Here is a 111736-nt window from a genome sequence, read left to right on the forward strand (position 1 = left end):
AATCTCAGTTCATGAAGAATCTCAGTTTGTGATTTTCAAGCAGGACCTTTTGGTGCTTACCTTAAGCATTCAACTTGCATGGAAACCCTAAAGCACCCAAAGAATCCACCTTTCCTGCAGAATTTAAGCAGACAGGGTCTCCCTCTACATGCCTCAAGTGACACTTCCTTCTGTCCCTTGATGAGAAATGGATCCTAGAGGAGTGTCCTGATGTGGTTAAAATGAAGCCACAGGTTAGGTGGCCTGGGTACCAAATGAAGTTTCTCATGCTGATGTTTAAAGATGCACATACCTCATGTCTAAAAGTTCAAAGTTGAAAGGCAAAGCATGGTGCATTTTTTGATACACTGAATCATGACTTTTAAGTTATCCTCATTTCAAGGAAATTTCTTTTGTAGCCTCAATGTTGGTGATAGGGATTGCAGTGCTGCCATGTGGCTGAGCAAAGGTCCTGCTTATTATGAACATGTGTAAACCCAAATACATGCATGTGGTGCTTTGCAAAAAAACTTGAGCATGGATTTTGTCTACTTTTTTAGAAGTCAGTGAACTCACAGGTGCATCTCAAACTCTCCTGCGTGTGCCTCTGCCACTCAGTGCCTTTTCAGTAGCAACAGCAGCTTAGTGTTAAACCTGACATCCCCAAGTACCTCTTCTGTCTTTGTGAGTACAAGTGCAGCAGTACACCTCACCTTGTTGGGTCCTCCCCTACCTGTGTCAAAAAGTTATCACCAATCTCTGCAAGAGCCTCCTGAACTGTCTCCCATACTATAACAGCCTAGAATCTCCACATTTTATGGTGGTAAAAATGAACTGTCCCAAGGGCATCTGGTATTACCAAACAGGGAAACTGGAGGCACGCAGCTTTGAAGTAGCCTAGAATTTTATTTGCTGAAAAGCCATGGTGATGGCCACAATGAAAACAGAAGTCTGTGGCTAGGAGGAAGGCACACAGTCTGTTGCAGCTTCAATACAAAATATTTTGTGTCCAATTCTTTTCTTTTTATAGTTATGAAGGCTTTTCACCAATAGTCTTGAACATTACAGAGAATGGCAGTGCTTAGAAAAAAAAAAAAATCAGTGTGCTAGGAGCCTTGAAAGGAATTTGGAACATATTGTTTACTGGATGTTAGCAGCTACTCGAAACTGAACTTTTCCTGTGTGTATACATTACCATCCTCCAATCCCACAGGAATTATACACAAATATCCAGCTCTACTGATGGAAAACATGACAGGGTGCATTTGGCAAGGATTTTTCATGCAGAACTGACTTCCCTGCCAGGAGGTTTCGAGGCTCATGCAGCACTTTTTATATGGCACCCACCCTTCTGTAAAACCACCAGGGTGGCTGAAAAAGCTTCCTGATTACATCACTTCTTTTCCTTTTCTTACCATTTAGGAAAAGTTTCCTCTGATGGGAAAAAAAGTAGGATTGTTTCTCTCAGCTACATTAATTATTCTCATACAGCCTTCTGTCCCAGTTTGAACAGATTTATTGGCAAAATTCATAATAGATTTAATGTGAGCAAGAATAGCCCAAAATGGTGATTTGGGGCTTTTTCTATTTCTGGATATTCAGTGTTTCTGCAGGGGAGGTGGGACATGTGTATAGCAAATATAAGCTGAGCAAAGCCTTGATTTCATTAGCTGTCTGTCATAAATTCCTCATAGAAAAATGTTGTCCTAAATCTTTAAATCACAGAGTTTAGCTTGGGCAACATTTGTCTCATTGAAGCCAGCAGGGTAGTCCTGTGCAGGATTACTGCCCATAATCTGGGCCATAATGCCTCTGCAGGTAGTTATTCATGAAATCTATCACACAATAAAAGAAAAGATATTTTCTCTTTAAAATGAGACATTTGTACATGTCACTCATGGTCTGTGGGTGTTTATGTATACTATATGTGTACGTGGTGTACTCATTTTTAACAGTGGAGAATTCAATGGCAAAAGAATACCGTTTCAGGTTTCAGGCCTATTCAGGAACCTAATTCCAGAGGAATTAGAAGCACACCAGAGATTTTCTCTTCACAGTGGAGGTAAACAAGCTTCACAACACATGATGCAGAGCAAGATGCTCACATATGTATTGTAAATACCCTACAGTCCCCTGAGGGACAGGGGCCCACAATGCAGCAGGGACACCCATAAGGGACTGCAGACCACAGGGGACCCACGCCAAAAGAGGGACACCTCTGGGTGACTACGGCCCACAGGCAACCCCTATCACAGGAAAGGCACTAAGACACACGATAGCAAGAAAAACCAAAGAAGGAAAGAGCCACAGAGAAAATGGATGAGAAGCAAATAGCAGTAGAGGAAAAGCAGTAAAAAGCAAAGTGCACTAGAATTAAATAAATAAACAAAGAGAGCAGGAGGAAAAACAGTTTTGCATATAACCCCAGACCTCCTGTGTCACACGTCACCCAACCAGAGTAACTGTTACAGAGCTTAACCCCCACCAAACAAAGGGGAAGTTGACCCTGGGGAAGAGGGAGGGAAAAGCATTTTGCCTAAGTGATTTTTTTGATTGCTGATATTCTCTTTTTTTTCTCTATACCCAAATCAGTGAACAGAAATTGATGCTCACTGGACTTAAATTAGGTAAAAATACTCTGAGCAGAGATGTTTTGGCCATGACGGATTCACAGATGCTCTTGACAATAAGGTGTGTGTTTCCACAGGGCAGCTCAGCCCAGCAAAACTCCCATTCCTCCTCCTTGTGGGAGCACATATCTCTCTCCAGTGAAAAATGACCAGGACCCACAGTACCTGGCTCCCATCAGGTGTCCCAACCAACAGTTCTCTTTAACTACTGCAACATAAAATGTCATAAAGAGCTTGTTAATCAGCCAAGCCTAAAGCTACAGGAGTATTTCAACATATTCGTTATTAAATTTGGAGGGAAGGGGCAATGAGGAGTTATATTTGGCAGTAAAGAACTGCAGCCCAATATTAAAAAATAATAAATAAATGAGTATGGATATTATTAAACACAGAGTTCAGTGATTGTCATGTGACAGGTGAGGCTTTAACATTCAATTTTTCTTTTACTACAGTCAGTAGTAAAACATTCTGTTACTTCAATAGGAGCTGAATGGAGCCATTAAGTGACGTTGAATTGCTAGGCCATGTGTTCTCTCTCCTTGTACTTTTCTTCATGTTGCAGGTATTTGTTTCTGTTTTCTGTTTGTATTTACATTTTCTTGGCCCTTTTAGTGCCCTGAGGAGCCACTTATAAATGGTCATAACACAGTGACCCACAAAATTACAGCCCTATAAAATATTCCCTCAGGCATTAAAAGAGCCTGGGAAAATACAAACACAGACTCAAAAATTTTAGTTAACAAAATTTATACCATAAGGGGGGGGGGGGGGGGGGGGGCGGGGGAAGTCATAATTTCAAAAACTGGAAAACACCTCATCTTATAGACAGACATCATTTGATGGGTAATGCACAACAAATATAAGAACTAACTAGGCCTTCCATAGTATCTTACTAGGTCTAGACTGATGTTTTTATAAACAGGGAAAATCAGTGTTATGTAAAAACAGTGAATATTGTTAAATGACAGTGTACTTACTTATCCCTTAATTTACAAAGTGAAAAACTTAAAAGCCAAGAAAATAATAAAGGATATCTGAAATCTTAAACTTGCCACATAGAAAAGAACATACACCGATGGCCTCTACTACAATAGTACCCTAGAATGTTTTTGGCCAGATGGTCCCTTGCTCATACTGAGAATCAAGAAGCTGCATGAAAAACTGAGCACAAGACCAGGAAAGCAATGACAAAAATTGGCCTGAGGGTTGCCAGTAGGTTCAACTACAACCTCTCCTCAGAAGTTTCCCAACATGCTCTACCCTACTTAGCCTGTCAGATTTGGCAAGATCCCAAAAGAAAGCAGTATGGCCATACATAGTCTCTGTTTTAAAGTCTAGTCAAGTGATACTAGTTTCTTCACAAGAAGATTTGGACTAGAGATGTAATCACAGAACACTTTGAACTAATGTTTGCAAGAAGACAAATGTCTCCATGTTAATCCCAGAAACAATAACAACAAGAACATGCCTTTGTCAGTTATTTCCAAATGTTTTTTTGACCTCTTAGCCCTGGAGATTATGAATTTCAGATGCATGTACTGGATGCCAAATATATTAACTCAAATAATCAGTGCCCTGGGGACCCACCTCTCTGGGAGACTGAATTCATCAGTAGACTATGCTGCAGGACCTGATTTTCACACACATTAATATGAAATCAAGCCCAGAGGAAAGAATCTTAGAATTCACCTTAAATATTTTATGAGCTAAATTCATGGTTATGCACCATTTTTCTGAATACAGTACTGCTATTATAGGATCTGAGGAATGTTTTCTTCCCCTTTCTTCTGAAAGGGATGAAAAGTGGGTGAGAAACCATGTCTTCCACTACGACAAGCTACTGTAAAGACAGTACATCTGCCGGAGAGATGAATGGAGCTGTCTGTCCACCTGCATTTATGGGGAGAATCTGCAGCATAATATGCAGGGTACGTTAAGTCTCCACAGTCTTCAAAGAAACAGCTCCAGCTCATGTCAGTCACGAAATAAGGCCCAGAAGGAAAGGATAAGATACATTGCAGTTTGTCAGAGAGAAAGTGTTGGGCAGAGCAGGGAGAAGACATGCTAAGGAGCAAATCTCTGCTGAACACACTTCTCTGCTATGTGCACACTGCTCACATTTTTTTACAGGACATAACAAAACCTCCCATTCGGTGTTTTTCCAGAAGGTACTGATAAATTGTTCTTGCCCATAGAAGATTTCACTGACAAGGGAAAGTCATCAGTTCAGCCTTGCTAGATGCTTTGGTTATATTCACAGCAGACCTGGGACTGTGTGCTGGCCCTAAGGCCAACTGGCCAGGCATAGCACACACCACATGTGGTGTGGTCCCCATCCAACCATGAAACCAGGGTAGCAGCATCCAAACCAGCTCTTGAGAATGGCTCCTGGATGATCTCACAGCCAGGTCTCCTCTGTGAAAGTACCAGCTCGCTTGGACCACAGCCAGGAGCTACACAAGCAGTTTTACTAAAGCAGCCATATATCTTACTAATATAGCCACTTAGAGCAAACATGGACTAGATGAAGGTAAATCGGATCTACTTCAGACCCTGATGCTTACGGACACAGTACTCTCCTCCTTAGAGTGAGATAAAAATATCCCCCTAATCATCCTATAAAAACTTTTTCTGAGTCTGAAGCAAAATTCCTTCTAGATTCATTTTGTTTCAACAGTAAACAATTTTAAAACTCAAGTTCTTACATTCACAGAAATGGAACGGACATCATAAATTTTAAGACATTAAAACTTATAAACCTATTTTCATAATGAGTGCAGATTGTGCCCAAGTGCCCAGTATACATTCTACTGAATATTTTTATAAAATCAGTTATTTTAGAAGATATGAATTATCAACACTTGACAGCTGTGAGTTAATTTTTATTTGTAAGGGTATGTTCAGTAAAATTCACAGAAATAAGATGTGATTTACTAGAGTCTGCAGATTGACAGCTTTTAACAACTGCTTTCATTGCAGAGGTTCCATAAAGAAACTAATCAACAATTTTCTGAAACTTGGAAACCACACTTTATTAGTTTTAAACTTCATATAGAAAAGTTAAATGTTATATAAAGTAATATATTTAAATTGAAACCCTGACTTCAGAACTTCTCAGAACAGGCCTCTATTTCTCTTTTTTTTTTAAGATGTTATCCAAATATTTAAATTATAATTTGTTATAATTTGTCAAGTGTCAACAACTTATTTTGCAAAATTAAACTTGAAGACAATCCACTCCCCAAGGGGAATTCAGTTAAAATGTTGGATATTCTCATGCTACATATATTCTTACAGGGAACCAGGTCATGTAGCAGGCACAGTAAATACCAGTGCTTTACTGGAAGAATATGCACACAAAAAGTTGATTTCTCTCCAGAGAATGGACTTCATTTAGGGGTTACTACAGAGAGGTAATTGTATGAAATCGTATCTTCCTAACTTCAGTTTTCTGATTTCTAGCAGGGTTTTTATTGGCAGCACAGGCGTGCGTTTCAGTTCTACATCCGTCCTAAACCTGAATGCTTGCATCAGCCTAGGACAGCTAAGGTGATCTATAGGTAAGTTAACAAAGGGGAGCATGTATTTACCTACTGTTGCTTCCAGCAGTTTGTTTGACCACTTGCATGATGATACCTTTCACTCTTGCCTTTTGTAGAAGCTGTCTTTAACCCTCCAACCTCTGAAACTCTACCTGGAAAATAAACCAAGTGGTGTTCAAAAGAGTTTCAATTAAAAATTCTGAATATTAGTGTGGACTGTTCACTAGCCTGCTGGAAGAATACGTCAGTTGACTAGTGGAAGGAGGTGAGTGTCCAGAATGCAAGTACTAGTTGTCTCAATTAGTGCCATGGCTTTAGAGAAAAATATTCTTGAAGATAAAGACTATGCTTGAGCAAAGTTTCCAAGCCATGCTACTCTGGCAGGCATGCTTTGGAGCAGAGGATTGTGCTGATGAACTGTGGGCAGCTTTCTGTGAACCAGCAAAACCAAGAAGTGAGGGTAGAAAGAGAGAGGGTGCCCCAGGTCCCCCTGCAGAGCAGGAAACATTGAGACCTTGATGAGCAGCAGCTCTGACTCAGCATCAGCAGGGTGAGGAGTGAAGATGGCCAAACGCCCACACGTACAAAAGTAATCCCCAGGGGGTACAGGCGACCAGGAGTGTGACACAGCAGTTCAAGCAGGGAGGGTGCCATCCCTCTAACAACTCAAAGAGGTGAGGTCCAGTCTTGGTCATCATCCCCTGAGAAGAAACTTAGCCATCATATCCATTCAGCCAAAAACCAGCACCAGAAGGCATGTGGTGACCCAGACAGAGCTCCCACATAACCATGCAGCTGCCCAGGTCACGGGTGGTAGGGAGTGCCTGAGCCTGTCATTGCTACCGGAGGGCAGCAGAGACAACTGTGTGTGCTGCGACCAGGTGGACGATCTGCTCAGCCTGGTGGCAGAGCTAAAAGGGGAAGTAGAAAGGTTAAGGAGTATCAGGGAGTGTGAGAGGGAGACAGACTGGTGGAGCCACTCTCTACCATCACTGAGACAAATGCACCGCATGGACACGTCACGAGAAGTGGAGGCTCCCCTACCTACGTGCCTCCAGGCAGATGGAGGGGTCCCCAGTGACAAGGAGGAATGGAAACAGGTCCCTGCTGGGGACAGCAGGCCAGTCTCCCCCCAGCCTACTTCACCTTCCCAGGCACCCCGATACTATAGGTATGCAGCTCTGGGACCTGAAGGCCAGGAAAATGATGACGTGGATGTCAGTCCATCCAGGTTGGAAGAGTTGCCTAGGGAGTCGGTCAACCCCATGCATCACAGCCAGCTCTGACAGGAAGAGGAGGAAGGGTGGCTGCCATCAGCAGCTTCACTCTGAGAGGAACAGAGAGGCTGACACACCAGCCAGACCCAACCCACGGGGAAGCCTGCTGCCTCCCTTGGGGCCAGGTAAGGGATGTTACTAGAATATTCCCTTGTCTGGTACGGCCCTCTGGTTGCTGCCCATTACTGGGCTTCCAAGTGGGCAATGATGAAGTCCAAACAAGGAGTCTGAGGGCAATCAAGAGAAACTTCAGAAACTGTGGTGTGACTGGTTGAGGGATCAGGAACACAGGTGGTGTTTTCTTCTATCCTGCCCGCTGCAGGGATTGGTGGGGCATGTAATCGGAAGATCCCACAATCAATACTTGACTGAGGGACTGGTGTCAATGGCTAAATTTCAGTTGTTTTCATCATGGGTCAGTTTACACGGCACCAGGCCTGCTGGCAACAGGTGGGGATCACCTGTCTCAAAGGGGCAAAAGGATGCTAGGTCAGGAGTTAGCAGGGCTCACAGAGAGAGCTTTAAACTAGATTCAAAGGGGAAGGGAATAAAATAAAGCTCGTTAGAGATGAGCCTTGGGGCCGCATGCCAGGGTTGGAGGTGAGATCGATAGCACAGCTGAAGTGCATCTATACCAATGCCCAAAGCACGGGCAACAAACAGGAGGAGCTGGAAGCCATCATGCAGCAGAGACTGACATAATCACCATAACAGAAACATGGTGGGATAACTCACACAACTGGAGTGCTGCAATGGATGGCTTTTTGGACAGGCAAGGAAGGAGAGCTGGTGGAGTAGTCCTGTATGTCAGGGAGTGTTTTGACTGCCTAGGGCTTGATGATGCTGATGATGAGGTTGAGTGTTTATGGGTAAGAATGAGGGAGAAGGCCAACAAGGTGGATATCCTGGTGGGAGTCTGTTATACACCACCCAAGCAGGATGAAGAGACAGCGGAAACAGGCACAACTTCCAGGCACAACTGTTGAGGAGCCAATGAGGGAAGATGCCCCAGTGGACCTGTCATTTGCAAACAGGAATGGACTTGTGGGTGATGCGGTGGTTGGAGGATGTCTTGGGCATAGCAGTCATGAAATGATACAACTTTCAATTCTCAGAGAAGTAAGGAGGGGGATAAGCAGAACTGCTACCTTGGACTTCCAAAGGGCAGACTTTGACCTGTTTAATAGCCTGGTCGACAGGCTCCCTTGTGAGGCAGGAAGGGCCAAAGGGACCAGGAAAGCTGGACATTCTTCAAGAAGTCTTAAAGGTGCATGAGTAGACCATTTCCATCTGTCAAAAGATGAGCTGGCAGAGGAGAAGACCTGCATGGCTGAACAGAGAGCTTTATCTGGAACTCAAGGGGAAAGAGAGTCTAGCAGCTTTTCAAGAATCTGGATGGATGGCCTAGTTCAGAGATTGGTAGTAAATGGAGTTACATCCAGCTGGCTACTGGTCACAAGTGGTGTTCCCCAGGGCTCAGTACTGGGGCCAGATCTGTTCGACATCTTTATCAACAATCTGGATGTGGGGATTGAGTGCACCCTCAGTAGGTTTGCAGACAACATCAAGTTGAGGGGGAGTGTTGATCCGCTTGAGAGTAGGAAGGCTCTGCAGAGGGATCTGGGCAGGCTGGAGTGATGGGCTGAGGCCAGTTGTATGAGGAAGAGCCAGTTGTATGTATCAGGCTCAGTGCCGGGTCCTGCACTTGGGTCACAACAGCCCCATGCAGCGCTGCAGGCTGGGGGCAGAGTGGCTAGAAACTGCCTAGTGGGAAAAAACCTGGGGGGCTGGTTGACAGCCAGCTGAACATAAGCCAGAAGTGTGCCCAAGAAGGCCAAGAGCATACTGGTTTGTATGGAAAACAGTGTGGCCAGCAGGACTAGGGCAGTGGTTGTCCCCTGCACTGGGCACTGGTGAGGCCACACCTTGAATACTGTGCACAGCTTTGGTTCCCTCACTGCAAGGGGGATGTTGAGGTGCTGGAGCGTGTCCAGAGAAGGGCAACAAGTCTGGTGAAGGGTCTGGAGCACAACTCTTATGAGGAGTAGCTGAGGGAAACGGGATTGTTTGGCCTGGAGAAGAGAAGACTCGGGGGGATCTTATCACTCTCTACAACTGCCTGAAAGGAGGTTGTGGGCACCTGAGGCTTGGTCTCTTCTCCCAGATAACAAGCAACAGGACAGGAAGAAATGGCCTCAAGTTACGCCAGGGGAGGTTTATATTGGATAGTAGCAAAAAAATTCTTCACTGAAAGGGTTGTCAAGCATTGGAATAGGCTGCCCAGGGAGGTGGTGGAATCACCATCCCTGGAGGTGTTTAAAAAAATGCATTGATGCAGTGCATAGGGACATGGTTTAGCGGTGGACTTGGCAGTCCTGGGTTAATGGCTGGACTTTATGATCTCAAAGGGCTTTTCTAACCTAAATGACTCTATGATTCTATGATTCTAAGACTGTCCCTAGAAAATGGTTTCTTTCCAGTAGAAAGTAATCACAGTTCAAGGCACATGACCCAATTTATGTAAACAAATAGTTCCTATGTCTAGGTGTAACTCCTATGTCTATTTCCTATATATCTGGACAGATACATATAACATCTATTCATGGCAATAGTTCTACTGAGGAAGACAAGAATTTTGAAAAGAAATCTAATACCAAGCCCTTGCCTCACTTTAGAAAATACACAATTTACTTGCTATTGTGAACTGCTCAGTCCCCAAATGCTATGGGTAATACAAGAAAATTCGTCATCTTTTCAGAGCCCACAGGCATTTGCATTCTTACATACTGCATGTTTATGTATTTACATTTTTTGTCTTTTTTTCCTTTCGCTGTCCTCTACCATCATCTTCCTATCCGCTGTTCCCATACCTTCTCTGTTCTCCTCAACTGAGTAAATGCTGAGCTTTTTTTTTGTGCTGTTCTCCTTCTAGTAACAGTATGAACAGTTTTACTTTAACTGAATGAGGTTAACCACATTTGAAACATCCAACATCTAAACCATGAGTGAGTTCACTGCCAGTAATCTTAATTTACTATCTGTGAGCCAAAGACTTCAGTTTCTACCTCTTGGTATTGTACCACATTCAACTCCAAGACAGGTTTAATCTTTTGCTTTAGTTGCAAGACAGCTCTTGCCAATTGCTGCATTTCAGTATGAAATAAACCCATTTTGTTGCATTCTTTTGAACTGCCCTTGAAGGGAGAAATATCGCAAAGGCCATTCTGTCCTGTGGTGCATTCTAGTAGTACTTTCCTTGCAAAAGTTACATCTAAATTTCCTACATCAATACTTCAGATTTCAACAGTCACCATCCGTGATGATAATAAAATGCACAGGGTTCTTAGCAGACTGGAAAATGTTCTGTAAGAGAAGATACAGCTCCACAGCCCCCTTACTCCAGCCAGTTCTGGTTTATATCTACCTGACATTCTTTATTTGCATGCACTCTTTTATACATTGTTTAAATATACAGTAAGGTTGCCGCTTTTGTAGCAGTATAAATATACCTTAAGTAGGTAATCACAGTTTCAGTTCATTATTCAGTTGCATACACCAGATTAGCATAGGATTTCAGTTCAGCAGCTGAGTCATCAAGCAGCACTTTACAAAGAATTTTTTATCCTGCTTTTATGATGATTTATAAATGAAAGAAGAAAATTAATGTCTTTATTCAGAATTCATTTTAAGTAGCGTTTTGGGACTTTGATTGAATACATGGTTCATTAAAAATGGTAAAATTTTACTCAAAGGGTCCTTTTCTTTCTAATGCTCCAGTTAGGTTTTAAGAGGGTTTTGGCTTTCTTCCATTTTCAGGAAGTATTGTTTTCAAAAATCATCATCTATTAGAACAGTAAGTCTTTAAAAAGTACAAAGGTAGGCAAAGAGCTGAACAGCGTATTCTTTTTAAAACTCTTCTAAGGAATAAAGGAAAGGCAGTTCAGCCTCTACCGTCATGCATTCTTTCCTTACAAACAGCTTTATTGATCTCTGTGTCATTCCTCCCAAAAGAGCCACTTGGGTGCCTCGGAAGCCCTCTCATTATGTAACATGCCATAACATTGAGAACATGTAGGGGAATAGCTGCATCATTATGCAATGTACAGTACAGCCCATGAATCAGGGCTCCCTTACAACAGCCAGTGCTTCACAACAGTTTGTTTTAGTGTTTCCTGTAGTATCTCTCCGCTGGTAACTAAATATTTCAGAACAGTTTATATTGACTCCAGGGACAGCTGTTGAGGGGAAAATGCCTTGCTTCAAGCCAAATATGGAGTTCACGGCTTAGCTCAAGAATTGGACAGTACCCAAGAATTTGTTAGGTTTTCTTCCCCTTTGCTCTGAATTGTCCAACATTCCCTCTGCCTCCCTCTCCCCCCAAAAAAACCTCTACAATAATAAAATTTAAAGCATAACCAGAGTGCTTACTATATGCTGACATTTTCTTAAAGGTATGGTGTCAGGATAACTTAGGCCTAAATTCTGGATTTAATAAAAACTTAAAACAAAATGTAAAGTTAATGCAAAATTTAAGATTATTTTAAACTGTCTCAGCAAAAAAAGCAGTTCATATTTTAAGAGGCCCCTAATGTTGTTGCATTTCTAAGAAATGTCTCACTCTATAAAAGCTAGTAAGTGAAACCAAACAGATTTTTTTTAAAGTCCACACTGGCCTGCTCTCACCATCTAAGCAGAGAAAAATGCAAGGGCCGGGGGGGTGGAATTTGGAATTTTGATTTTTAAAGCTTTCACTTATATTAATCTCACACCATGCAGATATATTAGGTTTTATTACAGCACTTACAACCTGGCAACCAGTAGCCTTTTAAAAGAAAATATATGCCTTTGTCCTAACCCTTAAGTTATAATTGGTAATGAAAACAACAATATATCTTCCGTTTCCACTAGCCAAAGGTCTAGCTACTTTTCCTATGACTAATCATAACAAATATGTCAAGAATATTAAAATACAGGAAATGGTGACCAAACTCTTCTCCAGAAAAAAGGGAAATATGTTTATAAAATGACACATATTTGTTACATCTTCATTCAAATTTACTGCATAAAATTGGTGTTGCACATTTAATTTCTGTCTATTTTTAGCTTGCTTTTGAAACACAAGACAATGTAAGAAAGTTACAAATTCCACAAGTGTTTAGAAAATACAGCTTATCAATTTAATATTACTCTCCACAGCTAACACCTGTAAAGGGTTTCTGTGAATGACATCTTACATTTCATGTGAATAATGTCACAAGCCTTTGGTCAATGACATGATACATCAGTTCCAATAGAAGAGGAACTTGCTAGCAAGAAAAAAACCCAGTTTTTCAATAAAGTAAGACACTATCAAGAGTAAAAGCAAACATGTAACTGCTAACCTCCAAGGCATGGGTGACTCAAAGCAAATAATGCTTAATCCTAGTGATATGCGAAGTATTTTAAAGATTTGCAGTTGGGAATATCTGAGCAGTTATGAGTTTAAAAACAATGCTTCTACAGTTTTATTAAGAATTCTTGGTGGAGGCAATGCACCTGAGGGATGTTAGTCCAGCAAGAACAGCTTTATTGTGACCGCTCATCATGGCCAGAGAGGTCTGCCCCTGAAAGAATGGGTAGCAGAGGCAACTTAAGGTGCTATCCTTGGTCATGTGCTGCAGCCTCAGAAACTGCCTTCAGCACCCACTACAACCATCCAAATTGGCAGGAGGGCTGTGTTCCTCTGGGAGGAAATGAACACTGGCCTTTTAGGCAACCAGCAGCGATAAACAAACCTCCTGCCCAGAGCTCTGTACAGCAAGGCATTAAAGTAGAATGGTTGCAGAGCTATAGGGTCCTAGTGCAAAGTGACCATGGAGGACATAGCGTAAGGAAGCCTTCTGAGCTGCTGCACCACACACTGAGTTACCCTGGGCAAACAGCTACAGCTTAGATTTTCAGGGAAGATTTTTATGGTATTAAATCCATCCTACCTCTGGATGGGCTTATGTATGGGCACCTGTATGGCTAGAAAGTACTTAAAAATTTAAAGTCCAGCTTCCAGACTGGTGTTTCTTTAGCCTTGTCCCCTGAGAGGCTTCACCCTTTCTCAGGGCATGCCTTTTAGGTGTTTATTTGTGCAGAATCAGGTTGGGGTATCTCCAGACATGGCCAGCAGAACCAGTAAATGTGATTACAGCACTATGATCACCAAAGGAGGAGAGGACCCAATTCCCTCTTCGCAACTCAAACTTGTTCACCCCTTTTCTAAAAGCCTGTGCGTGGTAGTGTTAAAGAGTCAAGATTAATTAAAAAAAAACAAACAAAAAAAAAAAAACCAGAAAAAAAGCGCAAGACTTTTTTAAGTCCGTGGTTTAGAGAGTTTCTTGGAGACTTGTCTTAGTCCAATCAGGAGGACAACGTCTCCTCATAGATTACATCATCTAATTCCAGAGCCTATGTTCTGAGCAGCAGATTAATTTTTACAGGCTATTTGCTGACATTTTGTGTGCCAATCATGTTTTAAAATAAATCATCTTTACAACTGTATTTCCAGAGCAATACAGTTTCACTGGGCACCTGGAATTAAGTGTCCTGGGAGAATTCCCAGAGGACTGGCATCCCAGGGGAACCAGCCATCACTCAGCGCAGCCTGAAGACCCTCATAAGTAGACAGGTGTTGATTTCACATTGATAAAAAAAAAAAAAAAAGGTATGGTTAGATTTTTATATTTAAAAAAAATGCAGTCTTTTATGAGATTAAGCACTTCTAGTATTAGGTAGCAGCTAAATGGGGTTACTTAGGATTTCACTTGGACTGCTTTTGAATTTGGTTCCCTGTTGTTAGTTCTGCATCTCTAAATGAGGGACAACAGAGCAAAAAGTCCCGACCAAGTGCTTTGAGATCATTAACAACAGCTTCAGCTGTTAGGGCAGAGGATGCTTCATAACTGAATACATCACTACTTCCACATCTTCCTGGTAACATTTGGATACGCCACTAGGCTAAAGGAATCTATACAATTTCTGTTCAGAGTCTCTGTTCAGAAGGAGCTGTTGCCTTTTTTTTTTTTTTTTTTAAGCTGGGGAGAATGGACTTTAAAGGAGATTTTATTTAAAGAGTTCATTGGTAGGCAACAATGGAATTCTTAGAACAACAGATGTTAGGAGACTTGCTTTAAGCATAACAGGCCTCTCAATGTTGGTAGATGGGGACCCAAAAGAAGGGGAGCAATCAAGGCTGGAGGTGTTTCACGGATCAGTTACTCCCACATTTACATCAAGCCGGTTCTTGTCTGCCCTTCTAACATGGATGTGGTAAAACTTTATTTTCTGTGACAAAACTTGCAGTGCTCCTGTTTAGCAGAGTACTTTTCATAACACCTACAGGTTATCACCTACTAGTGCTTTGGCTTGTATAAGCATGGGGCCATGATAAAAAGGTCACAGCTTACACATGAGGGAAAAGAAAAACATGTAAGTGTTACTGCAGTTTTTCTAAAGTGGAGTCCTGGAAAAATTAATGTAAACTGTGCATAGCTGTAATGTGAAAGGGGACATTTGTTTCTTGAGAAGGAATTACTATGGTGCAAGAATTGTCTTGGCAGATAAACAGAACATATTTGCCCAGTGTGTAAATAACTTTTCCTTCTGTAAAACTTCAAGTGAATAAGTGATTTTTTGAAAGGCAGAAAGACTCCATCTCTTTACCTTCTCTACAGAGACATATACCTGTTCTTTTAAAAAATTTATTATTTTTTTTTATTCTGCCTTTTGACCTCAGTGGTTTCAGTTACATTCTAGAGTTTGAAGTGTGGGACAACTGATAGGTTTTTTCCCCCATTTTCCTAAGAGGTTTGTCATATAAATATTTTCTAATCACAGAAAACACTACACGTTACTTTGCCTATTGCAACGTATTTGTTTGAGTGTCTATTACACAGTTTCACTAGAAGGAATGTCTGATTTTGCAAATTGCGTGCAAACTGGTCTTTCCCCGTTGGTTGACCTGGGGAGGATGAAACCTCTCCAAACCATAGCAGCTATCTGGATTTAAATTCCTTTTGAACTCAAGCCACGAGAGGTCTGTGCTTCTGGAGATGCAGTAGGCAAATCTAGCATTACATGCTGTTCAGCCATGGACTATCTGCATGCACTAGCACCCTGGCCATGAACACATCGTATGTTAATGCCAGGCTGAAGCTCTCAGCTGGACCTGCTCTGCTGAGCCTGGAGTCACTAAGGTTTTCTGCTGGAAATGGGTCATTCATACAAATGTCCCAGAGCTGATGCCAAAATCTCCTCACTGAAGCAAGAAGGGTGGGAAGAAGAGAACTCTGCTCGTTTCAGGCATGAAGTTACCATTTTATGCTAAGCTATGGTCATCTTACCAACCTGGACCATTTTAAGACTCAGATAACAGATGCTCAGGCTCCAGATAAAGACTTTTTTCCCAGTTTAATGGTGAGTCTACCAGGGCTCTCCTGGATGTTAGCACAGAGCTTAAATGTATTGTACCCATTGTTAGATATTACACCAGATCATTTTGCTGCTTGCCAGAACTCATTGAAAAAGTCAGGTCTTCTTCCCTATTTTCTTTGGACAAAATGATTTATACCTACACTATTTCACCTGGATTTTTTTCTCTCTACTTATTTTGTGAGTTGTCAGTGGCAGGACTCTTTCATTATTTGCCATACAAGACTGGAAAAAAAGGTTTTCTTTTATAGCCTAGCAGGAACTTAAAGTATACAGTCACACAAGTTTTCAAAAGAATGAACAAAGCAGAGCCTAAATGAGGTTTTCTACCACTTTCAGATAGATTTTGACACTCAGCAGGTTGGAACTACTTAGTCTTTTCTCATGATTCACAAGTAGGTCCACCATATGCTTTAAAAAAATTAATGAATATATCATGCTGCAGAACACTAATGCACGCATTTTTCATTCTGCCTCAGCTTGTTTGAAATGTTTGCATGAAGAGGAAGTCTAGTGGGTACTGTTTCATTTCATCACTTACAGTGCCTGCAACCTGACTGCAGTAAAATTTACAGCACTGGGCTCTGGTATGATAAATATACTACTGCCCTAAGTATACTTTTGGTACCATTATACACATGGGTTTCTGTTGGATACCACTCTTTGTGACTTCACATATCATGGATGTAAAGCTATCAAATGTTACTTTAAAGTATGTTTTCAATCTTATACATCGGACATAGGAGACATTCTATGAAATTTGTAGAACAGCTCCTTTGGAAGAAGCTAATAAAATTCAACCTAGAGCAAGTAACCAAAGATTAATCTGTTTGTTTCTACTCATCTGTAATTTATAACTAGATAAAACAAAAAGACCCATAGGACTCCAAGACAATAAATAAATGAAAACACCCAGGTCTCCCTCACTTCGTTACCAGGCAAAGAAAGGGAGAGGTGGAAACTCCAAGACACACTAACCGTGATGCCTCCTCTTTGCTCTTCTTAGAATTCTTCACCATGTGAAGCAGGAAGTGGCACAAAAGACCCAAAACAAAACTACTTGGAATGGCTCGCTTGTGGTAGAATCCACACTGCTCAAAGGACAGAAGGCAAATGGGGTAACAGGATGTGAAGCCATAATGCATGCCACTGTCTACCTGCAGCAGCCCTCCTCCTCAAACGTGAAATAAAACACCAGCCAAATACTAGTGGAGTCATAACAGAAAGCAATGAACTGTGAATACGCCTTCTTCTGAAAACTGAGATGGAGACCTAGCACATGAAAGCTTACCTCCATGAACTGCGATAGTGGAAACTGTTGTCTCCTCCCTTGACTGAATTCTATTGGGAGCATTTGAAATTTCATGGTATAGCTGTTACAAGAAAAAAAATTTCTTGAAGTGCACAACAATAAGTTAAAGGTGAGGGTTTTATCTATTTTCATTTTTTTATTCCTTACATGTGTGTGGCAACAAAAGCTCCGCTCATATTTTTAATTAAGATAGCACCAGAAAGGAGCTGGCAAACTACTTCAGCTCTTGTAGTCTGTAGCACAGTCCTTTAGGGCATCATTTACCAAATTTGACCAATATGTTTAACTGTTAAAACAAAATTAGCAAAAGTTTGTATTACACACTGCTTGAATTGTATGTAATTCAGAGTAAACAAGCTCTGTTGTCTCCATTGGTATCTAATGTGGTTTTATAATAACCAGACAGAGGCAGCCTTTCCTGTTGGGAAACTAATACTATATAGAGTAATGAAAAACTGTGACTAAAAACTTCATTGTAGGCTTTCAAGATACAACAGAACTAAGAGAACTTTTTTACAAAAGTTGTGATCAAAAACCAGACATGAAAATACTTACATCAACTAAAAGACCCTTGAAAGAGACAGTTCTTTAGCAAAAAGGACTGTAGAGTTGGAAACAAGCAGCCACCTAAGACTCTACCATGCAGTGACCCTTACTTCAGTTTTAATATAACAAAAACATAACTAGAAGGGAAAAAAAGATTATTTCAGTTTCAAACACACTCACAAGTAACAACTCATAAAAACTGTAAAAAAAAAAAAAAACCTGTAAAAACTAAAAAGTTTTCCGGAATGCTAAATAAACCTCTAAGATAAACCTTTCCAACAGCAATTTACCATAAACAGATGAAACGTAATAGAAATTTACAAATATAAACATATTTAAAATGTATTAATGTACCCTGCAAAGACACTATCACTGAAGCGTTTATGTCATAAGTTTCAGGGGAATGACAAATGGGAGCAAGTTGTTAGTAATAATTGCTGGGTTTTGGATTGGATCCACACTTGAACTTCTGTTCTTCAAAGTCAAGTGCACGGAATTTTGTAAGATATAAAAGCATGTGTTTTCATTTTGAACAAAAAGTTCTGGTTAGAAATAAAAATTAGAACTGATTTTTCACTGGATGATATTTTAAATGTTGTTTCACAGATAACAGAGAACAGTTTTGTTTGGCTCCCCCTGCAAGAATGCCATAGCACCTCAGAATACCATAGGAAACCCACGCATAGGACACGCATAGGAAAAACCTGTTCAACCTGAGGTCTTTGGAAGAAGTTAGATGCCACTTCACCAAGGACAAGATGTCATTCTACATCTGAAATACCAGCAGAATTTTAAGAGGTGACACCTAGGCAGGAAGAATTTAAGTAGAAAAGAACATTCTGACACTACAGAAAGTCTGTATTATTAATATCATAAAGATGGCAATGATATTAACGCATTAATTATGTATATTTTATATATATTGCTGATATTATGGATTTTATATATTTTATATTTAATTGACATGGTTTATATTTGGTTAATATATGTAGAACAGTATTTATATTTTATTATTTTACATATATTTATTATATTTTATTATATAATATATCATGTTGTATTTTATTATTAAAATTAAATTATTCTATAAAATTTAGCCAGGAACAGAAAAGAAATAATGGAACAGTGTGCTCTGGCTGAGGATTACCTGTATATACATTGACTCATAAGTAAAAAAGACCACAGTTCTCCATGGCTTAGTCAAGAGAAGACCCTTCTTCCTTTTATTCCAGCCTTTTCATAACGCTGTCAGATGGTGCTGTCAGGAATAACGTAACAGACAGGCTGTAAATACAGGCACAATTCTGTTTGCACAACACGTGACCAGATCGAGTCTAACTACATGTGTCAATAGATACATAGAAGGACAGTCAGAATATGGTTGGTGTTGAAGTTGCCCACAAATTTTTTTTTCAAGTTGTGAATCTCCTTAGCTAGATATTCCAGTGAATAGTCACTACCTCAAGAAGAGAATACTTTCCTCCTGGGTTTTGTTCCTTTCTTTCCTTTACCTGCCTTTGATACCTCTTTCACCATGCTCATGTTTTCGTCTTTAACAGAAGCCTACAAAGGCACAGAAGATCAGAAGCACTGTTGTGAAAACCAGATTTCTGTTGATGCAAATTCATGGTGCAAGTCAATGCTAAAGCTGCAGAGGGGGTGGAGGCCATCATGGCAGTGGCAGGAATGGGAACCTTCCTGGTGGCTGTCTCCCGGTTACACCTTATAGGAAAAGTCAACATGTAAACCCCACTTAAGAAGCATTACAAAGTAACATAGGCAAAAGTCAGCTACAAGCATCTTACATTCCGAGGTAACAAGATGTCACTTTAAATTAACCTCTCTTGATTTTCAGACAAAAAAACTCAAGGCAGAGAAAGAAAAATCCTGCTGCCCATGCTCACCTGGGCACCACTGTGACGTTCATAACAGACACGGGGATGCCAGACTATGGACTTCTTGCACATATTTATGTGGAACAAGTGACATCCAGTGGCTAGTGTGGTCAATTACTATTCAACTCCCAAGCCAGGTGCTCCCTCAATCCGTATCTTTCTCCCTCCCTCCTGACCCCAGCTTACACCAAGTGCCCGTAGCAAGTCAACCAGTTCTTCTGTCTGAGGAGACCTTTCACAGGATGCTTAGAGGTAGGCAGGAAGCCCAGATCACATTTACATTTGATGTTCAGGTTTGCAGTGGCATTTGATTGCAAAGCCTTTTATGACGCAGCTTGTTTAATCCTCAAAAAAACAAAATGAGAACAGATTCCCTAAAGGTACTCCAATGAAATGTGCTAGCTATCTGTGATACACATAAAATCTCAAAGTGCTGTATAGAATACCCTCAAAAAAGTTATACATTAACAGCTGAACTGAATATTTACAAATTGTTTCTTTAAAATCCAAGCAAGACTTCGCTAGGACTGGGAGAGGGAACACAGAAGCAGCATTAGATATCTTGCCTGGGTAATATTGTTAGAAATATCTGATATCCAAAGGTGCTTTCATACTTACAAGTTACATTCAACTTCATTTTTATGAGCTCAAAAATCAAACATTTCCATACTAACTGGCTTGGCATAGATAATGTAACATAAAGAACTAGGAAATTATCACCTTAATCTGTTTTTTACTGAACACTTCTCATAATATCACATGGGCAGAATTTATACACCAGGGAAGATGGGACTGGGCAGATCTCCAGCCTGGGCACTCTGGAATGATGCCTAGAAAATAGAATATCTCTCAAGCATAAGGCCCAGTCACAGCAATTGTGCAATTTTTTTGTGCACATGTTTTGTGCAAAAAAAAGCCCTTGCGTAAGCAAGGGACTTACCAGACCTTGCTACTGTTCTTACTACTGATTCCAGAACTCACTGGAAGAGGACACAGCATAGAAAAGCAGCTCAGGTCCCATCAAAAGGCAGACACTGACCATTCGTGTCATGAAAACTGCTATAATGAATACACCAAACAGCTTTGGGACAGCAGACATTTACCTTACATTATTTTATTATTAATGAGCAAGATACAGACTGGAACCCAGTTAAATAATAAGAGAATGTTATAAACTGTGTAATTATGTAACAAAGTGAAGTATTTTAGCTAATTTTAAATTAATCTGAAAGACCCCAAATGGTAGAAAATACAATATAGTATTTAAAGAGCTTTGTCCTTATTTTCTACTTTGAAATATCCTCTATACCTATTCACCATGCATGCACCACTTTTTATTTGCTGTAGCTTGCTTACCGTATGATGCTTTTTTTCTGTGTTAAAATGAACATGTCTATTCTCTTTTAAATTCTTATCTAGCAATTGTCAAATTTTAGGATTTAAAATGAAAAGGTTAACAAACAATGCTGCTAGAAAAAGAGAAAAATGGGCAAAGTAATTTAAGAATAAATGCCAGAAAAACACACCAGATAGATTTAACACCACATTAATATTTAATAATTTTAGATCCCACAGCAATAAGGAATGTTAGAAGGTACAGGTTTGCCTGACATACCACAGAAAACAAGTTTCATAAGAGGAAATAATACAAGACCAAACAACATAGCTGGGAAAAGTACCAAATAATCTTTCAGGCTAATGCACTCTTCAAAGCTGAGCACAAGGCCATTTCTGACTATGAGAAGAAAATGAGGTCAGAAAAATGCAGTTATTCTTATCCCAGCTACAGCAGTTGTCTAAAAAAAGATGTCAACTACCTCTTTCATTTTTAGTCTGTTATGACAACAGGCCACCAAACAATAGCAACAACCAACTCCCCAAGAAAGGTCTTTTCCAGAAGACGATGTCATAGCTGCTCCATTACACATTCTGCATGAGGACCATTTCTCAGCAGTAATGGGATATAGTGGGTTTGCATGGCAAGGTTTTGGTAGCCAGGGGGATATGGGGGAATTTGGTGAGAAGATGTCGGAAGCTTCCCTCCACCACCAATGGAGCCAATGCCAGCCAGTTCCAAGATGGACCCACCGCTGGCCAAGGCTGAGCCCATCAGCGACAGTGGTAGCATCTTTGTGATAGCATATTAAGAAGGGAGGAAAAGAAAATAATCTGCACCATGGAAGACGTGTGAGACTACGTGAGAGCAATACCTCTGCAGACACACAGGTCAGTGCAGAAGGAGTAGGAGGAGACGAACCCGGCGTCAGAGCTGGGATTCCCCTGCAGCCTGTGGTGAAGACCATGGTAAAGCCCATGGGGAAACATGCTGTCCCCCTCAGCCATGGAGTTTAGTGGGGGAGCAGATATCCACCTGCAGCCCGTGGAGGACCCCACACCAGAGCAAGTGGATGCCCAAAGGAGGCTGTAACCTGTGAGAAGCCCATGCTGAGGAAGGTTTGCTGGCAGTGTTACCTAAACTCCCAAATTTCCAAAGTCTCATTTAGTGTTTAACTGTATGTTAAACAAATCTGTGCACAGAGTTTAGGCCAAGCTGACTCTCTAAAGTGTTTAAAATGATAAATGTAGGGACTCCTATCAAGGGAGTCAGCCTTGGGAAGGATGGGAAAGAAAGAATGGATGGGGAAAAGAACACCATTATCTGAAGTTACACAGAAAGAAGCCTCCAAGGTAGGAAGTTCTGGCTGCAAGAGGAGGCAAGCTGATAAAGTGTTGTAATCCACAGAAAATTGGTTGAAAGTACGACAAAGATAATTGTGGCAGTGGGAGACCACAACCTACAATTCAAATAGCCCCCTGGAAAGAGGACAAACCCCACTTGAGGAGCATGTATTGTTAGTAAAAAACTTCAGTAGTGCTACCTGAGGATGCATACTAGTTTGCATTAGAAGTAAGAAACTTGCAACCAATCCTGTATGTAAATGAAAATGAATATGCAAGACACTATGAATGTGTAAGTACTGTATATGTGTACTCTCAAGTAACTTGGTGTGCACGTTGGGCAGATCTATACCCCGTGCATTCAGAACTGTGAATAAAGAGAATTCCTGCTTCTTAATGCTACATTGGTGTTAAGAGGTTTACTCCAAATCTCAGTGACAGCAGGACTTGTGGACCTGTGGAGAGAAGAGGCCACTCTGAGGCAGCTTTTTCTGGCAGGATTTGTGACCCCATGGGGGACACATGCTGGAGCACTGAGTTCCTGAAGGGCTGCACCCTGTGGAAGGGACCACACTGGAGCAGTTCATGAGGAATTGCAGCCCACAGTAAGGACTCACATTGGAGAAGTTCATGGAGAACTGTGTCCCATGGGAAGGACCACACGCTGGAGAAGAAGTGTATGAGGAGGAAGAAGCGGCAGAAACAATGTGTGATGGACTGAGCATTAATCTCCATTCCCTTTCAAGTTAAGGGCAGGAAGAAGGGATGGGTGGGGGGAAGGTGTTTTTTCTGATTCAAATGGTAATAAACTCCCCAAGCTGAGCCTGTTTTACCTGCAACAGTAATTACTGAGTGATCTTGCCCTCATTTCAGCTCACAAGCCTTTCATTATATTTTCTCCCCTATCCGGTTGAGGAAGGGAGTGACCAAGCATTTTTGGTGGCCACCTGGCATTCAGCCAGGATCAAACCACCACAAGCTAAGCCAAAGACAGCTAACTTCGACATTTCTGGAACAAACTTTCAAAAAAATCTCTAAACATGCAACCAGGCAGCAGCATACGTAAAAGTCTTACATGTTCAAGCAAACTGTGATAAATATCAGCTGAAACCTACATTTTGACAATTTATATCTACATACATCAACACACGTAACAAAACAGAGCTTTACCCCCACTGTTGGGGCCTCCACAGTATGTATTCCTACAGAATTTAATAAATGATGGTAGAACACTAGCCTTAAAAGATGTGCTTCTTTCCTGGTAACTCATCCTCAGCATAGTGCTTGGGGTGACAAAGATCCTAACTCCTTTTGTAAAGTAAATGTGTTGCCATCACAGGGTCGTCAAAGGGGGAAACTGGAACTCCCCTTCTCAGAGTATCAAACCTTCCCTGGGACACAAAGGTCTGAAACATACTGTTCTTTAAGGGGCTTTCTTTTCAGCCATCCCTTATTTTGGGCATCAGTATTTCTTCACAAGTACACAATCTAGTAAGGGGATAACGGTTTGGGTTTTTTGTCTATACTTTAATCAGAAAACATTAATTTAATATTTTAAAGAAAAATCTCAACATTTACATTTCTTAAATGCTTCTATTTTGACAGCTTGACAATACTGACATAAATCACAAATTATTCATGTTAGGAGCACTGAAATTTGTGGATACAGCATCAGATGCAGGCTGGGTAAAGTATGTTTTTGTGTCTTTATTTTGATGAAACTTTCACATACAAAACCTAAAATTTTGGGTGAAAAAAACAAACTGCTGAAGATGCCCAAGTCCCATTTGTCTCTGTTCCCTTTCTATTATCTTTCTTTTCAACCCAATTTAATGCTTGCAAAACATGACAAGTCTTTTCCATGTTTTCACTGCTATTAACCATGGCCACCTCCTCCAACACAAAATGCAGACAATTAAGAAAATAACAGAAACTAATTTTCACCCACAACATGAACCCAATAAAAGTTATACTGCAAGTTCATCAGAGTATTTGCCAAATGAAAAAGTAAAATCCAGGAGGGAAGCAATTTTTGGAGCTAAATAGACAAAGAGGAGTTGATATAACTTCTGCTTGGGAAATGGGAAAGTATTAGTGAATTTAAACTCTGGCAGAATGCTTCAGTATTTCCTGCAAAGAACATAAGTCTTCAGTCTTTAGGTATGGTAAACTTAATGTCAAACTGATCAAAACTTGAGCTACTTACCTAGTAATATATTAGGTTAGAACAGGGAAGTCTGGCTAAGAGTCAAATCAGTGTATTTTGAAGATAAAATGAAAAAGATAATGGCTGAAAACTAAGGTTTGAATTTTGCACCTCGCCAACATGCTTTTTTTTTGGGGGGGGTGGGGGGGGGAGAAGCATTGCCTGTGGGAAAAATTCTAACAAAATGTTTTCTGAAAGACATTTTCCAAATACTAGAATTAATTTCTGAATTAAAGGGACAAGTTGGCTAAAATGCTTTTCTAGCTATTTGCAGTGAGAAGTTATCTCATTCATGGAAGGCTTTGCAACAGGTTTATTGAAAACTAATGGTAGAGCACCACCTAACAAACACAAAACCAACAAGGGAGAAGTCTGGAGACTGTATGTGTTCCAGGTTCTGGTTGGTAAAAGACCCAGCTTTCTTCTTTTTAATAACCAACGATTTTAAAGGCAATTCTTGTGAGAAGAATGTATGCACAGGAACAATGTGCTTCTAAGACTACTGCTTGTTTTATTTTAAAAATGGATGCTGTTTGAAGTCATGGTACATTTTCTGAGATGGAAGGATACCACAGTGTCCTGGTTTCAGCTGGGATGGAATTAATTTTCTTCTTGGTAGCTGGTGCAGTGCTGTGCTTTGGATTTGGTGTGAGAACAATGTTGATGGTGCACCAATGTCTTCAGGTGTTGCTGGGTGACATTTATACCAACCCAAGGACTTTTCAGTTCCTCAGGCCCTGCCTGCCAGAAGGCTGGAGGGGTGCAAGAAACTGGGAGGGGACACAGGCGGTACAGGTGACCTGAACTAACCAAAGGGGTATTCCATACCATGGGTTGTCGTGCTGGGCATAAAAACTGCGGGGGGTTGGCCAGGGCCAGCCGATCGTAGCTCGGGGACTGGCTGGGCATCAGTCAGCAGGTGGTGATTGCATTGTGCATCACTTGTTTTCTTTTCTCCCTTCCCTTTGGATTTTGTTTGTCTCCCCCTCCCCCTCCTTTTCATTACAACTGTTATTGTTACTATTATTATTATTATTGCTCTTTTATTTTTATTTTATATCAATTATTAAATTGTTCTTATCTCAACCCTCGAGTGTTACATTCCTCTCTGATTCTCCTCCCCACCCCTCTGGGTGAGGGCTGAGTGAGCAAGTGGCTGCACGGCACTTAATTACCAACTGGGGTTAAACCACGACAGTCCTTTTTGGTGCCCAAAAACAGGGACACAAAGGGTTGAGATAACAACAGGTCCAACTAGAGAGTGTTAGAATGAAATTGTTGTTGTTGTATTGAATTAATAATCATTGGCTACAATGCTGATTTCTTTGCTCTTGAAGTTGCTGCCCATGGTCTCAGGGTTGCATTGTTTAATTTACTTACAGTATGTGTTCCCTGTTATGCTGCAAGTTCTCTTTGGGACCTGGGCTAACGTTATCATAGTGTTGTACTAGATAGCACTGGTTTATGATAGGATGGACTCTCTGGTTATAAAACTAATCTGGTCTGTGTACTCAGTTGTCCTTGTGTGTCAGGTGACCCCTGGGTGGGAACACCAACAACGGCACCTTTGGCTTGGTTTTCTTGGAGAGCCTCGACCTATGGGTGGGGTCCACTCCTCCACCTTCTCCTCAGGGCTAATTAGTGAAACATAGGATTTTAGGAAATTCTGATTATCTTTGGTTCATTGGAAGCACCACAGCGCAGGTCCTGGCCCTATTGCTAGCAATACTGGATGTGGTTTTCAGCTCCTGGACCTGGTAGAGATTTACGCCACCAGCTGTAACTACTCCAGCCTCCATGGCAGAAAGAACAGTGGCTCCAGCCCCTGCAGCTGCTCCAGCCCCTGCGGTGGGCACTGCAGCTGCCTCGGCCCCCACAGTGAGTGATGCAGAAGACCAACCTGTGTCAGTGCCAGTAGCCCCTATGCAGAAGAAGAAATGGAAACAGAAAGCAGCTCATTTGGTAAAGGAGGATGAAGGAGCAGGCCCATCACAGGAACAAGATAAAGAAGAGGAACAAGAGGTAACCACTTGATCCCCATCTCTGAATAAACTGCAAGATATGTGGAAAGATTATGCCCATCAATCAGGTGAACACATTATCACCTGTTTGCTTCAGTGCTGGGATAGTGGGGCTAATGGCAATGAATTGGAGGGTACGGAAGCCAAGCGGCTGGGATCACTTTCTAAAGTAGGGGGCATTGACAGGGCAACTGGAAAAGGAGCACAAGCCATCAGCCTCTGGAAGCAATTTCCATCAAGCATTAAGGAAAAGTATCCCTACAAAGAGGACAGTAGATGTTGCCCAAGCAAGTGGACTGCAACAGAGAAGGGTATCCAGTACTTGAGAGAATTAGCTGTGAAAGAGATGATCTATTATGACCAGGATGATCCACAGTCACCCACTGATCCAGATGAAGTCCAATGCACACAACCCATGTGGCGGAAACTGGTACAGCCCTCACCATCAGCATATGCCAACTCATTCACAGTAATGGGTTGGAAAAACAACACACCACCAGCTGTGGATGAAGTGGTTCACTGTCTGCAGGGCTATGAAGATAGTATCTCTACCTCCATCATCTCAGCTGTGGACAGGTTGGTCCAGCGACTTGATGAGGATATGTCCTACTCTCCACCCATACAGACATGCATCTCAGCTATCAACCATAGATGCCCTTCCGTTTGGGAGGGAGAATATAGAAGATACACACCACGGGGTACGCTGTGGTTTTACCTGCGTGACCACAGAGAGGACATGAGGAGGTGGGATGGAAAACGTACCTCAGTTGTGGAGGCACGAGTGCATGAACTACAAGGAAAGACAATCACAGATAAGGAGTCTTCCAGGGAGGTTGCTGCTCCAGCCTCCAGAGGACAGTTTTCCAGGCAAAGCGATAGGGCTGACTTTACTTTTGATCCTGTGAAAAGGATTTCTAATCCATTCTGGCAAGACATAAGTGAGCAGAACTGCTCCATGCCACATCCACTTTGCACCGCTTGCCATGCTGGTGGAGAATCCTACGACCAGGATGAAAGGGACCCTGCCTCCAGCCAGGTGGACGTCAGGGATAACTGGGCTTACTGGACCGTGTGGATCCGATGGCCTGGCACATCAGACCCACAGGAATGTAAAGCTCCAGTAGATACTGGTGCACAGTGAACTCTAATGCCATCAAACTTTGAAGGGGCAGAACCCATCGGTGTTTCTGGAGTGACAGGGAGATCTCAACAGCTCAGCTGTGTTGGAGGCTGAAATAAGACTGACTGGGAACGAGTGGCAAGAACATCCCCTTGTGACTGGCCCAGAGGCTCTGCGTATCCCTGGCATAGACTGGTTTAGCAGAGGGTATTTCAAGGAGCCGAAAGGGTATTGGTGGGCTTTTGGTATAGCTGCCTTGGAAGGGGAGGAATGTAAGCAGCATCCGCTTCGCCCGGCCTTTCACAAGACCCATCTGTGGTGGGGTTACTGAAGGTCGAAGAACAGCAGGTGCCGATGGCTGCTACAAAGGTGCACCGGTGGCAGTACCGCACCAGCCGAGACTCCCTGATTCCCATCCATAAGCTGATTTGCCAGCTGGAGAGCCATGGAGCGGTCAGCAGGACCCGTTCACCCTTTAATAGCCCATATGGCCAGTGTGAAAGCCTAATGGGGAGTGGAGACCAGCAGTGGACTATTGTGGCCTGAATGAAGTCACACTGCTGTTGAGTGCTGCTGTGCCAGACAGATCCAGTATGAACTGGAATCAAGGGCAGCCAAGTGGTATGCCACTATTGATACTGCAAATACATTTTTCCCAGTCCTTATGGCTGCGGAGTGCAGGCCACTGTTTGTCTTCACTTGAAGGGGCATCCAATACACCTGGAATCAACTGCCCGAGGGGTGGAAACACAGCCCTGCCACCCACCATGGACCAATCCAGGCTGTGCTGGAACAGGGTGGAGCTCCAGAACATCATCATATGGGGCAATACAGCAGAAGAAGTTTTTGAGAAAGGGGAGAAGATAATCCAAACCCTTCTGAAAGCCAGTTTTGCCATAAAACAAAGTAAAGTGAAGGGACCCGCACAGGATCCAGGTTTTGGGAAGAAAATGTCAAGATGGATGTCATGAGATCCCAGTGGATGTGATGAACACAGTAACAGCCATGTTTCCACCAACTACTACGAAAGAAACTCAGGCTTTCTTAGGTGGTGTGGGCTTTTGGAGAATGCACATTCCAAACTACAGTATGATTGTAAGCCCTTTTTGTCATGTGACCCGAAAGAAGGATGATTTTAAATGGGGTCCTGAACAAACTGAACAAATTAAAGGGGAGACAGTTCAAGCAGTAGCCCCTGGGCCCATTCAGACTGGGCAAGATGTAAAGAATGTGCTCCGCACCGCCACCAGGGAGAATGGCCCTACCTGGAGCCTCTGGCAGAAGCACCAGGGGAGACTCGAGGTCAACCCTTGGGCTGTTGGAGTCATGGATGTAGAGGATGGGAGGCCTGCTATACTCCAACTGGAGAAGAGATACCAACAGCTTACAAAGGGGTTTGAGCTGCTTTGGAAGTGATCAGTACTGAAGTGCAGCTCCTCCTGGAGCCCCGGTCACCAGTGCTGGGCTGGATGTTTAGAGGGAGGGTGTCCTCTACACATTACACAGCTGGGGCTTCATGGAGTAAGTGGGTTGCAGTGATTAGACAATGAACTCAAATAGGAAATCCCAATTGTCCAGGAATCTTGGAAATTATTATGGACTGGCCAGAAGGCAAAGATTTGGGGATGTCACCACACCTTCTCTGGGCAACCTGTTCCAGTGCCTCACCACCCTCACAGTGAAGAAAAGTGAGCAGGTTTATACTTGAAAACAAATGTTAGAGCAGCTGAGTAACACTTTAGGACCAACTGCAATGGTCAGTCTATAGCAGAGATGGGAAGCTGCCACTCTTTTCTAGCTTGGCAACAGTTATATATACAGGACAGTAAGGTGTGGCTGCTGTATGGTTTCCAGTAAGATCAACTCCACCAGAAATGCAAAGGTGACTACCTCTGGAGAACAACAGAATTTAGATCCCTCAGAAAGAGTTAGCATTTAAATATCAAATGCCATAATGACTTCACACAAACCAAAACAGGAACAATTAGGTAAAAAGGCAACAGATACTTCTTGCTCCATCGTCCTGCAGAAAAAAAAATGGTTCAGAGATCTACAGACAAAATTCAGCAGCTCCATGGGTAACTTTAACACTGCTCACAGGTCAAATTGACCAGGTAGAAAATGTGGTTTATGATATCTCTGAAAGTCTGAAAAGAGATGTTACATCAGGAATGTAACATGAAAATTACAGCATTACTTAGCACATTGCACAATGTTGACTACCCTTCTCTGATTTTAAAATTTAAATATAATTAGGTCACCTCACATTATCTGGTTCACCAAACTAACATCCAATGGATTCATCTGGGGACAGAACGCTGATGAAAAATAAGGACTGTTGATGTGCCTACGAATTAAAAAGCCAATTTCTTGTGTTATGTCTGCACATTAACAAATCCACCATAAAACACTTTAAACTTTTAAGTTCATTGTACCATAGCCTGCAACAACAATGGGCTTCTGAGAATGTGAAATCAGAAAACCAAATGGTTTTTCCTATCCACATCTGTAATATTTTAATAGGGAGAATGGGCAACTGCTAGTTATTACTGCATGAGGCCGCTTTAACATCTGCTTGAGCTTTTTATGTTCACTAGCTGCTAGTTTCCATTCTGTTAGGGATTTTTTAAATTATGGGTTAGACTGACCATGTAATAGAATAACTTAATTTCATGCTGTGCTAGAGTTCAGCATCAATCTTCTTCCAAAAGACACTTCTTACTGAGTGTGAAGCCCCCTCAACCACTTTGTCCTCCAACTCCTTTGTTGCTTCCTTCCTTTAACAGAGAATGGTTTGGATAATTACCAGTTTTGATGGGTTTTGTCAGCAAGAGACAGGAAAAGGTTAAGAGACACACAGGGCCTTTACCTGATCTCACGTCTAATCGCAGAACATCATACCGTTAGATATGCCAAATAGGGTATTTGCTAACAGGACTGCACCATGAATAACCTTATTTTCAAAGCTATGCTTACATGTGAACTAAAGGTCTGGTCTTTGCAAAGTAACTACTTTACTTCTCTGCCATACAATTTCTTTCCCATCTTGTCTGACCTACTTTTATCCTTTTTCAAAAGTTGTAACAGGCATATTTTGTATCTCTTGCTCACATAATGTTCTAAAGGCAGCTATAGTCGGTAAACAGGTTTTAATACTTAACTTTCCGTATCCTTGTCTAACTGAAACTGCTTTGCAGAAGTACAAAAGCTACCTACAGAGCTCAAAAACAAGTGTTGGGGCTGTGAATTTAAAAGTTAGCAATGCAGAATTCAGAGAGCCATTTGCCTAACATGTAAGTAAAACTGGGTATTAATTTCTGATTTCTGCATGCTGTGCAGAAAATTAGACTGTGGAATGCCAGGTTTCAGAGTGATGTACAGGGCTACATGCAGCTTTGGAGTATACTGGGAAAAATAAAACTGATCAACTGTCATTAAGGGAAGAACACAAACTACCTATGCATACGTTCAGTTGAAGAGTATGACCACCCTCATTCTCAGGGAAAATATGTCTCCAGTAAAAACTGAAACAGAGAAAGCAGAATAGTTAGGTCATGTTTCCTCCAACACTTTTTTCCATTCACTCTCTTCTCACTATAGCTAACATTTCTCATTATCTTTGCAACTGGAGAAAAAGTTCTGTCCTTACAAGTTATTATGATCACCACCCTGGAGTAAGGACTACAAATGAGTCTCTCAACCTCTCAAGTAGTATCTTAATGTTTTAGGACTGGTCTTGCTACTTCAAAAAATCACATGAGAACTTGGATCTTCAAAAAGTACTAAGCCCATTAATGAAAATGTGTAAGTACATACCTTCCCCTCAGGAAAAAACGTGTATCACATTAGTCTAACACAGTTAATGTAATACATCCTCTTGGGCAGCTACAGAGCAGTTGGATTATGCAAGTCATTACCATTTGTAATTATTTAAAAAAAAAAAAACAAACCACTAGTGATATTGTTGGAACAGTATTCATTGCAAATCTTACAAAATGAACATTTAAACTTCACTGCTTAGGCGATCTCCCAGTATTCAAATTCCTTCCTGTAAAGTTTTTTTTTTTTTGTTTTGGGGTGCTTTTTATATTTAAAATTTAAGGTAATGAATTATAAATAATTAAGCCTCTCATTCTCTCTTATGCTCAGGAGATCTGGAAGTCTAACTTAGTTATTTTGGCACAATAGAACCAAATATGGCAAACAGGGCACTCTGTGCTGGAAATATGAAATCCTCTCCTGTATGTTTGAGGGTGTTTACTGTGGACTACCTTGAATCTGACCCTAGTGACTGCATCCACAGCTCTAAATCATCTTCTAAGGTAGTTTCAAAAGAATTCGAGTTTGTGTGCTCCAAGAGTGCTCTGCAATAGCAACCAAAATTCAGCAAGTCAAAAAAAACCCTGTGATTCACCCCAAAAGCTTGGGTTTTTATTCAAACTAAATTAAAAAAGCAAGCTCAGTCCCCAATTTCCCTATCTGAATGAAAACAGAATTACATACTTGCAAGAAACCAACACAGCAGGATACATATGACTCATTAAATGGTCATGACATGGTTTCTAAAATTCCTGACTAAAGCAAGAATTTGAGAAACAGATCGACAAATTAATAGATCACGTAACTGCAAGCTCATCATTTTCTAATCAGTGAAATTCCCCTACTTCCAAAAAGTTACAAAGCCAATTTACCAGCACAAAACTTCATGATTATCAGGACAAAGTAAACAGTGGATTTGCTAGAAACAGCAGCTTTTACAAAGTTAGAATTTAATTTCTGATCTGAGTAATAATGTTGCTGGCTCAAGAAAGGCAAGGGGGAAGAACAGGAAAGCATCAGGCCAGGCAGCCCAACTTTGACCCTGTGAAGGTTACACAGCCAGTTCTACTCAACTTCACGAAAGACAAGGCAACTAGGAACAAGCAGCATGATGTTACCACAGGCAAATCACACCTGACCAACCCAACTGCCTTCTATTGTGAGATGGCTGACCCTGTGGACACAGGAAGAACAACGGAATTTGCATTCCTTGATTTTTAGCAAGGCCTTTGACAAGGTGATGCAAGTAATGAAAACAAACTCTTCTGAGAGGTGCACAGTAACGGGATTAGGCTAGGTAATGCACACAGGTTGCAGCAAAGGAAATGCCAATTATTTTTAAAAACACCCAAAAAACCAACTGTTCACAATGGGAAGAATCAAACATTGGAATAGGGTAAGAGAGACTGCGGAATCTCCACCCAAGAGACTGAGACTCAAAGCCTGCAGCAATCTGATCACACTTGATCTTTTTCCAGCAGAGGGCTGGGCCAAATTATCTCTAGAGGATCCTTCCAAACAACATTCTTCTGTAACTTTAGCAGCACAGTAACTTGTATCAAAAGCAAATATCCAATGTATTTTATTGGCCATGGACACACACTGCCAAATGGAAAAGTTCTAACTGCTGAACAGAGATTAGTGTCCTCTACCCTCTCCTTTTGTTCTTGCTGTGGTGCTTTGCCATGACTTGATCAGATTTTCATAGCCTGCTTGAAGCAGGTTAGAGTAAATACCTCTTGGGTGATAATAAGCAGCTGGAGATGGAGTAGAGTGAGTAAAATCTTCACACTAGCATTCAGATCCCCAAAAGGATATAGGCTATGGCTTTGCCATTTGTCAGACTGCAAATCCATATACCGTGGGTATATTCTTCCCAAGGTGGGCTGCTTGATCAAGACAGCTTACTTAATGAATCAACACCAGGTTGCAGCCCCTGAAAGAGACCTCAAGTCTTGGCTTGACCATAGCTTGAAGAAAATATGGAAGTTCCACATCAGACTTGTGCAATGATACAACTGAACAGACTATCAGATGGCTGAAGTTATTCATTTATCACTCACTTTGAAGGTACAAACTGAAATCATCACAAGAACCAGCTTGACGATCTTGTAGAAGTTCTACAGCAAACTAAAAAAACAACTAAGAGCAAACTCATATGGTGTATCAGGCTCAAAGGGACAGGATTCACCTCACACCTCAGCTAATGGAAAAGGAAGTACTCAGCCAAGTTAGTTCTTACAGCTTTTTTTTCTTGCCTTCTGGTTTTTTTTAAGTCAAAAAGGCAACACACAGTGGGATCAACTACTCCCAGAAGTTGTCTAACCCTCTTCATTTATTAGAAAATGCTCATAGTGAAGTTGCTACAGTCAGGTGACATCAGTCATGAGTATTTTAAGGAACCATTCAAATTATAAAAAGAAATATGCATGTTTCACTATGATCCCTTTTCATTATATTATTCAACCTCAACATCCTGTTGTGGCATTTCAATCTCCTAACTCCCAGAAAGAATCTCAGACTACTTACTCAGGAAACACAACAGGAGAGAAAAGAAACAATCAGTAAAGAAAAATAATTGACTTTTTATTAGCACTTCAAAAATTACCTGATGTTCCATGGTAAAGCACAGTTTTAAAGATAACACTGGTACCTCTGAACCAACATAACAGTATGGGTTTTTTCCAAATAGAAAGGGAAAAAAGAAGCGTCCTCCCCTTATTGTTTTTGTTTTGTTTATTTAAGAAAAGCTAAGTATTACATTAGCTACTTATAAGCAGAAACATGTTGCATACTGCAGTTAGATATTTCGAGTCTGACAAGACAAGAATGAATGCTTTAGGTTTTAAAATCCCTTCAAATCCCTTTTTTGCTTAGTTGGGAGGGCAAAAGAGAGGATTATTTCCTTGTGTTCCCCCTCTTCCCATTTCCCTCCTATTTTTTGCAGACCTGAAAGTTGAATAAAATGAAATCAAGAGGCCATACACGCTACATTCAAATACAGCTGCCATGATGTTTTAAATTAAAATTTAATTGCAAGTCTTTTCCTGCAGTGTATGACATATCAATGCTTACATGATACTTTTTATTTCAAATTATATAAAAGATATTGTAAAAAGGGTAGCTTCTTTCATACATTGTTACATTTCTTAATGCATTACCTGTTCAAAGTCTTTAAGCGATCTTCACAAAAACAGAGGTAGCTAAGTAGAAATACTATGGTTTACATGAGGTCTCTATACATGGTGTAATAAAAAAAAAGTTTGTTCTATCAATCAGGATGGATTAATTTCAAGACTGACTTCCTAATAGTTTGTCTTCCTCTGATATGAATGCTTTCTAATGCAAGTAGAGCTATTCCTGTTTGGCCTTTGTCACCATAGACAGTTGCTACATCATTATGTAAAGATGATAAAGTCATTTTATTAGGCAAGTATTTGAGTTCCACTCAAGTACATTTAACATAATCAAAACAAAAAAAAAAATTTCATAATTATTTGCTGAAATTATTATGAGAATTTAACAGTGATTTTAATTACATTAGGGAGAAGTCAAATAATCAAAACACTGGATTAAGTTTGGTATGTTTCTGTGCTGTCCAAACAATAGCTTATTTATTTAGAAAAAAATCTAATAAACTCCAGCATCTTAAATATGTTCAAAAGTGCCTTTTCCAGCATCACAAAAATGTTAATTAAGAAAGCATCATTGAATTTTAAAGTAGCAAATACAGTTAAAAGTCTAAGTGAACATAAAATGAAAGAGTGTGGTCCAAATTCTGTGAACAGATCAGATGTATCAAGATGCTCTATCTGTGCAGAACTGGACCACATTTTTCCCCATACACTCAAAAAGGCAATGACTGGAAAAGATGGAGAACTTAGCAGCTGCTTAAAACAGTTAAGCAGTGCAAGTAAGTGTACATTTCATTGCCAGGCTTGAAAATGACTTGGTAGGTCCCTGAAATCCCCTGTTTTGTTTTAAGTAATGTAAGTGGGCACTACAAAAAAGTAGGACTGTATTTTAAAAAGAATTAGCTTTCCTAAAATGTTCCTGATTCACAGCATCCACACAATTCACAAAAGAAACAAAATATTGTTTAGAATCTCAAATCATGTAAGCAACTATATGCATCTGCTCGCATCCATTTGTAATTTTGCTTTAAGTTTTAATGAAATAAATAGTTGTTTCATCCAGCTTTGGTAAGCCAGAATACAATTTTGGCACAGTATTTTTTAGTGAATTTCCATGACAGAAGTAAAGACAGTAAGGAGGAGGAGCCAATAACTACTTAAAGATTACCACAAGTTATTAGTTCCTGCTTCTAACAGCCCAATGTTAACCTTAAAAAGCACATTTTCATTCTTTAATGTACTGCCTCATGGGAGACTTAGTCTGAAGCGCTAATGTGCCCATCCTTTCATAAAACCCTACATTTCCTAACCAAACTATATCCCCTAGATATCAATGCAGTCTTCTCCAAATACTGGCTGCATTGTAACAATAAAAGATTTTTCTAAGTCTTGTTTTCCATGACCTCTGTGACAAAACTGTAGTCACAATCATGAGTGGAATATAAATCAGTATTTAGCTTTGATACGATTCCCTGACTTTGGCCTGCAGGGCATCACAAGTCTTCTTAGCATCACCCAACAACATGGCAGTATTGGGTTTGTAGAAGATTGGATTGTCCACCGCTGCATAACCGACTCCCAAAGATCTCTTCATTACAATGACCTGCACAGAAAGAATTCATGCTTGAAACAGCAAAAACCAACCACCACGCCCACACAAAGACAACACAAAACCAGCTGCCACAAAGAAAAGGCAGAGGAAGAGAGATCCCAAACCCAAATAGTGTGCTCACTGCTACAAAAATGTATTTTTAATTTTAATATAGCAGACAAATTGATACCTGAACGAGGTTCAGAAACATGTTATTATTAAACACAGTATTGCATGTCAGATGAAGAGACTGTAGACACTACACATCCATATGCTCTTACTTTATTCCATGAAATAAAGTCAAAGCAAGATGGACACTGATGATTGTAGCATAGAAGGGTTTTAAGGGTTTTTTTTGTTTTTAATTATGTTAAGAACCCAATTCCCTGATAGCAACACAATTCAGATCAGCGTTCACATCAATACTTGGTGTAACACTCTCTGGTACTTGTCCAGACTATGACTCTGTATTACTTCATACAGGGAATTTAAATTAAGTTTTAAAAAAACCCCACAAACCTAAATACATTTGAGCCACTGTTAGCTCTTGATTGTCAAATTAGTTAACCACAGCACCTTCAGCAGAGAAATTGTGACGCTTTACCAGCTTTGACCATATACATGTTTATTTCTCAAACTGCAACACATAGCTATGCACAAAACTGATAAATGTATGTGCCCGTGTCCGAGTACTCGAATGGCTAACCAACAGAAGTACCGGGGCTACAACTGGCTTCAGAACAAGAGATCAAAGATCTCCTATCAAGGAAACTCAAGTATACGTATCTTAGGTAAGTCACTGCTGCTTTCAAAGAGCAACACTGGCAAGGACTAAAGTGTCAGATCAGTCTAGACAGGCTACACTCTCTACTCATTCATTGTTTGGGTTTTTTTTATTATTTAAGTATAATACTAATATTTTTATTTCTACCTCAACATTAAAACTGTCAAATTTCCCATAAATGCTTCAGGGTTGCAGATGTCAGCAGAATATAATTTATTCTAATCCCATTTTTAGTAAAGTGCTTTCATTGTTTTCTTCTACTGCAGTCATCATTAGTTCCACTAAAGCACTTGCTGATGATTACAAAATCATGTACTTCATCACACTTGCAAAATACTGACTGGTTTGTTGGATGCCTTGCAGAAAAGCTTTTCATGGAAACCATAAAAGTAGAGTATTATTATCTTATCCTACAAACCCTGTTTTTAAAAGCATGCTAACTATGGCAGGTGCTAGCACAATTCTTATCATCTCACCTGTTTGGACTTCCAGACCTCAAGAACCGGCATGCCAGCTATGATAGAGTTAGGATCTTCCTGAGCTGCTGAATTAACTGTATCATTTGCACCAATCACAAGCACCAAGTCAGTTTCTGCAGCAAGACAAAAAAGAGAAAACTAATGAAAAATTAACTGAAACCTGAACACTGAGGCTGATGTTCATTTTCATGTTAAAACTGATCTTTAAGAGGCAGAAGAACCCCTTACTCTACAAATATTTATGGGGACTTTGGTCACAAATATTTTACAAACTTATCAGGTAAATTATATGTGAGAGTCCAAGTGTCCGCCACGTACCTCCAGCAAACTGCAAGCATCCACAACCCCATTCCAAGGGAACTGTTAGACCACTGCCATACAGAAGTTAAATCCTTTGATATTTAAATGTGGTTCCATACACATCTGTGTGTATTTCATACACACATCATCACTTAACAACTTGTTTGTGCCTGGCTTTTCCTTGCTCTTTCAAAAAACCTTTTACCAGCAGCTTTCTGATTTTTAAATAAAGACGTAAGAAAGCAAGAAGTTGTCTGTACAATTCTATACTGGTTTGCAAGATATGACAGTGTCAAGTACAACACCTGACCTGAAGAATTAATTGTAGTTTTCCTGTATGTAGCAGTAAGAGAGAAGAGAGAAACAGAATTTGTCATTTACTTCACAGCTATAAGCAATTAAATAAATCCAAACCAACCAAAAAAACCTGCCCTTGGTTCTGGAGGAAACATGTTTGACAAGCCTGTTTAATCTCCCTTTAATATCTACTCTCTTCTGTACTCCTTCATTCAATATTTCCCTTTGTTTTACCTGTCTATACTCTCTGCTTCTCAGTCAGGCTATTTCTTGTACTCCTCTGTGCTCACTTGCCATCAGCTGGGAGCACACTCAGGTTGCAAGAGAAAGACCTCTGCTCTCTCCAGTGGCATCACAACAGGCACAAGAGAAACTGAATAGCCTGGCTGAGATTTTCTATTTTTAAAATCGTTGTGTGATGTAACAACAGAATCAAATAAAAATTGATAAGATCAAATCCAATCTGCTGGAAACTTACAGCTTGCATGCTTACCTGGGAAGTCTTCATTGATCTCATCCATTTCCAGCACAATATCATAGGGAACACCAGCCTCTGCTAGGAGTACATTCAGCTGACCAGGCATACGGCCAGCCACAGGGTGAATACCGAACCTAACAGGAAAGGAAGTTCAACCCCATTAAGGACGACTGCACACTCTGTTTTATACAGTAAAATTGCCCCCTGTGACCTACAGGGCTGAGAAATGCTTAAGTGTAAACACACACGGGAATTAATAAAATTAAATGGTTAAACCTTAACAATATTGTAATTATTTTCCCAGTGTTGCAGAGAACTGAATGGGTGGGAAAAGGAACGAGGTCCACAGATTAGACTCCTCACCTGGAGAGCAGCTGTTCCTTTTCTGTAAAGTTAGAAGTATGACTGACATAACAGGTATGCAAAAGAATATATTCTTTTCCCAGTAAAGTTAAATAAGCTAGTAGCACATTTTCAATCTTTCCATCATAAGAAGACTCTTTAAGAAAGTTGTTGCATCTGCAAAGTGGCTTTGGAGAGCCTGATGGACTCTTCTAGTGGCAACACAGAAGGAACTCGTGGCAAAAAATGCCTAGGAATGCACCACTGTAAGATGGCCCTAGACAGCAATTTTCCACCCAGCAATGGCTTATACCAACAGGCTTTTCTTCGATTACTTTTGAAAGTAATAGGACTATTTCACCGTTCTGACTGGATACAATCATCAGCCTTAGCCATAACACACACGGTAAGCATCTGCATCCTCCTTCCAAATAATACATCTAAAAACTTTTGACAGATACCTTTGATTTGCTTTTTATGAGTAAGCCTTTTTGCTGCAAAACAACCACCCATATTAATATGCTTTGTAGGTCTCTTACATCATGGAAAAGTGAAAGCACCAAAGAATAAATGAACTGGCCACAACACAACACTCTTCATAAAAAGGCCTAAACACTGTGCAGCCTTCCTGAAGCACAAATCCACTCATAGACCTTGAAATGGTCTTGGCAAATGACCTTACTGACTCAAGTGTCTCTAAGAGAGTATGTGTGGTTACCATGGTCTAACACTCCAAGAGAAAAATCATCAGGGACTCTACTTTAAGCACAAGACAATGCTTTTCTGAATTAGGTTAAACATGCCACTTTCTTCTCATGATCGAACTTAGGAGGAGGGGAAAAAAAGGAAAAAAAAAAAAAAGGCAGGGGGATTGAGAAGATGCAGAGTTTAGAAGCTGTACCAGTTCAAGCGTAACAATTTAAGAAATGTTTTCAGAACAGCTAAAAACCAGTTTAGATAGAATACACTGCTTATGAGTTACTAAAAGTTCAGACAGACACACACAGTAGCAGTGGGAATCTTACGGTATGAATGCAGTTCTGTAAGAGTAAAAACCTGACAAAACTCAGAACAAAGACGTTAAACTGGTCTAACTGTAACTCCCAAAGATATATTTTAATTACAAGCAAATCTACTTCTTGTGGGCAGATTGTACTCTTCTGCTCATCTACTGGCCCTGAATAAACTAGGCATATCAAAGTCTACTCTCCTATGCATTTTCTGTCTTTCCAGCCCTTGGAGCTATCGCCAAATGTCATGCTGACTCAAGCACACCAGAAATGCCTCAGGTCAATGTTGTATATGGCTGAAATTAAATGTTTAATAAGGAAGCTAACATGTACTTTGGAAGAGACATAAAATACCTATGAGAAAACTGTAAACTCTTGGATTTCTGAACAGAAATTTCTGAGCAGAAATCCAAGTCAGTCAGGAATGCAATAAAAGGACTTCTTCAGAAAGGAGGGGAAGACTGATAAATCAGCTCTGCATGACAGACAGACTATCACATATTTCTATTTTCAACTCCACTGCAATGGAAGTGGATAACGCAGCACTGATGGTCCACAAGTCACAGTCCAATCATCACAGATCACTTGTGAATTTAACACTCTGCAAAAACATCCTTAAAAGGGCAACCGAACACTCCAGCAGCAAGACAGCATTAAGACAATGCAAAGATGGGACAATGGGTAACTCCAGCAACAAAATTAAGGACATATGATTAATCCACATAATACCAGATATACTACAATTTTAAGCTCTAGGTCAAACAGCAGGATAAACGCTAGCTTTAAAAATAAATACTTTTAAAGAAACAAAGAGAATAGATTGTATTTGGCTAGTAAATTTTTGGGATCCTTTTGCAAAGGACAATACCTAGAATCAGAAAAAGGTGAGCAAATTACAGGACAAGACATTAACAGCTTATGTTTCACACCACTCAGTAATATAAACCATGTGTAGTACTGCAGCTAGTCTTCAAGTGTACCAAATTCAATCACTTGCAGTACAGTAAGAGAACTTTTATTCTGAAGTATACTTGAGAAAACCCATCACTACTCTGGCAGTGAAAATAGATTTTCCAACAAAATTCTCTTTTGTTTCTAATAAAATTATTTGAGCATCTTTTCAACCAAAGCTACTTTGGCAATACACAAAACAAAATACTTGTGAGGTTTCTATTAAATACTATATACACATACAATATTATTTCAAGGGCTGGAAAGCCAAAATTTAAGCTGCCAAGAGAATTAATGTCACCTTTGGCTCTTGCCAGGAATGGTGAAGTCAAAGAAAGAAGAAAATAAAGGGGATAATTATCTTTGTTCAGGAAGAGTCATGGCATGAACCATCAGCAGCTGGAGACTTCTGACAGACTCTGCTTGAAACCACATACTGCATACTCACAAAGTTTGAGAAAGCTGCTCAGACAAAAGCTTTTTGGATAAATACTGAAGTGACTCCCAGAGGTCTGCTTCTAAGAGCCTGTTAACCAAATATGACAGTAACCAGCCAGTACCTCTTGAAACTGGATGTGCAAGTGTGTCAAAAAGAATCATTAAAAATACGTGCTTATCTTCGTTATTTCACAAGATAAATTCTATATGCATCTGGAGAAAAATTAACCTGTCCAATAGAAAGCAGAATTCAGGTAAGCACTGAAACAGTGACAGCCAAAATCCTTGATGGCTCACAACACGTCTAATAAAAGCTGCCTATCTTGCTTCTGACTCGCAACAGCAGCAGTTCGTCAAAGCTATGTGCATTGTGCGTTATGGCAGAAACATTGTCATGTATGCTCTCCCAGATGTTCAAAATATGAACCTCATTCATATTCAAAAACTGAACACACATACAACTGTAAGAGACATGTTTCATGGAAAAAAAATGTTCTAAAGTGAAAAACTGACAAGTTTATTTGGTATATTTTTAATATCAGCACTCCCTTATGTTGGTTGGTTTGTTTTTAAATCAAGCCAGAAATCTCACAGTCTTTGGCTTTCTGTTTACATAACATCAAGTTTTCAGTCTACATATACTTTACTCATAACAAAGATTCACAATCATACTGTGTCTGACTTGAAACATTATTCTGGTAATTCACTGAAACACAGAATTCACCAGGAAATTTTTCTCTTGACCCTGACCATGTAATGTAGGGCTGGCTTATCATGCCCAGCTGTCATGTAACTGAAGTGAGCGTACACCTCCTTGCTGCTAAGCTTCACACCTGAACAGCAATAGTACTAGGCAACGATATCCAGCCTCTTTAACCAGCTTCTTTTGGATACTTTCTAGTTTTAGAAAGGCAACACAGCACACTGAAAAATGAGTTTATATTTTGAACCTTTTTGTGTAATACAAAGAGTCCAACATTTTATTTTAAATTTAGACTAAATATCTAAAACTCCTGACATACACATCCTATCTAGGACAGCATTTTCCACATCGAGTGCGCTTAAATTCAGGGGGTAAAAAAGTTAAAGCAGTTGTCTTTTTCATACCGCCACAGTCAATACTATTTCATTAAAAAAAAATCACCAGAAAATCTCAAAATGGAAATTACTTTTTATACAGTCCATAAAGTCAGTCATTACTATAACTGGCCAGATGATGTGCTTGTAATGAATACTGAACGAGCTAGCATCTACATAACTCAATGCAGAAGTGTGTCACAATCACTTCATCTATGTAAAGATAGGATTCCTGTCATTACGCCAAAGCTGGACAGAGTGACGTAAGTAACATTTGGCTGGTGCCTAATTTAGCTTACTCAACACTTTCAACATTGTATATACAGAGAATAATTTGCCCAAGGGTTTTGCCTCACCTCCTCCCAGCCACATTCACTTTATTTCTGTTTTGACACCTCTCCACCTCTGTTTCCAGTACAAACAATAATCTGTTACTCAAGATTAACGGGGGGGGGGAACACCAAACAACTAGATGAACTGCGTAGTACATCATTCAGATATTCCACAGCTTGAATCCTGCCATATAACAACAGCTGCAGTGTAGCATGACTTGTACCACAGTATAATGCTCTCATCACACATTACAGATGACTATGTAGATTATTAGCTTCAAAGGACATAGCTACCTTAGGCTTGGTGTCATGTCTGAGGCAACCTATCCCCAGAAACAGTACTTCAGCACAGACTAAGCTCAGGGGTTCTGCTGGGGGCAGGTCAGTTTAACTGAATTAAATTAGTTCAATTAAGCACACTTAAGTAAGTATTGGTAACTACTTCCATCCACTATGGTTTATCACAGCAAGGGCAAGATCCAAATATATGGTATGGACCTTAGCTCAATGCAATAACCCTCCCAAGAATCCAACTGCAAGGAAGAAAGAAGTGTCTGCTTCCATAAAGCATCGCAAACTAAGGTCGCCCAGAGCTCAGCTGGCCCATATGGAACCAATGGCATACCTATAATAGACCCCCAGGAGCATATAGCTATAGCTGCCTCCTTGCAGCAGCAAATCAGATACAGCAAGGTTTGCTAGCTCTCCCTGGCTACACCAAGACAGCACTTGAGCTAACAGATCTGTTGGACTCCATCTGTCCCTCCATCTGCATCATTAGTAATTCAGAACCCACACAGTTAATCTGACTAGAAAAAACAAATGAAGAACTGACACACATGTAGACACTTAGTGTCTTCCTAGTAAGTGCACTTCAGTGTCCTAGCAACTTGCATTAACACATGTTGTTCCTATGCTGCCATTCAGCAGTGACAGTAATTTCTATTTTATACACACCAGAGCCAAGCAGTATGTTAAGACTGGCTGGGAGAGTATCTTAACAGCTCATCCTTTAAATTCTTCTAGATTTTCTTGTAAAGCAACAAAGATTGGTAAAGTTAATCTGTTTTATTTATTAATTTGTACATAAATGTATAAATGGCACCCATTCACATGCTCTGTTACTCATAAGCAATTAGAACAATGGAGATAAAAAAACCCAAAACCCTAAAAACATCTGATTAGAGCTCTGCCATAAAGGTAGCAACAAAAAAAAAAAAAAAAATTCAGGTCCAACACTAAATCTATGCTGTCACATTTTCAAAAACTCGTGCTTCCATGTGCTCAAAAGTAATTAAGATTCTCTAACATCAGAAGACAGAAATCCAAGACTTTTGCACCTCAAATCCTGTGTTCAGTTTTGGGCCCCTCACTTCAAGAGGGACGCAGAGGGGCTGCAGCGTGTCCAGAGAAGGGCAGTGCAGCTGGTGAAGGGTCCAGAGCACAACTCTTACGAGGAGCGGCTGAGGGAACGGGGGTGTTTGGCCTGGAGGAGACTCAGGGGGGGCCTTTACCACTCGTATTTACAACTGCCTGACAGGAGGCTGTGGGCACCTGGGGCTTGGTCTCTTCTCCCAGATAACAAGCAACAAGACAACAGGAAATAGCCTTAAGTTATACCAGGGGAGGTTTAGATTGGTTTATTAGGAAAAGTTTCTTCACTGAAAGGTTGGTCATGCATTGGAACAGGCTGCCCAGGGAGGTGGTGGAATCACCATCCCTGGAGGTGTTTAAAAAAAATGTGTAGATGTGCTGCTTAGGGACACTGTTTAGCGGTGGACTTGGCAGCCCTGGGTTAACAGTTGGACTTCATCTTAAAGGGTTTTTTCCAACCTAAATAATCTACGATTCTAAGACATCCACCCATAAAAATGAGGTTAAAAAACCCCAAACCAAAACACTAGCATCTTAGTAACTAATTTGAAAGGCTGTTAAAGAGGCAATTTGCATTTCTCTCAACTATGAGTTACCAGAAAAGCAGCATATTTAATTATGAGTTAGGTTTAGAAACTCTATACAAAGCACAATTTTAAGAGTCCTTTCACCTGCAATACATTCTTCTTAGCAAGAATTTTTTACTACACAAAAAAAGCCCCTCATTGTTAGAAAAAGTCTCAGGAAAGTCATACTGTGGCAAAACAGTTAACTAGACATGGACACAAACAGCGTCAATTACTCCTGCACCTATGGGAATATATACAGTTAACAGTACTATAATGACACAGAATCGTTATATATCTACATATAAGATTACGATGGAATATAATTTAATTATGTAAAAGAACTCAGAATTTCACAACTAGGGGCCTACAAACAACACAGCATGTCACCAAGGAACTTTGGTGAGATCTTTCAACAATTTCCTCAGTTGTAACTCTGCAGAAATACACCAGTTGCAGAACAGGCATTTCCTCCCCAAGGCCAATGGATTCTGGGGACTACAGGATTCAGCCTATGAGTAGTTTTGCTGTTCTACCCATCCCTCACACGGGAAAACTATAACAAAGGCTCAGCAATACCCAGCTTTCTATGTGATCCTACTAATGCATTAAAGATGTATTCTGCTGCAAAACTATCTCAAGTAAGCAATGATGTTAGCTATGCAATTTAATAACTAAAAGAGTCTGAAGTTTCCAAACTCTCCCATATTTCTAAATTTAAACCTAGTCAAAGGTTATGCATCATGTTATATAATCTGTGCACTTCACTGAGAATGTTATGGCTATAGGCAAAGTAAATGAAAACAACAGCTCCTCTGGATCAATCGTGAGTCATGAAGCAAAAAAAACCCATAAGACAGATGCAATTTTCCTTGGCACAGCATGGGCATTACAAATTGATGACAATAGTATGTCCATGCTGGCACCCCTCCACAGAGGATGTGTGAGTGTCACTACATCTGGATGGTGACCGTACTAGGGTCCCGAGGCACTCCAGGCCAACTGAAACCAGAGGGACAGCAGCTGCACTTAATGAACACCGTGGGAGCTCCGCAAAGTGATGAAAGGCCTGAATTACCACAAACTGTAAATACAGATTTATTTCATTAAATACTAGGTAACCACTGCAGTGATCCTTTCCTGAAATCGACTCATTTCAAGTATAAGCCAGTTATTTCAAGGATTCATTCACATTTCTCCCTTGCAAAGCCAACATAAAAGGCAAACCCATTAATTCTCATTTCACTAAGGCTGATAAAAAACATAAAGCTCACCCCCACAGAAGTGCTGAAAGGAAAGCCAAAAGCATGTGACACTCGTTGCATTAGCCAAGAAAGGTTCTGTTGTCGCACAGCTAATGGGTCTTCAAAACTTTTAATGCCATTTGGACACACACAGAGCTTTTGCTAAACACAGAAGTAAGGTGTGAAGAGAACTGCTCCAGGAAGCAGATATACCAGCACACACACTCATTTTTCATGTATGCATGAACAAATACATTGATAAAGCAATTTTATATGCAAAATTGCAATGTTCTGCGTTAACACTAACAAGTAATTGCCTATAAACCCTACAGTAACCCTGCTGTTATCCATCACAACACCTGCTGTAAAACACTGCAAAAACTTGCCCATGAACTTTTAGTAAGCTTAGAAAAATATTGCAAGAAAAAAAAAACCAAAACCAAAATACACTGATTGCTAGAATACTGAGTCCCAAGGAACGTTACCACCCAATTGAAATAAACACATGGAAATCAGAGAATGAGTTTGGCTAACCAGCATCTGTCAAAATGAAAACCAAGCCTTGACTAATTTTAAAGTATTAAGTTACCATAATTGGAAAATAGTTTCCCAAACAATCAGCAAGGCAGGCATAATGTCAGCTTTCCAGTACTTTCAATATCTGTAAGGCCTAAGAAAAATTGAAGGAGGAAATGACTTTTGGCCAGTACTGGCACCTAAGAATTATCTCTGCTTTTTGAAGCAGCACTCCAGAATAAATCCATGGGACTGGCCACATGCACTCCAATAATGCTTCCATGAAGTAATCAAATAAGTCTAATAGTGGCCTTGCTTCCAATAGCAAAAAACTACAGGAACCCAGTAAGTGCAGGTTTAAGTTACTTAATGGATTGGATTATCACAACAGGAGAGGATCAGAGCTGCAATTCTTCACCCTCCAGAAGAGAAGGCTCAAGGGAATCTTATCAGTGTGTATAAATACTGATGGAGGGGAGTAAACATGACAGAGCCAGGTTCTTCTCACTGGTATCCAGTGAAGAGACAAGAAGCAATGGTCATAAACTGAAACACAGGAAAAACCTGTTTTACTCTGAACATCGGAACAGATTGCCCAGAAGGCTTCAAGTCTTCATCTCTGGGGGACTAGGTATTCAAAATCCAACTGGACAAGATCCTAAGCAAACTTCTCCAGCTGACTCTAGTTTGAGCAAGGGGGCTAGCTGAACCAGACAATCTCCACAGATCTCTTGAACTTCAACCACTCTGGAATTCTGTGAAGATTCAAGTTACATCAAAACAGTGACAGACGTTTAAACCCTCCGACCTTCCTGTGTTCACTAACTACTTTCTGAACAAATCAGACTGTAGAAACTTTCAAAGCATGGCATGAAAGAAGATACCACAACCTTAACGCTTGTAAGAGGCAAAGGGCTATCTGTGGTAGCTAAAGTCCTGCTGGTAATGTTAAGATCACATGGACTGACTTACGAGGATTGCAAGGAATGTAACAGGCATAAGATCTACTTTTAACAGAGACACTATATGCAGTCCAGAAACAGGAGCTCTTGAGCATCTGCAAGACACTTCTCATCAATGCACACTGAATGTCTTCAGCTATTCCAGCTGCAGGAGGGGTTAGCAGAAGAGTGAACAGGCAAGGTAAACTGTGGATTCCTAACCTAAGGACACCTAATATTATAGTGTGGTTAATTCTTCTCAGTATTGTTTAAAACATGTCAATCAGAATTAGATGTTACTGTCTGTATATTTTGGGGTTTATATATATAAAAATGTTTCTGTGTAGTAGTAAGCATCACTTCTATCCATGCAAGTCAGTTATCCCAGGAAAGAAGAAAGTCCCATGTTCACGGTGCAGAGGCTGCTACCCAATCCGATCTACCCTTCTACTTCATACCAGACTGACCGCAGCAAACACTTCTCCATACTGCAAGGGGCTTCTCATTTCCTGTGTAGGATCTTCACACTATTCCCACTGCAAACCTTTAACTACTCCCCAAGCAGACGAGTCCATTTCCCTAGGAAATCAGGACTTAGAAAAAAAAATAAAGCTATTTTAGCCTAGTAAACAATCCCCATTAATGGAGGTTTCTCTAGTAGGCAATTCAAGGCACTTATGCTAGGCCTGTGCTCTCTCCCTGTTGACTACAAGCGTAACGAGTAACTGTTCTTCCTGCACTGAAGTCTGCTCTTGTGATTACTCCTCACGGTAACGTATTTCCACAAACGGTTGCTTTCATAGAGCTCTCCAAGCTCCCCACCTTTAGAAAAGGCTTCTAACTGTTCCCTTGAACACAATACGAAAAGCTACAATAGTTTTATTTTTACAAAAAACTTCCTGCTTGTTTTGTACAAAAACACTACTACATCAAAAAGGCAGAGCATACATACCTAAAGGAGCTAACTTACCTTCCAAGAAAGTAAGATTTTATTGCTACAATAAAGTATGACATTTTAAAGCCATTCTTTTTAACTGAACTTCAGCATGACATAAAACAAAACAAAACCAAACAAAAAAAACCAAAAACCTATTCTCCAGCTGCTGGGGTTACCTCCAAAAGCCAATTTTAAGAAGAATGTAAGAAAGTAAGGGATCTTTTACACTAAAGCATAAAATTTCTAGATATTCAGCTACAGGTTAATAAAACTACAGCATTCCTCCGGCTACTATTTCTGCAAGAAAGAGGTCAACATAATCATGACTGCTGAAAGAAAAATGAGACCAAAACAAACACTTGTAGGAGATTTTAATGGAATGGGGGGGGGGGGGGGGGGGGGGGGGGGGAAGACAAAAACCTGGAATACTTTTCATCAAGGCAAGTACTTACCTGACATTTTTCCCTTGTTCTCTCAACATCTTCACCAAATCAGCTATGGGGTACTGAGCTTTTGCTGCACATAAGCCATAACCTGAAAGAATTTCCAAGTTTTAAACTATTTTTCTGTTTCGGTGCAGACAGAACAGTTACACACCAACAGAAGCTCTCATAAATAAAAATAAACAAAAAAAAATTATAAATATATATACACATACACACATCCCTCTGATACTCTCACATTCACAGCCTAACCACTTTATCTCTTCTTTTTGGTCTCCTGGCCACTAATAATGTAGTTGTTTGACCAGCCAAACTACACAAGCAACTTATTTCAGCTTCACAAAATACATGTTCCTTTTTTAAAAAAGGACGTTTCAGACACTGAAAAATTGATAAAGAGGCTACTGTCAGGTTGCTTCACCACCATTATCCTCAACAAAATTATGCATAATGCAAATCTAGTAGTTGAATATGACTTTTAGCAGCAAATACTCTTTTCAGTCTTTCTGTCTGAATTAATTCATCACAGCAACAATGTCCAGGAAGAAAAAGGAAAGTATAAATTATTAATGGTGTCCTCAAGGTCTGACCACAGCAGTAAGAGGAAAACTCCTTGAAGATGTTTGCAAACTTTGTTGGAAACAAAGGTAACTTCCCAAATTAGAACTCCACCTCACTGATGTTTTTCCCTTGAGCTAAAGCAAAATAAAAGACGACTTTGTTTTTTAGCCACCTTCTCATTCCAACAGTAAAATTAAATTTAACACAATAGCTGTAGCATTCAGTTGAAGGAAAGCAAGTCTCGAGCTATTCCCTACCTTACCTCTCTTAACAGGGAATGTGCTATCAAACCGTATGAGCCTACAGCCAACGTAACAGTTTCAGAAAACTCAGGGGTTTGGTTTTTAGGGTTTTTTCTACTTTATTTCCAGTATATATGGTAAACTAACTAAGTTTTACATGGGTTTCTGGCAAATTTTTTTAATAAAACAATGCAGCATCAAGCAAGTAGATGAGAAGTGTAAATAAAATCCTCTCTTTCAGTAACTTAACAGACAGGTGTTTTGGTATCGATACCACTGGTATTGTGGTAGTGCTTGGTAACTCACACCACAACAGCTGCACACAAAATTCACTGTAAATAAAATTTACAAAAGACAGCCTTTGTGCTGAAGAATTTAAAATCTAAAAAAATACGATGAATTCTGAAGAGACATACACAAGGAAAAATAAAGTGGCATACACATGTCTACACAGAGGAATGACAACTGACCTGGGAACAAAAACAGATTCTACAGACCCAGTCAATATTTGACATACTGAGATGCTGCAGCTGCAAGTCAGGCTACAGTTTTTTAGTTTGGGTTTTTGTTTGTTGGTTGTTTTGGTTTTTTAATAATACATCATCTAAACATCTTGCTGTAGGAGTCAAAGAGTGTCTTACCTGGAGTAATAATAATGTTATTTGCTTCTTTTATCATTTCAATTGCATTGTCCACATTGATTTCTGTGTGGGTTCCGGTAATTTCCATGGGCTTCCCACCAGCTGTTGATGTGGTGCCATACCCCCCTAGAATCACATTTGCAAGGGAACGGTTCATAGCCTGAAAGGCAAGAGGGTTTGATCAGCTAAAGATGAAATAAAAACAATAAAGGAAAGAAAATGACCACACAGAAAACTTACGAAAATATTACAGCCTTCCTGACAATAGTTTTTATCTGCTGGTTTTGCCCTGCTTACAAGCCAGAGCTTCTCTAAAACAGGGTCCTTAAAACAGAGACCCAGATCAACATAACAGCCAAACATCAGCTTCTAATACACTGCATTACACATGTAACCAGAGGATAACAGCAGTGGCCCAAGACAAGAGAGAACAAAACACCACAAACAGCAAATATCTTAAAAGGGAGGGATATAAAAGAATGCACAATTGATGACTGATTTTTTGCTTTACATACGTATATATACACACCCACACAATTTCTGCAAGATATTTTCTTAAGTTCTTGAACAATTCAACATGTAAGCACAGAACTGCTATATGACAGCAGCTCTTACAGGTAGTACAGAAGCAATGATCCTACAGCACCAAGACAGGAAAGAACGTAACAAAGCTAAGTAGCCACATAAAACTAACCAAATGCTAACTCAAAATAAATTGTAATGAACTGAATGGGACCATTAACTTACTGGCTGAGCACCAAATAGGAACAAGAGATCTTAAACTAGGAGCTTTAAGAGGAGAACACATCCTGAAAATTTGGTTCTGTTAGATACATAGCCAGGAAAAGCCACTGGCTAAATGTTTTCACTGGCATGTCTCCTTGCGAGTGTGGTCCCAAAGCAGTATCTGGAAGTAGGCAAAACTTGTAATTGCAGTAAACAAAACTTTAGAAGCAGGAAAGGAACAGGATAAATTGCTTCTTTAATTAAACATGTGTGTCATACATCTGCTGTGCTAGCTCAGAAACCACAGCAAATTTTAAGAATGGATCTGGAGAGGCACACATACAAGTGAGAGGAAACACCCACACAAAAGTATGCTTCCAAGCATCCATTTTTCACTGACATTTTAAATCATGCAACTCCACAAGTTTTTTGCTACAGCCTAAGATATGCTATTCTGTGAAATTCATCATCTAGGAAATAAGCACAACAAAGATACTAGAACTTTTGTTTTTCCTGATAAATCATCACCGTTTCAGATACTGTAAGGAAAACACACAAAGGCAGTGGAACCATCATCTTGCTACTGTCCTCCAAGTTCATATCCTCCAAGAATACGCTGCCTTTGATGTGTATCACAACACTAAACTGCCAAACAGAAAAACAGACTACTTGGTGTATGACAACAGTTAAGCATCTAGGTAAGATAGCCTAGACAGAAAAATACCCTCTTCAGACACTGCACTAAGCTTACAAGAAGCAAACCACTTTCTACACACAACTAAACCAAAAGAACAGTAAGACCAGGCCAAAGGGAAAAAAAGTTCAACTATTAGAAATCTGAGAGCCCACACAAAACAAGCATGAGATCGAAGCACCCTTGCCTGGGTCTGCACCAAAGAGTCAAGGAAAGAGAAGGGAAGTCTGGGGAAAAAAAAGGGGGTGGGTACAGAAGGCTTAAAAATGAGCCAAGACTCACCAAGCAACAATTAACCAATGCAGCTATGACCTACTCAGCACACAGACAGTGTGGAAACTCTTCTGCAGCCTCTTCCACCTTCTTTACCACCACAAACATACATGAAGAAAGTACATTCACAAATAATTCAACCAGCAGCAAACAGCCCTCTATGCTATGCATACACAGGTGATACTGGCCAGGAGCTTACAGCCCAGGGAAAACCAAACTCTTGACTCCCAAGAACTCCCAAGTCCTTCCACTGTGCCCACAGAAACCACACAGCTAATATAGGTGATGGGCCAGCATACTATTTAGAAGACTTGTCCCTTCTCTTGCTGTTTCATCACTCCAATTAATGGTTCTTCTTTGACCTGAAGCAGTTTCTCCGTCCCCAAGCATACCAATTCTAACACTACAGTTGCAATCAACAAGTATTCACTCTGCAAAACAATGGGAGAAGGATATGCTAATACAATCAAGTGTTCTGAAGAAGACACACTGTGCTAGTGTTTCAAATGTCACAATTCACAGGATGAGTGAACAGTACATGCCTTTGCTTTTTTGATTTGAAGTTCATTTATTTGCCCTTAACTCACCCTACTAGTAGGTGTAAAAGGGATGGATGGAAAATCAAGTAGGTAAGAGTGCAAAACCAAAGTGGCTATCTGAATACACACTATCCAATTTTATAAACTTAAACTTTTAAGAGATTATCTGGATAGGCTTTGGATGATTAAGCTGCACTTTTATGACAACAAGTAACTGGAAATGTTGTAAAAAGGAGGTTTCAACCATTAAGATGTTTCCACAAACACCTTCCCATTTGTACTAGATAAGCTTCAATAAATGTACTGCTTTGGATGGAAGTCATACAGGGGTGGGAGGGAGGGGAAACCTGGTACTTCATTAGCACAGGTTTCAAATGCCTGAAGCAGAGTTCACTGAAACTCTTGAACATCTTTTCTCATGAAATGCAGCTTCAATACTATCACAGTGAATCCCCTGGTTATAACAATGCTTTTAAAAGTAATGATTTCCATTAAAGGAAGTAAAGCAAAAAAGAAAAACGCTGGGCTAGAAACAAGTTATTCTGCTTATTGTGCAGCAACCATACAAAGTAATTTTAATTTTAATGGCTGATCAATTGTAATTGTCTAAGCTTATGTAACACAGCACAGTATTTCTAGATTACTACCTCAAAAGCTAAACTTTCTGAAGTTTGAGAAACACAGAGGAAAGCCACTCTGTCACTGCATACTATTTCAACAATTACTTCCCCAGGCTTCCTATTTACCTAGATTCCTCCAACCAACAGATGTAAATACCTCAAAACTCTTACAAGTGCTGAGAGAAGCTACCAGTAAATAAACAAAAAAAAAGGAACAGGACAGTAAAATTAAAATGAAGGTATAGAATGACAATGCCTACTGCTAAGTCCATACCCAACAGATTGTATTTTCACAAGACTTACAAGAATTTGATCTTTAAACAACATACTTTTCATGCCCGTGTTGCTCATAAGCATAATCTTTCTATGACATGGACTAAATCACTGACTGTATACAAACACACATGTATATATACTTACATCTAAAAAGAAGTCCCACGAGCCACAATCTGATTTCCTTTTGATAAGGATACACAAAATGTTCAAGAAAGAACAAGACTCTTTAAAATTCATACCTAGGATTGTTCATTTGAACTCACCTTCACAAAGCTGCTCAAAAATACTTTTTAAGGTTTACTGCAATTGTTCCTCAAGAGACATAAGAATCATACTAAACATTCCTAACATGGTCTAAGAGTCGGTCTAAAGAGAACAATATTGTCTCAACATTGCCAACAGAGACCTGGAGATGGAATGTGGTCCTCATGGACACCAAGACACAAAGACCCTGGGAAAGAGAACTGCACGGTACGAGGAGTACGATGCCGTTCCCTGCAACCTGGGACTGAACACCCTGGGAAGGAGAACTGAACGGTACGAGGAGTACTATGCCATTCCCTGCCACCTGGGATTGAATAAGGCTGCATAACAGCTGTCCAGAAGATGGATCACAACTGTGCTCATAACAACGAACCAGAAAACAATACGAGAACATGCCTCCTGGTCTGAAGCTACCCACTTCTGGGGCAAGCTAACCTGGCTCGAGAGGGCGGAGACTGGCAGAAGTCCATGGACCAGAGGAGGAGCAAGGTGTGTTGCTTGGCATAAAAAGATGCCTTCTTAGCAACTGAACTCTGGAGATCTTCCCCACCAGGGATCACGACAATCGGAAGGACCGGCAGGACGCTGCCTGGACCTGGGACCACAGGACGCCTTGGACCCGTGGTGGTAGCTACAATCCTCTTTCCTTTTCTTTTTACTTTTCCTTTTATTCACTTTTTGTCTTTCTATGGCACTCCGCTTTACGGGCAAACAATAGAATTGTGCTGTTTGATTGAAGCATAACCCCTTGGCATGGTCGCCTTGATTTTTTGCGCTTCGAGATCATGGTTAACGAACCATCATGGGTCCACTGAGTGGACCGTGATACATGGTAACACCACTATTTATCAGCAGAGACACAATAAAAGAAGACAGCTAGGACTGACCATAGCAAAACATCATGACGGGAACAGTGACAATGACCATACAAGAACACAAGAGCATAAGTGAAACAGAACTGCATTACAGAAAATCGGGACATTGGCAGCTGCTGCACTGTGGACAGTTTTCTTTAAAGTCATTACCCATCCACCTTTGAAAACAAAAAGGAGAGAGCCAGAGGAAAACACGACACTTCCAAACAATTGTTTTGGAGAAAAGGAGACCATTACTAGTAATATAGTATGACTTATGCACAAAGTTGAAGCTAAGGTTTGCTCTGACACAAACATTGGCATCAGCAATACATTAATGCAAAACTGCTGCCACCACGTGGTACTTCAAAGTAACAGCTCTGAAGAAAGTAGCACACTTTCTTACACTCCAAAATCCAAATTTTAAATTATTCTCTAATTTAACTAATAATTTTTTAAAGGAACGCACTACTTAAATTTAAGCTAAATTTAAAATTTATCAGCAGGAGATACTTTAACAACACTGTGGAGTGATAGGCTAAAAAAACCAAAACGACCGAGCACATGTAATCATAAATATTTCAGTTCAGACTGAAATCTTCAATGTCCAAGTCAATGCAAAAGTTTTCCTCAGTTTTGAGGTACCTATCTCTCCAAAACAAAGAGAGATGACCAACATCCAGTCCAACAGTTTCAATCAAGAATTTTCTACTCTGTAAACACCTACCAGTTTGGTCTTCTGATTGCTTATGTTCCTAACAAACATGCTGAATAAGGTTCTTTACTTCAAGAACAAGCACAGTTTCTTCTGACTTCTTACCACACACATGATGTAAGAGAGGATAGCCCCAGAGGAGCCAATAAGTGCACCAACAATGGTCAGCAAGTTGTTGTTCAGTAGGAAGCCCTCAGCACACAAAGCCCATCCAGAATAACTGTTCAGGACAGTAATAACTACAGGCATGTCAGCACCTCCAATAGCTGCTGTTAAAGTGACACCCTGGAAAAGGAAAGAAAATACTTCAGTATAAGCTATGACCAGGGAGAACATGCAGAGAAGACTGTCTGCGTCCAGCACTGAAAAACAAACACCAAGGTACTTAATAATGTATTAAGGTATTTTCAACGCAGGAGGCATGAAGCTGTGGCCTGAGATAGGAGTCAGTGGTTCTGGCTTTTGAGAGGAGACAGCAAGGCACTCCACTGTCTTAGTCTTGTGTTTAGCCACATATTTTTACTCACAAAATATCCTACCAGCTCCACGGGACTGTTCATACCCTTAAAGGATTCACAACAGAGCAGTCTTTGCAAGACTCAGTTTACACAATGGTAACATTCAGCACAAATTTTGCAAGAGCTGGTGTGAGTGAACAGAAAAAGTTACACCTGGGGATAGTCTTACTAAGTTATTATCATAACCTGTAGATCCACTGCTCTTTTGAGTATTTTAAGGGTAAACTTTACAAAAAGTCTTTTAAAATATCAGTTTGTCATATAAAAGGCTCCATTAAGACATAGCTGCAAAAAGTAATTATATACATACATACCTGTTTTCAGCAACAGTTCTGGCTTACAGAGAGTCAGTGGCTACTTGCTACTGAAAGTTAGCATATGGGCACCTGTGGCAACTGTGACTCGGGATGGTAAAATATAATCATAACCAGGAAACTTGCAAAGCTGAACAACAAAATGATTATTTAACTTGTTTCACCTCCTGCAATTCCCCAACTTACCATTATAGCTGAGAGAGCCGACACAGAACCTAAGCAAGTAATTCCCGTAGTATAACTAGGATCCATCATGTACGGAACCATTCCAACAGCACTGGCAGCCAACAATCCTGCATTCAATGCATGTCGACCAGGCAGCAGCAGTGGTGCAGAATTCAGGATACCTGCAATCAAATCCATATTCAGAGACTGACAGATATATGCAGGAGGGCCTGTCTCTCACCTTCAGAGAAGACAGAATACTTCAGCAAAAGAAGAATCAAAAAATAAGAAAAAGGGAGGGGCTGAAGAAAAAACAAGCTAGCTGAAGCTGAGACATTGTGCCGACTGAGTATTGCAACACATTCAAACTTCCTCTAGGTTCTCAAATACTCCTGTTTAAACTTGTCTTACTTCCTAATCTCACTGAAGTGCTTCAGAAAAACCAAAAAAACTCTTCTCTTGAAAAGCCTTTTTAAAAATGTACTCTCATTCTAGCCTCAAGTCTTTGCGCGTTGTGTCTGACGCTCTGTAACAGGAAGCCTTTATCCAGAGCTTCTCAGTACAGTATTATCTCAGTAATGAGTAATTACTTAGAAGAAATACATCTGAAATACATACTACTGACAAATCCTTCAAAAGATTATTAGAGAAGACAGCTTTCCATCCGTGTCATGCTTTCTCCCTCAATGGCTGGTCTCATAAACACTGAAGAAAGCAAACAGACGTCTCCCAAACGAACTATTGCAAAGCTAGTAACAAGATTAGTAGTAAAAAAAGCTCTAAGCTGGAACTTCTTATTATGGTATTATCTCAGTCTCTCAAAAGCTGTGTGCTTACAAAACCAAAAATAAATGTGATAAAGAAACCTTCAGGTGCTTAAGAATCAGGAATTAGTGAGTATTTAATTTAGAAGGCATATTTACTAAAACAGTAAGAGGTATGAAGCATGGAGTTTGATGGAGTTTGCGTTGTGGGTAAAAAGACAGTGAACTTGAGTCGTTTAAAGTGAGGCAGTCTGAACTGATACTGCAACCTACCTAACTAAATGCAGCCTTCTATGCTAAGAACAACATCCCATAAATATAAGTGGTGCTAAGTGCAGCAATACCAGATTTTCAATTAAAATGTCTGCTCAGGAATCTGAAGTTGTGATCATAAAAGTTCAATGAAATTAATTAGAGAAACAGTGACAGGCAGTGTCTTAACAACACTAAAGCAACACATTTCTGGACAAGATGAATGGAGGTAAGGTTACAAGAGTTGGTAATTAACAGCAGTAGTATGCTCAGGCACTGGAGAAAAACTTTTCATAGCTAAAGCTGTATATAAGTTAAATACAATTAATAAAAAAAGTACACTCATAACAATTAAACATATAAACTTCTACCCGATGCAAAATACAAGACTTCTTTCCAATTACACAGCAGTCTAAAGGCAGAGCTAAACCCTGGGCAGGGGAGCAGGGAATGCCCTTTAACAAATACTTTATTCCAAATGGAAGGTCTCACCTTGAAGTTTTCCATAGGCAACAAGAGAGCCACTGAAAGTCACTCCACCAATGTACGTGCCAAGATACGCCACAACCTTGGTGAGGTTTGCAGCTGGATCAGTAGCAAAGTGAGGATATTCAATCATGTATTCTGCTACGCAGGTGAGCACAGCAGCCAAACCAACCAAACTATGGAAAGCAGCCACTAGTTGAGGCAGATCTGTAATCTGGATGTGTTTAGCAATCGTCAAACCTATTGAGAGTTGAGAAGGGAAGTCTTACAAAACACAACCAATCTGTACAGCTAGAAATTAACGTATCAGGGACAGTTCAGTGTGCAATGAATACATGCATGCACATGCCTGTTGCAATGGAAAAATTGGAACTTCCATAAATGCAAGTTAGTCAATTCACCTGTGAGCTACACATTATTTTTATGCAGTATTTTGTGTATATACAACTTGCATAAATGCATGTACAGAGCATGTATTATTATAGTATCATACACATACCTATGGTACCACCAAGTGCCATTGCACCCGACATCTGCGCCAACAATTCAGGTGAAGGTTTAAGGCCTCCAAGAGTTGCTGCTAAACCTCCTGCAACACCAATCATACCCAAAGCATTTCCAAGACGAGCTGTTCCTTGGGTGGACAAACCAGCCAGGGCACCAACACAGCATAAGCCTGAGCCCAGATACATAATCTTTAAAGTAAGAAAAACATCAAAATGCATACATGAAATAGAGACAAATTGCATAATCATTATAAAAATCTTTGTGATTATTACACAAAAGGGCTGATTTCTCCAGAATATGTATAAGTCACAATTCTTAAGTCAAAACTCTTGATTGTTAGAAACTGTTCTACGGGATGTGATATTGGTCAAATAAAATGTGGTATCTCTCAAAACTTTCTCCCCACTTTATGACCTTGGTTTATCTGCACTGTGAATGCTAAACTTGAGTCAAGCCAATTTTCATCATCAGTTCAGAAGCAAGTTTTCCTTTAGTACAAGCCCAAAGCTAAACAGTCCTGTTCATTATAGGAACAGTTTCAGGATTTACTTATGGCATATATGAACTGTTTTCAGAAAGTATAAACAGACAAATGAAATGAACTGTACCTGTCTAGATAACTGGAAAAACTAATATATTACAAACCCCTGGCATAAAGGTATGCTTGGATCACTTTTCCCAAACACAGAAGGTAATAAATACTGATTTTACTCACCATTAAAACAAATGCAAAGAAAAATGTACTGTAAAAGGTTCTATAGATACAATCCCTGTCTATCCCTGTGTGCTGAAATTTCATCCCACCCAGATGTCATACCTACTTTAACTGTCACTCCAAGGTGAATTTCAAAAAAAATTAAACCAAAGACTGATTTCTGTAGCTACTCTAATATTTAAGCTGTAATTGAGGGAAAACTATCCAATAAATAACAAAGTACCTGCTGCTTCACATGAAAAATAAAACCCCAAAGCTTTTTAAAGTTTGCAGATTCAGCATCTGAGGTATGATGAAAGCTTAAAAGTTAGTAACATTTCAGATTGCCCTTGCGGGAATATGAACCTGATGAAGAGACCATGGCAGTGAAGAAGCATACCATGCTGTGAACAGCAGGCTAAAAGCCACAAAGTTATCTTACCTGTTCAATATTATAGCCACCGCTGAGAGCAGCTGCATAGCCTCCCACAAACACACCACCAGGAAGTAAGTACAAGTAGTTGTACTCAGGAGGATCTGTGGGACGTTTGAACATATCCAGCATTCTCTGCGTAACGAGAAACCCACCTGGCCAAAGCAAGGGAACACTTTTCAAAACTAAAATCTGTAACTAAGTATATGCCAACGTATTACAGAAATCTTTGTTTCAACCATATTATCACACAAAGTTAGCAAATGACACCAATAAAGCCTCTGAAAAGCTAGGAAGCTGGAAAACTGCCAGGAAACAAAGGTGTAATCAGGGTGAGATCCTGTTGTCTTTTTTAACCTCTGGAAGAAATTCATAAAAGGAGAAGTTGGAAAGCCTGAAGACTTGCTCTGGCTTCATACTCTATTGTAGGATACAGCTTAGATTATGACTGTGTCCATTTCCCTATCTACTCTAACAAAAAACAGTATTTACAAGTCACATGGCTCATTTTCTTATCTTTTTTATTCATGAAGCTGGGACTTCTGAAGCTTAAGCAAGCAGAATTTTGGGTTTTGCCACTAGTATATTTTTCAAGTAGGAAAAGAAATATGAGGACAAGTACAGTACCATCTTGGGATATACAGGAAAAGGTATTTCAAATTATCATCATCTAAAGGATAGCACAGAAGAAAAATTCACATTTAAATATTTCCCTAAAAAAAAGTTACACCACAGGGTGTACAAACTGGATGCAATAACTACTATGAAAATTTTGGTGAGGGTTCTTTATTGATGTATGCTCTCAGATCCTACTCCCTGAATAGTATTTCTGGCATCTATACAATACATGAGCTAGAAGAAATAAAAGAATTACACAAGTGCCTTAAAGTTACCCTCAGGAGAAAACTTACATTCATACCTGCAATATTAACTGAAGAGATAAAGGCAGAAAGCACTGCTAGAGTTTCAGGAGTGTTTGCAGGGAGATAGGTTCCACCCATCAATACCAGCCCACCAACTGCAGTTAGCCCTATTTAAAAGAGAAAAAAAAGTGTCACTGAACCTTAAAAAGCTCTAATACCTGCATCAAGTTTCCTTTCAGCAAACAGGTACCCACTGACCCAAATTTAGACCACTACTCTACACATTACTGTTTAAACAAAGACTGCCATGGTCTTTTTCATCAATACAAACATGTTCCAAAAAATTAGTATACAAATACAGTTTTGAAGCACAGTGTCTCAAGCAGAGTCACTTTGCTTTAAAAAGTCAAAGTAGATCAGACTTGTGACCTGTCACATACATAAAGTGTCCCCTCAGTGAGTTCACAGGTGACCCCCAGCTGGGGGGAGCGTCGATCTGCGGGAGGGCAGGAGGCTCTGCAGGGGGGTCTGGGCAGGCTGGAGCAATGGGCCCAGGCCAGTTGTGTGAGGTTCAGCCAGGCTGAGTGCCGGGTCCTGCCCGTGGGTCACACCAGCCCCCGCAGCGCTGCGGGCTGGGGGCAGGGGGCTGGGAAGTGCCTGGGGGGAAAGGGCCTGGGGGGGCTGGTCGGCAGCCGGCTGGGCATGAGCCCCCCGTGTGCCCAGGTGGCCAAGGAGGCCACCAGCACCCTGGCTGGTGCCGGGAACAGCGTGGCCAGCAGGGCCAGGGCAGTGCTGTCCCCCTGCACTGGGCACTGGCGAGGCCGCCCCTAGACTCCTGTGTTCAGGTTGGGCCCCTCACTGCCCGGGGGACGCAGAGGGGCTGCAGCGTGTCCAGAGACGGGCAGGGGGCTGGTGCCGGGGCTGGGGCACAAGGCTGGTGGGGAGCGGCTGGGGGAACTGGGGGGGTCAGTCTGGAGAGGCGGCGGCTCAGGGGGACCTTGTCGCTCTCTACAACTGCCTGACAGGAGGCTGTGGGCATCTGGGGCTTGGTCTCTTCTCCCAGATAACAAGCAACAACACAGGAGGAAACAGCCTCAAGTTATACCAGGGGAGGCTTAGATTGGGTATTAGGAAATATTTCTTCACTGAAAGGTTGGTCAAGCATTGGGACAGGCTGCCCACGGAGGTGGTGGAATCACCATCCCTGGAGGTGTTTAAAAAACATGTAGATGTGGTGCTTAGGGACATGGTTTATCAGTGGACTTGGCAGTCTAGGGTTAAGGGTTGGACTTCATCTTAAAGGTCTTTTCCAACCTAAATGATTCTACAATTCTACATATACACCCACATCTATAAAATCTTACATATTTATAGTTATGAATCTTAGAGGTTGTTTAGGAATTTCTTCTTTTTCCCCCCTCTCTCCAAACACACAGCTTGAGGAGAGAAAGAACATAGAAAATATAAAAAGGAAGTTACTTTCAGGGCAACATTTTGGAGAGGTGAGAAAGAAAATGTCTTCTATGAAAGGAGAGACCAGAGCAGTCCAAGCAAAACAAGCTTTAAGGCAAGTATGTTAAGAGTGAAAAATTACTTATAAAAATTAAAAACATACAGCATCACATTCTCCCTCCTTTTGAAAATCCACACTCTCACAAGGAGTGTGTTTGAGGTGTCCTTGACATTTATGAAAGTAAATTCAGAACATGCAAAGTCTGGCATTTTAAAAGGCATTATCAGCAGACTACTGTCTGAAATGCAAGTAAAAGGAGCTGTGCCTACTTGAAACAGAAAATAAGCAGTTGTGTGACAGCTACTTACCTGAAATAGCATTAGTTACTGACATAAGTGGAGAGTGAAGTGCAGGAGTCACACCCCATACTGTATGGTACCCCACTATTCCAGCTAGGCCAAATGTCGTCACCATTTGCGTGAAAGCATTATTAGGTGCTACCATGCCCAGTCCTAACATGCCAGCTAAACCTAGAAGAAAAGCACAGCAAAACATTTCTGTAACTTTTCAATGGTTTCTTACATTTAAACTCTATACAACAGGAGTCCATTATTGAGCTAAAAGTAAAAACGAGTTTTATGTATGGACTTGTTGCAAGATCAGCTGGATCATCTTTGTCAACTACCAGGCTCTTTTGGTGCTAGTGTTTCATTGACAGTAGAAAATAAAACCCTAGATATAATACACACATCTTTGTTACACATGAACACAAACCAGGAAAGTTAAGGTTTCTGCACCAATACTGAATCCTCCTCTATTGTTCTACAGCAAACACGTAGCCGAATCACAACCATGTTGAGACACTACTTGGAAGACTTGAAATGTGCTTACAAAGAACAGAGATTAAAATTAAGAGCACTGAATTCTTTAATTACCTCATGCAGAAATTCTGATGCACACAGAATACCAATTAACAAGAAGAGCCAATATTTATTTGTGAAGACAAATGTCCTCGTCTCACTACTTCAGTAGACTGTGGACATGTAAGTCCCATACAGTATATTCAAGTTTGAAGAAAGTAATGGCATTGAATTGATTCTGCTGCGAAGTATGGACACAGTCCCTAGCAGCAGTCCTTCAGAAGCTTAAGTATTTTACTGATATTTAAATAAAGCCAAACACATACACAAGACATGAGTCAGCACTGTTTGTAATGTTAATACTTTTGGTTAAATTTCTAAAATTTTGTTTTCCCCTCTCAGAAGCAATTACTACACTACACTGATTTTGCATGAGGATACACAAGCCAATCAACTGCTCCCCCAAATAGTTATTAAATTGAATGAGTAAGATGAGGAATCACTTAAAAAGTACTAAGCAAATGAAGAGCACTCTACACTGATTCTCCAGCTCTGGAAGTTGCCTACCTGCTGTGTATACAGATGCACTAGTCATAGTTTTTCTAAAAGGTGTAATAGTAGCTGCTTTTTCCGCTTCCAGCTCTGCTACTGTCTTCTGCTTCACCGGGGCTCCTTGAGGAATGTTATTTGGTGGAGGTGCTGGGAAAATCACCTTGCCATCCTGACAAGAGATATTTACAGTTATCCCTGACATGGCAGATGTTTTACAGCTAGAGAAGCCTACTCTTCTTAACCTTGCAACTCAGGTAAGTCTTAACATTGTACAGGAACATTTTCCTTTTCTGCATCTGCAGAAATTTGCAAGGCTGGATGATCAGTACAGCTTGATCAAGTTAACCATACCAGTTCACACATTTTCCAGACAAGATTTAATATCAGTGTCCAAGAGCACCTGGTAGAAATGCAGCATAAGGCTTGAAAGTAGAAACCAAAACAAAGAGGTGAAGCTCCTTAAATGGAAAACATTTATGCAAAATAAAACAGGGTCTCTGAAACTGCAGTCTGCTACAGACTGACCAGACCTCAGCTAGGCGTCAGGGTAGGTCTCACATTGCTTGCTGTTCTTCAAGCCTCTGGAAGAATAACTGGTGGAGCTGTCAGACCTGAGCTGTACACACCACTTCAGCTAGGAGAGCTGAAATCCATACAAGCCTTCTCCAGAGCAGACATGATGAGCGCTACAAAATGTTGACAACATTATGAAGCGAAACTCAACAGAAATTAATACCTCTTAACTAAACTGCAAGTTATTATTTCCTAACAGTTGCAGATGGAGAGCCTGCACTGGCCCATGCCCTAAGTTTGTGTTCTGTTATTTCCTAGAAAAGCTTAGATAAAAAGTATCCTGCAAAATCTAATTCCACCATTTTTTTCTGAACTTAATCTTCTAAGAAAAGAAACATGTATTTTTTTTTAAAAAAAGGAAGACTTTTTCTTGTCCTGTAGTAATGTTTCAAACATGTTCTAAATAACTATGCTTTCATCACATGAATACAACATGCAGATTTAATATTTTTTGTATTTTTCAATAGTAGACATTAGGTATTTGTTTAACCACGACAAGATAACAAAAGCAAAGAGGCTTCCCTTCACAAGAACAGACAGAGGAATATTGAGCTGAGTATGAACACACATGCCTGCCCACACTTGTCCATCAAATCACATCTGAAGTCTATTGGTATGCAGTATCTTTGAATGCATTTTAAAGAGACAACAGATTAGGAAGATAATATTTACTGACTTACCTTCATTACTACAGTTCCTCTAATAACATGATCCAGAGTCCCATAATCAAATTCATCTTTCGGATCAAAATAGAAATTCTCTTTGTCAGGACTAATAGCCTTTAGGAGTTTGGTAATATTGTTGGAATACAGAGAACTGGCCTGAGTAGCCATTCTGCTAGGCAGGTCTGTGTAGCCAATGTGTGTAACACCCTGAAAAAAAAAAAAAAAAAATCAAATATTAAGGATTAGCACAATCTCTGAAGAAGCCGCATCTCTTCCAACATATCCTTCTGGAAATATATATGCAAACTGTTTCACTTAGATTTCTGTTTTTAACCCCAGCTAAAACTATTATCTGCAGCTCTAATATTATTATATAGGGGGCATATTACTCACAACAGTTACAGAATCCAACATGATCAAACTCAACACCTTAAATGATATTAGCAATAAGCCTACTCAACAAGAAAGATTTATTGGTGCAAGAGCTTGTCCTCTCCAAATCCTACCATTCTATCAGAACCTAGATTCTTAAAGCAACCAGGTAACAGATTATTCTGCCCAATGCTTGGCATCTTCCCAGTCCTTCTGGAGGGTGTGCACTGGATGTAACCTTCTGTGTGACAGAGCAAAGGGAGCTTCCTCAGAGCTAGCTAGCCGTGCAAGTAATATGCCCCTGTTCACATTTACGTAAATATGTAACACAATATATCCAAACTGTTTTAAGAATATATGTGACTATAACTAGCTATCAAGGCTTTTGGAATGTATGGAAAGCTGAGGTTGGCATACACTCTTCCTGTTCAAGCAAGCTGTATTAGAATACTGCTCCAACAACTTACAGGTAAGATCCACGCACGCTTCCAGGAATTCTGGTTTCTTAATGCAATGCTCCAGCACACTGCTGATAGTTTTGCCCACAGTTCTGTGCCAGTACACTATATCCAGGGGTAATGTTCATCTAAGTGCTCTATATAAATTCTTTATGCAAGCATCTACTTATTTCTGTTTTGCATACTCTGATTTCAGTTTTTAAGCAATGAAATCAAAAGCCCTAGAAAACCACAAAGCCAAATACAATGCGTGACTCATCATACATACACACACAGCCCTGCTTATATTAATGACAATCATGGCATCAATATGTGCTACAGGCTTCCCCAATAACAGCATTATGTCCTTACATTACCAAATAACAGCTTACTTTAAATCTCATCACCCAGATTTCTATTTGCTAGAAGATTTGTCCCAAGTAGTAAAAATAAAACCCAAAAAGCAGAAAAACAAGTTCTTAACTGAGTCACGAACACGGGAGCAAAACCAAAGCAGTTAGCTTCATCTAGAGCAAAACTGTGTATTTTAATAAACCAATTCATGCTAATCCTAGTTTGGGTTACAAGTGGTTTGGATACTTTAGGGCAGACACCCTCATGCTGGCAAGCCTAAAGACATACTAAGATATCATCACTCTCCTGAAGCTGAAATTATACCGTGCTAAGCCAGAGACTTTGCACTGAAGTAAACACTGACATAGCTTACCTATGACAGGGACTGTTAACCTCCAGTTGTGGGAGGTGATGAGATAAGTCAATGAAGCTATTCCTACTGCTGTCTCTTCAGGTAGATCAAGACAAAAGACATCAAACTACACCCTCAACTCAGCAGAAATACATCAGTGGACTTGGAAGTCTGAGCAGTAAGAATTCCACACTCAACAACCAAATTAAAGCTATACAAAGGTATTTGTTTCTTTAAAAATCATCAAAATGGTACAGAGATGACTAGCAATCAAATATAAATCTAAAGGATTACTTAAACCCAAAGAGCAAAATCGGCTACTTATTTTCAGCATACAGTTTAAAAAACACAACATGAATTCATGCAAACTTGAGAATAATCTGCAATTAAAATGCTCACCTTATGAACATACAATTCTCCGGGCTTTGTAGTTTCAATGTTTCCCCCTGCTTCTGCAGCTAAATCCACAACAACTGAACCTTCCTTCATTGATTCAATCATGTCTTTCTTAAACAAGACAGGCGCTTTTTTGCCTGACAAGACAAGGCATAGTAAGTTAAACACAAAATAATACCATTTCATCCATATTGCTCAGGAGATGAGTTCTTCCCTTCTCTCTCTCTCTCTAAACCGTATTTCTCTAAGCCAAATTTTCAAGTCATTGGTACCTGGGTTGAAGTGTCACAGAAGGTGTGTTTATACAGGCAGAGAGGATATGTTAGAACATCTTGCTCCCAGGTGTATAAAAAAAAGTATGGGCAGTCTACTAAAGGTGCTGACAAGTCCAATTTTGTCCTCAGTAAACTGACAACATCCAATCTTACAATTCAAGTCATAATCAAAAAAACCAAAAACCAAACCCTCCCAAAAAAACAGAACCCCACATCGTAAGTTATTTACAAGAGACAGTCCTGTTTCACCACACAAACTGGATAGCAAAGTAGCAATGATGCAATAAATATGCAAGAGAATTATATATTCTTACTTTATTACTATCTAGTCCTTGTTTAATAAGAAAACATGATGATACTGAGTCAAAGACTTAATTTGTGAAAAACCAAGTTTTAGAAAAAGGCGCACACTTTAAAAACAGGCATTTATCAGGAAAGAGAAAAAGATACATGCTCACACAGACCTAATTCGTTACCACCTCTGTTTTCACTGCATATGCACTTCCAAAACATGCCAACTTACACAAAATAAATGTAAATTAGCATCTTGCACATAAAACATACCTGGAATAAGCGCTGTAGTAATAATAATATCAACATCTTGGCACTGCTTGGCGAACAGTTTCATTTCAGCTTCAATAAATTCTTTGGACATTTCTTTAGCGTAACCACCTTCTCCCTCTCCAGATTCCTTTAAGTCTACCTCCAAAGGCTCAGCACCAAGAGACTTGAACTGTTCTAGAGCTGCAGCTCTAGGAAAAGAAAATTGCAGGACAGAAAACAACCACTACTTTAAAAATCCACCATGGCTTTTCTGGTATTTTTAGTAGCAAGTCTTCAGACAAGAGATCTAAAACTTATTTTAGGATTAAGGAGACCATAACTAAAGTCCTTAACTTTGTGTATTTAGTGAAAAAAGTAATTGCATCACTATTTATGTCCTAATAAAGATACTTGGATGAGGAATGAACATAGCTTACTGTTTCCTGTATGATCAGGAGAGTTGCTCCAAGAAAAGTCTCAAACCTAGGAACTTTAACTGTTAACTGTCTGCTCACATTTTCTCTTGTCATGACCAGGTAAATCTACAGCCCAAACTCCGATGTCTAAGATGGGTGATAAACACACAGCCTGTGGCCCTGATTTAATCTGTGAAATGGGAATAGGAGTCAGTCTCACTTGAACAGGGAGAACTGGTTGGGGGGTGCAGGCAGGTGACGCTGTTCTGGAGTTTGGGTTTTTTCTTTTTTTTTTTTTTTTTTTTTTTTTTTCTTTTTTTACGGTTATCCTGTAAATCTGTAATTTAGTCTGCATCATGTGGCATCACAGTAAATTATGAGACTAAATTTCAGTGCTGGGTGAACATTTGCAACATGCAGAGGATTTAACAAATTCTTGCACACCAAGACAGAAGTATATAGGATGCTTAAGAAGGGAATTGAAAAAAATCTGGGAAGTTTAGACAGATTTTGATCATACTTTTATAAAAAATACACTGTTTCCAGTTTGTTTTAAGGCATATGCAGATTTTCTAGCAAACCAGAGCAAATGTTTTTTTCATATTGCACATCATAAAACTGCAGATATATTAATTTTTATTCTTTCATATTAGATATAGCAAAGTGGCACTAGATGCCACTTCTGCAAAAAAACATACAAGTAATTTTAATGCAAATACAGTATTAAGCACATACAAATTCAATATAAGAAAGCCATATAATAGAAAAACAAATAAATCAAGTTTGCAGACCCTGTAGCTATAAGAAGGAAAATGCTTGTGCTCTGTAATTTTCCCAGTCTATTGCTCTAAAAAATGGTTATGGGACAAAATAATCCTTCTGAACATAAAGAAGAGACCTGAGAAACCAGTATTTGAAGCAGCTTCAGCTGCAGTTTCTGTTCTTGAATCTTGAGTTTCATGAACAAAGTAACTCTATGTTTTTCTCTCCTTCAGCAGACTGAAAGAAGTGTCACTCCATAGAGATCCTAGCTGGCCTCTCTGGGACCAGGAGAGTACAAGTGAATGAGAGTATGTAGCTAGGAACCTGGATCAAAACAAGCTATAAATGAGGGCATTAAAGATGATTTCTTTATTATTTTCTCCATGTCCCCAAGAAGAACAGAGACATGAATTTCTGGATAAAAGCCCTAAATTTCTCATAGTTCAAATTATTTAATGAGAAGGATGCTTTGGAAGGTTTGGTTGTTTTGAGGTATAAAAAAGGAGGAATAATGATGGAGTAAAAATGGTAGGAAAGGAATTGTGATTCAATGCAGTACAAGTGCTTTCACTGTAATACAGCCATAAACTATTTCATCTTAAAATTATTTCTGATTGCTATTACCATTTTTACACACCCACCTAGTATCAAATCCACGAACCACTGCACCCATCGATTTAGCTGCTCCTGCAGAAGCCAGGCCAGCCACTCCTCCTCCAATGATCAAGACCTAGAATGATACCATTATTATGCTTGGAGTATAAACTAGTACTACAGCTGGTTAGAAGAGCAGTGGCATTATACTGCTTTCACAACTGCAGACAGATCTCATTAACCAGCCATTTAAATAAGTTACATCAGGATAGAGAACCCAAAATGACTTTGGTAAAGCTGCCCCATCAATCTAACAGTTTAAAAGCTCCTAACTCCAAAAGCCAACTCATCAGTTTATGTAAGAACAGGTTTTCTCCTTAATTTATCTTCTTTCTTTTTCCTTCCCTAATTCTACTGTAGTTTTTCTTCAATCCCATCCACCTGCAATTCCCATCAAGCAATCCCTTCCATCACAGCCTTCCATGCACCAGAAATTCCACCATCTCTGACTTAACTGCCTCCTTGCCTTTCCCCATCTGGAAAAAAAAAAAAAGGTGTGTATATATATATATATATAGAGAGAGAGAGAGAGAGTTTGATGTTTAAAACTAAGCAAACATAAATAAAACTCAAATTATTCTGTGATTCCCCCAAAAACATGGCACTACAGGTAGTGAACAAAAAATGGTATGGGAATAACTACAGGGATTTCTGAAGTCTCTAGAACTAGCCTCAAGGCAGAAAAGTCCTTTAACACAGTTTCAGCAATGGTTAGCTGTACTCAAACCCAAATATTCTTCTGCCACAGTATCTGTTTAATTGCACATACCTTTGCTGGAGGAACTTTACCAGCAGCTGTGATCTGACCCGTGAAAAATCGGCCAAAGTGATTTGCTGCCAGTACCACAGCCTTGTAACTGTCAATTAAGGATGAACACACATCAGTATTTTCCCAGGCTCAGTACAACTTCATTCATGACAGCAATCAAAGGGATGAACTTTTGACAATAGCATGCAGATTCAATATTTTACTATTAAGCACAAGTTTAATAGTATGTCTTTCTTAATATTTCTTCCTTTTTAAAAAAAAAATCATGGAATGCATTTTTAGACAGTTTCTGGATCGCAGTATACTACATGTCCACAACTGTTCACTCTCAAATACAATTTTATCTGAACAATAAATGGATAACTTTCCAAAAGTTAACTCTGTGGTCTTTGAAGACAAGCACTTGCAAAACCCAGAATAATTTTATGTAAATTCACCTAGACAAGCAAGCACACATTCAAAAAACATACTCTGACCCTAATTTTGCAGAACGATATGGCTTAACCTTGCCACCCCTTCTGTCCCATTGCTTTGTAGCCATCTGAGAATCGGTGGCTGGATGCCAAGTTGACATCAGTAGAGCTATCTGAAAATGCAGATTAATGTGTAATTATGCCTTTTCTTAACAACAGTGCACATTTTCTTGCATTTTTTTCCTAACAGTGTTGTCATTCAACAGTCGTGTTCCACTCTCTTCCCTATCTTTATCAGGCACATATAGAGATCCGTATGCCATAAAATTAGTTCTAATTTGGAATACAGCTTGTAGATTTTATATCTTTAAATAATTATGATTTTCTGTATTTTAGTAAAATTACCAAGAATAAAAACACAGAGAAGTAGCCAAACATGTATATGGATGTACACTGCTGGTGCCCACAAAATATGGTGGCCTTCTCCAATGCTTATTACACCTCACAGACATCAACCAAGTACAAAGCCAAAAATATTACCAAAAAAAGAACAGAGAACCTAATAACAGGAGTCAGCTTGATGACAACATCTTAATTCGCTACTGCGAATACCAGGCGCAAAGCATGAAGATGTCTGAGAGTATTTGGTCTGTTCATAACTGCCATAGCAACTGCAGTCATACTAAGCAGTTTGGGTTAATTATCTCCCAAAATCATCAGATCCCAACTACAGACAATCTGTGTTCAAGCTGTCTTAAGGATATCTTTGTGCCTGCTCTAATCTAGTACAGATCAAAAAGGCACTAGACAAAGCAGCTGAGGAATTAAAACTGTCTTCAGTTTTGGTTGGTTTGGTTTAGTTTTTTTCAAAGCCTTGTTCTCATCTGCTGCAAAGCTGACCATAAGAAAATTTGTTTGGCACCCCCAACAGTGTCATCCTGCTTGAAACAGCTGTACAGAGATGCAGAATTGCTTTAGATACACCTAACAGCTTTTAATTGAGCTATACTTACTCAGGCTGGGGGGAAAAAACCCACAAAAAAACAAAAAATCACAAGAAGTAAGGTTCATACCCGGCAATGTTGGCCATGGAGCTAAGTGCATCATATCCCTGAGCAATGGTGACCCGTGGAACCTGATCCATAGCCAACACAGTAGTTTTTTTTTCTGCAAGTTTTTTCAGGAGGTCTGGATTTTGTGCTGGGTAGATAAAACTAACCAGGGTAGCCGCTGTCTTAAAAAGATCTGCCTCATGTACACCTAGAGTCGAGTTATGTATAGGAGCCCTCACCTGAAGAAAGAAAGAAGTTTCCAAATTAATCTGAGGCAATAAATCAGAACACATTCCACTTCCTCTCTCCCAGCCTGCAGGCTGTCCATTCCCACCCACCAACGACAGAAGGAAGGAAGTGTATCAAAGGCTGTTTACACAACTGAACCAAGTAATGGCACTTAACTGCAGTGCACATACTAGAATTTCCTCTTGGTGGCAGGGCAGCAAGATCTCATGGCTCCCAACGAGCAGTTATTGGCTTTTATGACAGACAGCTGCTTCAAAACCTGACATTTTTAAGCAAAATTATTACTGAATAGATAAGCCAATTAAGCTTTACAGGCTAAGAATCATTAATAAGGCTGCAATGCACCATTACATGCAGGGAATTTCAAGGATGAAGTCCAGCAGATACTCATCTTGATATGCCTTCACTTCTTCCGAGTTTCTCACTTTTCTTCAAAAAGAAACCTACTTAAAAGCGTTGTTCACAAAGTAGTTCACAGAAATTCTGTGTTCAAACCTGACAGGATAACTTCAAAGAGGGCAGTTAAAGGAAGCTTAAACATCCAAGCTTAAGCTTTTTCTTTTTTGCTTCAGGACTCTGCACAACCTAATACCTCTTAAGCAACTTCACTTTTAGCAGCCTTCCCACATCAGCTATAAATCAACTAGTTACAACTACTTTCGAAACACACTGCTGCTGTGGAATTGTTGGATGTCTGACTAAGAAAAGCTAGGAACTTGTATCTTCAAAATTCCAAGCCACTCTTTCTAAAGAGTAACTTGCATGTATGTTAATGAATTTTGGAGTGACAGTTTCTTAGAGCAGGCGTCTCATCTCATTAGAGCCTGGAACAGTCTACCTCGCTCTAGAAAACAACTCCTCAAAGTTTTGCCTGGGATAGAGTGAATTTTTTCCCTACTGGCTGGTACAGCACTGTGGTTTGGATTTAGTAGAATACTACTGGTAACACACCGCTGTTATCTAGTTGTTGCTAAGTAGCGCTTACTCTTAAGTCAAGGACTTTTCTGTTTCACATGCTCTGCCAGTGAGCATGTGCACAAGAAGCTGAGAGGGAGGAGAGCCAGGACAGCTGACCCCAACTGACCAAAGGGATATTCCATACCACAGAACATCATGCTCAGCATATAAAGCTGGAGGAAGAAGGAAAAGGGGGATGCGCGGAGTGATGGTATTTGTCTTCCCAAGTAACTGCTACACGTGACGGAGAGGTACTGCTTTCCTGGGGATGGCTGAACACCTGCCTGCTGATGGGAAGTGGTGAATGAATTCATTGTGTTGTTTTGCCTGTGTGCATAGCTTTTGCTTTTCCTATTGAACTGTCTTTACCTCAGCCCATGAGTTTTCTCACTTTTACCCTTCCCATCCTCTTCCCCATCGCACCAGGGGGAAGTGAGCAAGTGGCTGTGTGGTGCTTAGTTGCCAGCTGGTGTTAAGCCACAGTGAGCAGCTGAAACCTTCATAAGAAATTACCCTCAATTTTTTTCAGCGTTGCCATTTACTAGTTCATTACTGTAGGTGCCCATCTGAGCTATTAAAAAAAAACAACAGACTAAAACTGAAACAGATCTTAAAATGGAAAATATTAAAGGAGTTTACTTACTGAACTTTCAGCAGACTACTGGAAAAAAAAAGACCTATATGTTTCTCCAAAATAACGTAATGGGAAATATATAATAAAGCAATTACTTTGACAATCAGATCAGAAGCCAGGACTTCTTTGGTCCCCTGGATCTTTGCTCCAGCTTCTCTGTACTGGTCATCAGAAAATTTAGAAGCTTCTCCAGCACCAGATTCTACCACAACATTGAAACCTTGTTTAACCAAGGCTTGAACTCCAGCTGGTGATAGAGCCACTCTCTTCTCATTCTCAAATATCTCCTTGGGGACACCTACAGTCAGCTGTTTATATGGAATTCCTGTAAGAATGGCAGATAAGACAGCATTAGTTGGACTGAAGATTAGTTGATATTAATGGCACTCTTCAGTGTTTGTAGAGACACATGCAGACATGTCACACTCAGCAATTCTCCCTCCTAAGGGAAGAGGAAGCAGAACAGTATTTTCTAGCAGTGTAGTTTACATTTCCTTAATTACAGCATCTTCCTAGAGATCCCAGTTCTTTCAGGAATCAGCAGGTCAGCACAATCAGCTCCACAAGGGGTAACAACTGTTTGGTGCAGTTCATACCCATCTGCATGTATATATTTCTGACTGTCTAATTGGTGTTCTGATTTATAGAATACACAGTGTTCTGGTGATAACACACTGCTCCCAAAAAAGAATTTAAATGCCTCTCTAGTTACTTCAACTTTATTGTGAATAAATAAGCAAATGAGTTTGAACAGCTGAACTGCATTTTAACTGAACATGGTTTTAATGTCTATTAAATTACTGTTGTCTCAGAAATCTATTAATGAAGCATAACTTGCATACCACAAAGTACATTGAAAGGCAGAACCACATCAGTAAGGTAATCTTAAGAGAGTTGCTACAGAAATGAAAAATGTGAATTTAGGACTAGCTGAAGAATAATGCAATATCAGTCCAATAAATAGTTTCTTCAATGTTATCTCCTTGTCTTAACTTGTTCAAAGCTCTGCTAAACTACACCAGGAAACTGCTGAAGCTGCAATTTATCAGTTTTATCTTAGGTTTCAAATTACAGACATTAAACTTTGTTCATGTGAATTTGTGGGCATCCAGTCTAATATCTGAGAGTTAAACTTCTCAGATCCAATCAAGTGTTTAAGATATATTATTTATAAATACACAGATTCAAGCATAACAATCATATATCGAACTACCATATCAGTTACAATACACAGCATGCAGTCCAGCATACAGGCCCGGTTCCACACCAGCTTTCACCGGTATCTATCAAATACTTAAACCTGGATTGTGACATTCCTGCACAAGACACTTACTACATATTAATGAAATATAACTTGAGCAGCCTAAACAGTCACTCATATGAAAGATTAAGCAACAAAAAAAACAAAAAAACACACCCAAGCAAAATAGAAGGGGGATGAAAGGCTTGTTTTAAATTACAAATCTGCTTTTAATTTGGCCACGCTATGTATTGTCCTACAAAAATTGTACTAGATTAGTAATGTGTTGCACATTTCAGGAAGGTCTTCTTTTCACTTTTTTTTTTCCCCCTCTTTGTTTGTTAAGACAGAAACAAGCAAAACAAAGCCAAAAGCATACCATACCGTAAGAGCTTTGAACTGAATTATCTTAATATTTTTAATTCTAAATCTAAGAAATAAAACTGGGACTAAAAGGTGCTTAAAGCTGAAGATCTGAAAATGTTTTTAATTAACGATTTTCAAGACACTATCAACCTAGAATGTTCTGAAAACACAATACAGAGTTGCTAAGAACTGGTACTTATGTATCTACCTGTACTTGTCAGTCTTCCAACCCATTAAAAAAGCCTGATTGAACACATCCAACAAGACAGAATGGAAGATCACCAGACAAAGAAGTGTATTACTTCCAATTCTTCCAGGGAACTACAGGCCTGCCAGCCTGACCTTGATGCCGGGGAAGGTTATGGAGCAGATCCTGGGTGCCATCACACGCATGTGCAGGACAACCAGGTGATCAGGTCCTGATCACGCGTTTGTGAAAGGCAGGTCTTGCTTGATGAACCTGATCTCCTTCTACAACAAGATGACCAGCTTAGCGGATGAGAGAAAGGCTGCGGATTTTGTTTACCTGGACCTTAATAAAGCCTGACGCCATCTCCCACAGCATTCTCCTGGAGACACTGGCTGCTCATGGCCTGGACAGGTGCACTCTGCGCCGGGTATAAAGCTGGCTGGCTGGCCGAGCCCAGAGCGTGGTGGGGGATGGAGTTACATCCAGCTGGCTACTGGTCACAAGTGGTGTTCCCCAGGGCTCAGTACTGGGGCCAGTTCCGTTTAATACCTTTATCAACAACCTGGACGAGGGGATTGAGTTCCCCCTCAGTGAGTTTGCAGGTGACACCAAGTTAGGGTGTATGTGTTGATCTGCTGGAGGGCAGGAGGCTCTGCAGAGGGATCTGGGCAGGCTGGAGCGATGGGCCCAGGCCAGTTGTATGAGGTTCAACCAGGCTCAGTGACGAGTCCAGCCCGTGGGTCACAGCAACCCCATGAAACGCTCCAGGCTGGGGGAAGAGCGACTGGAAAGCTGCCTGGTGGGAAAAGACCTGCGTGGAGTGGCTGACTACCAGCCAAAGATGAGCCAGGAGTGTGTGCCCAGCTGGGCAAGAAGGCCAACAGCATCCTGGCTTGTATGGGCAATGGCGTGGCCAACAGGAGTAGGGAAGTGACCATACCCCTGTACTCGGCTACACATACGCTTGACTAAAGCTTATACACTTCTCAAGCAAAAAACTTAAGATTTGGGGGTTTTAGCTCCTAAGGCTCAAATGACAATTGCTGCTTCTGATTTCTTTTTGTTCACTTGCTTTTGTGTGGAGTACCAGAGTAGAAGAGTAAACGGCTAGGAGGGATGGTACATGAATATGCACTTGCTATATGCCAAATGTGTTTCCTCCTTTTTTTCCTTTCATGTTGTTACATCTTGCATGCAATAAAAGTAGGTAAACCTTTTTCAGGTAGAAAGTATTTGCACCTTATTTAGTAAGCAGAATGATCAGAGACCCATACTGAGGACTATGCCCTCCTCCAATGTTTTGGGGATCAAATTCAAGATAAACATTCAACAAGTATCATTTACCTCTCACCTCTTCTCTGTCCCACTACCAAATTCCTGGCAACCAGTAAATACAGAAGCAAATACATGTCCATTTGCCAGCTTTTAGCCACAGCACATATAGGACATTTTTCAAGCAGACTACCCTGAGCTATCACATCATTCAGCAGAGCAACAGAGTAGATGTCTACAACTGCGAAGTCTATGTTAAAAGTTCAGGACAGAGTATGATAAATACTGTGTTTGAAAGAAGCTATACCATGAACACAGATTTGGTTTGCTGAACTTGGCAATTTCATCGAAGTAATCACTTTTGAAAGGTTGAAATCCAAAATTAAAAATGTAGGATCTTAATTTAGGTTTTGAGGAAGCACATCTGCCACCTTTGCCATGGGTTTAAAACTGCATGAGTGTGTGAAGCTTCCAAGTTGCCTTCCTAAGCCTTCACACCAAATAATCTCTTTCAGAACTGCTTCAAGTATGTTATAGTAACTACTTTACTGCTTTATGACATAAAGAACATTTTCCAGAAACAGACTAACACACACATACCTTGAGCACCTTTGAGTTACTTGAAGATTTTTAACATACTGTTCATTGAGTAGGAGAAATGCAGGACTTTTTTTGATACCAAAAATCAACAGCAAAAGGATCCTGCCACTATCAAAAGTAGAATCATTAAATTTCACAGGCCTTAGAAGCTTAGTATGGAATATACATGAATTACAATTTAGAAAAACTAGTAAAGAAGCCACTTTTTCTCATCCCCTTAACATAATCTCACCTGCATAATGAAGACATAGTCAAAGCACAGTCCCTAGACTTCTAAACAAAGTAAGTAGGTAGTCTACATCTCCAAGTTTCAGAAATCAAACAACTGAAAATAACTATAAAAGCGATTTTCTCCATTTAACTTCTATCTATAAACTGAGTGTTTAAAGAAGATCCCAAGTTAAAACAATCAAGAAAACTCAAAACACTTTACATAGAGAAATAGACGAAAATACAGGGCTTCATTTCCTTAACCTGATTCCAGGAAGTAGTCTGTAGCAAAACAGTATCAGTACTAGAGACTGCCTTTGAGAATAGAGGAAGGAGAAGTTTTGACCACATACCACATGTTCTGGGATGGGAAAACAAGACATGTAACCTGCCTAATTTCTAAGTTACTCTAATAGCAGCTTTAAAAACACCATCTCACCTGTCCTGAAGATGAGGACATATTCCGAAGAACAGCAATATGTTGTTGGCAATAAGAAAAAAAATAAAAAAAAGAATAGTACAGAGTATTAAACAAACACCTGATCCCTCTTCTTACACAAGCAAGAGGATTCAAAAAACCCAAAGAAATTAAAGGAGAATGTCTATATTTTATAAATAATGCACAGCTTATCTAGAGACTTAATAGACTATAAAAGGTTTAAAAGTTCTGCAAGACTTAGAACTGCAAGAAAGAAGCATCAAAATAAAAAGGACATTAAAAATTCCAAAATACGTGGGGTAAAAGTCACAGAGCTGTAGGATAAACCAATCTGGAAGTATATCAGAAACCTCTGAGTCTGTCACTCTGTAAGCAGCTTTCCCAGGGCTTTGGAAAGTTTTGCATCCATTTCAAGCATCTGGTGCTAGCAACAATTTGAGACAGGTTACAGAATACTAGTTTACTCTTGTATGAAAACACCTATGTTTCTAAGAAACAAAGAAAAGAGCAGCAAAATAAACAGCAATAAGAAAATTATCCATCCTCCAAGTTTACTTTTTGACTGACTCAATCTCTTCACTCCTCAAGCAGCTATTGTTCTTGTACATAACATATCCTCCACTAAATGAAAGCTAATCTGAGAGAAGTAACAGCGACAGGCTTAAGAAGAATTATTGTGACACTAGTCTTTTCAGAAAACTTACTCCTGTTAATATTACAGTGATTTTACCAAGTGCCACTATAATCAAAGATAATTTCTAAAATAATAAAATTTATTTTATATGCTGTTAAATTCTGATTCAAGAGCACTTAAAAAGTATACGTAGGCAATAGTACTGTTACTTATTTGCCATTCAATGGCTGTTTTATCCTTGGTTTGTCCTCTACCAAATGACAAATCTCATGTTACCAAAATGAGCTATGAGGACAGCTTAATTATCAAAAGACTTACCAAACTTACAATTCTCAGCATTAAATAACTGCGTTGCATGAATACTACTCGTCCTTAAATAAGGGCTTCCACACAACAAATCTGAAGGGCCAGCACTGAATTCTTAAACATGACACTAACCAGAATTCTCTGTCCTTGTGGAAAAATTTCTCTAAAGTGATTCATAAAAACAAGAAAAGTACACACACACAGAGACAAGCATACTAATTTCAGTAGAACTGAAGAGATCTTTCAGTTTCATGATCAAATTTGTGATCTAAGTCAAATACAAAGACTGATACCAAACTCAAACAACAAGGGCACTTACCTGGGTCATTTGAGAAAGAACTTTGAACCTAGTTTCCTACGTCCCAGGTTAACACTCCCAACCAAGGGACAATTTGCCATATCAAGACAGACAGATGTCTCACTCAGATACTTAATATGGAAAAAAAATTGGAACATCACAAATCTGTCAGTCACAGCAAAGAAATTCATGTTTCACCATGCAACTGGGGTAAAAAGCCATGCAATACAATTATCAAGACCTCTCAGGGTAAATAAACTCTTCCTCTCACCACGTTTCTTCAGAAGCTCCAGAACACCAAGTCACTGATTTGAAAGGACCCCAAAATGCACCAGCCACTGTTAATATCACTATAAATTCCATGCAACAACGGCTTCTCAGAGTTATACAGCATAGTCTTACGTCGCTGTGTTTTCACAACCAGACACATTGTTCACAAACAGCACTACTTCCCTAATACTCTAAAATATCTAATGCAGTTACCTACTGTGTATATTTGGAAGAACCAAACAGCACATGTATAATCAGTCTAACTCTCCACATTAACCTGTGGCAGACTGAGAAGAACCTAGATCTGCACTGAAGCAGGGTCTCTAAACTCTTTCAGGGAGACATGAGCCATGCAGGATAATGGGCAAAAATATCATTAACTCAGTTTTATATATCTTCCAGTCTTCCAGCTGTCAGGCTATCCACAGCGTATGATTGAGCAAAAAAAGTCCGTTCTGATTTTCATACACAAGGCTCACATCATAAACTGGAATCAAGGATGACCCACTCTCCCCTCCTTTTTTTCCTGAAAATGCCCAAAGCTGTCTATTACCTGCACTGAAATGTAATTAGTGCAAATACACCAACAAACCCTACATGTGAAGATGCAGATCAAAAGTTCTTCAAGGTCGTACAACGTAAGAGTTTCCAAAACAAAGTTAAGAGATTTTTTAGATGGGCTAACCACATCTACATATAGTCACACTTGCAGATGCTTTCTTTGCTGGGGCTGTTTTCCCCTGCATGCGCACGAAGAGTTGCACTACCAAAACTCATGCAGAACTCAGGTTTTTAACTAAGAAAAGCATTTGTTTAAATACTTCCCTCAAGCAAGGTGTCAGCAGGAACTCTGATCCCCCACCTGTAAAAAACTACTTGTATCCAAAGTATTCATAATGAACACAAACACCTTCTGTATAAGCCCTTTATGCTGCTGATACAACTGAAGTGCTCTTTTTAAGTCTTTCCGTACTAATGCATATCTGAAAGAAAAATTCAAGCTATCTTCACGTTTTAAACCAAAAGATTATTTACAACGGTTGAATTAATTTACCTGGCTTTGGAGCTGCCTGAGACATGCGCATCTGGTGGGTTCTAAACATTCGCAAACACGGCATCTTTGCAGAATGCACCTTAGGTGGCAACACATTGCCAAAAACAAGAGCTGGGCACCCACTAACAGCAATACGCAGAAGGCTTGCCATTTCACTCAGACCTCACAGCAGACTCCTTGCCACGTATGGAATCCCTGCTGCACATGCAAAAACAAAGCAAGAATTATTAATCACAATAGATAGAAGGTATGTAAACCCAGCAGCTTAAAACTGGTCAACTGCCAGTAGCCATGGGATGACTGTTTCTCCCCCCCTTTTCTTTCTAGCTAGAAAACAACTTTTTTTAAAACTAAGACAACTATCAGACTAACGTAGCAAGCCCACGAGATCGTATTTCTGCGACTCGAGATCAGATTCTCTTTACACCGTTGGTCCAAACAAGCAAATCTGACAGAGGAAAACCTCCCGCAACGCAGGGAACCGGACAAACAACGCACACACACCCCACACCCCCCGCAGAGCTCCCGAAGGAGGTACGGAGCGGGACAGCAGCCTGCGGGGAGCCAGCAGCTGCACCCAGGCAGGACCCGGGGCAGGACGAGCGGCACAGCGGGCGAGCGGGGCCGGGCCGCGCCCGCTGCGGGGGCTGCCTGCTGCCGGCGGAGGGGAAGGCCCTTCGCCCGCAACCCCGCCGTCCGCCGGGCTCGGACGCGCCAGGCCGGCCCATTCCTGCTGACGGCGGCGGCCCACCGCTCCCCGCTGGCCCGCCTCGCAAGGCAGCGGCGGCCCCGCTTCGCTCCCGCCGCTATTTATAGCCCGCGGCCACTAACTGACCTTGGGCGGGCGGCTCGCCCTCCGCCGCCCGGGCACGCTGTCCTCCGCCGCCACCACGGCTGGTGGCCACCCGCCCGCCCGGGATCGGCCCGCAGCCGCCAACTCCCTGCTCCCCGCCTGGAAGCGCCCCCGCAGGCCCCTGCCCAGGCCACCTGCCTTCCCCACACGTCCTTCCTCCCGCACGTCCTTCCTCCCGCCCGCCCTTCCCGCCCGCCTTTCTCGCCCCTCCCGGGCGCTGCGAGAGCGGGACGCCGCCGCCTTCTCCTCAGCAACGGCCAGACCCCGCCCACGCCAGGGGGAAAGCGGCGGTGGCAGTGCCACCGCCCCGGCCCCGCCAGCCCCCAGCCCGCCGTACCCACCAACGGTGCCGCCGGCGCCAGCCCCGCCGCGGCACTGACCGACCTTGGGGGAAGGCGGCGCGGCAGGCGCGGGGCGGGGCGGGGGACGGGGCGGGCGGGGGGAGGGGCTGGCTGCCAACCCGGAAGGAGTGGCGGGAACGCGGAGGTCGGAGCGGTCGTGTGACGCGGCCTCCCCGTCCCCCATCTGGAAGGCGGCGGCGGGCCTCTGTCACGTGGCTCCTGTGCGCCGCCGGCCGCTCGAGCCCGCGCGCGGCTGAGGGGCGCCGGGGCGGCCCCGTTACGCGCTGCTGCGCTGCGCTGCGCCCAATGCCGCGGCGCTGGCCGGGTGTCCCGGGGGACGCCGCGGTGCCGCTGTTAGGGCTGAAGGCGTCGCAGCCGCTGGGGGAGCCCGCGGGTGTCGGGCGGCAGCAGCGGGCGCTCCCGTGGCTGGCCGCCAGCGGCTGGGGCGAGGAGGGGAAGGTCGAGGCGGGCGTCTTGCGGAGAGGCCGGCTGCAGCGCGCTTGTTTCACGGGGACAAACGCCGCAGCGTATAGGTGGTACCTTCCTTATTACTGTTGTTTCTTGAAACGTGTAGTAAAGAGGTGGTCTGGTGTGTGTGCTGGACTCAAGAGTGCTAGCTATGGTGCTGGAGGATAACAAAGAGGAGAGCTGGCAATCGCGTAAATAATACGTGAATCCATAAAGAGAACATGCTATTAAAAGAGACAGTCCACAGAGGACAACTTGCCAGGTTACCTGTTGCCTGTGTATGTTGTCTTACTTCACACAATCCGTAGTTTCTGCATAAGAGCTAAGAGTGTTTTATGTACATCGGGCTTTTCATTTATTTACATCTGTGTAATTGTTCCTGCAAAACAGGCATTGCCAGAGGTGTCACACAGCTTCCAGTCTCATACATGCATGACTAGAAGTGAAGCACTGAAAACACAAGTCTCCAGGAGTAATTAATAGGGTACCCTATTACTAGATGTTCAGGAGACTACCATGCCTTTAAATAATTTGTGGAAAAGATTCCATTTAGAAGTTACAGCTTATAGCCTAATATATGAGCTTTATGTTTTGCACTCAGTAACCATTGACTAGTGCAACAACATGCCTCATCAGTATGGTAGGGATCAGCATAATTCCAGTTACTAATAATATATTCAGTTTCAAAAGCTAGAACCAGCCCTTTCCATTTTCCTAATTAAAATATGTCATCAGCGTAAAAAGGAAAAAGTTAAAGTGCTTGTTCTGAATAGTGACAAAAGTTGCAGTTTGTAGTTTTTTAGCAGCAGGTACTGCAGGTCTGCACAGTATTGCTTCTGAATTAAGTTTTAGACTATGAGGTAACACACTTAGGACAAAGCCGGTGACTCCTTTACTGGATATTTATAAGTGGTCATAACTGCATTTGGTGAAAGTTTTAACCCACTCATTTGGTGCTTAGGATATGTCTTGCTAGCTTAGCTATCTCCAGTTTTCTGCTCTTTTGGTTTCAGAGGACTGAAGTAATTGTCAGGACTCAGACTGGAACATTCTAAGCAGAATTTCAGGCATCGTCTAAAGGGGTTGACTATTGTAGGTATTTTGGGGGGATTGTAATTATGGATTTAACTGAAAGAATCTCTTTTGGTTTTGTTTGAAGTGTCTACATCGGGGAGGAGAAATTGGGTTCCCAACCAAACACAACTGCTCTCATGCAAACTTCAGTAGTGTATCTGTAACAAAAAGATGGATCCATGATCCCATTCCACTGTAAATGGTGAGTAGTTGCCAAACAGGCGTTAAGATAATACAGAACATCCACTAAGTGAAAAGAGTTCACATTTAGGACCAAAGGTGAAACGTTGTCTGGTTCAATAGTGATAACCAGAGGCATATAATAGGTATATACGTTAAAGAATAAGCTTTGTTTTCTTGAAAGATGGGCATATTAAAAAGTGATGCCAGTATATGATGATGGGTTTTTTAAAACCTCAGGATCCTGAGACCAGCGATTGAGAATCTCAGCTTCCCTTTTCATACAGATGTAAGCTTTTCCTTCTCTCCCTGGCAAGGTAAAGTCTGACCAGAGGTCACAATCTAGGCTTTGAAAGTGGACCTGAAATAACACAAGAATACTGAATATTTCCAATATAGTTAGTAGCTAATATTTGATCTTTAAAGGATTGGTAATACTGCTTAAATCTAGTTTTGACAATTGTATACACAAGGGAAGTCTTCCAACTTTTTTGAAGACTCATCAAAATCTCCTACATTTGCTCTCATTTCAGTAGCAGAGTATAGATTTGTTAGTTTGCTAGTCTTCACTGTCAGTAAGGTTGCCTAGGAACAGTTTTCATATGAGCCTAATTAATTTTAACTGTGTCACCTTTAGTGTCTGCCCAAATTTTTCTCTCACCAAAAGCCTGTCCAATTCACACCTTGGGGAAGTCACAAATACTTTACACCCTACACACACCCCATGCCCCCCCTCCACCTTAATAATCAAAAATGGTAAAAATGTAATAAAACAAATAGGAACAGAACTTCTAAAGGCACCATTTTACAATACAATTGGATTTTTTAAAAATACAAGACAGTGCTATTCTGAGTTTTTTAATAATGTTTCATACCTACTTTCGTATTTTTCCATCCCCTCATGAGTGATTGGAACAGAGTTTGACCCAGCATCACACCAGCCTTTGACTTTGGCTGTGGAAGGAACCAGGTGGTGAGGCCAGCACAGGCCAGCCTGTTCAGGGAGACAAAATAAAAGCATAACCAGCAGATCAGCTGACGTGTATTCTGGGCACCCCAGATATCAGTTATCTGCCTCATCCTAAAAGCAAATTGTGATCTGGAGTTTGCATAAGTGGAGCAAGACTCTGGACTGAAATTGAACAAAAATAGGTGAATTAAATTGTGCTGCGGACATGTGAATTCAATCATTTGCAGTTAATGTGATAATATTAGAAAAATGCATTACATGGTGGCTCCTTCATTTAGTTCCTGTTGGTGTGGAAGGTTTTAAAAAGATTGTTACCACATCATGTATAAATTATGCACGAAAATATATTATTCTGAAAAAACACTTATTTTAAATAGCCTCGACAGTTCAATAATATTGTCACATTGGAGGCTTAACTTTGTTGGATTAAATTTAGAATTTCACCTGCAGCTTTTCTGCAGGAGCCTGTTCCTTGCGGAGGCAGCCACAGGGCACAGTGTGGCGGGGTGAGATGCACCTGTAGCTACAGGTGTCCTGCTAGGTGTAGCTGCAGCCTTGGTCCCGTTACGGACACCTTGCGCTGTTTGTTCGTGTCGGGAAGCAACTACCAGAGAATATTGCCTTCTTGGAAATGTCGTTTCCAAGCTTCCGAGGTTCCCGGGGACGGAGGGACGGAACCGGCCGCTAGCGCAGGGCAGGCGCACGCTGCTTGGATGCTGAAGCCGATCCCGGGGGGGGGGGGGGGCGGAATGCCGACGTACCGGTTCTGCGTACGCGAGGCGAACAGCGCGGCCCGAAGCGCGGGCGAGGGCCTCCAGCCGGGGCAGCCGAGCGGGCCGTGGGGCGGGGGCAGCCCCCTGGGCGCCCCGGGCTTCCCCGGCGCGTCGCGCTGCCCGCCCCCGGCGGCGCCCGGCGCCGCGGTTGCTATGGCGACGGGCGTGGCCAAGCCGCGAGAGGGTGCCGTCAGTGGCGCCGGGCCGCGACCATCGCGGCGGTGCCCGTGGGGGTGAAACTGAAAGTGAAGAGATCGGGCCGCGGGGAGGCGGGACCGAGCTGCCGCGCTGCGCCTGGCCCCCTGCCTAGCCCTGCGCCGGTCGCCAGCTCCCTCCCATGAGCGCTTGAGCTGCCCCGGCCTGAGCATGTCGGAGAGTTTCGACCGAGCTCCAGGTGCCGGCCGGGGCCGGGGAAGCGCCGCTCCCCTCAGCGGCGCGGCCCGCCTCGAGGGCAGCGGCGCCCACAGCTCGGGCTCGGCTGAGGAGCAGCAGCAGCAAACGGGCGGCCTCTTCCCGCAGCAGGAACCATTGCGGCCTCCGAAGACGGCGCCGCTGGGCACCAGAATCACAGGTACGGGCCGCCGCGCAGCGGCCCCCTCCCCGCTAATCCGGAGGCCCCCAGTGCCGGAGGTGGCGGGTAGCAGCCCCCTGAACCCCGCCGCGCTCCGCTCTGCTCCTGCTTCGCTTGTCGCTCCGGCTCCCCTGCCCTCCCTTCGCCGTCCCATTGAGGCCGGAGCCGTGGGGCTTCCTCCTCGCCTCCTTCCGGCCGGGCGGCGGGGACGCGGCCTTTCTCCCACCCCCCGCAGGCGCAGAGAGGTGGCGGCGGCGTGAGGGCCCGCCCGGCCCCTGGTCGCTGCGCGGGGGGCGCCGGGCCTCGGCAGCGCGGCGTGTCCGAGCCGCGGGCCTGTCCCCAGGCAGCGGTGTGCGGTGTGGCAGCCGCTCGCAGCGCCTCCCTGCTCATTCCCCCCGTTCTGTGCCCGCACATCGGTGTGTGCGTTTTATCCGTCCGTTAATCTGACCGTAGATGGCCTCAACCTTCTCGCTGAAGAACTCCAGCCTACAGGTTTGCCAAAAAGTAAACCCAACCGAACAGTAACACAAAGCATTGTTTGTCAGTTAGCGTTCAGGTACGTATCAGATTCTGTTTTCCGTAGACTCAGGAGCTGCTAATCTATAGAGGTACATTTGGAAAATGTGGATAATACGGTTTTAAAAAAACTATTTCATTGGATTTTTTGGCAAATGATGTACAAGAATGATGTTTCTTTGAAGATTATGTTAAAGATTAGTGATGTCTTCCATTCGTCAACCCTCAGAGTCTTGCATTTGTGTCTGAAATCTGAGAAAAACCCACAAGATGAGCAAGCGTACCATAAGCAGACATACTAGTTTAGTTTCTCAGGTTAGCTCTTTCAGAAAACATGTTTTCATGGGAGGGGAGAGAGCTCTTTTTTTCTTTTTATCCTTCCTCTCCCTAGGTTTTTTGTCACCTTCACATAACCCTTATGTTTACTTTATGTCGCATTGAAAGACATCTGGAGATTGCTAAAGTGAAAACTTCATATTTAAGAAAAACAGCAAAAGCAGTATACTCAAACTTGAAAGCATATTTGTAGTAAAAGTATATTTAAAGTCCCAAAAAAATTACATGTTCTGTGTGTACTCTGTGTGAATACATACTAGTTTAGTGATTTCTGAGAGAAGCTGTTAACAAAAACTTTTCAGAACATCTGCAACAAACGGGAATTCCATCTGGATCACAAGATAAAGTTTCAGTTCTTGATTCTGGACGAGAAATGGCTGAACCTCAGGTGGCTGTGGCTCCTGTGGTAACGTCAAAGTTGTCTGTTAAAGCACCTGAATTTTATCCATCAGGATACAACCAGAACTTCCATCAGAACTTCACAGTGAGTGTTTATCTTCTCTTCTTAGTATATGCCAATTTACTTCTATTCAAATTAACAGTGTTTTCTTGAGATCTTTTATATCAGATAACTTGAATGCTGCATTTACTGAAGATATTCCAGAAAATCTGATCATAACCCCCCAGAGTCACAGTCAGAATGTTAAGTGATAATGAGTGAATATTACAGTGTACATGAGAGCTTTTATCATGGGATATTTTGCAAAAGCTTGCTGTACATAACCATGTTCCTTGTTGATTACACCCAATATCACAGTAAGCTGTCTTTTTGGTGACTGAGATTTTAGGCAGAACTATGATGCCTCTATCACCAAGACTGCAATTTAAGTAAAGGCTTGGCTGCACTTCTATGCAGATTTCACAGGTTTTTGAAGGAAGTGTGGGAGAAAGCTTGAACTTTAGTTTTTCTGAGCCTAAAGTTTACCTTTCCTAAACTTACCGTGCCATAGATATGATTGGCCATGACTGCCTAATTCAGTGTACAGTCACGTGTCTTGTAATTCCTTCAGTGATATCGTATCCCCAGAGGGCAAAAAAAATAGGTTAGGCTCATTCCTAGCAGTTACCTACCCACATACATTGTAAGGAATTTTGCAGCCAGACTAAAGGTGCTCGCAGATCAATATTGTAGGTGCATCATGTATAAAAAGTTGATACGTCTTACTGTCTACGCCATTTTCTTCCGTGTTACTGCTTTAGTAGTTCTACTCCAGGGAGGTTCTATGTGAATTCTTGGAATATTCTTCTGTTACACAGCCAAACTCTGTTACTATATATAAACAGATGGGAACTATTACTTTTACAAGTGCAATCAAGTGATCAATTATACTGAAGCAAGTGAATTTTGAATAACTTACAGAAAAACAGTTGATTTGAATGCTAAATACAGTGGTTTCGTGTTTTAAAAGTCTTTTCCTCAGCAGTAAAATTGATGTTATCTAAACGTTACCAGCTTTGCCAGCTTACTGAATAGAATTACTGTCCTCGGTAATACAAACCCATAGCCAAACAACTGTTAACAAAATGCCAACACAAACATGCTTCAGTGACGGACAGTCAGGGGAAAAATAACTACTTTGCCCCCGTACTTGTTACATGTTTTCTGTAAATAAAGGATTTCAGCGCATAAAGGCCAAAATCCCCACCATTGGGAATGGCGTACATAATGCATACTTGAAAAGTTGTGAGGCCAGCAATGTTGCTTTTCAGCTGTTTTGCAAAAACACACAAGTATGTAGGAGTTCCTGGTTGCTATGTTGTGGGAATATGCTATATGTGACTCATCTACTGGTAGAAATAAGTCTTAAAATGCTAGCAACACCTAGAACATTTATTTGGAAGTATGTTGCAGGGACCTTAATCTAATCAGAATATTCTAGGCACAGAATAGTGGTGTTTCAGACTTCTGTTCTTCATTATTATGATGTTTTGGAATTTTTACTCTAGTGACTGAATTAAATTCATAAATTGGGCCCAGCTGCAATAAAAATAAATTTATCACTTTACTGTTACACACATTTTGACAACTTTTAAAATTTGAATCAAAGTTTTGAGAAACTTCTATTTTTATGACCTAAAATTAATACTTTTTAGCTTTCATTTAGAATGTTTCCTGGAATTTATCAATCTGAAAACTCCCATTTCTTTTATGAACTACACTGTAGTTTTGCTGTTCAGCATTTATTGTTTTAGAAATAATGCTGATTTCTTGTTTAATCACACATTACTGTAATTACTATGTGTGTCCATACAACATTTGATTATTCCAGAATTACAGAATGGTTGGCGTTGGAAGGGACCTCTGGAGATCATCTAGTCCAACGCCCTGCTAAAGCAGGTTCCCCTACAGCAGGTTGCGTCCAGGCAGGTTTTGAATGTCTCCAGAGAAGGAGACTCCACACGCTCTCTGGGCAGCCTGTTCCAGGGCTGCGTGACCCTCAAAGTAAAGAAGTTCCTCCTCATATTCAGATGGACTTCCTTGTGTTGCAGTTTGTGCCCACTGCCCGTTGTCCTGTCACGTGGTGCTACTGAAAAGAGCCTTGCCCCATCCTCTTGACACTTGCCGTTGAGATATTTGTGCATTGACAAGATTGCCTCTCAGTCTTTTCTTCTCCAGGCTAAACAGGCCCAGCTCTCTCAGCCTTTCCTTAAAAGGGAAATGCTCCAATCTCCTTATCATCTTAAGTGTAGTCTTCTGCTGAACCCTCTCCAGTAGTTCCCTGCCTCTCTTGAACTGGGGAGCCCAGAACTGGACACAGCACTCCAGGTGCAGCCTCACCAGGGCAGAGTAGGAGGGGAGGATAACGCCCCTCGACCTGCTGGCCACGCTCCTCCTCCTAATGCCCCCCAGGATCCCACTGGCCTTCTTGGCCACCAGGGCACACTGCTGGCTCATGGGCACCAGGGAGCCCTAGTGGACAGCAAGTTCGTTCCCCACAAAGCTGCCTTCCAGCAGCTGCCTTCCAGCTGCCTTCCAGCCTGTTCTGGCACGTGGGGTTATTCCTTCCTAGGTGCCGGACCCTACACTTGCCTTTGTTGAACTTCATTAAGTTCCTCTCTGTCCAACTTGCCAGCCTGTCCAGGTCTCACTGAATGGCAGCACAGCTTTCTGGTGTATCCTGGCTGGAGAGTTTCCAAGCAGGTTGTTCGGAGAGATGCTAGTTCAGCTGTGTGTGATTAAGCTGCAGTTGTTGCACAATGATGTCATAGTTCTGTGGAACAAAATAAGTTTATTGTACAGAACTTTTACTGAGCAATTTGAAATTGCCTAGTACATTTGATTTCCTTCAGTGAAACAGAATATTTAGCAAGTTACACATAGGCCTGTTAGCCTTTATTCTTTGGCTTTATAAGCTCCAAACCATTAGAATTGTAGAATATTTTAGGCTGGAAAGGACCTCTGAAGCTCCTCCACTTCAGTCCCCAAGTCAAAGCAAAACCAACTTGGGTCAAGTTGTTGAAGGTTTTACCCTTATAAGTAATAACAATTTGCCACCATTTCCATAAACTCGTGGGGTTTTTTTCCTATTTCTGATGGGCAACATTAAGTAACTTTATCTTCAGTATTGTTCACTGAGCAAATACTTTAGCTAATTAAACATCCTAGGAAATATTTCTATTTTTCCTTTTGTTATACTGATATGTCCCCCGTTAGCTTAAGTTGTGTACCTATTGAAGGCTTTTGAAAAAAATTTTTTTCCTAACATGTTCTTTACAGGTTGTGAAATTAATGTCAATACTTGATTTTCAGAAATGTGTATCTGCCTTTCTCCACAGCGCATATCGAGATAAAAATCTTTCACAGATCCATGTTGCCTCACAGTAGAGACTGAGGCATTTTGAAAACAGCAAACACCCTGTCATTGAGGGAGGGGTGGTGGGGAGAGGGAGAATTTAATTATAAACCTTATCAATGTATTTATGTCTGCTAAATAAAGAAACTTTTACCATTTTTAGCTAAATTTTTCATTACAGTAGGTGTATTGTAAACCTTTTTCTTGTAAGTAGTACCTCAGTTGAGGATTCTGATATTCTGTATGTTACAGTTACATCTTGAATTGTTAATTATAAGTAATTTCTTTAGCAGTCTCTCCTACAGCTCCTGCTTGCACTTTTGACATCTATATGAGATGCATTTCAACAACCTTCTGTGTAGCGTGACACTGTTGTACTGTGTTACTACTTGTGGTGGGTTCACCTTGGCTAGACATCAGCTGCCCACCAAGCCACTCATCACTCTGCTCCTTAGAACAGTGGGGGAGAAATTAAGATGGAAAAAAAAAAAACCCTTGTGGGTCAAGATAAAGGCAGTTTAATGAGAACAATAGCAAAAATCACACACATGGAAGCAAAGGAAAACAAAAGATGTTACTCCCTACTTCCCATCATCAGGCAGTGTTTAGCCACTTCCTGGGAACTGGGGCTCCAATATGCATAGCAGTTCCTCTGGAAGACAAAGGTCATAAATAATAAGTGCCCCCCTTCCTGCTCCTGTCTCTTAGCTTTTATATCTGAGCAGATGTCATATGGTATGGAATATCCCTTTGGTCACTTTGGGTCAGCTGTCACAGCTATATTCCCTCCCAAGATCTTGCCCACCCCCAGCCTACTGGGGCGGGGGGGGGGCATGACAGCGGGTGGGGAAGGGAAGGTTGGAGAGACAGGCTTGATGATGTGTGAGCACTGCTTAGCAGTAGTCAAAACTGGTGTTTTACTACCACCCTTTTGGCTGCCAGTACAAGCACAGCACTATGATGGATGCCGTGGGGCTTGGCCAGGGCCAGTACATTACTGGTGACATCACAAAGTATGCTGCTTCCTTTGCTGTTCCTCTCACACACTAGCATTGTAATCATCCAGCACGTTATTGACTTGTGTTGTTACACATGTTCATTTCTGAGTGGACAAAATTAGCAGGCTTCTGTTCTGTCAGCGGGAGCATAAACATCAATAAAGTGATATTATGCTACCTTATCCTTTCTCTAGGGGACAGGTGTGTTTGCTGTCTGTTTTTTAACCTCAGCAGCTGGAAATAATGCAGTACCATTTGAATAGTTTCATGTCACACCTTGTAATATTTCATCCATTGCTAAGAGATGCGAATTCGCTTGAAAACTTGAAAAGATCAGTTTTCCTGGCTACACTTTCTACATGGGAACACTGTATTTATCTTCTGTAATCTCTCCCTCTTCTGCATATTGTAGAACGCTATAACTCTGTGTAAACCCAAATAGTTTGTTTCAAATTTTCAGATTTTCCTTCTACAGTTCATATAGCTGTAGCACAGCTTATGTGCACATAGCCTCAGCTTGTTCTTGACAGATACACTTTGTTTGTTAGTTAATCTTGCACCCAACTTTGCAGACTGATTTATTTTTAATCTGTCTTTTGATGTGTTTTGCTGGGAGACCCAAATATCTATAAAAACACTAGTTTTTAAGATGATAGGACTGCTGGAGCTTTCAGATGCATTGAGGCCTATGCTCTCTAAAAATGATGACGTGAACTGTGTAATAAGATCACTGTCAAGCATGCAGAGACTCAAGACTTAAGCACTGTATGGTTACTTCTGGAGCTAGTAAGTGTAACAATATTATTTTAGATTCTTTTAAATATTTGGTATATTCTTTCACTGCTATAGGATTCTTCCTTTGAAGATAGATACGATGGCTATCTGACTTTGGCAGAATATGTACAAGACTTCCTAAACCATCTCACTGAGCAACCAGGTTGTTTTGAAACTGAAATTGAGCAGTTTGCCGGAACACTGAATGGCTGGGTCACTGCAGATGAAGCTTTACAAGAACTTGTTGAACTCATCTATCAGCAGGTAGCCTGTATATTCTGTCTTAAAAACATGGATATTATACCTCTGTTACCTGGTATCCAAGATATGCATACCAGTATTATCTGTTACATAGTCGTATCTACACAGTATTTTGATGGTTTGAATTTTTCCTTTTAAACAGAAACATACAGGGAAAGATTTTGTTCAATAAATTGAAATGGTAGCTCAAGTAGGACACCTGGACGGTTGATAAATTTCCCTGGTTTACTCTGTTTCCTTTGTGTGTTTGGATCTCCTGGGTCACGTACTAGAGTTGAAATTACAGCACTTGAAGGAATTATATTTGACTTGCTGTATTTGTGTAGGAAAGATTGAAGAAACTTGAGCAATGAGTTGTACATTTTTATTCTACCCTGCAAAAATTTTTTTCATAATACTATGAGACCTTTAATTCCTTGGTATTTAAAATAAATATATATATATATATATATACCTACTGTACACATCACCCTTTGGAAATGCTCCTTTATTTGACAGGCTTTCTTCATTTGGAATGTACCTATTTCACAATAGCATAATTGGAGAAAAGGAAAGCTCATCTAATGGTAACTGCGTCCAAACCCATTGATGGATGTGGAAATGAGGACACAGACCTTGAGCTGAACTTTGTACTAATTGGGGGAGCCATTGAAAAGAACAGCTTAATACATGTTGCTTAGCAAATGAGCTGCTGTCACTGTCTTTTGGTCTTGCTGCAAAGGGTGAAGTCAGGCTTGTGCTTGCTATGTTTAACATCAAGTGTCTCTCACTTTCCTGGGTTGGTTGCTTTCAGATTCTACCTTGAAGAGTGCAAATTCTTACTCACCTTTTAAGTGCAGGTACTTGCAGAATATTGTAATCTGGGGGATGTAGAATCTGCATGGCTGGTTAGTCGTTGTACAGAACTGTGGAGTCTCAGGTTTCTTATTATACAGAATTGATGCACATTCAATTCAGGATGATTTAGTTAGATGTTAAGATTACCTGTGCTATGTTTGGTGACATCATTTTCCCGTAATTTATTTGAACACATGGATGATAGTTAAAAAAGAGCATATTCTCTCTTACCTTTATTGGAGGAAAAAAAGAGGAATTTATCCCATTTTAACTTCTTACATGTTAAATACATTGACTCTAATGTAAGTCTTAATGTTGCTTCTTCCTCTCTCCCTCTATTTAAAAACAAGTACAGTGTTAGGGTTGGCTGTGCCTTCCTTAACTGAGAAGCATTCAATGTTATCAGTCTGAAATTACGTGAAAAATAGAACAGCACAAAACATCTGTGCTAGTATCCAAAAGCATCTGATTCTAGTTTTGTTGTATGTCAGGATAGGATAGTGTTCCAGTGTCAACTATGCTTATTTTTGTTCTCTCTTGAGCAGAGGCTCAAGTATTTGTGTTTCTTGGCTTACCAAAAAACAGTTAAAATTGCTGAAGTACATTTATAAGCATTTGCGTCAGTGATACTAATTTAGCCCAAATGAGCAGATTTACAGTTGTTAGGTTTGTGAAGGAAAAAGACTAAAATAAAGGAAACCCAAGTCCTGTACAGTCTTTCCTTCATCTGCGTGTCAATTATCTTCACCTATCTAAAAGTATTAATTACATAATTCCCCGTTGTTCCCAATCCATTTATGTCTCTGGACGGAGTGAAGTTCCAGTTCTCTTGTTTTCCAAAAGTTGAACTTTTGAACTGACTTCATAGTTTAAGAATCTTTACAGTTGTGTAGTTAATACAGTGGATTGTGTTAAAGCAACTAAAATTTCTCAATATATGAATTGGTAGATTAGCCTTCATGCTTAGATTGTGACTTTTTTGAGTCAGAGATAGACTGAATTTATCAGCAACAGTAATTCAGGGAAGATGATACTGTGTTTTAATGACTAGTTATTAAGATGATATAAGGTGGGGGTTTTTGTCTCTGTGTGCTATGCCAGGTCATAATACCTAAAATTTAATTGTTTCAGTATTTGATGCAACAACAAATACAGACTAACTAATGAGGAAGATGATGTTTTAAACCCAAATGAGGCTTGGAGAACTGAGTGTGGGTGTGTGGTTTTTGTTAGGAAAGAGAAGTGTAGTTTAAGTGATGTATTTTGCACAGAAAAGAGGGCACCTCTTCTGGTCCAAATAACTGATTGAACCAAAGCACCAAAAAAGCTCATTAGCTATTTCACATGTCTCTTACTGGAAACGAAATTCTATTAGACTATGCTAATTACTTAATTTGTTGTATATTCCTATTTTTTTTTTCCAGCAACTTTATGCATATAGTACAGTTACAGTGAGTGCATCTTTTTATTTGCCTGTAGAATGTAACTAGCTGTAATGCACTGACGTGCTAATGGAAAGATGCTTTTTTTGAACATGTTAGAAGCAGAAGCATGCAAGCACATCTATGACACTAATAGATAATCAAGATGTAAAAGGAATGTTCAAAGATGATAAAGCCGAAGGAGAAGTTTAATGAATTCTTGGTGTCCATGTTTTCTTTTTGGCAGAGCTGATGGATTTATTTACACCAGAACCTATTTTCACTGAAGCTGTATCTGAGAAAAAATCTCAAATTCAGGTGGTGTTGAAAGGAAATTCAAAACAAGAGAACAGTAATAAATTGCCAAAATAAGGGCATGTTCTGTGTTAAGTGCCATGAGAGGTTGAATGTAGATGCTGTTGAGTTCCCAATTACTTCAAAATTTCAAGGGGTGGAAGAAGGTATCAGGATTAAAGCAAAATATTTTCAGTCTGTAACTTCCATTGTGGAATTTCATTGCTACCACCTGTTTTTCGATGACAGAAGTGTAAAAGTTCAACAGAAACAGGACTTGCTTTGGAAAAAAGGATCCGTCAAGAGCTATTAACTGTCATGATACAGTTTTAATGTCTGAACGAGGAGTTTGCTATTCTGCAGATTGCTACAGCATGTACAGGAGAAAATACTTATCTTTAGTTGTGTTCTTGCACTCCTTCCCTGTGCACTCACTATTGCCAAGCACAGATTCTAGGTTAAAGAGCTCTTAGACTGAATTAAGGCAACTTTTTTTAATGTTGTTTTAATGTACTCATCACTCTTTGAAAAAGTATCTTAGTGTCCACTGTTGATTTTTTTGTATGAACAGTTTGTAAGTGACTTTAAAACACTCTCTGGTTGTAGGTCAAAACAGAGGAGTCTTGAGGATACGTGGCATAATGACAGTTGTTTTCTTAGAGCCTCAAAACCACAACAGTATAATGAATTTCTGAGTGCTGATATGCATACAGCAAAGTGTTGATGACATACAAAAATTAACATGAAAAATAGTAATTATTAATCTTCTGCTCTTCAGTTTTCTAATCAACTGTTATCACAGTTTCCAAAAAAGCTTGTAAAGGTATTTCCTGACAGCCCAATCATGAGTTTTATGAATAATGTATTTTTTCACATTTCTTTTGGAAGGCCACATCTGTCCCAAACTTTTCCTACATGGGAGCACGGTTGTGTAACTATCTGTCTCACCATCTAACCATTAGTCCACAAAGTGGGAACTTCCGACAGTTGTTGCTTCAAAGGTCAGTAGCAGCACGTAATTTTAAACCTATTACTTCCTCAGGTTACGTCTTCCTATTTTGTATGTAACTGTCAACGTTGTGTGCAAAGAGGTATATATTTAATACAGAAGTTTAGATTGAGGGTTAATAAGCACAGGTATGTACTGGATATTGAATATATGTATTCTAAAATATTTTAATATTTTTAAACATGCAAATAGGTCTCTTCAGAGTACTGTAGGCTCTTTTGAACTGAGTATCTTAGACTGATCCCAAATTACAGGGTAAATTTGAAAGCTAGTCAACTTTAAAAGTGTACTAAATGCATATGTACTGTCCCTGTCCTTTGACTCTTGCCAAGACTTTCTTCATTGTGTTTTTTCTTTAATTACTTTTCCAGCTGCAGTTGCAGTGTAAGGTTCATTCATTGATCGGCTAACTGATTTTGTGTCTATGAAGTAGATGCTAAAATCCAGAAGGATTAATTTCTTCGATTTTCAGTTACTACAGAGTTCTGGTAGCGTACGGTTTAATAATGGTTAGACTTTGTAATTAACAAAAATGCAAGGTTTTTTAAATGGATATATTTCCTTTAAAATCTTAACAGCATGACATTTGAAAGAGTAGTACACTTTAACACTTCAGAATTCTTTAGAAATTAACCTTTTTTTCTTTAAGGACTTCTGGCTTTCTAAGTCGTAGGCTTGCTGCCTATTTTAAAGGTTTCACTCTAGTCCACCTATACTTAGGAGCAAAAGCGTGATAAACTTTTGACAGCAGTGTGCTCCGATGATCTTTTCTCAGGAGTGTTACTGTATGGAGAAGCTGGGAATACTTTTTTTTCCCTTCTCCCAAAGCAGATGAGCCCTTTTGCCTTCAAAATTAGCACTTTCATCTGCTGATTTTTTTTTAACTGTGTTTGTTACTGAACTTGAAGGAAATCCCTGTTAGTGTTGGATTATCTGGTTCCTGTTTTTTAAAGCGAACCCAACAGGTAACATTCATTTTAGCACTCTGAAGCCATGAATTTAAAGTTGCTTATGTTTTTATTGCTAATATTGATGGAACTAGAGGGGGGCGTTGGGGAATGAACAACCTAACAATATGCCCTCAGAGAGCTCCTCTTCTATTTCTCAGCCTGAGTTTCTACCTTAAATTCTGTATTTCAGCTTCTTAGCTTTTTCAGTTTCTGTAGTGTTTCTTAATCCATTACATAATCATTGAGGATACATTAGAATTTGTCTGTTTTCCATTTATCTCTTTTTTTTTTTTTTTTTCTGTTTTTGAACAGCTATGTAAACTTGTATATTTTTGGTACAGTTGTTGAATCCTACTAGAAAAATTACCTCACTGCTATGTTATCTTAATTGTCTCTATTTGTGTTTATATCTAAATTATAGAACCATAAGACTTACAGAATGGTTTGGGTTGGCAGGGACCTTAAAGATCATCTTGTTCCAACCCCCCTGCCATGGGCAGGGACACCTTCCACCAGCCCAGGTTGCTCAAAGCCCCATCCAGCCCGGCATTGGACACTGCCAGGGATGGGGCATCCATAGCTTCTCTGGGCAGCCTGTGCCAGTGTCTCACCACCTCCACAATAAAGAATTTCTTCCTGATACCTAATCTAAATTTACCCTCTTTAAACTGGTTTTAAACTGGTTTAAAAAACATTACCCCCTCATCCTATCACTACACTTTCTGGTGAAGAATGCTTCTCCATCTTTCCTGTAGGCCCTCTCCAAGTACTGGAAGACCACTGTAAGGTCTCTCTGCAGCCTTCTCTTCTCCAGGATGAACTACCCCAACTCTCTCTGCTCACAGGAAAGGTTCTCCAGCCCTCTGATCATCTTTGTGACCCTCCTCTGGACCTCCAGCAGGTCCATGTCCTCCTTATGTTGGGGGCTTCCAGAGCTGGATGCAGTACCCCAGGTGGGGTCACATGAGAGCTGAGCAGAGGGGGAGGATCACTGCCCTTGACCTGCTGGCCACGCTTCTTTTGATGCAGCCCAGGATATGGTTGAGTTTATGGGCTGTAAGCGCATGCTTTAGGTCATATCAAGCTTCTTGTCAACCAACACCTCCCAAGTCCTTCTCCTCAAGGCTGCTCTCAGTCCATTCTCTGCCCAGCCTAGTATTGATGCTGGGGGTTGCCCCAGTGCATGTGCAGGACCTTGCACTTGGCCTTGTTGAACTTTCTGAGGTTCACATGGTCCCACCCCAAGCCTATCAGGGTCCCTGTAGATGGCATCCCTTCCCTCTAGCGAATCAACTGCACCACTCAGCCTAGTGTCATGAATTACACATCACTGCCACTTAAAATGGTGACATAGAGAATTTAACAAACAAGTGTAAAGGCATCTAAGACAATGTGGGCAACACCCTGAAAAGGGGAAAATGTCTTTCAGAGTGTATCTCTTTTATATTTCTGTGGATATTTGGCTGTCTGTGTTAGATTTCCTAGTCCCATATTCTAGTATATATGCTGTGTAACTGTCTTTACAGTTTGCTCTATTTAATTTTGCTGTCCCAAGTATCTCAGTGCTTGAAAGCCTAATCATGTAACCATACATATTCATCTAAAAGGACACAAATCCACAGTGTCCTTGTGAAGTCCTCTCTTTTCCTTCACAAATCATACTTCCCAGCATTCAGCATTTAGCAGTTTTAATGCAGTTCGTAAGTTGAGTATTGTGTTGAATAAGTATCATGTTACATGTGTTGCAATGTCTACAGATATGATTTTGTTTTAATGTTTACAGGTGTCGAACAGAGTATGAAAACAGAGATGAAGCTACCAAAGGGGATGAGACTACTCGAAAACAATTTCATGCCTTTGTGCTGTTCTTGGCTGAACTTTACCTTAATCTAGAGGTAAGAAGAAAGTTGCATGTCAGGTAGTTTTTAATTAATTTTTTGTTGTGTTTAGGTAAACCCTGAAATGGAATATAATATGAGGTGTTTTTCTGAAGGGAGACAGGAATACAGTAAAAGAACTTAGAACAGTTTCATTGTAATGCATATCCAAGAAACAGATAAGCAAAAAAAGGACAAGGCCTTAGAAGAGAAGTATATAAAGGGAGTGGGGAGTGGTGTGTGCGTGGGTGTGTGTAAGAATTCATTAAAAAAACAACCATAAACCACCTTTGCAATGAAGCTTTTGATACCTTCTTTAACTGGCAAAACCACCAAGATGACTGTGCTTAAGCAACATAGGAAATACTACAATCTAGCAGAAGCAGAAGCAGGATCAATAACCATGTAATTCTGTATTCAGCCACTTATAGGAACTATTAGCAAACCCTTTTTATTAAATCCTCAAGGGTTTGCTAATAGTTCCTATTAATGATTGAGCAATTAAAATCAAAATGAGCAATTAAAAATGCAGACCTTTAAAGATATTTCTTCTAAAGGCCAAGTCCTTGGCTTATGCACGAAGCATGAAATCTTGTAACGAGATTGCTTTTTTTGTATCTGTGATATGTACAAAAAAGTGTATGTACACTTAAAACTTGCTTGACTTTTATACCTGTGAGTTCAGTAACTACACTACCTGTGCTGTAATGTACTTAAAAATACATTTTTGATTGATAATTTCAATGGTTTGATTTAAGCAGACATTATAAAAATGTTCTGCTGGCATGACGATAGAAAATAATTCTCTGATTCGTCCATTTCTGATCATAAGTGGGCCTTGAAATCTACTTTTCACTTGCTAGAAGTAAAAAGGAAGATTTGCTATGGGTTTGGGGGAGAGGGAGTTGTCCAGTTCTCTGGAGTATACCATTTTTTTAAAAAAACATTTTCTATAATTTTTAAATACATAGTGTCTTCTGGAAGTAAGCCACTACAGTTTTAGGGAGTGCCTAAAGTAGTATGGGAAAGAGCATAGGATTTGGGCAATTTCAGATTTTGTGGACAATGCCAGGCATTTGGTAGCTTTTCTTAACAATTTATTAGCAAAGAAACAGAATGCTAGACATGCGTTGTTATGTATATTTCGGAATTGGAAGGATGTTAATCTGAAGTCTGTGTTCTGAAAATAGCTATTGTATTTGGTATGTTCTTCCAACTGAAGAGCTCAAATAAGTTTATCACAAACCAAATCATACAGCATTCAAGAGAGAAAATAGAACAATTAATTTCTAAAATTTAAGTCTTTAAAATGTTTTTTATATATGTATTTTGCAGATTAAAGGAACAAAGGGACAGGTAACACGAGCAGAAATTCTTCAAGAAGGCCTTCGGGAATTACTAAATGCGCTTTTCTCTAACCCTGTGGACAGTAACTTGATATGTGCAGTGAAACTCCTGAAGGTGAAACAGTAGTTCTTAAAAAAATCATCAAGTTTTTTAAACTTCCTACGTTGGGAGCAGTGGGGGAAACGGCAAATGGGAACTCTTTACATGGTTTTATGCATTACATCAGTAGCAAAGCAAGCTGTACTTCCCCGCCAGTTAGTACCATTATGAAACTGAGCCAACAAAAAAGTACATACTGCTGTGAAAGTAAAATGCAAGGCTAATTATGTACATAAAAGAGCAATAGAACTGAAGCAAGGCACAAAGGAGTAAGCAGTCTATTCAGGGCTCCTTTTGCTGCTTCTGCTACGGGAGAAAAATTAACACAACTTGAATGAATTTTGGGGGTTAGGGTATGTTCTCTGTTCTGAATGACACTTAGCAGTTAGGGTCTACTACTTTTTGTAGCAGAAGGTTGTTGATATCAGTGACTTCATCCTGTATTGTCTGCATCATTACTGCTGTAGAAATATGTATGTCTCTTTCATGATAAAAACAAACCTCTGCTCTTAGGTTTTACTTTCTCTTAAAAAAATTGTTAGACCCTATACAGGGAGAAACTTTTATCTTCACTAGCCATGGTTATACTCATATTTGGGAAAACACAGTTTATTTTAGAAATGAAGGGTTTTTAAAAGCTAAACAGTATTTTTCTGGAGGTTTATTTCTGGTTTTTTGTGGTTGGTAGGTTTGTTTTTCCTCACTCTACCCTCTTCCTGCCACTCCACTATTTTTCAGTCTTTTTTGTTGTGACCCAGAAGGAGTTGTGTAGGACAACCTTCTTCCCCTTAGGACCAGCGACCAACTAGTTTTATGATTTATTAACACAAAATACAAGACATGGTCAGATACAATAACTCAGTGGTGGTTATTTTAACTGGATAAGCAAGTCCTGTGCCACACGTTGTAACTTAGATCTGGTCACTATTCAATACAAAGAACAAGAGGAGAGGAGAAAAGAGAGAGAGTGAAAGAGAAAGAAGAGATATCACTACCTGTGGTTCCAGCAGCATCCCACTAGATCTTTTCACTCTGGGTGTTTTCATGGTGGGGCTCCCACCCAAGCTTTTTGTTGATTTGGGTTATACTCTCTAGAGGATGCCTCCTTATTTATATACAAAGTGAGGTATGGTCTGTGCAAGCTCACCATGTGAGCTGTGGTAGCAGGGGGTCCTCATTGGTGGTCGTGAGGGGTCTAGGGCACCCTTGCTGTGCACATCAGCAATTGCGCTATGTTACCACAGAAGTTTCTTCAGTTCCTCTCTAGTCTGTGCAGAACAGCTTTGCACCACCTCCACTTGAATTTGTGTACTAAGCAACATTTAAGGCAATTATCAATATAACAGTTCCTTACACTGTTCTTTTTTGAATTTAATTCCAATTCTGGCAGCTTCTTTTGATATGGTAAATAGAGGATATGGAAGAGAGATTTTACATCTTCTGACTTAAATCCTTATTGAAGTTTGGATATTTATGAAGGTTGCTTCACAGCAAGTGTGAGGGTGTTCAACAAGTCCACTCACAGCTGTGGTTAATCCTTATATTGGCAGTCTTCTCTGAAGCAAGGCCCACTGAAGGACCTTTCAGAAAGACAGTACACAGATCAGGAATCTTTCCAGTGCTGCTATTTTTTATTATTTTCCCCAAAGAAGGTGGAGATCTCACTGTTTCTGTGGATATTCTTGGAATATTTATTTGGCTTCACAGCATCCATTCTAAAATAAAAGACAGTGAATAAATAATTATATGACATGTTGCTAAATCTAAAAGGTGTTACAGAACAGATACTTATTTTTTTCCAATGCAAGTGTTTTCTGATGCCTTACAGTATATACAAATGTTTGAGTGTATCTGTAGCAAGATTGGGCAACCTGATAAACCCTCATTGCTGGCTGGGGTTAGACCACACTACTACTGAAGCAATAAATGTCTCCGGTTGTCTTTTCCATTTAATATAGTGGTAGATAAAGATTTTTCACCTGTTTGCTTTGCAGTATGTTTACTCTTAATTAAACTTTCTTGGTGCTATTATCTAAGTATCTAGGATCAAGCTAGGACCACAGTAGAAAACTGGGAATACCAACAAGATGCTTGCTTTTATCTTTGCATTTTGTTCCTTTGTATGGTCAGGTGCCATTCCAGGCATTGTGGATCATGTAATGTTTATGCTGAGTAGATCAGGAATTGCAATTAACTTTGATCATAGTGTGTCATGGTTTAACCTCAGCCAGCAACTAAGTACCATGCAGCCACTCACTCACTGTCCCCTGGTGGGAAAGGGGAGAGAATCAGGAGAAGTGAGAAGGTTGAGATAAAGTTTAATAGGTAAAGCAAAAGCCACGCATGCAAGCAAAGCAACACAGGGAATTCATTCACCACTTCCCATCAGCAGGCAGGTGTTCAGCCATCTCCAGGGAAGCAGGGCTCCATCACACGTAATGGTGACTTAGGAAGATGAATGCCATCACTCCAAACATCCCCCTCTTCCTTCCTCCCCCAGCTTTATATGCTGAGCATGATGCTCTGTGGTATGGAATATCCCTTTGGCTGGTTCAGGTCAGCTGTCCCAGCTTTGTCCCCTCCCACTCTCTTATTCCCCTTCAGCCTTCTCTGGCAGGGCCAGAAAAAGTGAAAGTCCTTGACTTGGTATAAATTGATACAAATATGTATTACTTAGCAACAACTAAAAGCATTGATATATTACCAATTTTTCTCACGCTAAATCCAAAACACAGCACCGCACCAGCTGCTAAGAAGAAAATTAAGTTAATCCCAGCCAAAACCAGGACATAGGGTCAAAATATTTTTTTCCAATTTGACTCCTACTGTGCAATTATTGGGCAATGAAGCACTTACTCTTAACATAAAATGTGTTCATCCACAGCAGTTCTAGAGCTCTCTTAGCAGCAGCTTCAGTCTCACAGATTTTTTGTATTAAAATTCAGGCTGGCTTGGTCAGATAATTCTTGGCTCCTCATATATACACCCAGATGAAATTCTCTGGCACATGTGATGTCAGCTAAGTTGACTGAAGGGTTTCTAAAGTTTATTAAACCACTTGTAACTGTGAGGTGAGCTGGTGGCATAACCTGCAAAAATAGGTTCCCCTTTTTGAAGCATGTACTTTAATCAAGTAACATCTGACATGTCATTGAAGAGTTGTTTTAAAATCTTATTTCACTGAAAGGAGAGAAGTGGCTGTAAACTTCTAGGTAAAATAAACATTGGACACAGAGCTACCATACTGTTCATAGTCTTATTTACAAGGTCTGTTAATCTGTGGGGCAAAAAGATGTAGCCAATTGGGAGCTTCAGCCCTCAGGCAGTCACACACTGTATCTGAACATTATGGATTGTTACAGAATCTCTTCTGTTGATAGTTTATTAAATTTTGTAGTTTTCTTCTTAAAAAACCCAAACTTTATCCTTTTGTCTGTCTTTAGTTGACAGGCTCAGTTTTAGAAGATGCCTGGAAAGAAAAAGGAAAGAATGATATGGAGGAAATGATTCAGAGAATTGAAAATGTTGTGTTGGATGCAAACTGTAGCAGGTGAGAAGATAAATTTATGTGCAGTGTTTTGTTTTTATATTACAGAGAACACTATAAAATCTGCAAGAATCATGAACACGTTAAAAACTTTTATTTATGAAAAGTAAGATGATGTTTCGGTCACTTTCTATGTTAAAAAAAGGGTATTTTTCAGTTGAGGGGGTTTGGGGGCTTTTTGTTTTTTTTTTTTATTTTTTAATAGAGTTGCAAGTTCCACTCTTAATGATTTATTTTATTTTTTTTTAACCTTCTAGGTCTTGAAAACTTCCATAAGTGCTTTAGGCTCTAAGAGCAAGTATATATACAAGAGACAATAGTGTTGAAATCTCATAGTTTATACTTTTATATCTGAATTTAACAGTATTAAATCGATACAAACAGTATTAAATATATGCAAATTACTATACATGTAAAGGCAAAATGGAATATGCTTTGTGTTTTTTTTTCTGGAGAGCATGTCTTTTTGGCAGGTTCTTCATGCAGTCTGGAAAAAAATGAGTGGTTAGTTGATGTATTGTGCTTCTTTTTGCAAAGAACTGCATGCATGAGGTTACCTGATTTTGCTGTGCTTTATCCTCAGCTTCTTGCAGACTTAATAAAAACCTATAGAGGGTTCAGATACTGTGACCTGATCTCTTGCCACATGGAGGGAGGCCAACAGGTAGCTCATAGCATCTGTGGGTTGTAATTTGAGTTTCCCCCAGTGAGGATGAGGAAGATTTTGCTTCAGGAACAAGAGAAAATTGATAGCACAGGCAAAGGCTTCAAAGACACAGAAGCACAAACTACAACTGAAGATTTTATTTGTATTTTTATTCCTTAATGAGACTCTTCTCAATGGACTCGCTCAAAAGAAGAACGCAATTTCTCTTATATTAGGGATGAAATAGGTGGTAGTACCTAATGTGTGAGAGACATTACTTCTCACTATTGACTGGAAAATTTCAGTGTGATTAAGAGGGCTGAAGTTAGGAGCATAAATTAGATGATTAAAATGAATTGGAAGATCATCCCCTTGTTTTTCCCAGTCCTATGCTTTTATCAGAAAAGGATTTGTTCCTTAACCTGTGCTCAGGCTTGGTATCTTGATAAAAACTATAACAATTCCTGCTTCATATGGGCTCCTTATTTTACCACAGAGGAAGTGAGAGGGTGACTGTCTCATAATTGACACATAAAGCATCTAGACTTGCAGGGGGGGGAAAAAAACAAACTCAAAATTACCTAGACACTGGACCAAATACAGTCTTCTAGAGCTTGGGAGGGGGAGGGTGGGTATTTAATTATCTAGTATTTGCAAGATAAGGGATGCCCAGTTTACTGCTTAGCACAAAATATTCTAACTTTTTCAGTGCTTCTTTTTATTTCAGAGATGTGAAACATATGCTTCTGAAACTAGTAGAACTGCGATCGAGTAACTGGGGTAGAGTTCATGGAACTTCTCCACTTACAGAAGCTACCCCTGAAAATGACCCAAACTATTTTATGGTAAGGATGTACAGACACTTAAGATTCCTTAATTTAATGCAAATTTAATTTGGTTCATAGACAAACATGTTGCTGAAAACTACAAACAGCTGTCTCTTCTGAATTCATATAACTTTCTGTATAACTTTATTCTTAGAATGAGCCAACATTTTACACATCTGATGGTGTTCCTTTCACTGCAGCAGATCCAGGTATGTCACAAGCTTAGTATACCTGTCTTCTCAGTCTTCTTTAAAAAGTTTTAGTTAAGTACATAAAAAGTTGTTCTTCACATGTCTGAAATTCATACAACTTAAAAGACAAAATTGTATCTGAATTCTTGGCTTTGTATAACACATGCCTTATTCTGTATTAAAAGAAGGTAAATTAAATGGAGAATACATATTTGAGTTATTATAGTTCAGAACTTGTGCCATAATCCTCAGCACTTGGTCTCTCCAGAAAGTCGGGTATCTTCAAGTCTTCTTTTGTTTTATCACTTGTTAGTAGCAAAAGGGTTTGTTTCTTCCTTGGTTTCTTTTGTTTTCTGTAAACTGAGTACAATGTGGTATAGCATCATTTGAGGTAAAGACATCTGTGATTACCTTTACAGTTCTTTGGGAGCTTAGGTATCATTCTTAGAAGTCAGCTGACGTCCTGAGAAAACACTAGCAGAACTTTTTTCTAGAATATGTTTCATGACATTTATGTTTCGTTAAACAGGCTGTTTTCAAACTGTATAGATGTATGGTAATATAGCGGGCTACTCTCACATATTATTTAGTCTCACTTTTACTTTGCCAGATTATCAAGAAAAATACCAAGAGCTGCTTGAAAGAGAAGATTTGTTTCCAGATTATGAAGAAAATGGAACAGATCTATCGGGACCTGGAGATCCGTATGTTTTCTTTTTGAGTTACAGGGTTTTTTAATAGAAGTTATTTTTGCTGCAGGGTTAGGAATCCAATCCTGACAAAAATGAAACTAAATACAATTACTGTTTAGCTCTACAGTGGAAGTTATGCATTTGTTTGGGAATAAGTTGGTTTGTAATCAGACAGGTTTTAACAAATCTTATATTTATTCACTGGAGTAGGGTAATTAAATTTCAGATATTTATGCACATGTATGAACATACTCTCTTCTGCATTTTTTTTTTAATTTACAAGCAAAATGAAGCACCAGACCTTCAAGTGTTGGTAGCGAGGCAACCTAAATTCATTTGTCTGATGCACATACACATCCCAGCTACAGCTGATTACAAAATTTTCATTTTTTCAAAGGGAGGAGGTTGTTTCTCTCCTTAGGATAAGTAGTGTTCCCTCAATTAAATGGCTATTCCTTATTCCTGTAGAACTAGAAAAGCAATCTAATGGCAAAGGGGGAAGGAATGGATGGGACTGTAGTCAGACTTTCTGACACTGGTTTATGAGAATTCGGTAGGAAACCAGTAAAAGAAGTACGGTCTGAAATAAATTGCTGTGAGCTTTGTACTCATCTGGTTGAAGGAGGAGGACTTTCAGATCATGATTTGATACCTAAGAACATTTTCAGTGTTCAGGTGTTAAATGTGTGGTAAGAGTTCTGACCTGGATCAGTATTTTTGTAAGTAAATTAGAAAACTTTTAGATTGCACCTAGCTGAGGGGCATGGCAAGAACTTTGGAAGACTAGACATGTCATTAGAAATCAACAAGCTCATATGGAGGGGAAAAAAAGAGCCATGTGAACCTCTGTGCTTAGAAGATTAAATTAAATGCAAAATGGAGACAGAAGGTTACGAAACACAGCAAATCTGAAGAGTGACATGTGGAAGACCATTAGTCAACCTTCATGCAAGGTGGCTGTGGACCCTTCTTTTGTTGAAGGTTTAAGAAGAGCTTAGCCAAATATATGCTGATCCTCTGTCAGCTATTTCTCATGACCAAGATCAGGGAGAAGGTTCTGTGTTGACTCCCTTCTCAACACTACACTTCTACAAGAAAGAACAAATAAATATGTATGGGTCCCTTCCAACTCAAGATACTCCACGATTCTGAGATTCAATGCACAATGCTGAAGAAAAAAATGCTTTCCTTGTATGTTTCTATGACGCTTACTGTAATTTTTGTGTGAAACATACTATTTATGACCTCTCTACAGATAAAATACGCTCATTCCCTAGTCTGGAACTAAGGCATGCAGAAGATGATAAACTGAGCACCTGAAATTAATGCACACTTTTTGCATCAGTAGCTGCTGACTCTTTTCTTTAAGGCTGTTCAGAATTATATACACTTACCATGTCCATTGTTTTAATTTATGTTGACGAACACTCCAGCTGAACCTAGAGAAAACAAGGAATACTCAAGTTATGTCCCCGTAACTGGGGAGAAAGAAAGTTGAAGTGATGCTCATCACTTCCCAGCTTTATTTTGAAACTCTGCAATAGTCTCCACTCTGTGCAATACTTACTATCATTAATGGGATCCAGTCTTTTCTGTGACCTAAGACAGGTCTTTTCTGAAAGGCTGGTTACCATAGAATAGAACATAATGTAATGCAGATGCAATAGGGAGGGGAATGAAGGTTGCCTTCCTTCATGTATCAACAAACAGGAATGTATGTTTTCTACATAAATACATCTTTTGACTAGTGTGCAGCCAAGATGGTTGATGCAGCACCGGAACTAGGAAGTTGACCAACCAAGAATTATGTTAATATGACGCTAATTACGGTTTTTGCAAATAGATCAGTACAGATGCATTATTAAATTTTGGGAAGCTTTTATTGTCTTAGCTTGGATTGTCTTAGCACATTTTCTATCATCTCAGGAATTACTTCTGTCTTTAAAACTCTGAACAGCATAAGATGATGTAAATTGGTGACAAAAAACTGTAGCTATTTCTATCTATTCTGCTTTGAGGTTTCCATTTGTTTTCCTAGTGCCCATGATTTTTTTTCCTCTTCATCCCCATTAAGAAAAAGTTACAGTTAACTGCTGTTTGTAAAGCTCTGTGTTATTCTTGACATCTACATAAATGTTTCTGAAAACCTGTATGTAAACTTAACATCTTTGGTGATTTTTTTTTTAAGGTATTTCGATGACATTGATGATGAGATGGATCCAGAAATTGAAGAAGCATATGAAAAATTCTGTCTAGAATCAGAACATAAGAGAAGACAGTGAGATGTTACACATTAATGTTAGTTTATTAAGCCAGTTCAGGTATGGTTAGAACACAAGGGGACACAAAACATTTGTACCAAAATAAGGAACTTAAGTTTCTCTAAGTACTGAAGTTACACAATTTCCATTTTGTTTTAACAGAATCTGCCAAAAATTGTAAACTTACACCTGGTAACTTAAAATGTTGTGTATATATCATAGTTTATTTTATGTACAGCTATATGAGCAATGTTTTGGCTGAAATAAAAATAATTTTTAAATTACCATAACTGACATGAAAATTTAATGTGGAACTGTCCCATAAAATTTCCCTTGAGGGAGAGGGGGGAAGAATAGCTTGATCTAAATTTAATTGCTTGTTTGCTTGGTTTAGTATATATTGGGATTTACTTATCCTTTTCACCATATACAAAATATCAGGTATTTAATTATTTTTTTTCCCCCTAAGGAGACTATGATACAAATACGGATATTTTTTTTCTGTAGATCACAATCATGAGAAGTGGTTTGTGAAGATTTTGTTTTGTGGGGGTTTTCTTGTTTTGTTTATTCTCTTTTTCTTCCTATTCCAAAACCCATATGGGTGAGGTCTGGATCTTTTTTTTTTTTTTTTGTGGAATAATGTGTTATATGTTGCTATGTGAAAAGCAAGCAGTATTTTATAAGTCGGGTGCTTTCAAGATCTTTGGTTCAGATAAGCTTATTTTAAACTTTTACAAGCAAAAACCTATAAATTCTTGTTTTTAAGACTATATGCATACAGTTGTTTTAACCCATGCTTCTCAAAGAGTATGTGTAGTGCCCTGTATTTTTTTTTCTTTGTAATGTATTTAACATGTCTAACCATCCAGCAACCTGTGTAACTTTCTCCGTTCTTCTAATTCTGTGTAGTTTGGTTTGATTTTGTAGTTGGAGTAAATTCATATATTTCATAAATGTTAACTTTCTGAAGCCAGCTGCTCTTTTTTGACTCCATATAATCGTGTTAGTTTTCCTAGGATACTCCATTTTGTTGCCAAAACTCAGTTGTACTGTTTCCTGTTATGTTACTGGTTAGACTGAGTAGAATCCCTTACCAAAACCAAAGGGAAATATTTCCCAAAAGTTAGCTACTATAAAGAACACATGTTGTAAATATGCATGTAAATAATTCTGTTAATATTTCACTGTTACTTGTTTGGTTAAATAACTTCTGCATCTGCTAATGGAGTGAGCACTGACTGTTTTCTGGGTGTTTATTTAACATACTTACATAGTTTGGAGTTTTGAAAAATAAAATTTAACTAGCTTTGTTTCCTTTGGTATAATTTCACTACCTTGTCATTTTGCTTTAAAAAAAAAATTGGGGGGGTGTTCTTTTGTCTCCCCGTTTTTCTTTAAAGTACACAGTTGCAGAGAGTATTATCTGTTAATACTCACTGGAAAAATAAAACTTACCAAAGGGCAGTATGGTTGTAAAAACTGTATCACCATTTCAAAGTCTGTAGACTAAAATCCAGAAACTAGAAAAGTGAAAATTAGATTAGATGGTTTTCACACACATTCTCTGACGTTGAGCGTATTTTTCATACTTCCTGCTGACTTTACAAGCAGATGTCTTGTGGAAAACATACTTACTCAAAACTTAAAATCTCAAGGAACAAGCATTTATATATGCATTAGAGTAAAATAATTGTGTCTTCAAGAGACTCCACTTTACATGTTTTAGTTTTACATCTTTTGTAGTTTGTCTTTTTTCTGTAAAGTAGCTGTCAGGCTCTAGATGTGTACTCTGTCAGCTTGTGGAGACAGTATGTCTTACATGTAGATAAAAAATGCCAAGTCATTCCGTAGGAAAATGCTGGGAACTGGGAATTGTTTATATGAAGCAATTCAGATGCAGGTTTGCAAAATAAGCTTTGTCCTCCACCAGAAATACTGAAAAATCATGAAGTAAGACTTTTTTGTTTAGGGTAGTGGAGAAGTTCATGGTCTTGGTACATACGAAGGTTTGTAAGAGCTTTAAGCATGTACTGCAATAAGGAAAAATTAGTTTTAATTCTGGCCTACTGAGTAAGGGAGACAGGATAATCTTTGCCTTAAATACTTATCTTTCCTACTTGTCTTAAATCTTCCAGGAATCTAATACAAATTAGTGATGGTGTAATGAGACCTTCTGCAAGAGAGCAGAAGAAAGCACATTTCGCACTGTCATAATTGCCATTTGCTGCTTCTCTGCCCGCTTCTGGCTGCTGATAGTTCTATGTATGATAGAGAGGGGTCTTGAGAGGTTGAAAGATGGTTTCACCTGAATTTCAGCATTTAGAAATTCCAAGTGCACTGTGTGAAAGTGTTTCTCATCTCCAAGTTTCTGAACAGTACCTTGAAGATAAACAACCCTTTAAAAAGATTTATTTTCTTTGTGGCATGATGGTAAGCTAGCGAAGGCACGGAAGCATGGAGAGCAAACTTTGGGGGAGAAGTGAAGCTGACTTCTTAAACTTATTTAGCACTGATTCCAAAAAGAAACATAATCTGGATTCAAATTCAAGTGCATGACCAAGCTTCAGAAACAGACCACATCAGAAAAAGTATGCACAGTAATAGTCACTCATTACAAATCGCTTGTGATTTAACAAAATTGTTTATTATACATTATACATAGCTAATAATAGCTATATTTTATAGCTATTTATATAGCTATTTTATATATTATTATACATAGTTAATTATACATAGCTTAAAAAGCAGTTTCAAACTGGGCTGCAAGAGGTACTGCTTTGCATATGCTTTGTTTTTGAATGAGAGCTACATATTAAGAAATGAAAACATTTTCTCAGTAGTTTGCCTTTAAAAAAAAAAAAAAAGTGGTTTTGAGTGCTGGGTTCAAAGTGTAATTATAGCTCTACAGAAAGAAGCAAGACTGGTTTAGCTATGTTCCAGTATCACAAACTGCACATAGCTGCGATTATTATTTTTTTAAATAGAATAATCCATTATGGCATTAAGTGCCAATCTGGTTTGTAATAGAAATTTTAACTTCTCTGTGGGACAGTACTTCCTTGCCATGTTCAGTCTTCCCTTCCTGCTGCACAGAAATTCATTTATAGCTCAAGTTCGCAACTTTCTCTGAATGAATTATGTGCTAATGATCAAGTTTATGCCTGTGGATCCTAGCAGTTGATACTGGGACAGAAAATGACATTCCAGCCAAAAGCCTGGGAAGATCCTGCACTGTTTGTGAATTGCTGATTTGCCACCTCGAGTTCAGCCTATGTGACCTACTTACATAGTTCCTACGCCAAGGGTTCCAACTGTAGCAGTGAGGTTAACAGAAAAAAAAAAACACCACCAAAAAAACCCAAACAACAACAGTGCAAGATTCATAGGCCAAACATACACATTCAAACTTGCTTCAGGCAGGTATTATGCAGAATAATATTAAAAAGGGTATTGCAAGTAGACCCAGATTGATGCATGGGCTTGGCTGGATGCTGGCCTGCTTTCTGCCTTGCTGAGGAAGCAGCTGTAGGGAGCGGGGAGCTGTACTGAATGCATCTCCCCACGATGGCATGCTGACCTGAGAAACCCCTACATCCATAGGTAAAGGAGTGATTGTTGCGGCTGGATAAGACCATGGGGTGGCCTGCATAGCAAAGGATCTTGCATTGCATGTAACTGCTTTAAGCAGGAATTGGTAATAAATTGACAGTTAACTGTAAACTGTCATCCACTTTAAACAGCTTTGATTAAACTGACCATATTGGGTAGACAGTGAGGGAGACTGTACGTATCTTCCAAAAAGGCAACCGGGCATAATTTTTAAATTGGCCTTTCAGAAACCAGCCTTTCAGGCTGCTCAGCTGGGGCTTCTGCGACCAGGCCTCAGTACGCCGTATCCGTTAGACCTCCTGCCCTACAGACCCTACAGACGCACGAATGTAAAGCGGCAGTCACAGAACTATCCGCCATCCGTCCCGAGGACGCGCTGCAGAGCTTCTCCCTCGTTCCGTCCCCTCAGCCCCCTCGTTCCAGCGATGCCCCTGTGGGGAGGCGGCGAGAGACGGACCCCGGGGCACGGCCGCGGCCGTGGG

At 40.3% G+C, this 111736-nt stretch overlaps 2 protein-coding genes across 7 annotated transcripts; one reads left to right on the forward strand and one right to left on the reverse strand.

Annotated features, from left to right (window-relative positions):
• Positions 1 to 34048: 34048 nt before the first annotated feature.
• Positions 34049 to 81013, reverse strand: NNT (nicotinamide nucleotide transhydrogenase). Of its 4 annotated transcripts, none has more exons than XM_056324144.1 (22): positions 80930 to 81013; positions 79736 to 79933; positions 72952 to 73181; positions 71038 to 71255; positions 69552 to 69639; positions 68770 to 68858; positions 66972 to 67159; positions 66136 to 66269; positions 64237 to 64428; positions 62999 to 63152; positions 61940 to 62101; positions 60175 to 60285; positions 59265 to 59410; positions 58121 to 58316; positions 57628 to 57861; positions 56141 to 56301; positions 55228 to 55407; positions 50162 to 50321; positions 48727 to 48808; positions 38562 to 38680; positions 37469 to 37584; positions 34049 to 36220 (listed from the first exon to the last, which is right to left on the reverse strand). In XM_056324144.1, exons 2-22 carry the CDS (start codon positions 79884 to 79886, stop codon positions 36071 to 36073), a joined length of 3261 nt encoding a protein of 1086 aa, XP_056180119.1. In that variant the 5' UTR covers positions 79887 to 79933; positions 80930 to 81013; the 3' UTR covers positions 34049 to 36070. The 4 variants fall into 4 exon arrangements, with proteins under 4 accessions (XP_056180119.1, XP_056180118.1, XP_056180120.1 ...); XM_056324143.1 differs by having other exon boundaries at positions 80973 to 80998; XM_056324145.1 differs by lacking the exon at positions 80930 to 81013 and adding an exon at positions 80785 to 80804.
• A 3612-nt stretch (positions 81014 to 84625) lies between these two features.
• PAIP1 (poly(A) binding protein interacting protein 1) lies at positions 84626 to 108956 on the forward strand. 3 transcript variants are annotated; one of them, XM_056325131.1, is made up of 11 exons: positions 84626 to 84965; positions 86120 to 86301; positions 91459 to 91647; positions 95085 to 95197; positions 97939 to 98050; positions 99368 to 99493; positions 102922 to 103028; positions 104399 to 104516; positions 104653 to 104707; positions 105300 to 105393; positions 107570 to 108956. In XM_056325131.1, the coding sequence occupies exons 1-11, from the start codon at positions 84761 to 84763 to the stop codon at positions 107661 to 107663; spliced, it is 1395 nt and encodes a 464-aa protein (XP_056181106.1). In that variant the 5' UTR covers positions 84626 to 84760; the 3' UTR covers positions 107664 to 108956. The 3 variants fall into 3 exon arrangements, with proteins under 3 accessions (XP_056181106.1, XP_056181107.1, XP_056181108.1); XM_056325132.1 differs by lacking the exon at positions 84626 to 84965 and adding an exon at positions 85002 to 85521; XM_056325133.1 differs by lacking the exon at positions 84626 to 84965 and adding an exon at positions 85002 to 85457.
• The last annotated feature ends 2780 nt before the right edge of the window (positions 108957 to 111736 follow it).

This window comes from Falco biarmicus, chromosome Z (genome assembly GCF_023638135.1).
Source record: "Falco biarmicus isolate bFalBia1 chromosome Z, bFalBia1.pri, whole genome shotgun sequence".
NCBI classification, from domain to species: Eukaryota; Metazoa; Chordata; class Aves; order Falconiformes; family Falconidae; genus Falco; species Falco biarmicus.

Bases quoted from the DNA above. Each gene is read 5' to 3' on its own strand.
- NNT (XM_056324144.1), bottom strand. From the start codon at position 79,886: ATGGCAAGCCTTCTGCGTATTGCTGTTAGTGGGTGCCCAGCTCTTGTT. The intron at 71,256-72,951 runs GTAATTGCTTTA...TTCTTTCTTCAG, and splicing joins CTTCTGATCTGATTGTCAAA to GTGAGGGCTCCTATACATAA. The intron at 37,585-38,561 runs GTAAGCATGCAA...GTCTTGCTGCAG, and splicing joins GATCAATGAAGACTTCCCAG to AAACTGACTTGGTGCTTGTG.
- PAIP1 (XM_056325131.1), top strand. From the start codon at position 84,761: ATGTCGGAGAGTTTCGACCGAGCTCCAGGTGCCGGCCGGGGCCGGGGA. The intron at 86,302-91,458 runs GTGAGTGTTTAT...TCACTGCTATAG, and splicing joins ACTTCCATCAGAACTTCACA to GATTCTTCCTTTGAAGATAG. The intron at 95,198-97,938 runs GTCAGTAGCAGC...TAATGTTTACAG, and splicing joins CGACAGTTGTTGCTTCAAAG to GTGTCGAACAGAGTATGAAA.